This window comes from Ruditapes philippinarum, unplaced genomic scaffold (genome assembly GCF_026571515.1).
Source record: "Ruditapes philippinarum isolate M1 unplaced genomic scaffold, ASM2657151v2 ctg1293_1_1_1_1, whole genome shotgun sequence".
Lineage (NCBI taxonomy): Eukaryota > Metazoa > Mollusca > Bivalvia > Venerida > Veneridae > Ruditapes > Ruditapes philippinarum.
The window spans coordinates 67,116-211,294 of record NW_026866441.1 but is presented as its reverse complement, the minus strand read 5'-3'; the positions used below and the strand labels follow the sequence as shown (position 1 = coordinate 211,294).

Genomic DNA, 144,179 nt, shown 5'->3' with positions numbered 1-144,179 from the left:
CAAATAATACAATACCCTGCTCTTTTGCCCAGTTTATTAATTGGGGTGTTTTGTGAGAGGTGTGACTATCATATATAAGAAGTATTGGTTGTTGATGTTGACAATTTGTTGGTGTAGGTTCTACGTATGGGAGAAAGTGTGTTTTCAGATATTCTTGGAAGATCTCACCATTGGACCAACCTGTTTCGGACATAACATCTTTTGCACCAGTTGTTGCTCCTTTTATTAGGTCTGGATTCCAACGTTTGCCCTAAAAACAAAGTATGGAGGTATAGAATTACCTAGGGCATTCGTACATGCAATTACTGTTGTGGTTGTACTTCTTGGTGAAGTTATAGTCTGAGGCTTTGTTTTAGGATTAGCAATAACGTTGGGAGGTCGATGTTCGGGTTGAAGGCAAGTCTCATCAAGGTTAAAGATGAACTGAGGCTTATCCAACTAGTCATGCTTGAGTAACACCTCTTTAAGTTTTGTAAAATACTTATCTAAAACCCCTGGAGTTACACTCTTTGCACGGGTACTTTCAAGTTTACGTGGATTTAGAGAGGTCAACCGGTCATTCCAGCATTTAAGAAAGCCCGTCAACCATTTGTTACTCATGGCTTTGTTTTCTTTCTTTTTCCCCAAGTCATGAGCTAATTCACCAGCTAGCTGCTGCAATCTAACATTGCTATAACCATAACCAAGCTCTGCTAGGGTCTCCACGTGCTCAACTAGTGATTTTTTCTCTTCATGAGTAAACAAAGTATCACCCCATACAAAAACGTTTTAGCATGTATGTGCCCTAACACCCGATCTCTTAAGGTCTGTGGTGGAACACCAAACATTCTTGCCGCTTTTTGAACACGCACTCCTTTTTGTTTTACCAACTGATAGGCCTTAAGAGGAGCCTCAGGAGTATACCTGCGGTACCTTTTCTCAATTCTCATTGGATTCCTCTGTAAAATTATAAATAAAAAACAACATATGAGTGCCTTTTTATTTACAGGGCACCAATATTTGGTTAATATAAAAATTAAAAAAACAATCCTTTCATTATTCTTGCTATAAAATTATGTTTAACATATCAATTCTGAAAATAAATCAACATTATACTCTTCCAAATATAACCATCATGCATTGTATCTAAAAGATAAAAATACAACACAAAACAGCAATTTAATATCAACTTTTAAATTTGAGAAAAATGATATTTTCCGTAATTGATAATGTAAACTTCCATAACTTTTGGACAACAACTATACATTTGTAAAACACCCGGATGATCAAGATTAAGGGCAGACAACTTGGGAAGAATAATGCAACAGGAAATTGCAGACAACAAACGTATACATTGATAAAATTTGGGGTAAAACTACAATTTTAATGAATTGTTTGGAAATTTATCGTAAATATATCACAAAAACTAGATGTTTACCTGCTTATTACGCATTTTGAGTAAATATTACCGTTGATTAGAGTTCTGGCTAAAACTTGCGTAGTTTTCGGACATTTATTTACGTCACGAAACGATGGGAAAGCATAAATCGATGAGAATAAGGAATGTTATTATGTAATTAGTAATACAACTTTCCATTAGTTAACACTTGACACGTCCTGGATAGATCATTGAAATTAAGGAGATTGAATGGATCTAAGTTAGAAATCTACGTCGATGTTTGTTCCGATTTGCCATGATATAAATAGGGTATTTTTTTAAATATACTTCGCTTGAAAATTATATAATACATTTCTTCCTTTATCTTAAAGATGTAAAATTGTTAGAAAATTAAATGACTTTAAATGTTGCATATTAAGCAGAATGAAATAAAATGGATTTCAATTTATATTCTCTACAAGTTATTTTCCATAATTATCTTTATCTTTGAATAGCCACACCCCAACCATTCAGGAATCCTTTAAATTATTTATTCATGCAACCAATAACGCTATTATAATTATAAAACTATTCTTGCATGTCTTTACCCCATGGTTAATAATTAAAGAATACTTTTCTATATTTAGAGTGTGAGTAGAATCAACTTGAACAAGTTGGAGGAGTGTTCAAATATAAATGCATCTAAACTTTTTATTCCTCAAAGGCTTCACTGAATAGTTTATTTTGTTTTCCTCAAACAGATATACAAAGTTTCATTCTCTGGATCCAATCTTTGAAGGGAAGATGGTCAGGTGCATACGGAAGAAATGGAGAGCAGCGACATTAAAGACGCCTTGTGCGATGAGGCGTTTTCATGCAGCAATCTGACATTGGTTTTACCTAAGGTCTACGTTTTCAAAGTATTTGTTGACGACGCCTCTTATGGAATGCTTGGTAAGAGCTGTTATTATTAATAGTTTATGTCATGTTTTGTTGGTTAGTTATATATTGTTGTGATATTTGTATTTGATAACTGTATGAAATGGCGGTCTCAGTTTAACAGCCTATCCCTTATTTTCGCATTATTGGTAATACTAAAAGCCGGAATCCGAATATTGTTGAGGTCTACATTGATGTCTATTTTGGAATGCACTGGTATTTTCATATTTACTTATTTATTCTTCTATTTCTTTATTTATTTATTTATGTTTTATTTATTTATCTTTTTTTTTGTTGTGGGTTATTAATCTTAAATTTCGTTCGACGAAAAATGTAAGCGGAGATCTGAATTCTATGCATCTCATTGCCATAGTCAATGTCAAAAGTCGCAAATAGGCAGTCAATGTAAATAAATATGCACATTATTTTTCACCTTTTTGGCGAAAATAGAAAAGGGAGGCCGTGAAAAGAATTCAAATTAATTGTTTAATTGTAATTTTATGAGTTGAATTTTAGGTAATGAAGAGATGGGTTGATTTCGGTAATGGAAAGTTGATTTCGGTAAAATACCAAAATAAAGTCGATTTCGGTAGCGTAACGTACAATAGGCCGTGTCACCGACCAACCTAAGCAGAAACGTCACCGAATAGACATTGTGAAGAACACCAGTGTCGCTTTTAAGAAAGGTTTGTTGAGTTTTGGCGTTTAACTTTCGACAAAAATTTTGTATGCACATAAGTTTCCTCGTTATTTTTTTTTTAAAAGAATTTTTGTCTTGTAAATTTCCTGTTATGTATAAAGGCGTTATTTTAAATGTGTTTAGTATCTTTTTCCTGAATAGCTCATTAGTTAGAGCGCAGGACTGAAATTTCGATGTCGTGGGTTTGATACCTACTCTTGCCACTATCATTTTAAAAACTTTTGTTTATTTGATGTTTATATATATTTTTTCTTGTTCATTAATCTTCTTTCAAGAAAGTTCTTTTCATGTTAATTTTGAAATTTTCTTTCTCTAGGTAATTTAGTACGTATTCTAGATGTTAATTGATAGTATCTATATGATGAATGTTTGTACTTCGAGATGTGTACTAATTTGTGATATTGTGTGATGTTGATATACTGATCGTGTGCTATTGCACTGCTAACATAGAAATTTATAAGTTTGGATTCTGTAATTCTGTGTTGGAAGTGTTTTGGACATATTGTATTTATTCTGATGTGAACATTGATTAAATCTGAGTTGTGGACAATTGAATTTCGAACTGTGAGTTAAACTTTTTAGGGCATTTGTTCGAGGTCTTGGATAATAGTGAGTTAAACTGTATTTTCATATTTTTTATATTATTGCAAGTAACTGTTTTTCTTTAACTAAAATTGTAAAATTTGCTAATGCGTAATCTTCTCTGTTGCCTTTAGTTCGTAAAATTTCGCATTACCATATTTGCCCTTTAACCCTTTCTCTGTTTTTCGCTTGTGAAATGTTGTTTAAAGAAGTGAACTCTTTTTCGGCGCCGTCCCCCATTCAATTGTTACATCAGGGGGTTGCCAGACAGAAGGGGGATGTGCCCCCTTCTGTTTGGGTGGTTTGAAGGGGGCGGCAGTCACCCTCATCGCCAAGAAAATTTGTGACAGGCTAAAAATGGCCTCAGGTCGATCTTAGGGTTACTAGTAACCGACGCTGAAAAGCTTTTTACTCTATCTCAATTCATTGAAAGTTGCAGCATTTTGAAATCAGTTTTGATGGAAAAAAAACAATGCAAAATAGTGATTTTTAGCAATTTTGAGACGTCCCCCCGTTGCCATGGTAACAGAAAATTTACGATTGAGCATGCTGTTACAGAGGTCTAGTCAACATTATTGCCAAGCGTCATCAGTTTTGAAGCATTTTTCATAGTTTCATAGCAGTTTGAACTTGTTACAGGAGGCTTTTCAATTTCGCAATATGCTCATGGGTTAAAAGTTAATTTAAAAAAAAAAATGTCAAAAAAACAAAACAATTTTTCACCAAAATTAGGTGTTAAGGCACGTGTTAACATAAAAAAAATAGTTTTTGAGTAATTCAAAGGTTTTTCATTAACCTTTTCCCATATATAAGCGTGTTTCGACGGCTTTTTGCCCCCTCCTTTCTGAGGCCTCAAACAATGAAAAAATGCCCTATTTAGGCCCCAAACACTGTTTTTCGTTTTAGAAATGTTGTTTAAAAAGTGGCCACTTTTCGGTGCCGCCCCCATCCAAATATTACATCAGGGAGATGCCAGAAGGGGATGTGCTCCCTTCTGTTTGGGGGGTTTGAAGGGGGGCGGTAGTCCCCCTCATCGCCAAGAAAATTTTGGACATGTGACAGGCTAAAAATGGCCTCAGGTCGATTTTAGGGTAACTAGTAACCGACGCTGAAAAGCCTTTTACTCTATCTGAATTCATTGAAAATTTGCAGCACTTTGAAATCATTTTTGATGGAAAAACACAATGCAAAATAGTGATTTTTGGCAATCTTGAGACTTCCCCCCGTTGCCATGGTAACAGGAACTTTACGATTGAGCATGCTGTTACAGAGGTCATGGTCTAGTCAACATTTGTGCCAAGTTTCATCAGTATTGAAGCATTTTTCATAGTTTCATAGCAGTTTGAACTTGATACAGGAGGCTTTTCAATGAAAACGGCCATTTTTCGCAATATGCTCATGGGGTAAAAGGTTAAGAACAGCTACTAAACTGGTCTTTTTTTCATTTTTTTTGCTATGCATGCCTTTTGTCAGCCTTTAAAGTAAACAGATTTTAATTTTTTCCAGACAACTATCCTACTTGTTTATAAAAATAATAACAACTTTAAAACATAAAATACATACCAAATACAGTATTCTGACACTAAAATGAGTTTTGAAAATACAATGTACAATAGATTTAAAAACATCCCAAGAATTGGCAATGGGTGAAAGTTGTTTCATTTATATTTCTTCTCTAACCTTTGTTTGTTTACAATTCATTATATAAATGTTGAATTCAACTTAAAGAGCGTAAACAGTAACTTTCATTCTAACCACGTTCTCCTTAAACCTGCTCAGTAACATGAAGCCTTAACGGTTTCAATTTCACCGCATTCTGAGAACTCTTTTTGAAACTACATTATATATGGACACAGATATAAAGAGCATATATTTTTCTATATAAAACCTTGACTTAAATTACTGGTTCGTTTTTTTTAATATGACTGGTCTGTTTTACGTAAGAAAAAAATCACTGCCTATAAGAAGAACATATTTCCGATTAACTGTATAATGTACAAGAATCACAATCTGAAGTTGAATTTATTTGGCACGAAATCCAAAATATATATCAGCCGAAGCATTACATGTCTGTTTCTGGCAGAATTATTTTTATTTCACATTAAGTGTCAGGGAAGAGTGGTCATGAAATTGTCTCTTGTTTCTTTAACATGTTATTTTGTTTGTTCAAATCATTATTTTAACGAACTAGAATAATAATAACTTTCAAACGGATTTAAAAACATATGGCATATTTTAAAAATTGTGTCAACAAATATTTATGGACATCTTGATTATTAAGCATCTTTTAAAACGTCTCTAGAACTTCGGGTAATTTTAATAAAAGTATAACATTACGGACGATTTGTGGCTGTCACTGAAGTTTTGATGCATGTATCGGCATTCAAATCAAATCAAACTAACACGAGTTTGTAAAATTTATCTGAAAGATCCTATAAATAAATTTGAAATGTGCAATTATTTACATATCCGTAAACATTTAGGATGCAAATAAATTTAAATAAGACGGAAATATCTCTAAAACAGACATGGTTTAGCTTCGTTGGCAGTCTTAATTAAAAAATATGATTAACTATATTTTCGTATAATGTGAACTTTTTAGTAAGATATATGTATGTTCGTCACGTCTCCTTTTCCGGATGAGAAATTAACTAGACTAAGTTTGAAATTATAATTTGTAAAAGGAAATACAATGTTCAAATGTACCTTTCTGTAACAGCTATTACTTTTTCATGAAACGAATCCAGCATTTTCCTGGCTTTAAAGTATATACAAACATTATAAGACAAACAAATATGCACTTTTAACAATACTATTTATGATTTAATGGCAGGTGAAGACAAAATCGTTTCAACCTTATATAAGACATCAATCCAAATTGGTCACCTATATAACTCTATCCTTTTCTTCTTTGCGTTAGATATTTAATCCTGTAAAATCTGCAGAACCACTAGGAGTGTTGTAATACATATGTCGCCCCGCACTAAAACAATGATTAACCTTTATAACATTTTTTTATCTAACCCTAATTTCTTCAATCCAGAAGCTAATTTGTCAAAATAATCTTTTAAAAATCACATTGTAAGTTTGTAATACATTGCTTTTCTTGTTCAGTGTCAGACAAAACATTAATTGTGGATACATTGTACGCAAAATGGTTCTCAAGTCACGGAAACATTTGATTTATAATAGTAAAATATAAAGGTCACATGTCTCGACGGTTTTACCTAGTATTTAGCTGTCAAAGAGATTGAACTGATTAAGAACAAAAGAAAATTGTGAGAATAGGTTATTTAGTCGAGTGCACAAAAAACTTATAAATAATCGTCTTCAAGAATTTATAGATATACAATGCTCATCTATGGATGGCATAAATTTATTGATGTCTAGGACATTCTTACTGAATAAATTGTCCTATAACTGGTCTAGTATATTCTGACATATATACTTGAAAAGAAAGATTAGTAGACTTGTTTCGTTAAATACGGTTTGTGAAATAAAGTGACAGTATTGTTAATTATGTCGACTGATTTATACCTTTTAATTTGCAATGTAAGGTTTCAATTCACCGCAATAAATGTCGCAGTTAAGGACACAAATTGGCATAACACCTCTCTGTTTAGAGACTGTTATATCATTTGCTGTATATTGTTTCGACCCTGGGACGTCACACATACTGCTTATAATCTAATGATGTTTTGCAGTGTTATGTTTCACTTTAAAAACAGCTTACAATAACAGTAGGGTCTGATCTCTCAAGTGGACGAATATCTGGTATCTCAAGTGCTAGCGCCATTTTGAACTCATACAGTTAAGAAAACTGGGGACAATTCACCTTACTGTGATTATGACTGCCATGTATTCAAATTTAATTAATGTCGTAGTTATTTTTCAATGTAACGTAACAGGTTGGCAATTCAAAATTATTAATAGATAACATAAGATTCATAATCAATATCTCGGTTAGCAAACGCGAAGAAGACGAATTTCGAAGACGTTATATTATTCTCAGTCTACTTGATCAAATATAAATACTTAGCTAAATTCTCTTTATCAAAACAAGTATTGCGATTTAATATTTTTTATATTACACATCTAGACAATTTCAAATGCTCAAAATGTAATATTTGTCAAACAAAATAAGATACACATCTTTTCCAATCTAAAACAAAATATGGTAAGGTGTAAAGATTTTTAAAGTGTTGACACTCCCGAATGAAGGCGCTCAAGCTATTTATACTACCGTTTATCCACAAAAAGCCAGTGGACGTCTATGAGATAATGGGGCAGACCACGCCGAAAGAACGCGCAATCATAAAATTTGTGGAAACTTGTGGCGGAACACTCTACAAGTAAACTTGTCTTGTAAACAAGTCTACCTCATAACAGATGAGAGCACTAAGCTACTGTATGGTCAAATACGTTCATTAAAACAATACTTACAATACAAGTACGTAAAGCCATTGCTATGAGGTTTTAAAGAGTTGGCACATTTAAATGCTAACATATAGAGGTCCTGCGGTTTTATGAAGAAAGAAAAATCGAGCGGTCATTATGCGGTCATTATTAAGACGTTTTAGGGGATGAATACTCTTCATGTGTGGGGTATGTTCATTTTGTTCTCATAATGCTACACAACCGACTTCTAAACTCTACGTTCATTAACCAGTTCAGGAGTAATTAACAGAAATTTTAACGGATTTCCTTCGTTCTGTTACCGGATTTATCACCTATTTCAGCCTAATGACGACTTTAAAATTGTCCTTATACATAAATTAATTCGGATGTGAATACACGTATCTTATCATGGTATGGATGGAATTGATTGTTTTGTTGGATTTTAAGTTTCACCGACACTGTCAACGTGTGAGATTTTCCAAATTCACTGGTAGAGGAAGACCTCAGTCCCCAAAACGTCCCATTTGTGCAATGCAATATTTCAGGTACGAGCGGAAACATGAGTTCGCCTACTGACCTTCTATTAACTAACATTATAGTTTCAACTGACGGGATTCAAACCAAAAACGAAGAATGACAATTGATAAGAAGTTGACAACCATAACCACTCGACTGTATGAGAACGACATTTTGATTATTTGAGTTCGTTCAATATTAAAATATTCAGCATGGATATTTCTATAACTGTCAAATGCAGAAAAATGATCATTTTCGCATAATTACACAGTGAATTGATAAAACTAAAACTCCATCAAATCAGTTTGAACACGTGTTTTCTAAGTGTTCTAATGCTCAAATAAACGACAAGTAAGTGACACTATTTATCTTGTTAAAATTGTTGAAAGTTGTAATAATTGAATGACATAAGATTATAATTGGTTCCCGTTTTTTTTAACAAATCTATATAATGAGTACATTTTGCCATTCATTATCTTTACTTTTAACACTTCATGGAAAAGAATGGGGAAAAAATTAAATTGGATGTCAAATTTTAGCAATATTTTTACAAGGTAATTAATTTAATTGGAATTTTAAAGTCACGTCAATGTAACTGCTTTTGAAATGTCTGTAAAAATGTGGCAAAAATAAGCATAATGCTCTAGAAAACTAGATAGCTCATTTCCTTCATTATATCAAAGATGTAAAAGTGCTTCGCAATTGATTTTTTTCTTATGTTGTAAAAAATAAATAAAAGTATAATTTCATTTCATGATATTAACATGTTATTAGTAATAATCATATGAGCAAAGTAAAGAAATTTTGAACATATCAATTTCCAACAATTTTAATAAAGTTAATTTAATATTATAACCAATTTTGAAATAAGTTTCTTAATTTTACTGCCATGTGAATATTCGCGTCTTTACTTTCTTGAAGTAATAATTATGCCCAATTAACATTAAATTTAAACAGAATGTTGTATTTATTTCTTTTTATTTTTTGTCATGAAAATGACAAAAAATGTAAAGCCATAACTTAAGCACATCTGTTTCTGACAGTTAAATCTAAAACGGTTTTAGCTGACAATAAAGTGACAAGATCATTTAAAGTTAGAGAAGATTTGTCACATTTTTCCTTGAAATGTTGTTTTGTTTATTCAAAAATGACAACTTTCTCTTTTTCTAGCTAGTACTTTTTATAAAAAAAGGCAAGTTCAAGGTGAAATATTTCAAATGGCATGGCTTAAAAAGTCAAAATGAGTAAAGTTAAGCAATTCCGAAAAAAAAATTGTTTGGTTGCACCGATTGTCACAAAATCTGTCAGTCTAGAATGACTGAAGTCGATGTGTAATACTTTTAATTGTTAATAGACTCAAGCCGAAATGGGTTACATTGAACACAGATAGGTTAAAACAGAAACAACCTTTGGCATAGTGGTATGTTGTTATAGCAATGTTTTTTTGTGTGTGTAAAATCATGCTTGAACTTCAAATCACTTGTCCCTCACCGCTTAGTGTTTGAATACCGCCAGTAACATAAAATACTTTCATGTGAGGAAGTTTTCCAGCAACTGTATTAAACGTCGTTGATTCTTCTCAGGTATCCGTTCCTGTCTAATTAATGCACGGAGGCAGAAGAGCTGCAAAGTCGCCATATGACTATTACAGTATTTGAGTTACTTAAATCTTAACAGACAAACAACAAGAAATTAAGTGTTATGACCAAGAGATATCGAATAGCAACTCCTGTTTTCATGTGAATAGGAAAACGGTGTTCATTCCATTTTATATTCTTGTTATGTTTGACATTGTATATGATTCGAGAATGCTACACGCTTTTGCTTATTTACTCATATTATATTTTTAATATTAACATATTAAATATTGAATATTGAGAAAAACATTTATTAATATATTTATTCATTTAAGGTTATTTCAATCGAAAATTAATAATGTAACGCCTTGTATAGACATATGTAAATGTCCAATAACCAGACCTGGTTAAATTAGCTTCCTGTCACTCAACCCGTAAATCATTGGAACTTAAATTAATATACTAAATGTAGTCCTCACGCAAGACCAACATTTTATTTGATGTCTTACGTTAACATTGCACGATATGTATCACTCTTTATATTTGATTTTATATCTCAAGCTTTCCTGCTAAATTGTAGGAATTCTTCAAACTCAGGATAAATGATAAATGATAAGAATTCCGCCATACAGTGAAAATACTGTTATTGTAATTTAGCTAAAGATCAAATAATTTTACATTTTTTTCTAGTGATGAAAATGTACAAACACATTATGTTTCTTTTATCATAACCGCAAAATTATAAATCAACCGATAGGACAATGTCTTTTTATTAAAAATAAATATGAAACGACACTATGCGTAAAAAGCAAGAACATGTTCAATTTATTTGACTTAATCTAAACATACAGTGCTTCGTTGAAAGACATTATATATTAATATATATTTAAATTATCAATGTAAACTGATCGAAATTTGTTACAATATGATTTGTTATTACCTTCTGTGATTTTATCCAAAGGGTCAAGAGGAACACTTCGTGAAAATCTCCGTTAAGCTTTTGACTTTCTGATGTTTTGGAATGAGTTATATGTTATAATTACTTCCCGTTATTGACTCAACCGTATGCAATAGACACATGAAACAGATCAGTAATGTTATCCAGCTTTATGGATTATCTTTTATGAAATGTAAAACATGTTTACAACCACAGCATTATTATGATAATAATAAAGTCCTTTTTTTAATTTAGAAAAAAAATATCTGCTATAATTTTCCTTTTATGGGCTTACACAATGAACAGAATTAAAAATGACATGTATTGCTTTAAGAATTTTTGTAATTTCAAGATTTTGAAAACATGTTTATTCTTGGCAATCAAATACTTAGGAGCTATCTTATTATTTGACCACAGGAAATTGTCCTGTTATATTAGCTGTATATCTTAGTGATTTCTTTCTTTATTAGGAAATAAATTAGATTTATTTCCAAATATGTCAGTTGTTATTACACTTAATAGAATCTCGTTTCTATAAAAAAAAACATCGCATTGGCTTTGTGAAATGCGGGAACAAGAACTGGTATTAATTCGTTCTGTAGCTAATATCTCCCTGAAATAGATCTTTTATTTATAGCAAAAATGAACATAGTTTTTGGACTGATTTGGTTTCAACAATTTACAGTTTACAATTTTACATTTGGTAATGTTGTCTGTTACATTCTATTTTTTTAACCTTGTTTCATTTACACACATAAAGACTCCTCGGTGGTTTTATTAATGTCAGCTATGGAACAGAATTAATGCATTTGTTCCATCTTGCTTGATGTTATTTGGACTTACATTATGCTTGCTTCCATACTTCTTTATGACAATGGAAACCTACGTTTTGCTGAATACTATCATGCATTATGTATATGAATGCACTATCATGTAATTGCAACTTCATGTGTTCCTTTTTGAACCATGAAACTCACATATTTCAATATGCTATATGTTTATTTGCACCTGTTTTAAGGACAGCGTATTATGTTCACATTCTTTATAACTAGATGTAAAATGGTAAGTTCCTGTAATACCTTTAATTTGCTTTAAATCTGCCACTTACATTGTTGACACTATTTCACAATTTTGATCAATAATTGGCGAATTTGACGTGTCTTAGCATTCATATGCTTCAATATATTCACTGATTACAATTATAATGTAAGACAGGGCCAGTGCGCATCGACAACAAAGATAACAACGATAGCAATATTATAGTCGTATGTTACAGTACGCACTAAGCAGTTTGCGGTAAGCATAATGCGAGTTCCAATATTTTGTTTTCATATTATGACAGCAGGTGTCGTTTTGTCGTTACATCCCGTTATTTTCTGGATGGCCCTGCTATTTTGCACTTGGAGTAAAACAAAGTTACGTCCCCTTTATATATGGGCGTATACCGAACAGTGTTAGTTGGGGGTTGACATGTATGTGGAAAATTTTAAGGGAAAAAAAAGAAAACGATGCGACAGGCAAAAAGTGCGTGTTTGTTTTGAAGATTCGGCCAGCATGTGACAAGACAAAAATGTAATAAATGTCTCTTATAACTCATTCTAAAAGTGGCAAACATCTCTTATACATTGTTTATTCAACTCTTTGGGCGTGTGCCGTAGTCGTATGTGCAATACTGAAATTGAATTTAAAGATATATTATGCTCAAACTTGATATTTGAAAAATATTGATTGTTGCTTCACAGTCTTTTTGTAATATAAAATAAATATCATTTGGCTTCACACAAATATTTTGCTTTAAATCCTATACACTTTAAGTGGGCACTATGAATATATTGTGTTATTAAAAGAATATGGCAGTTTTTTTTAAAGACAGGCACAACTTTACTTAACCCGTAATAAGGAACGCAGATTCTCAAACATTGTATGTATGTGTTTTTATTTAAATAAGACATATTCAGTAAGAATTTAATAGATTTCAATAAATTTCTGTAATAAAAATATATCACTGAAAGATGCGCATAGTATATCTTTAAGCACAAATTTATATGAATGTGGTGGTTTGTGAGGGGTGTCTGTGACACAGTAAATTGTTGACTTATAGGCCCATTGGCCCGTGTACTATAATCATACACACATATGCTCATTATTTGTTATCGGTTATGTACATTTCAAAATAGTAAACAACTTCCTTCTTTCCTCATTGTATATTGTAACACACCTATTCGCCACTATAAGTGACTGAGACATTTGTGAAGTTAATAGGCCAATACAATTTGCCTTTTTGATGTTCAAGTCATTAGATAAAGATCTTTACAGCACCTAGGCTGGTGCTTAACAACCGGATGACAGCATTATATGTTTTGATAAGGGGGTATCTTATGACCACTTTTGCATGAAACTGACACGTAAATATTCCATCCCAGCTCATGAACTTATCTTTAGGCTGAGCTGGAGGGTTCAGCCCTTACGCCAGGGCCTGAATATGCCACTGTATAACTGCCCCATTTAATAACTGTTTACGAATATATTTTTAGACTGTATACATATATAAAATTGTATTGCATAACCTTTTTCTACTTATATTTATATTCTGTCCTGGGCAATTTATAAATTTAATTCTTGGTACGTATTTATATACTGAAACAAAAAAGAAACTTTCTCCAAGTTTGAATGTAGATATGTTAGTACAGTTTTTCAATCCTTTAGAAACTCGATTTTTTAATTCTTGGTACGTATTTATATACTGAAACAAAAAAAATGTATTTATGTACGGAAAATTTCCATGATAAGCGAAATGTGGAAAATTCCGTTAATCTCGATAACAGAGTTCTCGCCCCTTAACAGTTCACATTCACTGGACATTGTTTATATATATTGTAAGATGATTAAACAAAATCCGAAAAGCATCAGACATCAGACAGAATTAAAAATATGATTAACTATATGTTCGTATAATATGAACTTTTTTAGTCAGATATATGTATGTTCGTCACGTCTCCTTTTCCGGATGAGAAATTAACTTGTTTGAAAATATAACTTGTAAAAGGAAATACAATGTTCAATTGTACCATTTTGTAACAACTATGAATTTTTCATGAAACTAATCCAGCATATTCCTGGCTTTAAAGTATATACAATCATTATAAGACAAACAAATATCAACTTTTAACAATGCTTTTTATGTTTTAATGGCAGATGAAAACAAAAGCGTTTCAACCTTATATAAGACATCAATCCAAATTGGTCACCTATATAACTCTATCCTTTTCTTCTTTTCGTTAAATATTTAATCCTGTAAAATCTGCAGAACCACTTGGAGTGTTGTAATACATATGTCGCCCCGCACTAAAGCAATGATTAACCTTTATAACATTTTTTATCTAACCCTAATTTCATTCAATCCAGAAGCTATTTTGTCAAAAAAATCTTTTGAAATCACATTGTAAGTTTTTAATGCATTGTTTTTCTTGTTAGGCGAAACATTACTTGTGGATACATTGTATGCAAAATGGTTCTCAAGTCACGGAAACATTTGATTTATGATAGTAAAATATAAAGGTCACATGTCTCGACGGTTTTACCTAGTATTTAGCTGTCAAAGAGATTGAACTGATTAAGAACAAAAGAACATTGTGAGAATAGGTTATTTAGTCGAGTGCACAAAAAAACTTATAAATAATCGTCTTCAAGAATTTATAGATATACAATGCTCATCTATGGATGGCATAAATTCATTGATGTCTAGGACATTCTTACTGAATAAATTGTCCTATAACTTGTCTAGTATATTCTGCCATATATACTTGAAAAGGAAGTTTCGTAGACTTGTTTCGTTAAATACGGTTTGTGAAATAAAGTGACAGTATTGTTAATTATGTTGACTGATTTATACCTAATTTGCAATGTAAGGTTTCAATTCAACGCAATAAATGTCGCAGTTAAGGACACAAATTGGCATAACACCTATCTGTTTAGAGACAGTTATATAATTTGCTGTATATTGTTTCGACCCTGGGACGTCACACATACTGCTTATAATCTAATGATGTTTTGCAGTGTTATGTTTCACTTTAAAAACAGCTTACAATAACAGTAGGGTCTGATCTCTCAAGTGGCAGGACGAATATCTGGTATCTCAAGTGCTAGCGCCATTTTGAACTCATACAGTTAAGAAAACTACTGAGAGAAAGGGGACAATTCACCTTACTGTGATTATGACTACAATATTTTCAAATTTAATTAATGTCGTAGTTATTTTTCAATGTAACGTAACAGGTTGGCAATTCAAAATTATTAATAGATATTATAAGATTCACAAACAATATCTCGGTTAGCAAACGCGAAGAAGGCGAATTTCGAAGACGTTATATTACTCTCAGTCTACTTGATCAAATATAAATACTTAGCTAAATTCTCTTTATGAAAAATAAGCATTGTGATTAAATATTTTTTATATTGCACATCTTGATAATTTCAGATGCTCAAAATTTAATATTTGTCAAACAAAATAAAAAACACATCATTTCCAATCTAAAACAAAATATGGTAAGGTGTAAAGATTTTTAAAGTGTTGACACTCCCGAATGAAGGCGCTCAAGCTATTTATACTACCATTCATCCACAAAAAGCCAGTGGACGTCCATGAGATAATGGGGCAGAACACGCCGAAAGAACGCGCAACCATAAAATTTGTGGAAATTCGTGGCGGAACACTCTACAAGTAAACTTGTGGACAGAGTCTACATCATAACAGATGAGAGCGCTAAGCTACTGTATGGTCAAATACGTTCATTAAAACAATAATTACAATACAAGTACGTAAAGCCATTGCTATGAGGTTTTAAAGAGTTTGCACATTTAAATGCTAACATATAGAGGTCCTGCGGTTTTAGAAGAAAGAAAAATCGGGCGGTCATTATTAAGACGTTCTAGGATACGAATACTCTGTTGTCATAATGCTACACAACCGACTTCCATTAACCAGTTCAGGAGTATTTAACAGAAATTTTAACGGGTTTCCTTCGTTCTGTTACCGGATTTATCACCTATGTCAGCCTAATGACGACTGTAAAATTTTCCTTATACATAAATTAATTCGGATGTGAATACACGTATCTGATCATGGTATGGATGGAATTGATTGTTTTGTTGGATTTTAAGTTTCACCGACACTGTCAAAGTGTTGCGGAGATTTTCCAACTTCACTGTTAGAGGAAGACCTCAGTCCCCAAAACGTCCCATTTGTGCAATGCAATATTTTAGGTACGAGCGGGAACATGAGTTCGCCTACTGACCTTCCATAAACTAATATTATAGTTTCAACTGACGGGATTCAAACCAAAAACGATGAATGGCAAATGATAAGAAGTCGACAACCATAACCACTCGGCTGTATGAGAACGACATTTTGATTATCTGAGTTCGTTCAATATAAAATATTCAGCATGTATATTTCTATAACCATCAAATGAAGAAAAATTATCATTTTCGCATAATTACACAGTGAATTGATAAAACTATTAAATCTCCATCAAATCAGTTTTAACACGTGTTTTCTAAGTGTTCTAATGCTCAAATAAACGACAAGTAAGTGACACTATTTATCTTGTTAAAATTGTTGAAAGTTGTAATAATTGAATGGTATAAGATTAAAAATGGTTCCCGTTTTTTAACAAATCTATATAATGAGTACATTTTGCCATTCATTATCTTTACTTTTAACACTTCTTGGAAAAGAATGGCAAAAAAAAAATTAAATTGGATGTCCAATTTTTGCAATATTTTATCAAGGTAATTAATTTCATTGGAATTTTAAAGTCACGTCAATGTAATTGCTTTTGAATTGTCTGTAAAAATGTGGTAAAAATAAGCATAATGCTCTAGAAAACTAGATAGCTCATTTCCTTCATTATATCAAAGATGTTAAAGTGCTTCTTTGATTTTTTTCTATGTTGTAAAAAATAAATAAAAGTATAATTTCATTTTATGATATTTACATGTTATTAGTAATAATCATATGAGCAAAGTAAAGAAATTTTGAACATATTAATTCCCAACAATTTTAGTTTAGTTAATTTAATATTATAACCAATTTTGAAATAAGTTTCTTAACTTTACTGTCATGTGAATATACGCGTCTTTACTTTCTTCAAGTAATAATTATGCCCAATTTACATTAAATTTAAACAGAATGTTGTACTCTTTTATTTCTATTTTTTTGTCATGAAAATGAAAAAAAATGTAAAGCCATAACTTAAACACATCTGTTTCTGACAGTTAAATCTAAAACGGTTTTATCTGACAATGAAGTGACAAGATCATTTAAAGTTAGAGAAGATTTGTCATATATTTCCTTGAAATGTTGTTTTGTTTGTTCAAAAATAACAACTGTGTCATTTTCTATCCCCACATGATCGTGGAAGGCGACTCAATGGGTTAGAATAACTGAAGACGATGTGACATACTTCTAATTGTTTTCTACGATAGACTCAAAGTCGAAATGGGTTACATTGAACACAGATAGATTAGAACAGAAACAACCTTTGGCATGGTGGCATGTCGTTATAGCAATGTTTTCGTTTTGTGTAAAATCATACTTGAAATACTTCAAATCACTTGTCCCTCACCGCTTAGAGTTTGAATACCGCCAGTAACTTAAAAATATTATCATCTGAGGAAGCTTCCCAGCAACAGTATTAAAGTTGGTTGATTCTACTCGGGTATCCGTTCGTGTCTAACTAATACACGGAGGCAGAAGAAGAGCTGCAAAGTCGCCATATGACCATTTAAGTGTTTGAGTTACTTAAATCTGAACAGACAAACAACAAGAAAATGAATAAATTAAGTGTTATGACCAAGATATATCGAATAACAAACAACTCCTGTTTTCATGTGAATAGGAAAAAGGTGATCATTCCATTTTATATGATATTTTCAATATTAACATATTAAATATTGAATATTTAGAAAAACATTTATTAATATATTTATACATTTAAGGTTATTTCAATCGAAAATTAATAATGTAACGCCTTGTATAGACATATGTAAATATCCAATAACAAGACCTGCGTAAATTAGCTTCATGTCACTCAACCCGTAATTCATTGGAACTTAAATTAACATACTTAATGTAGTCCTCACGCAAGACCAAAATTTTTATCGAACGTCTTACGTTTACATTTGACGATATGTATTATACTCGTTGCATCTATTTCCGGGTTACATCCGGTTCCGCGTTATTTTCATTTTTCGTAATTTTCACTTGAAGCGCCACCTGTATGAAAACAAACGTGACCTACTTTTCGCTGGGACAGAGATATTTGTCAAATACTGCAGAATGAACCACTTTCTGGTATGTTATATGTTAAAATGTATAAGATTAATACAAAATAATGATGATTTTAACAAAAATACAAATGTTTTCTATGCATTTACCATGAAATATCTTATTAAATTTGCGTGCCGTCTGCTGTCAAAATTTGTTGACATTAGTTTTAAAAACCTCCGCCATACCATAGTCAGTAAAGGTTACAAAACACTAAAATATTTTCTTCCTCAGGGTACTGGTGTTCATGGTACAAGTGGTAGGAAACCTTATGATAGAGGAAATTTGAAATTGGCTTATGAAGCTACCTTGTCTGGCATGTCTGTCTATAGGGCTTGTCGCATGTATGGTGTGCCAGAATCTACATTAAGGGACCGCACCAGACACATTGTGTCAGTTAATTGTAAAGTAGGGCCAGAAACTTTGTTAACAGACATAGAAGATGATAAGCTGGTTCATCACATCAAACATATGGCCAATGTGGGTTATGGGTATACCATGACAAACATTAGGTTCCTTGCAGCTGACTATGCACGTTCTTTGGGTAAAGATGAAAAATCTAAGGATTCTTTGAGCACCGTATGGTTTTATGCCTTTCTTAAACGATACCCAGACCTGAAAATTGTGCAACCACAAAAACTTGAAATTTCAAGAGCAAAAGGGGCTTCACAAGAAAGAATAGAAAACTACTTTCGTGAGCTGCAAGACATCCTTACTGAAAATGACCTTCTTGATAAGCCTGAACGTATCTTTAATATTGATGAAACTGGTATAAGCGCACAACAAACTCCACCAAAAATTGTTTGTGATAAAGAATCTAAACCCCAGTCTGTAACATCTCCAAGATCATCAAATGTAACCATTATAGGTGGAGCCAATGCACTAGGCAACTTTGTTCCTCCATACTATATTTTTCCGGGTAAGAGATGGAATCCCGAGTTCATCAAAGATGCACCTCATGGATCTGGAGGTGAAATGTCAGACAGTGGATGGGTGAATTCTGGTCTATTTGAAAAGTATGTCACAGATCATCTGAGCAAGCATTTCTCTCATGCTTCAAATGCAGAAGACAAGCCCCCAACCTTGATTTTGTATGATGGGCATAAGTCTCATCTATCATTAACACTTACAGAGTAGGCAAATGTGCTTTTGTTTGTATTACCACCACATACTAGCCATCTCACTCAACCCTTAGATGCTGGTGTATTTGGACCTTTTAAAAAATTTTATTATTCTGAATGCCAGCAATACCTTCAGAAGAACCCAGGAGCTTACATTACCAAATACGAAATTGCTAAGTTGACTGGAAACCACTACCTGAAGGCATTTTCCCCATCAAATGTCAGTGCTGCATTCAAGAAATCAGGTATTTTTCTTTTGATGATACATGTATATCTGTAAAGGATACTGCACCATCATCTATATATCCAGTTGAGAAAGCTGTAGAGTCATCTAGTTCTGATGCATGTGAAAATGTTCCATGCCAACAGGAGGTTTCACATGAAGATCCCAAGTCTCATGAGCCACAATCTCATGAACATGTACCTACTACTTTCTTTGAGAGCAGAGCAATTACATCTGTGCAAGTGAAGCAGAGGCCAAAGAGAAAATTTGTTCCTCCCTATGTGTGTGGCAATTTGTTAAGTAGTAAAAATACAGCCATTCTTGAAAATAAAGTCAAATCAAATACATGTTCAAGCAAGTCAGCCACCAAAAGTGTTAACAACCAAGAAATCTGTGCCACACAAAGCAAAGTCAATACTTCCAAATCACATGTACATCATACAAAGCCAAGTACATCTGGTATATCTAAATCTGGAGGACCAATCTCTTTCACTACACCATCCATCTCTGAAAGCAGTGACAGTGACATTGGTGATTCAGATGAAGACAAGTGTTGTGTATGCAATTTATGGTCCCCAGCTGATTTAAAAGGATGCACAAGTATTGTTTTCGTAAAATGGGGAAAGTGTGATTATTGTCCTCACTGGGTGCACTTGAAATGTTGCACTGAAGTGAAAGTGCTCAGGAAGGCAACTGTCTTTAGATGCCCCCATTGTGCAAAAGAGGAGTAATAAAAACAAAAAAATAACAGTAGTGCATGAATGTTTGTGTAAATGAACATGTTATTGTTGATGTTTTACAGAAGTTTTGTTATAAATGTGTGGTGGCTGAACTTGTTTAACATTTTGAACAGTTAGTGTTTTGATACCGTTAAAGGTATTCATACAGTATGGTATAGACTTTTATACCGCGGAACCAGATTTACTTCCCTTCAGTAATGGTGGCTATCACGTGATCTAAATAATGCCGATAATAATAAAAACATTAAACATTTGATGTATATTCTTTATGCTGCTTCTTTAATGAAAGATTGGTGAATGTATTGAACAAAAAAGAAAACAAAGGTAAGTGACTTTTATATTATATTTATTCGTTTTTACGCTTAGTACCGCGGAAAAAGATGCAAACAGGGTACTCTTTATATTGGATTTTATATCTCAAGCTTTTCTGCTTAGTTGTAGGAATTCTTCAAACTTGGGATAAATGATAAGAATTCCGTCATACAGTGAAAAATACTGTTATTGTAATTTAAGTCAAATAATTTTACATTAATCTAGTGTATCAATGTACAAACACATTATGTTTCTTTAATCATAACCGCAAAATTATAAATCAACAACTTCTTTTATTAAACAATAAATATGAAACGGCACTTTGTGTAAAAAAGCAAGCACATGTTCAATTTATTTGACTTTATCTAATCATATAGTGCTTCGTTGAAAGACATTATATATTAATATGTATTTAAAATATCAGTGTTAACTGATCGAAATTCGATACAATATGATTTGTTACTTACCTTATGTGATTATATCCAATGGGTCAAGAGGAACACTTCATGAAAGTCTCCGTTAAGCTTTTGACTTTCTGATGTTTTGGTATGAGTTATATGTTATAATTACTTCCCGTTATTGACTCAACCGTATGCAATAGACATATTTATCAGATCAGAAATGTTATCCAGCTAATGGTTCATCTTTTATAAAAATGTAAAACATGTTTATGACAACAGCATTATTATGATAATAATAAAGTCCTTTTTAAAATTTAGAAAAAAAGATAACTGCTATTATTTTCCTTTCATGGGCTTACAAAATGAACAAAATTAAAAATGACATGTATTGCTTTAAGAATTGTTGTAATTTCAGATTTTGAAAACGTGTCGTTTATTCTTGTCAATCAAATACTTAGGAAGTATCTTATTATTTGACGACAGGAAATTGTCCTGTTATATTAACTGTCTATCTAAGTGATTTCTTTCTTTATTAGGAAATACACTTAATCGAAACTCGTTTCTAAAAAAAATCGCATTGGCTTTGTGTGATAAAATGCGGGAATAAGAACTGGTATTAATTCGTTCTGTTGCTAATATCTCCCTGAAATAGATCTTTCATTTAGGGCAAAAAAGAACATAGTTTTTGGACTGATTTGGTTTCAACACTTGTTTACAATTGGTTATGTTGTCTGTTACAATTTGTTTTAAAACTTGTTTCATTTACACATTTACACACATAAAGACTGACTCCTCGGTGGTTTTATTTATATCAGCGAATACTCTATGGCTTGTTTTACAGTTGTAAGAGATATCGTTACAAAAGATAGAACTTTAATTTCCCTCGCTTATTAAGTCATAATGGGGATAATTTTACTACAGTCTGAGTGAATTACGAAATATGACTAGAAATATTTAAATTCACTGATTAAAATATAAAGTCAATTTAAAATTATTATTGATAACTTGTTTTTACAATGTACATTATATGAATAAGCAATATGTTTGGTGTTATTTCTATTGCATAAGACAATAAGTTGCACATATTGAATTATCATGGAGACTTTGAAGAATTATTATCAGCTTTTATCTTTGAATAGCATAATTGTAAAATATGTAAATATCTGTCACATTTAGTTCTTAGTTCTTGATGGTTTCCTATTGCGAAAAAGACAAGAGATAAATTATATGGAAATTACGTTATTTTCTTGAAACTCAGGTATCGCTAATAATATTTTGTTTAATTATAACATCTGTTTTTAACTTCACGTCACGCATTGATTGATATAAATGATAGATGGCTATAACTTGTCTTGATAATTTATTCATAATCTTAATTTGGCCCGTGCTAAGTGTTTATGTGTTAATGTTATTTACTTTCAAAAATTATCGTTTATATCAAGACCAGTTTGGAAATTTCTACGAATTGTTCCAAATAACTCTCAAAGGAGTTTCATTGAGGTCCCAAAGCCAAAAAAACATTAGAACAAAATAAAAAAAACATCTTAGATAAACCAACTAGAACACTTAAATAGAAAACTATTTAAAGAGATGATTTTTAATATTCCCGAAGTTAGATAAAAAAAAACTATCTTCAGAGCGACTCTTAGTCCTATTCAAGTGTAACAGCGTATCAACGCTTATCTCTTTAGATCCATTGACACAAAAAATATGAGAACTCTTGAAAACCGGAGTTAGCGAAAGATATGAAATATTCGCAGTGAATTTATAGGTATGAAACTTTATCATTAGGAACAAGCAATTATCATAGTATTGCAAGCAATCCGTAAGTCCCCTACCGGTTAAAAGCGGCCCTTAGCCATTCAATAATGTTTCAATTGTTCTCTTTTTTAAGAAAATTTGTTGGAAAAGTTCTTTAGAAGTGATCATAGGAAACAGTTTTTATGAACAGACAGACTGAAGGACAATCTAAAGTTAATTTTTTACACATCCCTGTTACCAAATATGTAACATTTTTAAAAGCAAAATTCTTAAGGAGGAGATTACTCTTGAAATAAAGATCCAAGATATCATACATGATGTGAGTGTAACAAAGAACAATTAGTAATGAGGCTGTTCATAATGAATGTTTATTTTGAATTTGAAGTAAAAGAAAGTTAAAAGAATGAAAAAGAAAAATTCAAAGTTTAAGGATGAGATAATTCTAGAAATAAGGATACTCGATTTATAAACCTTGTCATGTTATTATGATGTGGGCGTTTGCAGTAAATCCTATAAGTTATGAAAAAGTTGGAGTAAAATATACCAATTTCTCGAAAACAAATCTAAGTTCAAGGGGGACATAATTCTGGAAATAGTCTTGCTAGAGTATTGAACCGTCTCACAAATGATTTAAGTGATAATAAGAAACATATATATGAAGTTTGAAAAAGTTACATTAAGAAATAAAGAAGTTATTTAAAAAAAAAAATTTTTTTTCATGTAAGTTCAAGGGAGACAATTGTGATAATTTTTGTGCTAGAGTTAAGACCTTGTCACGTTTGATGTGGTTGATGACCAGAAACGTATGTTTGAAGTTTGAATTAAATACCTTAAGAAATAAAGAACTTATAGTGAAAGAGCCTAAAAACTAGAATCAGAAATCTTGACGAGGTTGCCGACGTTTGTTAAGTATGACAGCTCTCAATATACTCCCTATAGTCAAGATTAAAATGATGTGTATATTTTTATATTTCCAATGTTTTAAGCCTATTTCTTGCTATGGCAACCAATTTTATTTTTCAAAAAAAAAGGAAAAAAAAAGAGAAAAAGACATGCATAATCTCCATACTGCCATGTACCCATCAAGTTTCATAAAAAAATATTTTCAGTACTTTTTGCATTTTCACTAGGTCAAGCTTATGTGTTAAATTTGCCATATTTTCAGTCTATTTGTTGTCTTAGCAACCAGAATTTTCAACATAGGAAGAAAATAAAAAGACGTGGATAATTTCCAGACTGCCATCTACCCATAATACAAGTTTCATAAAAATATTTCCTAAACTTTTTGTGTTATCACTGGATCCAGCTTATGTGTAAAATTTGCCATATTTTCAGTCCATTTGTTGCCATAGCAATCAGAACTTTCAACATTGGAAGAAAAGAAAAAGACGTGCATAATCTCTGTACTGCCATCTATCAATATATCAAGTTTCATAAAAAATATTTTCAGTACTTTTTGCGTTATCGCGGGATCCAGTTTTGTGGACGGACGGACTGACAGACGGACGGACGGATTGACTGACGGACAGACGGACGGAAGGTAAACCTAAAGTCCCATCCGGTAAACCGGTAGGGGACTAAAAATATTGCCAGTCCCGTAATGTGAAATTAAACCTCTGTCTTGTGAATTTAATGCCTGTCAATGGAGATATAGAAATCGTTGCATAAACCATAATACATACATTAATGATAATAATTGTAGAATTTAGACAAAACATTTCAATCTACTTATTTAGGTTGATAATAGGTCCAGGAAAAGTAATTCCAAGAAGGACTTGTCAATTACGAAGAGTATTTCATGGGGAGTAATTATTTCCTGTCATGAAACGTATTGTGAGACTGAACATTCATAAAGTGCTTTTTCAGGGGTAAAATGACAATTATAAATAAGGGTTGCATACTTTATTTTTGGAAAATATCAAATGTTTACCAAAATGAAACGTTGTACTCTTCCATCCGGTTTAAAGTTAAAAAAAATCGTTGGCGTTTGAAACAAATATATCTAACAATCTATCACAGTAGCACTCTTTATGAATGGTGTTTTTTTATTTCTATGTAAAGTCAAAAATAGGGTTTTCAATAAACTTATTATGATTAACATTACATTTATTTAAATGATTTTTCGTCTTGCTTTATTAAACTGACATCCAACAATAGTATTAAACGTATGCACGTATATAACTGTTCATGGCCATTTGCTAAAAAAACACTGAATAAGAAACGATTAACCAAATAATAAATCGGGGATTTTTTATGACAATTAAAAAATTGATTTTCATATGACGAGTGAATTTAACTCGTATTATACCACAAAATCGTGATATGATATACAATAAAACTGATCTGATTACAGAGGTCAATATATTAATAATAAAACGTTATACATCATGTTTAAGGCATATGTTGAAATAGTATTTCAAAACCGAATAAACAACAGAATTTGTGAATAGGCTGTTCAATCCAGGAAAAAAGAAATACTCGTTCAGCTTAGCCCAATTGTTATCTTATTGGAAAAAAACTTCTGAGGCGTCACATGGCTTGGCCAGATAGCTAAAACACTATTGGAGAGGTTTTGTTTTATAGCAAAATCTATCTACGTTGACAAAATACTACAGGTTGAATAATTGGGATGCAAAAAATGATAAGAAAACAGTAACAACGTTTTTGGTCGTTATTTATCCAATAAAATGGAACCGTATCAGGATTCTGAGAGTAATTCAGACACACATTTGGGAATACTGAATGGAACAAATACGACAACAGATATAATGGACTATAATGGCGGTGGAATGGTTATTCCAACATATATGTACATACTTGTGAGTTTAGTTAATTCAATCATATTTATAATTGGAACGTTTGGAAATATTTTAGTTATAATTGTTGTGTTAAAAGTTCAAGAGATGCGGACACCAACAAATGTGTTCTTGCTCAACCTTAGCGTTGCTGATGTTTTTGTGCTTCTTGTGTGTCAACCAGCTGGGCTTCTGGAGTTTTTTGGGAAGGATAGATGGTTTCTAGGAGAATTCATGTGTAAGCCACTATATTTGTCTATCCATAAAACATCAAAAGTTGTTTCTTTTATGTTTTCTTATTTTACCAACTAATAACTGATTAAAAATGACATAACAAAGTTATAAAGAAAACAGGTTTGTAAATGTACTGCAATGAAACAAATTCTACAGACAGTAATATTATCTTAAGAAAGCTGTTTTGCTGTTTTATGTATTTACATATTAAGAGATAGAAAATGATATATTAGAATAAGAAATGTCAGTTATTTTATATATATAACTGGAAATGAGATTGAAGCGATACTTTTTCCAATTTGCATTGCATTGCAAGTATTTATATTAACAAAATTAACTGAAGAAAAATATAGATATTATTGTAATTATTGGTTGAGATCTTACTTTTTGTATATATATTTGTATACAACCAATTGAGAAAGGAATTTAGAGCTTATGATACAGGACTTGGGTTGAGAAATGATGATTGAATAATGTAATTGTGTAGAAATGTGTTGAGATTAAAGTTTTTTTTTTCAAAGTGCTCTTATTATGTTCGACAATAATTTAGACCTGCATATTAAATGAATTTACAAAAGAAATATTAATTGAGTTAAACACATTACTATGGACACGATGTACATTTTATATCTCAGTTATATGTATTTTTATTTAGTAAGAAAATATTATCTTAAGTATCCGTGAAAAGTGATCCTTTGAAACATTAAAAACAGCAAAATGACATGAAAATTGCAGATTCGGTTTGATTGAGTCTGTGCATGAGGGATAATTGGGATAATTTGGTATTTGTTCAAGACTCTCTTCCTTACAATCAACCCTTAACCCCTAAAGAAATAATTATTTGAGAACATTTAATAACACGTTAATAAATGCTTGTTCAGAAAACATTTCGGAGATTTGTAATTGTAAATTTAGAATAAAATTGATCGTTCTAATTCCTAAATTAAACATGTCAATTATTTGAGTAGCGAGATAATGCTTTAGTGCTTTAGCTAAGACACGCCGAGAATATTAGAAACATTTTTCATTTAATCTTTTAAGTTTATGACATATTCTTTAAGGAGAACTTCGTTTAAGTAATTTTTGCCAGAGTAAATAATGCGGAAAAATAAGAGTTTTGTAAAATATGTTTTTCGTGAAAATATTTGTAAAAAATGTATACGTCGAAGAAGTATCTCATAAACAAATAAATAAAAATCAATTTTCTAAAGTTATATTTAAAAGGTAGCACCATTGTGAAATTTAATAATTTGTAGAAACCATGCTTCTTATACAAAAAAAGATGAATACATATGAAATTTCGAACTGTCACAGTAAGTTTTAAATGAAAACTTAATTAAATCAAAATGCGTCTATGTGAAAATTAAAATGCAGGTTAAAAGTGTCATTTTATGTCGGCGATATAAAAACTTATTTCCTACAATAATACATCCCTAATGTATTACTCCTTTCTCCGTCATTCTGCCCAGTCCGACTTTGTTTTGTTCGGTGCCTTCCGGATGGCCCGAAAAACAATTTGGATGGGGGATATCGGGAGCATCCTCTTGTGAACGTCGCCTTGCCATGTTAATCTGTGTTCTATTTGCTTTCATGTTTTAAATTTTTACGACTATTATGACCATCTAAGTCGAAGACAAAATATATCTTTTAGATAAATATTAAGTTCAAATACTGCCAACATTGGCCTTCTACATATTATGTTATATTTTCCAGGTAAGGTCGTGCCTTTGTTGGAGAACGGCGTTCTACATGTCTCTATTCTAACAATGATAGCGGTGACACTAGAGCGATACATTGCATTGTGCCATCCTTTCAGTAATAGAATGTCTTACACTTTATCTTCAACCGTCAAAATAACAGTATGCATCTGGATAGTTGGATTTACCATAGCGTTGCCTTTTCTGTACATGACTGTACACGAAGATGCTCTGTTCTACGACGGAAGTCCAATAAAAGTATGTCGCACATTAATTGATGAAACATGGCGTTATATTTACACAATCGTGATGGCACTCCTTTTCTTTGTAATGCCTTTCTTTATTCTAATCGGGATATACTCCAAGATAATCAAACAACTTACGTCTGACACATTAAAGTCATTGTCAAAGAACGACAAAGCAACGTTAAATAGACTGAATTCAAGGAAGCAAGTAGTAAAGATGCTGATAATTATAATTGTTTTATTCTTTATGTCATTGTTTCCTATACGCGTTATCACGCTTTGGCTTATATTTACACCAAGCATGGACGTCACCAAGGTTGGACTTGAGGCATTTCTTAACATTATATCATGGGCAAGGATATTAATGTATGTCAACAGTGCGTGTAACCCCATCATATACAGCTTAACCTCATCTAAGTTCAAGATGGCGTTCAAAAAAGTATTGCGCCGAAATGGTAACACTCGTTTTACAGACAGATATACATCAAGGTACAATGGAACTGCAAATGTCCTCAGACCTGGTAAGTATCTGAATATATCACTGCACAAGTCATTTAAGTTAAACCATTAAATAAAACATTGCATCTATCTGGAAAATGGAAAAACAAAGCGCGTGCATACGACCAGTTGGTCATAAATAAGATAACAATAGATGTGTCAAACAGTTACAGTCGATTCTATGTCGCTCCTTTTAATCTGTTTAAATCGTATCATTTCTGCTTATTAGCGAAATAACTCGTTTAATTAGTAAAATATCGATATCGTAGGGTTTGAAAATATATACTCAAAGGGAAAGTAATTTGATAACGTTTCAAAATTTAACAAAACACTTTTTTTCTTTTTAATTTTATCTAATATTTAAATTTCTAAGACAATTTGCTATGAATAATTATTTATTTGTTGTTTTGTACAAACATTTGTCATGTTGTGAGAGTAAATAAAATTGTAACATTCGTCATGCGCCAAATAGTTGTTTTTATTTTGTTTTTGAAGTTGTTACCTATAGACGCACATATGCTGATAGAAGTGATGGATCTGGTAACAGAATGGACGATACTGCATATGTCTTGATCAAACTAACGATAATACCTCAGGAGAAACACGTTCATCCTTCATCTGGACACGAAACACCTGAAGACCAGCATACAACATTACGTGAACAGAATGAAAATAATCCATTGATCAAGTATAACACGGTGTCGAAACTGAAGGAATGATTTAAGCCCTTCTGAACCTTCACGGACAGGATTTTGATGTAATAAAGGAAAACATAGCATGCCTATTCTTTGAATAAAGGAAACTATTAAAGATGAAAATATTGTGACAGGAATTTATATAGTAATCAAAGATAAATTTGATAAACACCAGGTTGAAAAAATGTTGTTTATGTGCAATGAATCCTTAATCATCTAACGTGCAATGCTCTTAACAATCAACCTGAATGTTCTTTTCAGTTTTGAGACTTAAACTTGCTGCAATTGATTGTTAAGAATATCGGATTATATAATTCTGTCTGTCAGGTCAGTTTAGTTATCTATGTTAACGCCCATGTGAACAGATGTTTGGTCATATTTCAGCATTTTTATATATATTAACCGGCTTTTCTTAATAATAAATCAGTTATCAGAAATTTCTCAGGAAAATATGACGTAAGCATCATACGACGTCACGGATAACTGCGTCAAATTGTTTTTGACGGTAAAAAAATAGAACACCATTTAATTGATGAGTGCCCCTTTCAGAATTAAGATATTCAGATACATCGATAATCTTGTCATGACAGTGTTAAATATATCAAAGCTGTGACTATTTATTCTTTACCAAAATTTTTCCAATGCTGCATAATACAGTTTTAGCAACGAATTGTTGTCGACACATTGTTGTTACGTTTACCCTATTGCAAGGTAATTCACATCTGAAGATAAACATGATACATAAGAAATAACATTTTTTGACCGAATACCATCTAAAATCAGTTTGACTTCCTGTTAAACTTACAGGAAAGAATTGAATAGAAGAATAATTGTCATTGGTCATTTAAAATTACAAAGTGAAATATTGGAATCTCATTCTAGCAGAAAATGTAAAGGATATTTTTTGCAATTTCTAAGATAAAATCTGAAGGATATTTATAAAATAGTTGTACAGGAATAACATAACGTATGGACTTACGTACATTGTTTATTTTTATATATAATAAATGTCATTTTAGATTTAATAAGAATTACTTACACAATTATTAAAAACGAAATTTTAAAAGGAAGTTTATAAAATAAATGAGAAAGTTTTGTTGGCATAATAAATCTACGATGGAAAATACTAAGAAACACTGGCAATCTGAAAATCGTAAGTAATCTTTCTTATGTAAACACACTTTTGTAACAAATGACAGAATAATGAATGGGGCTTTCAATCTTTCAAAATGTAACACTGTAAGAGGTATGTGTTCCCAATTGAACCTGTTGTGTTTCGGTAAATTTAAAGGAATTCAATTTGTAACACCAACATCTGCGCAGTCGATAGGAAATTGCATATATGGATACTTGAATAATATGCAAAAATATATGAAAATTATAAACATTATATCAATTGAAATATCAATGAATATATAACATATTAGAAACTGAAGGTACCTGAAACTGTCGGATTTTTTGGGTGTGATTTTCGATATATTTAATTTGTAAACTTACAGGATCATGAATTTATTGGTGGTCCCGGTATTTGGTCAAAATTGATATATGTGAAACAAACTCAGCAAGTTCTTATGTAAAAAAACAAACTGTTCACATGAATATGTAATGAGATTTAAACACATAAAAATGTTTGTTTTTTATACTCATTATGACGATTTTTTGCCGAAAAAGTATTAGACTCATCACCTTTAAAACTGCAACAGTGAAGAAAAGGACGGATTTTATAGTTTGGCACTTGAATTAAAAGAAACATGACTGTCTCTTGTATAATTTGCGTACACAATCCTCAAAAGGTTCCAATATTGGTTATTCATTTTGCCTATATTAGGTACAGATGGGTTTATGTGTACAAACCATGGAATCCTTATTTCCATTTTTTTTCTGTCTTTTGTTACCAATGTATTCCTAAATGCTAATCATGTAATTATTGCTCCTTGCACTTTATTAGTGTCTTTACCCAAATAATTATGTTATTTGATATGGCTTGTCTGTCCCATTTAGCTTGGCAAAAGAGAATAACAGACGGAGACATGACGAATATTCAATACACTGATTTGTAACAAATTTATACGCGACAGTCTCCAGTATTTTTGTATATTTTATATGTATTATCATCTAAATAGGTTACGCTTGTTTTTTATATAAGTAAGTTAAGTTTCATTAATTTGGCGCGTGTTCTTTACAGAAAGTAAAACGCTCAGAAATAGAGGCCCTATTGATGTTTTTATCACATGAATTAAAAGGAGAAAAACAAATTGTCCCATAAACGAAGAAGCAAAAGTAAATTCCATTTCGGTGCCCGAAGCTGTTTTTTAATCTTGAATATAGATCTAGAAGTCGTATAGTATTGATAATTCCATTGTTATAGTTAATATACAATCTGCAGAAATATTTGTAAAACTTTGTGGTTTTCTTATAAAATTTGTAACATTTTAGGATACAAAATCCTAATGAGGTGTGTCAAAATAGGATGATATATGTTCTGTGATTTGACGGAAACCCTCCCAGAGTTACCGAATGGAACTTTAGTTTTATATAGTAATTAAATATTAAGTAACATTAACACAATTGAACAAAAGTTTTTGCTAGTACTTGCGATTCCCAATGTTGAGAGTGTTATTATGCAGGAATAAATTAACTTACAATAATCTAGTTCATTAAAAGTACATAATCATCAAGGGCAAGTAGATTTCATATTTGGCTTTCTTTTAAAGATTAATGACTGATGTTAATATAATACTTTTACTATTTGAATGTTTTTATCCAATAATATTTGATTTGCATTATTTACTTTATTATGTACAATGTTTATAAAAAAAAAATTTAGTTAATGAACACATGTGAACTGTGCCGAGACAAAATTGTACTTTACGAAAACAGACGTAAACCTTTATTTAAATAATTGTTTAGCCCCTCCTTGAAAACAGGCTATTGTGTTGAATATTTTTACATACAATCAAAACATCGCGAAACAAGGTCTTCAAGGCAGAATGTCTACAAAATCTAATTAAACGGTAATGTTAACAGATGATGTAATTTTGATGCGCTCGATATGACGATAGTCTGTAAAAATTCCCAGGAGAATTGGTACAATAAATCTTCAAATAAAAATGATAAATATAAGCTTTTGATTGATGATAATATTCTTCCACAATAACTAATAAGTTTGTCGCTAATGATGATGTATAGTCAAGTCACCTGCCATAAACTGAGACTAAAAGTCACTGTGTAGCAATTAACCAAATTTAATGGTTGATAGACATGAACCGGTTAAACAAATGAGGCAACGTGTGCATCAGAGGGCTTATCTTCAAGCATGTCTATCGTCTGTCTGAGTACGAGCTTACTGTAACCTTGATTGAGTATTTTACTGATATTTAATGATCAGGAACAAGATTAGATTTTAATTTAAAAAGTCATATATTTTCCATTATTTATCCTCATAGATAAAAAACTTATTCATATTCATTTGATAAAAATGGACTTGAAATGGCATGTAAATGAAATGTTAGATTTAATTGATTATTTAAATAGATATGAGTATTATAAAATCAATTTTAGTTAAAATATAAAACTATTAAAATGAAATCAGGCGTATTTGATCCTTATCCTAATCCTTTCTTAGTGAAAATGAGGCCAGGGCTAAGCAATATATCGATTGTCATATCAGAAACACCAGTTCTTTTCACCATTTGTCTGGCCAATCCAGTCAAACTTTAAACCAAGTTATCGTTCTAAGTTTAACCATTTACCCCATGAGCATATTGCGAAAAATTGCCATTTTCACTGAAAAGCCTCCTGTAACAAGTTCAAACTGCTATGAAAGTATGAAAAATGCTTCAATACTAATGAAACTTGGCACAAATGTTGACTACACCATAGCCTCTGTAACAGCATGCTCAATGGTAAATTTCCTGTTACCATGGCAATGGGGGGACGTCTCAAAATTGCCAAAAATCACTATTTTGCATTGTTTTTTTCCATCAAAACTGAGTTCAAAGTGCTGCAACTTCTCAATGAATTGAGATAGAGTAAAAGGCTTTTCAGCGTCGGTTACTAGCTACCCTAAGATCGACCTGAGGCCATTTTTAGCCTGTCACATGTCCAAAATTTTCTTGGAAATGAGGGGGACTCCGCCCCCCTTCAAACCCCCCCAAACAGAAGGGGGCACATCACCCTTCTGCCAACCCCCTGATGTAATATTTGGATGGGGGACGGCGCCGAAAAAGTGGTCACTTTTTTTAACAGCATTTCTCAAAAGAAAAACAGTGTTTGGGGCTTAAATAGGGCATTTTTTCACTGTTTGAGGCCTCAAAAAGGGGGGGGGGGCAAAAAGCCGTCGAAACACGCTTATATAAGGGAAAAGGTTAAGTATCGCAGCAAAAAGGCAAAAAAATTGGTTTCCTGCTCATGTTAAACGTAATCAAAAGTTATAAATGTTTGCAAAACTATTGCGTTTGTTCCACAGGTCTACAAATGAGTATTTATGTTTAACTTTATGTAACAGGGTCGTGAAAATGCAATAATAACGCCATAAACTTTTCAGAAGTTCCACGCGCAAATGATTTATTCCGTCCATAAGTTTGAAAAGCTTAAAATAAATCATAACAGTTACTTTCAATTGACTAAGTAAAACACACAGTTAAATGAAAGTTCTCTAACAGGCCCTTAGCATAAAGATAACATTGGATTCCTAAGAAACTTGGTTTGTTGTGATATTAAAAACAAAATTTGTGATACAAATGTATTCTAAATAAGTATCTGCATTTGCATACCGGGTAAATCCTCATTATAATTCAGAGTCAATCAGATATCCGGTAAACTAAATAGTTTTGTAATACAAAACTGGATAAATATTAAAATCAACGCTATGTCACTAATGTTAAAGAAAGAGAATTAACGTGACTGAAAACTAATTTCAATCAGCGTTTCTTTGAAATTCTAACAGGTTGTCAGAAAATGTTTTGCAGAAAATTACTATATCTCTATTTTAATTTTTTTTGCACTTTAATGGGTCAATGTAATAAATCAATTCAAACGGCTTCGGTTGCCTTAATCAATCAAAGAGGTAATGTCCTTTAAAATGCCTAAGATAGAGTAGTAAGAAGTATTTCATTAGAAATTTCCAAAGATTGTGTCGTGTAATTATAAAGCAAACGCGTTTTTTTATGACACTTAACCTGCATGTGTGTCATTTTCAACTTCACAAATCTGTTTAATGTTGGTTCATTCGCAATCATTTATGTATAAGTAGCCTAAAGAACTAATTTAAAACTACAAGTCTATAAAAGATGTTAACGAAGAAATATATCCTAAGGCTTTTCGGAATTCACCATTAAGTGAAATTTCCAAATAGCTGATTTGATTTGAGAATTATAGTAAAATGTAACATTTGAGTGTTAACTGAAAAAAAGGTATTTTCAAACACATATGATGTGATTAGATGGAGATTCCATAGGGGCGGGGGGCAAATTTTACTAACATTATGGTCAAACATCAATCTGCTGAATATATCTATAAGTGTTGATTGGCGGGAAGATCCTTGATCTTTTTTGAGTTTATTTTCTTATCAGTTGACGAACTTTTATCGGGTATAGATGACAGATAAGTTCTAAAGAGTTTTCCGTTTCCTGGACCGGCTTAAGCGGTTTTCACATTAGTTTTTCTGTACTAACAGTTCGATAGAGTTTTTATGGCAAGTTAAATAAGAAAGCACATGATGCATTGGAAACATATAATTGTTTTACTTCTTTAGAAAGGACAAATATGAATTATATAAAATTTAGAAATAGACAATTCAGTTGCTAGAAATGGGCACTGTGAAGTGAAGCTATTTGCTATTAAAGTAGGATATTGTAAACATTTAGACTTCCATTGAAAAATACTAAATCACTATAATTATAACTGTATCATTTCCAAAAAAGCAACGTTAAGGTTATTGGCAAGTGATATTTTTTTGGAAACCACTAAAGTACACCAAAAAAAGAACAACCCTTGAGAAATAAAAATAAACTTTTTATAGGGAATAAAGAGCCTTTAGAAACTCACGAAACATGTAACCAAATACTTAAAGAATGAACAACGCATTTCTCAATATTTTATTAAATGACACAAAGTTTATAATTGAACTTCTTGATAAAACCGTGTCAGGAGTAAAACAAATATAGGGCATATGCCTTCAATACTTGTTGTCAAAATTAAGGGAATCTCAAAGATCCACCCACCTCTTATTCACACAAGAGTGAAATATTTTTGTGACAGAGAGACTAATTTGTTGGAGGTTATCAGTTGCAGTTTGTAAATAATTGTTTCAGTTCTGAAGCGTACGTACTAATATTATGCATGTGCGTTAAGTGAAGATTTGGTAAAAGTTCAGTTAAAATGTTAAAAATGTTATGATTTGTTGATTAAGACTTAGCCAGTTTTATTTGTCGACTGACAACATTTATATTTATGAAAAAATGATGGAACGGCAGACACCAACTGACAATTAGTTTTATCTGAACGTACTCCACTGCACTTTGACAATGTTAGAGAAATAAAAAGATAAAATAGAAAGAACAAATGTAGGAGGAAAATATTAAAAACGTATTAATCCTAATTAGATTGGTTACCTTACGCAATAAGATACTGAACATTTGATTTTCCGTCTACACTTTTTCCGATTTCAAATGAATGCCTTATATGTATAAAAACAGATTCAAATTTTTTTTACTTCTTTCTTTGTTGTCAATTAAAGCTTACAGACAATTACATAGTTTGTTAAATTATTTCTCTCTAAGAACTTGAATAAAAATAATTTGAACTAAACATTAATTGATCATACACGATACACGTTCTGATAATCATAAACTTTCTAAAGTAAGGAAAGAAAGTGTTAAAATTTTTTCACTAATTTAAATATTTAATTTACTGAATTCACGATGTTTTAAGTGCTATGACATTAGATAATGATTTTATAGTATGGCAAGGAAATCGTATTTACAAATGCTCGATACTATACATCACCAAGTTCTTTGTTTAGCATTAAAAGCATTTCGGACTTCTTTATCACACTTTTGTCAGATTTTTATGCTGGAGGAAGAGAACCCTCCCGTTATCAAGGTCGAGTTAATCTTTCTCTTCAATATATGCAGCTAGATTATCGTCAAATTGTAAAATTCCCGGTTAAAAAAAAACAAATAATTTTTTAAACCAAATTTAAACAAACCAAAGGAAATAAAACCATTAGGCCTTCGAGTAAAATAGTTTAGAAAACATTAAAACATACCCCAAATATACTCTACGAAATCTCGAATTAGTAGATTTACAAATACTTAGAAGTTAAACTGAATTTTTCAATTTTAATTCTCCCGAAATGTTCAAAGAAATTAAACTCCAAAGAAAAATATAAAGTTTTTTTCGAAATTAACATGGACGAATCCAAGGATGGTTGCAAAGTAGGTGCAGCAGTCTTTGAAAATCATTTTACGACAGGACTAAAACTACCTGACTATGCACCAAATATATTAAATGCAGAAGCGAATGTCATTGTTCTAGCATTGTCATACATTTCACAGCATAATGAATAATAAATTTGTATTTTCTTTTTCAGATTCACTCCCCGTGTTGTCATCAATTAAAACAATCGAAAGTCCGATAATATTATGCTTGCGATTTCATGATATTTTAAAAAATCTAAGTCAGTCAAATTATGCCACAGAGGAATACAATGAAATGAAAAAGTACATGCGTAGGCTAAAAAGGGTCCTTAAATTCTCAACCTGTAGATTTATCGTTACCAAATAGTGATTTTAAACCCTCAGTAAGTACATGTAAACTTATTTAATCCGAATGGAGATCAAATTGGGAGAAATTGGGACAAAAGTGTATCAAACAAACTTCATTATATCAACCCTTGCCTTGATAAAATACCATCTTTATCTCTCCTTAACCGTACTTCTTAGATATAGAATTGGACATACTACAGTTACACATTCTTTCCTTTTTGTATAGCTGTCAATGAATATTTTACTGTCAAACATTTCCTTCTTGAATACTATGATCTTGCACATGTTCGTGATAAATTTTATCAAGTCAATTCACTAACAGAACGTTTAACTGCAGTTCTATCCAAAACCCGGATTGATTACATAAGGAGTCTTAAGATTAAAGGCATGACCATCCAAACGGGCACTATAAGGAACTGAAAAATTGACAACATAGGTCACGTATATACCTTAAAGGACACCTGTATGTAAAATTTGAACACACTTTACCGAACGGAAATCGAGTTATAGCCACTCTCTAGATTTAATCTTGGATGTTAAAAGGGCCCTTTTTCAGATATGAAGAACCTTTAAGAAACCTTTATATAATCAATCTACAATATAATCCTCATGAAAAATGTGTTTGGCAAGAAACAAAATGTAACATCCAGCTAACAATCGACATAAGCAAAATCATTGCTTCTACTCAAAATTTATTAAATATGTATAAAAATGTAATCCTACCCCACTAATTTTAAACACCTGTTTGACCAATTTCCTACATAGAGAGCTAATTAAGAAAAATTCCCTAAAAACTAAAATGAGTGCCTGTTTTCAAATTTTACCTAAAATTTTCTTAAAAAAGTATATCGGTTGATCTTGTAGAATATTAAATACAGTTTACTTTTACAGTCTAGTTCTGATTTTATTGCACTTTGAAAATAGTAGGTACTATATTTGTTATAAGATTTGAGCATTATTTAGCCAATAAATACCTATGTTTATTAAATATTAAAAATTAAAAAAAATTTCTTCCCACAGGGATTATGAGAGATACATAAATAATGTTAAAAGAAAAAAAAAGAAAAGAAAAAAGTTTAAACCATGGCCCAAAGTTTCAATGCATTTAACAGTACTTCTACCTGTTTGAATACTTTTCAAAGCGGAGGAAATGCATTAGGATGGTCATACCTTTGCTCATTTTAGGCCTACTTATTGCTAGTGATAGGCAGGGTATGACCAGAAATGTGTCAATGTCGCCGTTTAACCAAACCAAATGGACAGAAAGAATAATACGTCAACCAGATGAAATGGGAAGATGAATACGTCAACCAGATAAAGGTGGAAGAAAAATATGTCATCCAGATAAATGAAGAAAATAATACGTCAGCCAGATAAAGGAGAAAGAATCAACCAGATAAAGTTGATCTCGCGTCTATTATTTTGTTATGTACAATGGTAATATATTAAATCTATCTCTTATGAAATCTCCGATTAAAATTAATTTAATATCTTTTCTGCAAGGAATAATGAATATAATTTTATACTGGTTTATCAATGTGAAAGTTGGATATAATCAATTTCACGGGAAATTTCTTGGGAAACGAAATCGCATGTCAAAAAGTTATACGTGATTTTTTAATGACCCAACAATTATAGGATTTACAGAAGACAAAGTCTATAATTGAAAATAAATGTTAGTACGTTATGTCGAAATGCCAATATTATCAGCATTGCTTTAGTGAAGTTTATTTTGAATAACACATTTTGTTACGTTATTTCGTTGTTACACTGTCTTAAATGAGGACTTCTTTTTAAGGATATTTCATGTTAGATCTTGAATTCTGTTTAAACAATGCTAGGTGTTGTGGACGGTAGCTTGCATATTCCAGTACCGTTTCTGTCGTTTTTGGCGCGTTCTTTAGGGTTTTCTTTTTTTACAACTTTACCGTCAATCAGCCTTGTAGAGGCCGTAAAAACTCGCCCCGTATATTCATCAAAAATGTTATATTTCCGATTCTTGAAGATCTTTCAGCGTGACAGTTTTCTTGCATTTGTGGTACTCTAATTTTAATCTTTTCTGCCTTTTCTAGTTTGCTGGTTCCTATATTTATAGTTGTCAATGAGTACTGTTTAATCACCCTTATGATGTGTTGCCTCTTTTTTACATTTGTCTTTGAGGGTTTGTTTGTTATATGCTGCCTTCATAATCTCTGATTCAATTTCATCTAGTTTTGCTCATATATTTCTCGTTGTGCTTTTACTTTGGGATTATACGTCGCTTTTCGTGCGTTGGCGCCGACGTGTCACATTACATGTTGCATAGGCACTGCTGTATGAACACATCTGCGGATGTTTCTTAATTCAAAATATTACCATTTCATGTAAAATGTTGACTTCTGCTTAAGTCGGCGCCAGGGTGCGTGGACGGTAGCCTTCACAAAGAGGCTTTTACTTACGTGGTTTAAAAGTACGATGTTGTCACGATGAAATGTTTTATCAGTTACATGTAGATACAATGGCATCACTTTTAGCTAGGCTGTGTAAAAATGTTTCTTTTATACCTTGCTTTTATAATCTAAATATGTTTGCATTTTTATCGATATTCATATTTTCCATAAAGAGTAATTATCATGTATATAGAAATAATTGTTAAAACTTAAATTTCATGAAATGATGCTAACCACTTTAAATATCTTTTGCCCGACTAAAAAAACCGTGCTATTTTAGAAAGTCAATAACCTAATTTCTCTCTCAGAACGTGAATAAAAAATAATTTAAATTACAGATTAATTGATAACATGTTATGATAATTATAAACTTTCTAAAATAAGGAAATTTATTGTAAAATCGCATGTCACGAGGCCATATAGATGGGTTTTTTTATTCGTCAACAATTACAGAATTTACAGACGACACATTCTATAATTGAAAAGAAATGTCAGAAGTTTATGTCAAAATGCCAATGGTTTTAGTGTTGTAAGACCCTTAATTGGTATGTTTGGGTAAATTGTTGGTGTAACTAAGTACATTAGGTGCATTGCTTCATTGAATTCTCCCTAAATACCGGAAGCTGGCAATACACGTCAAAACAACATCAAAAATAACTTATTTGTTTTACTGAACTACAGTTTTTTACTTCGTGAATTAACTTTACTTTACTTATTATACTTTACACTTTACTTTGCTTTACTTTACAGTTTAGTTTTCTTTACTTACAGTGAATTAGCACTTCCCAAAAGAAGCTTAGTAATAACCTGTAAATAGTAATTATAAAACAATATTCAATTGTATCGTTAAATACTATGAGAGTTTGATGCTTTGTTTATTTCTCATTTTTTGTGAAAATTAACTGTTCATAATTCAACAATAATAATTTTAAAATTTAGTCTGTATACCATTTAAATTGAACAGCTGGTTGACGAGCTAGTCCTATGAATATTGCCTTTGCATAAGACAGGTACTCTCTCAAAATTGATTGACAGTAATTGTAACAAAGCATTGGCAATAGAAATTCGTAATCTAGCAAACACTAGATGAAATATTTAATCATTGCTAACATATTGCCATGTAAACTGAAACCTTTTAGAGTGAGTTGGTTCTTAAAGGTAAAAAGGTTCAAAATAGTTTCAGTCGGTATTGAATTTAAATTATTTTTTTTAATATGTATAATCAGTATAATAAAAGAAACGCTTTCCTTAGCTTTCGATATTTGGTCTTCCTCTGAAACAAACATTATAATTCATATTTTGTATGATCTTTCAACTATTTTCTTATTCCAGAATATCAAATCTGTAATCACTTATAAATAAATACATTTCATGTTTAACATATCTCACGTATGACTTCAAATAGCGCAATAATATTATATGTCCAATTTTTAGATATCCTTTTAACAGGTTTGATTTTTTTTGTTGCAAATAGCAATGATAAAAAACAAAAATACAAAAATCTAAAAAAAGCGATAACTATATAAATGATAATAACAACATAATAATATAAGGCTGTATTGCTCCTTTTTAATCTAAAAAGGACGAACCAATCTGAATATTATTACATAAAAAAGACTAAACTTGAACTTCATATTTTCCTCATTTTATAACTTCATCTGCATATCATTTAAATTGAATAACTGATTAACTAGTTAGCCTTATGAGCATTTCCCCTGCGTATGACAAATACTCTCTCCAACTTGGTTGACAGCAATTTTACTTGGTTATTTGAACAAAACACTAACAATTGAAAATAGTTATTTAGCAAATCTACACATGTGTTTAGAAGCTGAAATATCCTCTTTGATTCCAAAATTGTGTCTTCTTTTTGCAAGTTTGACACTTGCCAGTTCGCAACAATTTCAATGGGAATGTTTAATGCCTCCTACGAAAGTGCATGTATTAACATTGGAACAAAAGAAGCAAAAATTCAAATAACAATGTGTAGTTGTCTAGGCAAACACTGTATTCTGTATAATTAAAAGTGAAAAAAACAAAAACAAAAAAAACCTTTCCTAAAAATGAATCCGTCTGTCGTTAAGAGCGCAATCAATAAAATAATTAAAACGATAAGAAATTATCAAAATAAAATCGAAATTCAATCAGCATTAATCTTCATTTTTACTGATGATAAACTTTATTATTAAGCAAGATAGACATAAAGCTATAAAACTTTTTTCAATTGTCGTGGTATATCTCCGAGGAATAATTACATCACTGCATTGTGTATTTGATTATTGTATATTTTCTATTGATAATTTGTTTCTATTTTTAATTTAGAAATAACAAACGTTATGGTGACATGATATGCTTTCTATTTAGGTGATCGTAAATATAACATATCGTACTTTTTGACAATATAATAAATTATGATCATTTATCTAGAATATTTTCTGTAAACTGGAGATGTATTTGTAATTAAGGGACGCTATACAAATAATTTATACTGCATATTGCAACATTGACGCTGAAACTAAAAGCGACGTGTATTTCTAAAATGTCCCCTTCCGCCTTTTTTATATGTAGAAAATTAAAATATTCGAACATCTTTTAAATATTTGCATTTATTGATATAGGTTCTGAAGTACATCCAGCTAAATGGTATATTGAAACCATTTGCTTAAACGCAAGTGCTAGTAATCTTATACATTATACAAAATTATTTTACGAAAACCCCGCGTATTTGTTTTATTATACGAGTCGATCTAAACTGATTAAGGGGTATCACTCCCATTGTGAAACTCAGACTGGTTTGGTGCAGTTACTTCCCTTGCAATTTTTGTAAAAACAAAATTTCCAGCGGAGACACGTATTTATTGGTACACTGAAAACAGTAAAGCTTTGTTAAGAAAACATTATACTTTTCTTATGACAGTATTTGTAAAACTTTCCACCAGCTTATGCTCTATAATAATATCAATATTCAAACATGTGAACCCTTTCTATAACTAACATGCTACAATAGAATATACCGTTTACAACATAGATATTAGTGATACCATTAAAAATACTCTTTGATATGAAAATTTAAAGATTAAGTATAACTTTAAATAAAATTGTATATTTCAATACACGGGCCGACTACAGCCCCAATTTTTGTTTTTACTTTTCTTCATCTAAACGATTCGTGTTACCGAATCCTCGTCAATATGAAAACATTAAACCCGACTATTCTAATATATAATTTAGTTTTAACTCGTTTTAATCTTCTGATAAAGCCGAATGCCCATAAGGTTTGAGCCATTCCAACCTCACCGCCTTGAACATTTTGATACGAAAGTAAGACATGAACTCTAGCAAGATGGCCACCAAAGCTGAAAATAGAAATAAATTTTAAATCGGTATGTTCTCTTCAACCAGTTTTTAGATTTGATGTAACTTTGTGATCTTTTACAATTTGTTTATACTCGTTCCAGTTTGCTGAATGAAATTTTTCCAGATATGATTGTTTCATGGTCCTTAACAAATTATTGCTTAACGTTCAAGTTTGCTGACAATGACTGCCTGATCTAAATATAGCTCAATAGAAATTCAGGGATTCTTATGGGACGAAAAAGTAGGGAAAAGACTTATGTGGATTAATATTTGATACCATTTCCAAAACAAAACAAAAAACGGAGAATATTTTTTTGGTGTATTGTATACTATACTGATTGACATAAGATTATAAGCATAATAGTTATTACGTTTGCTGAATATTATGAAGGTTCTTCTAAAATTGTTCGAAATGGTACCTCAGGCCTTCCTCTCCCTTCCTGTACCACCCAGTACTGCTGAAAATAAAGACATTACCGTTGAGACTATCAACTAAATCTGCTCTGAGAGCTCTGTGTTTGTTGAATAGTAACTATGTGAAAGAAAAATGAATGCAATATGAAAACAAAGATCAACAAGGAACGGCGGCATTTAAAGAACGTATCATTCATTACTCATCATAACTCCCATACAAATTGATAGGTTACATAAATAAAAAGAAATAAGCATTTTGCTGTGAGTCACTTACTAGTAATCCATTAGATAAATAAGCAAATGCTAGAAGAGAAGATAACATTTGAAATGCCCGACAAATTACAACAGGAAGAAATAATGAAATGTACCAGCACATTCAAATATTTACGGAGTTCCATAGTTCTGCTTTACACAAAAAATGATGTAGGTATCGGTATGACACGATTGGCAAACTACTTACCAACTTTGCTCAATAATAACAAGAATCATGGACTCGTATTGGGACTTCTTCTGCCTTATTGTGCAATCCAGTTTTGCTTTGCAATATGTAACATTTTATAATTCATACATATTGAAACTAATTTATAACAAATTAATACACAGATAATTCTTTAATTACAAGATTGAGTGAACAAATTTCGTGTTATTACCAAAATTTTTCCGAACATATGAAAAATATTATATGTGTGCTTTTCATTAATAAATTTAGCCATTGAAAATATGATTGACAAGGGTCTACTAAAACTTTTCGAAGAATGTAATATTAAGACGTTACAACTTTTATGTATTATGTAATATTTTTTTGTAAAAATGGAATCATATTTACTGTTGCACTATACTAATATTCGATGCATATATTGCATATATGCGATTATTATGCACTGTTAACATGCTATGCGGCTTAATCCAACTGTGGATTTGGCACGTGAACAAACACATTGCACACATTGTTAGACATACTTGGTAAATGCTGATGCTGCGTCGATCTAGTCAATCAAAAATGTTTGTCAGTTACGTTTATTGTTTAACAACATGTCGCTATGCTAAATAATACCTATTTCTGCAACTTATTATTTCTGTCTAGGAATGAACGGTATTTTATGAACATTTGTTCAAGGAAATGCTAAAGTAGTTCTTTCAACACAGCTCTTGGTTTAATCTTTACAAGAGCATAATCGTTGATTACTGATAGGATATCTAACGAAATTCAGTTTCAAAAATTTAAAATGTACGGAAATAATGAAAGATACGAAGCATGCTGCTTTTTTCTAACAAACTGTAACGAAAGTAATATCATTTCAAACACATATATAACAATAATGACAAACAATACTGTAACATTGGTTTATAACAATTGAAGCAACGTTCAATTGATACCATTACTATAATAGTATTTTTTTCGAATTCATACAGCAATTGATAGGAAACGTGGATGGAAGCTTCGGATAATCATTATTACTAATAAACCAGAAATAGCCTGGGATTATCCTCGGTTAAAGTTAGTGTTTAAAACGGTTATACAATGATGTAAACACAAAATGTGATTGTCCATAACTTGTATCCTATTGTTTGCAGTGTGCTTATGTAGTGCCTGTGTTCTTACTGGTACTCAATGGTACATTTACCTGGCGGTAACTTTTATCGCATAGCCTGTTTTAAATTGATTGCCAATTTGTTCTTTTTTTAAGCATTTTACTCACTAGTTATGTTTTCCCCCTCAATTTTAGTTACCTGTTATAGTTTCCAAAAAGGTACTAATTGGTCATTTACCTGAACCAGCCTTCGGCAAAATTGAAAATGTTGCAGGCTCGGTTTGATTTAGCCTGTTCATAGACGGTACTGGAAAGTGCAAACTACCGTCGACGCCCTCCTAGCACCGGCTTAAGCAGAATTTATCATTAAGTCATTATCTAAACTTTACGTTTGCACTTTCTTAAGAAGAAAAAAGTTATTCAATGTGGCCTTAAGGGTAACGGACACTATACATCCGAATCGCCATATTGGTATTTCCTGATATAATATTCAGTTTAAGCGCTTTATTTTTACGCTATATGTCACAGTATTTTTGCAATGACCTGAATATTCGGCTCCTCCTCCTAACAAGTCATTCAATCTCGTTCGCGCATGCTTAGAAGACTGGGTATATAAAGCGAGCACGCTTCTGCAAATTCCTTTTCGATCCAGTATCCGAGCTCCTGAAGCTGCCCTGAACCAACACGGAAAAATACCCACCCGCCCTTCCCATTTGCCTTGCTGTTGTCTCTGTTTTCTGTTTTCAGGTAATAATGACCGCCGCGGTACTTAGCCCCTCTTCGTCATGGCTGGAATTATCATTTCAACAGTCAATATTGGTTTATTCGACATCCGGAAGTTTACCAACGTCGACTGCCAGACCCTTATCATTTGAATCCGACGTCGGTTCAAAACATACATTTAACTGGCCTGTGCATAAGCATAAACTCTTTAATTTCGAACACCTGTGGGATGCAACTGACTTTCGGATATTTGTAGAATAGTCATTAGATAACCTGTAACCGATGACGGTACAAAACAAAACACTTTTTTCAGATGCCATAATTAACTTAACCCATGTGTAAATATAACACATATTGTTTTTAAAAAAGTATTGATATAATGTTTTTTTTCATTACATTTGTTATACATGGTTTCAAGCAAACTTATATTAAATATCTGACTACCTTCTACTATTTAATTAAAATAATATTTTTCTGATAAAGAACGTTTCTCTTTATAGAGCTGTATGTTTTTTGTTTTTTTTATATATTTATTGGCATATCTGAGCAGGTCCGTTGTTTTATATTCCGAGGAATAGTCTGAGGAGGTTTCCTCCGTGCATGCCAACGGATGCTACGGTTCCTCTTAAAAAAGGGGCTTTACGTAGGCGGCCAGTATTCCTAAGACGAATATACGATCAAACCTGTTGAGTAATTGTTCTGGTTTGAAATGTCCTAGACATTCTATGGCAGTTTTGATCGTGATATGCTTGATAAATGTATATATATATAAACACATGGCTGTATCACTCTTTTCAAAATTTAACTAATTTTATTGATAATATTTATAAAACATAATTTATAAGCTTCTGATATCAAGTGTTTATCATATCTGGCATTTGTCAGCACGTTGTCTCTTTTTCGAAACATAATTTTAATTGATTATATCTGAATAAACATATTAAGCTTCCGATATCCGGAGCAATTTATAAAATGTCACTTCCGACTGTTCGGATATGAGCTTTAGTCATATAATACTATAATTGATATACATGTAATTGTTAATATTATTCTATTACAAATTGTCTGGAATATTTAATGCTCTTATTCAGCCATGGATAAGGCGAAAATCTAACATAAAATTACAGGTTTTTGCAATCGATGACGAAGCAAAACCTATTTTATAATATTCTATTTTATATAAAAGTTTCAAACTCTATTAACTTTGTTACTTAATGACCAGTCATGACGGAAATTTTATGCCAACCATAAATAAAATAAGTTAAACATATATATTGCATTTATTATCATTTGTTCCTTTAAAGTGACTATGTTGGAAAAATAATGACGTCATAAAGGAAAATCTCACGTGACACTATATAAATATATTAGAATAAGGTATTATGTAACATGTCGAAAGATGACGAGAGGACCTTTAAATTTTGGGTTATGATTTTATACGATATTAGCCGTTATTAACAGATTTATCATGATTTATAGTAGTTGTTAGTCAAAATTTACATATTTGACTGATTGTTTCCGCGTGGTGTGTGCCAGTACCCAAACATTTTACATTACAATGCAGTATGTTTCCACGTTTTGCACATTATGGACTGCTGTTTGTTAGTTGTTTTGTAGTTTATTTTCATTTCCATTTTTTTTTCTTATTATTTTAGTCCTGCTTTATTCCTGCTTTAAACCCATATGGTGCGATGGCAATGTAATTTCATGTTTCACCGACTTCCTTTGTTCACAGGATCCCCGAACATTGCACATTATAAGATAACTTTATCTCATAAGATAATGTGAGAATCTCTCGGCTGCCACCAGTAAAATGCAACACGTGTTTAAATGTTGTAATTTATTTTACATGGAGAACACCTGATCCATCATTTTCGTTGCTTCCGTTTACCCTGTTCGACTGATACAAGTATATATTACGGAATACGATATGCACCATTGAAAATGTCGTTTCTCTCATATTTACTATATTGTGTCGTATGTAATGTCACATATCTCATATCTTTTGTCGCTTTAAAACTTCGGAGACATTCAAAAGTGAGATATTACATTTGAGATGGCACTAAATGGACTCTGTAGTCTTTCCTTACACATTCCCTGTTCTTCTTAGCTCCCTACATGTTCTATAAAAGTTTGTCACCTTAGACAAGGCAGCATTAAATTATGTAACTACAGATACATTTTTGACTCTTTTTTTCCAAATATAAAATAAACAAAGATGATAAAATTGCAGGCATATAAGTAAATCCGATTTTATAACTTGTATATAACTATATCTGGAAAAATTCCACTTATAATATGGTTAGTATTGCAGTTTGTCAAACCAGTAAGGGAGCACATATAACTTATCATAATTTAATTAAAGGCACGTTATGCCTTAGAAACAAACACATTTTCTTCCTCCTTTAGAAAGAGCAAAGATACATTCTATAACTTTTAATTAATGTTTATTAGGCATGTTAGATTCTGATCGCCTGTATAAGATTTGTTTTATTGATAAAAGTAGTAAAATGTACACGCACAGTAGTATTTTGATTTCCACTCAAAATACTAAATAACTATAAATGTACTTATTGCCAAAAAGCTACAGAAACAAAAGATGGCAGCATTCTACATATCTGGATACAATAAAAGTTTATCATTTTCTGGATAAATATGAAAACGATAAAATTCCAAATTTTATATCTTGTGGGTTTTTTTTTCTCTATAAAAACGTGAAGTACCACTGTATCATTTACTGCGAATCTTAAAAATTCAATGTGGACAGTATGAGTTATTGTGTTAAAAAGCATTTTGTTACTTTTAATCACTGTATCAAATATTGCAAGCTCATATAATTCAATTTGTTTCATTTTCGGCGATAACATGAGGTAGATATCTTTCTAAACAATGAAACAGTTTTTTTTGTTTGTTGTTTTTAGCTCATCAGTCACAAAGTGACATGGTGAGCTTTTGTGATCGCTTTTCGTCCGGCGTCCGTCCGTAAACTTTTACTTTAAACGACATCTCCTCATATACCGGTAAGCCAATTTCATCCAAACTTCACAGGAATGTTTCTTTGGTTTTGGTAGTCAACTTTAAAAATTGTTCAAAGAATTTTATTCCAAGCAGAACTCTACTTGCCATGGCAACCGAAAGAAAAAACTTAAAATATCTTCTTTTAGAAAACCGAAAGAGCAAGAGCTTAAATATTCGGCATGAAACATCATCTAGTCAGTGTCTACCAAATAAATGCACTGGGGTCAAAATTGGCCCTGTCCGGGGGGTTCATTTATTTTCCTTATTTGCATATAGTAAAAACTTAAAAAATCTTCTTTTAAAAACATATAGCTGGAGCTTAGATATTAAGCATGAAACATCTTCTAGTGGGTGTCTACCAAGTTGGTTCAAATAAAAGCCCTGTGGTTAAAATTGACCCCGCCCAGCAGTCATTGACTTTCCTTATATGTATGTAGTAAAAACTTTAAAAAAATCTTCTTTTAAAAGCTAAAATTGCTAGAGCTTAGATATAAAGCATGAAACATCTTCTAGTGGGTGTCTACCAAGTTTGTTAAAATAAAAGCCATGGGGTAAAAATTGGCCCCGCCACAGGGGGGTCATTGTTTTCCCCTTTATGTATATAGTATAAACTTGAAAAATCTTCTTTTAAAAAACCCCAAGAGCTAGAGCGAAGATATTTAGCATGAAACATCCCCTAATGGGTGTCTACCAAGTTTGTTCAAATAAGGGCCATTAGGTTAAAGTTGGCCCCGCCCCAGGGGCCTATATACAGGTGAGCGATTTCAGGGCCATCATGGCCCTCTTGTTTGTTGCTGTTGTTGTTTTTGTTGTAGTTTTTTTTGTGGGACGGTTAGGTTTTTGTTGTTTCGTTTGTTGTTATTATGTTTTTATGTATTTTTTTATATTTTTGTTGGTGGCTTGTTGTTAGTTGTTATTTGTTTTTGTTGTTTTGTTTTATTTTGTTGTTCTTTTTTGTAAATTTTTATCTTGATCTTTAAGCAACATAAATTTATTTATTATGCCGTCTTCACTTCTGAAGTTGATAAAGTATAAATATATCAGTATATCCTTTTTATAAAACAATTTTACTTGACTAAAAGCAGGATGAACGGAATATGTCAATAGATATTTATTTTTGACTTTGCATACATTTATCTTGTGGAACAAATCCTGCAATAATTATCGTTTGATTTATTCGATATTGTCTAAAAAATTCCGATTAGATTTCAGATATTTCATATTTGAGCCGTGTCATGACAAAACCAACATAATGGGTTTGCGGCCAGCATGGATCCAGACCAGCCTGCGCATCCGCGCAGTCTGATCAGGATCCATGCTGTTCGCTATCAGTTTCTCTACTTGTTATAGAGTTTGTAAGCGAACAGGATGCACAGGCTGGTCAGGATCCATGCTGGTCGCAAACCCATTATGTTTGGTTTTGTCGTGACGCGGCTCATTTGTTTTAATATACTTCATTCCGATTACAATCCGTAGATCTTTATTGTTAAAACTCATTTATCTTTGTCTTGTTATAATTTTTTTCCCTGTTATTTCCTGGTATTGCTGTTCTGCTGTTCAGCACCTTGTTTTTCTAGATTGTTATAGAATACATATAAATTAATGAACGAAAACTTTGTTTATGTTTGTCTTACAAATAACATTTACGCATAAAAGCTTAACACTGTCTCAATAGAAAAAAAACTAACAAAGAAATATCTCTTATAAAACAAAACAATTTGTTTATTTTGTATGTTACTAAGAGATAATGGGGACGGGGAGTTTACGTCGTACCACTACACTAGAGGTTATAAGGCGACTTTCAGCTTTACTGGCGAGGGTAGACCTCACGTGCAGTATTTCAGGCACGAACAGGCACCTGAGTAGATCCATCTTAGTAGAACCAACGACCACAGGCTAGCTGGACGGCTTCCTCACATAAAATAATCCAAAGTTCCTGGCAGGATTCGGGCCCACAGAGGTGAGGGGCAAATGGTTTGAAGTTAATGCCCTTAACTACAGTACTCTGCACTGACGATAAGAATGAGTAATAGAAAATACATTGCCTAGTAGCAAAACTATATAAAAATAATCTTGTTCTATAGAAAATTGAATTTCTTTTATATCTAGATAATATTCCGTTACTTCATGCATATACCATAGTCTTTAAAGGATGTAAAGAAAAAACATTTCCACCAAAATCATACTATGTATGGGTTACTCACCCTTAAATAATGAAATGCTTTTTAAAAAAAGTGATTAAGAAATTGCTACCTTGCCCTTTATTTGTATTGGGTTTCTGCCTTACATAGATAGTATTTAGTTTTGTTTATACTCGGCTCCGGAATAACCATATGTTCGAGATTATAGCATCCTTGAGGGTCCTTGGTAGTAGTCGCATCGGGGAGGTCTTTTTCATGCCGAATCTTCTGGTAGCCCGTTCTTCGTTCAGTTGTGATTAGGGAGTCAAAAATACTGCCAATACATCAGCTTTCCGACCAACGATAACAAAAACGAGTCTTGCTAACGTCACCCTCCAGATTTCGTCACGACAGGTCAACCAATCATCTCTGGTACTTGAGATGACTTGACCTTGACCTGCCGTGTGCCTTCTCCGCTGGAGGGATTTGGAGTAGCTTACAAAAGTCACTATTTCTTGCAACTTAATCATTAGAAATTTCTTATATAATATTATGTGATTAGCTCGATTACAACGGGTAGTGTGTTGGTGAAATGTTGCCTCGTTTCGAAATTTTCACCAGTTGCGTTCAGGCTTCGTTTGTTAAAAAAAAATTTCAAATACTCCCGACATTCAGTTCAGTTGTGTGTTGCTGATTTTTGGTCAGCTGTCTAAGGTAGCTTTATATATATAGCTATTTTTTGTCTTGACATCAAGTACTATCAATGAACTAGCGGTGATGTCTGAAAAAATCTGTCGCAGGTTAAACTTTCATTGTCTACATATATAAATATATATGTCTTCTCTTACTAATTATACACCATTTGTATAGTACACTACCTGGTCGATGTCTGCCCCACATTTCACCTCTGTCCCTAAGTAAAGTACAACGAAACAACTGCTATATTTAGGACATTTATTTCAAAATGACGTATTGTGAACAAGCGAGTAACGAAGCATGAAAATAAATAATGAAAATTGGCAAAATGACGAAAAAGGAGAAAAAGTGATAGAACATTTAAATATATGATGGGTAAGTGTTACTTTCGAAACAAAAAAACATTAAAGCATTATTTCCTATGGGTACTTCATTATAATTTTAAAATTCCATTCAAATAAAGTAGGGGAACAAAAGAAATGTCTATGTCTTTTGTAAATAAATTGTGCATTCACATAACTTTGAACTTAACTATATTCACAAAGATTGAGTGAGAAAATTTAATTCGTTAGTTTGTTAACCACTAATTTGCTGGGACGAATGTGACTGACCTAAAACCGGGCCAGTCTGCACATCTGTGCTGTATGACCAAGGTCAGTTTTCGTGTATTTTGATATGGAAGTCCCTAAATCTTTGAATGGACTGCTCCAAAGTAAAAAAAGGGCAAATCCATTACACAAAGTTGGGGGTAAATTTACCTACATAATTTACAAGCCTAATTCATTCACGGTATTGCACATTCAACAGCCAAGGCAACAACTTTATTATCATTTTCAAGGAATGAATTATACGAAATGATTCCAGAGATTGTAAATGTTTTAAGATTTAGTTAATTTTCCATGCAAATTTTATCATAATAATTTCTTTTAAATAACTATACGTTGTGTCGGCATAAAATATTGTATTTATAGAAAATTTGTAACATCATTTACAAAACTGTTGTTTTTTTTGTTCAGAATACACTAGTATGTAAATCTTTATCCATCACATGGTGAATTAATTAATAACCTGTCGATTTTAATGACGATTATAATATTTCTTAAAATGCCATCATTTATTACTATCTGACGCGCAGTCAGAAAAAGGGAGCCATCTACGAAAAGGGTACCATCTATATTTCTGTCACGTGACTTGTTACTATAGGTGGGGTATTAGATATTTATTACATACTTAAATTAACTTTAGTTTAATCTGAACGGACGTACTGACATATCTTCCAAATAATTGATTTTCAAATGCAAAATCCTAGACATACCTACCAGTTATAAGTCCAGTATAAATGTGGAATTGATAAATGAAATTGTAAAGGTTAAAAGGTCATGAACAGCGACCGCTCTAGTTGACAATATAAAATTAATGCACAACAATATAAATGGAATATTTTTTATACATGACACACATAAACACGACATTAAAATAACTTAAAAATGGCGAAATGCATATGAACATTAACATTAATTTACAATAAATACTGCTTTGTCTCCAACAATCGTATACTTTATATAAAATGTAACGCAAATCACAAAAAAAATGAAATTAACAAGAAAATATAGTATTAAAACGGTATATCCTAATTTAAATTTAAATCACACGATTATTATATGTGCTTTTATAAACAATATAATATATAAATATCATATAACAAAGAAAATCACATATGATTTTGCATTATTTCACCAGTTGCGCGTTGATTTGTATGTATATACTGATAAGACTTGATAAAGATAAATATAATTTTGCCATATATTCTATCATTAAAATATTCTTACCGTGCCGCCTAATATACATTACATGTAAATTTAGTATCTTTAAATGGTTCACCATAACTATAGTGACAAGTAGTTGTAAATCTTCTTGGATTAATCCACATACATAATAAATGAGCCGCGTCATGACAAAACCAACGTAATGGGTTTTCGCCAGACCAGCCTGCGCATCCGCGCAGTTTACATCAGGATCCATACTGTTCGCTACCAGATTCTCTACTTGTTACAGGGTTTGCAAGCGAACAGCATGTATCCTGATCAGACTGCGCGGATGCGCAGGCTGGTCTGGATCCATGCTGGTCGTAAACGAACTATGTTGGTTTTGTCATGACGCGGCTCATATATACATACAATAAATATGCTTAGGGCATTGATTTTATCAGTCTAACCCGAAAATGTTTATAATGGGTTATTCTTCAAAATCTAAGCATATGCAAGAAGTTATGGAAATGCTTAAGTAAGCATGTAAAACGAAGTTTCATGACATGCGGGAAGCTACGGACTTTTTATGAACGTTGTTGTTGTGGTGGTGGTGGTTGTTGTTCGTTTTTAGATCGTAACAGTTAAAAATAAATTGCCATTTTTAGTAGTAGCTGCCAATGATTTAAGTTTCCTTCCTTCCGTTGTGTTTTGTAATGTTTGAAACTTTTTATAAGACTTGATTACGTTTTATTTTCATTGATTCATATTTGATAAAAGTTAGTCGGTATTTATCGAAAATAAGTATTTCTATTCTAAAAATAGAATTAGATAAACAAACTTATTTTAACTTATTTGTATTGACAAAAATCGGTCTTGTGTATATATGATTAAAAATCTTACATTTCAGGTTAATAGCTGACGCACCTTCCTTTTAAAGGCTACCTCTGCTCAACCTACAGGACATAATAAGTAATAATTACAGTAAATAGAGCTCTCGTGTTAATGCAGAATTTATCATTTTGGTTACAATATTTAGCAGAATAGATAAAATATTACACATACCCCACAAGTCTATAAACATCATGCTAACCATACACTTTAATTTCTTAAAAATTATTCTGAAAAAAATATACTTAAGTTTGATAATATGCATACAACATGGAAATATCAAATTAAGTTTTATCATGCATGAAATTTATAGTGTTTTAAGACTTCCGGTTTTCTGACTTTCGGTTTTCCGACTTCCGGTTTTCAGGACTGCGTTTGAACAACGACATATATCTGACTAGTTAAAATTTTGATAAAATTGAAAGGTGAGTTTTTTTATCCTAATCATTATAGATCTATTTATGTTCAAAAACTAGGAATGTGTATAACGACAAAACTTCTATTCTTCTATAACTGTCGTTCTCTAAAACAAAATGAATATCTTTGTTTCAATTTTTCTCAGTAACAAAAATGTCTACTATAAAGACATCTGATAAATCGTGGTCATTTTTTCTATTGACTTTTAAAATCTCGTCTTAACTTTATTTTCTAGGAATGTTTAAATCACTTTGCAACGCACAAAAACGATGACGTCATAGATAATACATTATTATTACATCATAAGTGTGCACGCATGTCTCAAAAAATGCTACCATTATATGTGCCTATATTCTCTTTTTAATTTTTACACTTTAATCGTTAGTGCATTGAATTTTCTCACTTATAAATCAATGGCAATCCATTAATAACTCAAACCTGCCTCCCCATTGGCTATCATATCAAAAAAGCCATACAAATTTAACATGTATGTTGTAAATTATTACTTCAAAAAAATGAACTATCAAAAACAATGAACAAATAAAATAATGAATATATTATGTCACAATTAATCATATAAGAAGCACTGTGGCATTTACAAATGATGAAGTATCTTGGCATTAGCAGAGGATACGAGTAAAAGAACTATTTACATTGAATAATATGATATAGATACTGGCATTTACTTATCAACTCTCCTTCCCAGTTACTTCACACTGACTTTCATCAAAGTCCGATCAACAAATCTACTAAAAGTCTATTACATTTCGTTCGTCATTTAAAAAGTTCGCTTCCGCTATTTGTGCAAGTCAATTTTTTTGTTTCTTTTAGTTCTTTACAGAAGAACTTCACACACAAAATATTGATCAACGCTTTCCCTCGTTTAACTAAATACTGTAACTTATTCTTTGGTTAGTTGTATCTGATATATGATAAGTTCAAGATTTACACCACTTCGAATCACTTTTCGTGTTTTACTATATATCCTTTCACATCATCTCATCGCAATGAATAAGTATATGTTTCTGTCACTTGTGGAATCATAATGTTTTGACAGAACACAGCTCCTTCCATTTGGAACAAAGGTGTCCATCTTACCTATGCTCGACACTTCTGACGTTCAGAGTCGTTTTCCCGCCAAGGACATTTATCACATGACCCGCACGCGCATGCCCACAATATGGGAAAGCAGTTTGAGAAACGACATTAACCGCTAGATATACATAACAACCGCACAACAACAATGGATATGCTTTTCAATATCTTTAAAATCAAAATATGAATATCTGTTTTTTTTATTTTTAAACTACAGCTTCGCTTTGTACACTGATATTTACAGAATATACCGATTTAAACGTTTTTGTCACGTGGTCTTCAAAAAGGCGATACACGGGTTTCTCATTTTAATCATCTTGACTTTAATTATCACGTTAATGGTTATTACTTATTTTCTTTTTTATTCATGTCAAGTACCCTTTTGAAATTCAAATAAATGCGTTGAATGTGTCGTGACATCGCAAATATCAAACCATTTTTCAAACCATTTACCAATATATTTCACACTGTTAGTGGTATGTTTTTGTCGCGGGTGGAAAACAATATTTTCCCATACGTCTTCATCTTTAATGAAAAATTGTGACTCATCGACGTGCGAATAATAAACCGCATCAATGTTATCTGGTAAAGGGAGGCTTCCCTCGGAGGCGGGAAATTCGTCTTGTATTTTATTTGTCCGTAAACAGCAGCCGCTAGACTCTTCCGGTACTTTTGGGTCAAATACGTAAACCTGTAAAAAAAATATTTTAATTTTTATTTAATAATGGCACGACGTAACTACTGACATCTACACTTATCTTTTTTCAAAGTACATGTAGTCGTTTCGGTTTCCTTTGCAAAATAAGTATTATATTATTAAAATGTAATCTTTTGAATACTATAAAACGGTTTATACCAAAAGGCTACGCTCTATTGCCGTTGTTACTTATCTTGAGGAAACACTCATGAACTGAATACAAATAGTACGAAAATTGTTTAAGTCATTCATAAGCGTATTTACCATATCATTTTTAAAGAAGTATAGATTTTTATCTCTCAAATCGAAGAAAACGGAGTCGATATTATCTGGGACGGCAGCATCGCCATTCTTGCCTTTAAACACGTCACGTATCTTTTTCGGCCAGCCTTCATATAGCTTATCGTTCTCGTTATCATACTTGTAAACATCATCATCTGCAAACAAACAAACAAAATTATAAAACACAATGCTCGTTTTCCTTGGAATTTGTCGTAAGTGTATGTTTCCAAGTGGGAAAAATGTGCATAAATCTTTTCTTTACATGCCGATGATTGTTAAATGCATTACAATTTGTACATACACGGCATCATCTCTGCCAAGCATATTTCACCGTTTTTGTCTCAGATTTAAATCTCAACAGTGGATTAACATAATCACTTGTACCACGTCTTGCCAACCTATGCAATACAATGTGAACCTTGTCTTGTGATTACAAGTTCCAATCACTGTAACTTACTTGGGAGTCTATATATTTAACTCCCTTGCGATAACTGTGCTTGTTTGAACATTGGGATTTTTTTGACTTGCAAAATTTTAATAATTATTTAAATTTGTAGGCTTTAAAGGAGTTCAACTTATTATGTGTGTGTTTTATTTTTAATTTGGTGTTTGTTTGAATGTTTGTTTGCTTGTTGTATTTCTTATACGGGACTGAAAATATCTTTTCGACACTTATTAAACACTTGATGTAGTTCTGGACTTATACCTTCACTCGAACAATTTTTTCGAGAATAATCATTCAATTTAAACGAAATGACCCCAAATATGAAAGCCTTTGACTTTAAACGCTTTTGCCTCCAACCGGGCTTGGGGCCATGCGAGAAAAAGTCAGAGTCCAATTTAATTCAAAACATATTTCTTCTTTATCCTTTTTTATTTTTGTTTCAACCATAGCTTTTCTATTTTAAATTTTTATGTATTGGGACCTCGTTGAAGCGAGTTTTTTTTTTAACTTTAAATTTGTAAGTTAAAAGGGTCTTTTATCTTATAAAACTGTAACTCCACGCATTTTCAGACATGACTAACTCTGTTTGTTATTATTAGTCAACTGCAAATGTAAAATATAATGTAAAGTACTAGACAGACATACAAAAAAATACTAAAAATAAACTATAAAAAATAATAAATTTAGCTCTTTGCGGTCTTAATGGGCCTTTAAACACGTTTTGGCTTCAGAATATGACAGTAAAGTGAGTCCTCCCACGCAGCATGCAAATGAATTATATCTTTGTAGCTTGTTACTTATATTTAATGTTTTAATAGCGTTACTGTCATCTGCTAATGTTATTTACTTAGCAGATGTATTTTTTACATGACGGATATATTCGTCATTGTATCTAAAACGACTGGGAATACAGTGGGCGTATTATTTATGAAATAATAGAAATAAATGATGTTAAATGGGGTCAGGTTATTATGGAATGATATATTGGAAATAAATTATTTCACACCCATCCTATGTTCAATACCGACTCATTGCTGCATGCAAACTGTTCAAAAATCATGAATATATCTAATTATCAACGTAACGCTACGCCCTATAACAACCATTAATAACCAACTTATTTAAAAAAAAAACACTTTGAAAATGATTTAAATTCAAAACTTTAAGTGAATCAGATTCTTTTTTTTTCAAATTTAATTTATCATATTTTGCACAATGGTAATATTTGTTATACGTGTGCACTTTAATCACAAAGGGAGAGTAACAAGTTTATCCTCAAATATAATGAACCTGATTTACCTCCCTTGCTAAGAGAAACATAATTGGCTTTTATGTAGTACTTGCAAAATTCATTTAACATGTGCAAATTAACTGGAAATTTTCGTTCTGAAACTTATTAAAATGAAGTTAATTTCTGTTTTAATAATAATTCAACTGATGTTAACATTAAGGGTTTAAATGATGTCATAACAATATAATATCGGTGGTGATAACAACTACCTCATAATGTATTTACACAAAAAAAACCGTAATTGTTTTTTATGTAATAAATGTAAACGAACCAGTAATGAACTTGTAATGTAGTTGTAATTACTTACATTTGTCAAACACATTATATACATTTATCTTGAACAAAACAATTACTAAATTAGGTCACAAGGAACAATATATTCATCAACTATGTCTGAGTAAAAGGCAAACTATTATGCAATATACTGTACTATAAATTGTGAAATAATGGTGCATACTACAAGATTTTCGTTGATTTTAAATGCTACTTTACTGTTACTTTACTGTAAGGGAAATTATTGTTACATTCTCAATATTAAACTAATGAAATAACGCTCATTTTCTTACATTAATTTAATAATTGCTTCTTAAACTTTCTTAAAAGCCATACAATAGGGAATATTTTTTGAATATCGTGTTACGTTTACTATATTGACCATTATATGTTTGTTAATTGTATATGACAGTAAAAATTACCTTTAAAGAAAAAGGCATCATCAATAACTTCAGTTCCGGAGATGTAAAAAACTTGGGCGTATCCATCAGGGTCGTCGGGTATGCCAGCCCATTCTGTCGTTATGTAGAGGGGGTCCCCATAACGTGTCCTGTTGGCATGGTTCTCATACATCCAGTAGTGGTTGCCACGAAAGAAGTACGTGTTAAAGATGAACGAAGTGCCCTTGTCATTTTTACGGATCCAGTCAAAGACAGTATTGAACCGCCCCTTACAAACACCTGAAAATATAAATGATTAATAAATAACATCTGTTATATTTGCAATAAACTTAAATGTCTTGCAAAAGTAAATCTTGCTAAGACCTTATCAAATTTACCAGTGACTTAATATGATATATTAAATAGAACATATCAAATAGAACATATTAAATACAAAATAGTGTAACTATAGAATGAAATAATTACTTCAGGTCAAGAAAAAGTAACAAATAAGATTATGGATTGCTTAGCATTTATTTGTCCACAACAATCCTGTAAACTAGCATCATATTATGACCGTGTAACTAAACATGGTCACGAAAGAAAGGACAGTTACCATAAACTCTTTGAACCGCCTTCCTATCCTCCCAGCCCAGTTCAAACTCAGGACCGGAGTTTTCCTTCTCGTAAATGGCGTACATAATGGAATACTTCTTGTTTGTATGCATTAACCCGAGCACGTGTCCTATCTCGTGCACAGCTACTCTCAAAAGGTATATTCCATCAGAAGAGAACGATTGCATGGTTTTAAAGAATTCATCGTCATCAAAATGCATGTTGCCGGTGGAGAAGGAATGAGCAATCTCCCCGCCGTGACCGTCGAAGTCCCTCTTACAATTCTGATGTGCACCTTAAAGAAACAAAATTGCTGTTGAAATAAAATGATACATTTCTCCTTTCTTTTAATAAGACAAAAACTTAAACAAACAAAAATGCTGTTGTCCCTTATATACAAAAGTCAAAATAATATCAACTGTTAAAAAATGTATGTCTTAAATTCTGTACGAAGTAAAACATATCGTGCGATACATCAAAACGTAATTTTAATATCGTTTTGTTTTTTAGATTCGGTCGAAAACCATGTTGACTTTACATTAACAATGATGTAGCCATACAATCTTAAAACCAACAATTTCCTTGTAAATTAAAAAAGCCTGTACATGAAAGCATTCGTCAGTAAACTTATTATTTTGAAACCAACCATTTCCTTGTTAATTAAGCAAACTTATAGATGTAACCAGTTTGCGTTAAACTTTTATACACTTTAATATTTAGTAAACAAGACTATATAAATTCAAAATACAGTTTGTTTTATGTGAAATCTGCATTTAATTTTACATAAATTTTGAGTTTAATTCTTACGAAATAAAATTTGCAATGCGGATAGACCATATTTTGTCAAAATCTTAATAATATTCAATAAATAATATACGAGCCTATAATTGTTTTATATGAAATATACATGCATTTCTATCACGTTGACATTTACAAAAATGGGTCTTTTGAAATAAATGACATTGAATAATAAAAAAGGTAAATGTCGATAAGCTTATCTAGAACTTAGTTTTTGGAGAGAAAAAAAAACTCTATCAAGCAAGCTTATCAATGCCTATTTACTACATAGACTTTTGACCAGCCTTCTTTCTTCGGAAAGTAATCAAAAACAAGTCGGCAACAGGTGGTAAGATAAAAGGAAAACGATGATTAATCAGATCATGAAATTGTCCGTAAAATAAAAAATAGATAATGGACTGATATTTCAGACTTCCAAGTAGTTTTTCCATCCCTTTGAGTTACTTAATTTCTCAAAAACAGAAAATCAAAGGAACCCAGGTGTAAATTATGATAACGTTAAACTGTGTCAATTTTTGATTTATGTTTTTCTTTTAACAATTGAACTTGTTTTTCCGTCTATTACAGAAATTCACGTAGGCACTTGTCGGTAAACATAACTAATAATTAGGTCCATCTACCACTTTCATTACGTTTTGGCAAAGCATATTCTATTGCTTGGAACCCTGCCTCTTTTCTATGCTTCATTTATAACGGAATAATAGTTGATTGATAGGAATATCCTTAGTGCAATAAGCATCTTCTATGTACAGATGACTTGACGTTATGTCCGAAAAGTGTCGGTGTTAATCAAATGATTTGTAATTGGATTATTAATGGCTTCTCCAAGATTTAGTTCAATTGTACATTAAATTTTGGTAAAACTTCTCTAACCGATTCGTCATCTCATACGATACGATTGTATACATATATAGTATACATTTGCAGCTGACGTCGTTTTTAAAGTCATCATCACATTCCCAATGAAAAACCAAACATTAAGGTGACAATGGATTCTACTTTTCAATATGAAATCGTTCATTCATAATTGACGCAATACAAAAGAATGTGAGATGGCCTAAAAAAGCAGTTGAATTTCGATCATAGACAAAAAATTGTATTTCTAAACTAACATCTCGGCAGGTCACAGAAAACATTACATTTGCATACGATGAGCTATAAAATGTAAAAGAAGCATCATTCGACAGAAATTTGATGATACAACGTTAGTGATTATCGCAATAAAGTACATGTATGAAAGTGAGCGGATGTCATGAATATTTATTACCAGTACTGCTGTCTGTTTTAAGTAACATCATCACGTTTATGATATCATTTATTAATTCTATAATTAGAAGATGCTGAGACAAACACCCACTCCTTGTCATTACAATGATTATTGATTTATCTGTCACTTACGAGCGACATCTATAAAGGTCTATTTATAGATTACATCTGCCTGAGCGTCTGTATATTTCAGTCACTTCCATAGTCACATTTACTGATAATCATGTTTTGGCCTTCCTTTCCAAACTTGTGACATGTGACTTTGTTTTTTCTGACATCCTTTCAATCCATTGGTTAAAATTAGTGTTGGACGTTTAACTTATTACGACGTAAGTCTAGACTTTGATAGTAACCCATTTTTTTCAGAGGATTTAAAGCGAGTTATTTTCATCGTATATATTTGAATTAGCCAATGATTCTTTTTCATTTTTTTTCTCATTGAAATAACGTTATGCCTGACATTTCGATTTTTATTTTACTATGAATGTCATCAGTTTACGTGTACAATAAATGATTCAGCTTTAATGCAATAACTGGTTTGCAAAAAGTGGTTATTAAGATAAACATACAATAAATGCATAGTAATACTTTATACATGCATAAAATTATACAAAAGAGAAAAACAGAACCCCTGAAAACACCAAAAAAACAAAGAAGAAAGAATTGAAAATGATTATGCCACGCCCCCTAGCACCGACTTTAGCAGAATTCAACATTTTAGCAAGAAAATGGTGAAACTTTGAAACATCCACAGATTTAAAGCCAAAATGCACTTGCAAACAAATTTTAACAATGGTGGAAAAGGAATGGTGCAAATATTCACTTCGCTGGTTTAAAAACCATTCATTCCTGTTCAAACCGGTGATGTATCAACATTTGATAAATACATTTATACCACCAAATGAAAAAAATCTAAACCATGTATCCTTTTAAATAGTATATAGATATTTTTATACCGTATACATTTAATATATAGTCGTTGCAACATACGTTTGTATAGCATATTAGTAAACAATGTAATGGTACATGAAGAAAGGTTGATGAACAAAATGTTTCAGTTTACATCAAGTTGCAAAATGAGCGTTTGCACCAATAAGTAGCTTAGTAAATTTAACAATTAAATTTAAATTATTAGCAAGATTTGAGGCCTAAACACGATTCAGTTGTAATTGGGAAATTCAAAGACTAAGATATAGGATTACTATGATAAAATACACATTTACAAAGTTGCCGATTTCTTCTATTATTCTGCGTCGCATGCATTTTATGTTTAAAAAGTACTCATGAAATTCTGCTGGCGACATATAACTTGTTTTAACTTTCCTATATTTTTAAGAATGCTTCCAAAACGAAAATCACTTTATTCCTGTGACTTGGGTGACATAAATCCCTTTCTCTTTTCCCTCATCAATGATTTATTCTTAAATTTGGAACTATGTACTGATTCCGTGTTTTGTTTGCGTTTCATTATGATAAAATAGGGAGCCTGTGGGAACTCTTGCCGCTCATAATCATATCATTCTTAATAACCTTTGCTTAAAACTTGCAAATTCGAATAATACTTGAAATATGGATCAGCAATCTTTTGATTAAGCGCGGAGAAAGACTCAATCATTTGATCAATATCATAATTACTGATATTACCAGAGTTGTCTTAAACAAAATTTCACAAAATCTTATAAATTATATCCTTTAATATGTGTGTTGTATAGAGTTTGAAAGATTTCATAGAGAATTATATTCTTAATGTTTACCGAAGCAAACGACAACAAAGTATTCTTGCGCCTATCACATTTTGTTGTTGCTATGTTAATGTGTCAAAACTCGCAGATTGTTATCTATCATATGTATATATTAGTGTCATACATATTCTGCAATCTTGTTTGTTGTAAACATATCATGTATAAATATGTAACGGTGATGCAATATCTCCAAGCATCTGCTATCTCTCTAGGCCTTTTAACATTTTAATAGTGCGTCACGTTAAAGAGACCGTTTTGAACATCTAAGTTTAAACTTTACTTTCCCGTAAAACAATCGATATCTAATCACAAAAAGGAGACACTTGAAAACCCGCTGTGAATGATTTATGGTACATTACATATGATTTATCTGGGCTAAATAAAAACTTAAATTTACTACCGACATGAAACGGGTGCTAGTAAATCGCATGTTCTTTGATACATGAAAACCTATAGAAATAAACAGCAAAATCACGTTCATATCTTTGCTTATTGTAGCGGTAGTCTACTGTTTAAATCACACAGTATTTCCAAATTTTCTTTTTGTGCACGTACACAATATATGGTAGATGCGCTTTAAATGCTATTATATTACGTTTACATTCAGATAATTGTAAAAAGAAGACTCTTCAAATGTCAAAGGGTATTTTCATATCTGTTAATATGTAGATGGAGTGTTCTATAGACCAGTGATCCATTGAACGACATAACATGAGTGCGTCTGATAATCAAATAAATAGGTTGTCTGCTCGCAACTCGTCCGCAAACAGTGTTTCAATATATATATGTATACACTCTGTATATTTTGATTCGTATTTATATCTTGTTGATAAATTTATGGTAGTACTTCAAAACCTGTCGTTTATATCTTTGAATAAAGTCTACAGCACCTTTTAATCATGATAAACATTTACTAGGCTAAAGAAATCGCATCCTCGATGCTAAAGTAAGGATAATCATTATAAAGTCTAATCTTATTTCAAACAATTCGTAACTATAAGTCGTAGCTTAATCTAATTGTGTTCACTTTTGTTAATGCGTTTACATTAATGTACAGCGATTATATGGCTCATTGCTTTCAGGTACTTTTTTTCTTATTTTCCCGAAATGATGGTGATTTCAACTACAAAATGACGATATATAAAATATTGGGTGTAGGGGGAATGACTTGTACGTTACTGCCACGCCCTTGGGATAGAATCAGGAACATTTTAACTGGAAAAATCTGCTCGGTGATTCATTAGACAGTAAGCAACATACTGTGGAAGTCGAGGCAATTGTTGGAGCTACCTGTTCAGAGGCAATCAAAGAGGAAATTTCCACAACAGAAACGAAAAATAAGAGAGAGCAATGCCTATATCTACAGTGACATTATCTTGGGGAGCTGACATCAACTGATTCACTAGGATGATCAGATCTGACATGTAACAGTATTATCTTAGTATATTTCTCTGTGTGTATTAAATGAGCCGCGTCACGACAAAACCAACGTAATGCGTTTGCGACCAGCATGGATCCAGACCAGCCTGCGCATCCGCGCAGTCTGATCAGGATCCATGCTATTCGCTATCAGTTTCTTTACTTGTTATAAGGTCTGTAAGCGAACAGCATTGATCCTGATCAGACTGCGCGGATGCGCAGGCTAGTCTGGATCCATGCTGGTCGCAAACGCATTACGTTTGTTTTGTCGTGACGCGGCTCAAATGATTCACAGAAACCTATTATCAAACATAAGATCAAGACATATAATATAATTGACCTTCCAGAGTTTATTTATATATATATATATATCATACCATTCGGTGGTTAGACTAGTAAAAGTGTGGTGTAACAAAATATCAATGCATGGATGTGCATTAATATGTTTAAAAATCACAGGCCCAGCTTTATTTGAAGTGCAGATTGATGATTCAAACACATGGTTCTAGTAATGTTGTCTACAGGTGTTCAGTTTGCCGTCACTATATGTGGAGATAACAGTATCAAACTCAAACTAATATTGTCAGAACAAAATCAGTAAATAACTTCTTCCTTTATAGTGTATATTTATACTCATATTTTAACCCATTCATAATTTAATATATACATTTTAAAATATCATTAGATGATGTAAATGTACCATACCTTGGTAATTTTGTATGAATCAAAACGGTAACCCCGGTCAAAGACCGGTATATTTTTCTTTCAATGAAAATAATTGACGATAAAAATAGAAAGAGGGTTATCAAAAGCAATTAATTGGCTGCTTAAAATATAGTCTTAATTGAATTTATATTGCCCATTAGGATAGCGTAGGGACTTTGTTATTAAAAGATGATGTTGTATCACGTATATACTATATTAAATGCGGAATTCAACGCTCCATTTATATTAAGTATAAAATCATTGCACTATTACGCCTGTGGTCCTCGTACTGTACACGTTTAGAACCCAAACTACTTTGAAGTATCAGACATAACTAGAAGAATTTATTACAAGGAATATTGCATTTATATCATGCGTAACAATAGCTATAAATAGAAAAAAGCAATCGAAAAGTAATTAAGAAAAATATTCAATTCATAATTGCGAGCAATAGCTCTTTGAGTTAGACATACCAGAATAGATCAGTCATCATGGCTGGCGGTGTTTAAGTATGGGATCGAATTATTTGGGTGATAAAACATAACTTGAGTGGAAATAAGAGTACAATTTTTCGTGTAAGAACGGCACGTTTGTGGGAGTTTCTTTGAAGAACACCGCTTTTAAAGACTTCAAAGAGGCAGTAATAACTAATATTGGTGCTTCAAGTACTTGACCATTATAAAGTTGCGTATAAAAGTCGTAGTTACCAGTACTTTTATCATAATATTTACTTCGACAGTTTTATCAACTTGTAAACAATGCATAACAGTACATGTATATATTTACTAATATGGTATCAACAAGGGTAGCAAGCAAATTAACAGTTAATGGACGTATCTACAAAGGCTTGAACTGACAGCCTACTTAAATGAAAATATAAAAGTAAAGAAACAAACAAACGAACAAATAAACAAACAAAACAAACAATGATACTAAAAAATTAAATAAAAAAATAAAACAATCAAATAAAACTGATTTGGTGTATACATACTATACTCTTTTTTATCTATCTATAAATGAACGTCCTACTCACCGGTTCCAAATGCGACTTCGATGTCCACACTTGCGATATCTCCAGATGTTTCTTCAACAAATTCTAAAGGAATAACTTCACTCCACATTCTAAAAGCAAGATCGATGGTTGCACGTTGGTCCTCCACAGGTATCCGTGTACTATAACCAGTCTGTAGCAGTCGCCACTTTATCACTTGTTTTTCAAATTTTTGACCGTCTAAAGGACTTGCTTTATTAGCCATTGTATTATTAACTATATTTTCCATTATATTAACAGATCTTTTTTTAATGTTTACTAGTTTATTTTCATTTTGATTTTTAACCAAAGAATTGTCATTTTTTAATTTATCTATATAATCATGTAAATATCTTTTACGACGTTCAAGACTAGAAGAAGATCTCCGAGAACCTCCCGATATGACGTTTAAAAGTTTTGTATTTGTAGCTGACCTTTTCCAAGGCCGACTTTTAAAAGTATCGCCTAATGCATTTTTAAGACTATTTGTTTCACTACTCTGTCTAAGGAATTGACCAAGTTTATCACCATTGTTAGTTCTTTCTACATCGTCGGACACAACACTCACTACGGGTTCATCTTCATCAGAATTACCGCATCTAGATGTGGACATAAGTTTCTTTGTTCTTCGGTCTAAAACACCCGTTTCGGGTAAATCATATTTTTTCTGGTAAAGTCTTATAGCTTTTCTAATTTTTCTAGATGTACATGGAGGGAGATTTCCTCCCTCGGAGGGATTTGCTCCGTTCCTTGTGCCCGCACCACCTTCTGAGAAGAAGTCCGGAAACAATGATCTTCTTTGTCTTTCTCGTATTTGACAATGTAGGTAGCCATATTTTTCTAACTGTTGCTGAAATAGAGAGATAAAAATCTTCGTCATGCCAACAACACTGAGGTTCACTTCCTTTATGCTTATGCCATTACCTACTTATCATACAAATGAGCCGCGCCATGACAAAACCAACATAATGGGTTTGCGACCAGCATGGATCCAGACCAGCCTGCGCATCCGCGCCGTCTGATCAGGATCCATGTTGTTCGCTTACAAACCCTATAACAAGGAGAGACACTGATAGCGAACAGCATTGATCCTGATCAGACTGCGCGGATGCGCAGGCTGGTCTGGATCCACGCTGGTCGCAAACCTATTATGTTGGTTTTGTCGTGACGCCGTGACGCGGCTAAAATGAAAATACGACAAAACCTCTTAGCGCTTTCGTCATGAACACACTTCTCAAAGCACATCACGTGGACACATTTTTATTGTCAAATGCCAGTTTGTCTTGAGATAATTGCCATGTTGATGACTATAAGTATAATTTCATCATATAAAATAATAGACCCCCCCCCCCACCACCACCACCAGAAAAAAATCATTGAGAACATTTTTTGACACAAGATCCGCTCCATGCTTTCCTGAAAGAGGCAACAGGTTGCGGGGGCCGACATGGCAGGCGATGTGTCATAGACTATGCCGGGATAATTATAGATACGAAACTGTGGTACAAATGGTCTGTTTCCGTTACAGGTCAAGTGGTAGGAGGGAATAGTATCTTATTATTTCCGGTATAAAGACTTTCTAATGAAACGTATTTCCTTATTTAGAAACTTCTGTGCCAGTCAATGAAATTTAGATTTGTTACATCAACATCCTGTTGTGAGTTTCGCCGCATTATTCTTTTTGTCCGGATATAGCGGTTAACGTTGCGGCAATATTTGTTTACTATAAAATTATAATGATATAACAACCCACTATTAATCTTCATAATCAACATAGCGGTCAATTGTTTCAATACAAAGCTATAAAACTTTTTTATTTTAGATACAATTTATAGTACGATTCATAAATTTAACATCTGGGCTTGCAGCATTATTCTATAAAATGTTATCGTACCATTCAAAGATTTTCTGAACATTTTTACCTTACACATATCATATGTTCATTTATATTTTTTTTGTAAATGAATGTATGGTGGCATATTTCTGCCACTAGTTAACCTGATACCTTACTAGTTAGTTATCAGGTTAACTAGTTACGTAACTAGTTAACCTCTTAATTAACTAGTTAGATATCAGGTTATCTGGTGGCAGAAATATGCCACCATATTATGAATGCATAAATTTTAATGTTTTATCATATACTTAAACAGAAGTAATGCAGAAAGAGTAAACAATAGGAAAAAAATTAACAAATAGTCAAAAGAAAACGATGTATGAATATATTAACTGAAACAGTATCTGACCGAGTTATTGAATAAGCTACGTTTATACGCTATAATGCATCATTAAACGTTCAAGAAGATATCTTAGAACATGCTGATCTGCCTAGACAGAAAAAAGTAAAAACAGATAAAACAAAATTAAACTAGAATACTGATACAGAATGTAGATTATAGTTTCTCTCGAAAAAAAAAAACAACAACAAAAAAACGAGCGCGTCCGAACCATTTGAACAATATAGACCCGAAAAAATCTATCAAATTTCCGCGATAAGGTGTTTGAAAACATGATAAATTCGATAAGTTCGCGAAACTCATGCTGCTGGTGATTTTATGGCAGATTATTTAAGACAGAATCATTCCTTCCTCCCCCAATAACACAAACTCTGCCAGATAAGTTTGCCAAAAACATGGTTCTTTTCAAAATCAGCGGAAACTGTGTCATAAATTTTAATCGTTTGTTCATATTTTTTGTAAAGGGTTCCAAAGTTTATTCGTCATTTATTTGCACCTATGAGTTAGCTCAAAGGTTAAGACGTTCATAACGTTGAACTATTAATGTATACATTTTAATGAAATTATCAATGCGTCTTGTCCGTTCTATAACCTTCTACAATAGAAAATTTAAACTCATTTTTTTATAACTATATAATAAACCTTCAAGATAAAATAAAGTTCAAAAGCAAGCCGATGCAGGGTGTATATCCCTTATACAACTAAGAAAGATACCTGTTATTTTTTCATCTGAATTCAAGAATTTATAAGTACAGCAAAAAAAACAAAAAACCTAGCACAATTAAATTTCTATAAAATGTATGGAGAGATTTAGTTTTATAGGGTACAGATTCACCCATAACGTACATTTTCATCTTGATTAACCGATTTCAACATCCGCATAATATGAAAGAATTACGGGAATCAATTTAATGAGTACTTAATAAATAAATGTGGTAGATGAAACAATAGCAAATACTTGGTACTATATGCTAGAGCTATCTCTAAAATTTGCTTCAAGGCCGCTACACTAGTTCAAACAGTACATTAACAAATTATAAGAATAATAATAATAAGTATAGTACGCCGGTTGTATGTAAATGATGGCAGCAGACAAGCTGATGGAATTTACACCAATTAATCACACATTTATGTGCATTTGTAATGAATTACATCCCCGGCACAAAGCTCTTGGTAATTTCCTTGAATACGACCGCGTGTAACAGAATCGCGCGAAATATTTTGTTGGTTTTTTCTTCGGGGTAAATAACGGTACATCGAGTGCGTTTTAATCACTTTCAAACAAGGGTCACATGACAAGATTTTTAAGACTTTTTTATGTGTAATTATTTTATGTATTCATCAAGTATTATTTTTATGTTTGAAGTATGCATGTGTAAGGACATAAATCATGTAACACGTTTATAATTCTCTTTGAAGTATTATACAGTGACGTCATGACGTACGTCAAAAATATATCGTTAACATAAATATCATTTAACGTACAAAAGTACAGATGATCAGGAAAAAAAGACGATGCCATCACATTTTTAATCCTTCAAACATTTACTTATTTCATTCTTCAAGGAAAAGCGTTTTCGTACTTAAAAAAAAAAGAGAAAAATACTAATATGTTAATAATTTCAAAAATGTGTTCATCAATGTCCTTAAATGGGTACATATATACTGTGTTTTTGGTCAACTTTTGTCCTGACATTTGGATTTTGCCTTTATGTTCTACTCCCATTTTAGTTAACATTTGTGTACAAAAGTGCGCCACGGGTGACAATTTAAAATGTTATTGCTAGTTTCATCACACATTTTGAGTAAGCACTGTATTGAATGACTTGGCTCTATACTGGCAGTGTACTTTTGCAACTTATAATTGCCCTTTGGACGCAATATCAAACTTAAGTGCTTTTACTAGTGATCATTTTAAATGACAACAAAACCACTGTGTTGAAATAAGCGATGTTAAAGGTTACTGTTGATTTTAATGACTTAATTAATTACTTTAAAATATATTTACTATGTGTCTAAATGTCAATAAATGAATACATGTTTATATTAACTTTGTTGTTGTTATTGATTGAAGTAAATGTATGTATCATGTTTACACGAAGCAATTATCGTGTTATAGCGAAGCAACTACTTGTTACACAATTTGCGACTGTATATACATTATATTTTACATACATACTGTATTTCGTGTTAAAATGAATCATATAATTCATATGCAATTGTGAGAAAATGCTGAAAAATATTCTAAACTCGGTTCAGTAAGTGGACAGTACAAGGTATGTTACTGTTGACGTCTTCACATATTCTTAATAACAGAAAACTGTGGCAATTGTTCATTTCTGCTTCTTTTGAAATAGACCACCATGAAATGGATAAATGTTAGATGTGTAAATGACGACAAAACAAGCTGTTTGGTCAAGATATCATCGCCGCCATCCTTCCGCATGATATTTATACCTGCTCCGGGATGTGTGCTCCCGTAAAGTGATTTATGCCAAGACAATTTAAACATGAACTAGTCTCGGTACGTTGTAAACTAGTTCCTTCTTCTGTCTAGAACAAGTTTCAAGTACACGAGGCGATTAGCTTTCAGTGTAGACTGTTTCATGTTGGTTTTTGTTCTATATCTCGATTTTTTGTTAAGACATTAAATCAGGAAATTTTGGAGAAACCTTGAAACGGTTTCGGTGCTATAGTACATTTTCTGCGAATTTGGTATTGCATATTGAAAAAAAAAATTATTGATATAACTGGCTGTAATGATTTAATTAATAAACAAACAACAACAGCAAATGTATATACATTCGATAGAGCTGTTGATATGTTTCGAATGGTGTTAATATCACAATCATGAGAACAGTGAAAAAGAACGATCTCAAATTAATCAATAGCCAGTGAAGACGACTTGAAAATGAAAATCTCAGTATGATAAATTTTATTTCTCTTTAGTTCTTTGCTTTTTGTTGTCGGGAAACGCCCCCTTTATATAACATATGGATTTCCCATTTAATCTAGTCTACGAAATTTTAAACTCATGCGTTTTGGAACAATAACAATACTCTCTCATAGACAGTCATTAGTGCATACATTACAACAAGTTGGGGCGAAAGTGTTGCCAAATAACAACAGGGTGTTAATATCTGAGTTTACAACCTGCCTGTGATGCTGAAGAATAAAAAAAATCCAAGAGCAAGGCAACACCTGACAGTTGAAAAACAGCCTGTCTGATACGTAACGGCACACTTGGGGAGGTCTTAGATTAACATCCAGAAAAAACAGATACAGTAACGAAAGTTGTCTTAACACTGATTCATACAATATAACATCTGCTTAACTGGTGCTCATACCGGATATATATACAGAAATTACACAGAATTTATCAACATCCAAAGATTATCACACTTGTTTTAGCAACAAGTGGTTATGCAATACAAATGGTACTTGCTTCGCAAAAAAGAGAAGCAGGTAAAAAGATATGCTGATGTACTTTAAAAGTCTGTAATGATATGGGAAATTGCATTTATTTGATAATGAAATCATGCTTAAATGTGCAAAAATATATTTAGTGATAGTTTATAGTAAAAAGGTAAAGACAATATTATAGTTAAGACATAGTCACGCTTTCTCGGTAATGAAAAAGTAGCCAAAGGTTTGACTATTTATTGTTTATTTTTGGTTTATTTCCTTTTACAAAAACACAGTGGCATATTGGAGGAACGTAATCGAAGTTTGTTTCTGGTGTTCTTTTTTTACAAAAAGGGTAATGTATACAATAAAATGCAGTCTGTAGAATGGAATGATATGAGAAAATGTATATCAAGGGTGTATGTATTTTGTACTACGCGTGTACCATGTTTTATACATATTTTGTACTACACGTCTATCATGGGTGTATGTATTTTATACTACACGTATATCATAGGTGTATGTATTTTATACTACACGTGTATCATTGGTGTATGTATTTTGTACTACACGTGTATCATAGGTATATGTATTTTGTACTACACGAATATCATGGGTGTATGTATTTTGTACTACACGTGTATCATGGGTGTATGTATTTTGTGCTACATGTGTATCATGGGTGTATGTATCTTGTACTGCACGTGTATCATGGGTGTATGTATTTTGTACTACAGGTGTATCATGGCTATATGTATTATGTACTATACGTGAATCATGGGTATATATTTTTGTACTACACCTGTATCATGGGTGTATGTATTTTGTACTACACGTGTATCACGGGTAAATGCATTTTGTACTACATGTGTATCATGGCTAAATGCATTTTGTACTACACCTGTATAATGGGTGTATGTATCTTGTACTACACGTGTATCATTGGTATATGCATTTTGTACTACATGTGTATCATGGGTGTATGTATTTATACTACACGTGTATTATAGGTATGTGTATTTTGTACTACACGTGTATCATGGGTATATGCATTTTGTACTACATGTGTATCATGGGTGTATGTATTTATACTACACGTGTATCATGGGTATGTGTATTTTGTACTACACATGTATCATGGGTATATGTATTTTGTAATACACGTATATCATGGGTATATGTATTTTGTACTTTACGTGTATCATGGGTCTATTTATGTATTTTGTACTACACGTGTATCATGGGTGTATGTATTTTGTACTACACGTGTATCTTGGGTATATGCATTTTGTACTACACGTGTATCATGGGTATATGTATTTTGTACTACACGTATATCATTGGTATATGTATTTATACTACACGTGTATCATGGGTATGTGTATTTTGTACTACACGTGTATCATTGGTATATGTATTTTGTACTACACGTGTATTATGGGTATATGCATTTTGTACTAGACGTATATCATGGGTATATGTATTTTATACTACACGTGTATCATTGGTATATGTATTTTGTACTACACGTGTATCATGGGTGTGTGTATTTTGTACTACACGTGTATCATGGGTGTATGTATTTTGTATTACACGTGTATCATGGGTATATGAATGTATTTTGCACTACACGTGCATGTATTTTGTACTACACGTCTATCATGGGTATGTGTATTTTGTACTACGCGTGTATCTTTATATATATGTATTTTGTAATCATTAGTCCGGTACACGTGTATCGTTGGTGTATATATATTCATATATTAAACAGTTTAAACGCATATACATAGATAAAACATATGTAGAAATAAATGTTACATTCTTCATTGCTTATTAATGCGGTGATGTCATACAAAAAACATATCATTACATATACAAATACAGGCTTATCATGAATGAGTTAACAGAATTAATAACCCATCACAATCACGTGTATTTACATTACGCAATCCTAATTTTCATGTGATTTTGGCATCTGTGACCATTTAAAGTTAATATTTTCTTTAATTTACATCCTATTATGCATATAAGTCTGCAAAGGTTTTTGCGGAGGTATTACCACCCGTATTTCGTCTAGCCATCCCTTAAATATGACTAATTTAATTAAATGCTAAATTATTCTTTGATACCGTCAAATGACGGTCGTATCCAAGGTAAATCGAATAGAAAATTTATATAAATACATCGTTTGCCATCTAATATAACCTGTTACAAAATGGGCTCTCTGAAATAGAATATGTATTTTGTATTTATTCAAAATACAAGTTGATTATCGCGCAGAAACTGTTCAATGGACTTGTCTTTAATTCAGTGAGGTGACTCACCCCATTTTTCGTTATCTAATATACGTATAGTTCAGGCTTCTCATAAACTATCAAATTAGGGAGAATGCCGCTTAGGACCTTTCATTAATGCATACGGAACCAGTATAATATATTCCCTGGATGATTCATGAAATGATTTGTGATTGTAAGACGTTTTTCATTAATAACACTTTAAGGAACGTAATTTAAATGTCTGATTCGATGTTAGCACGCGAATTTTCTCTTTAGTCTTAAATACGGTCTACTTGATAAAATTAGGGTCAACTTATATCACTGTAAAGTAATTACACGAACCATATTTGTATACATGCATTACACATGTTTAATATTATCACGCGGGTACAAGAAAGAAGTAAACAATAAACAAAACTAAATATATGACTAATGCAATCAGCTAAATATGTACCACTCTATCTTTTTTTGGCGTCTGTTTTCTCGCGTATGTACAGTTATATACGAGTACATAATTATATACATATAGTTTTTTAAGAATTGTTCTAGATTGTGGAAAATAATTTATAGAAATAAAAGGCATGCATTAGTCATACGCTGTCATTGACACGTGCATATTAACCAATATAAACAATAATTTATATCCTATATATTTTCCTATATCAGTTTTCTTTATATAGTATATTTGATTTTAATTCGATAAAGATTGTATAAAAAGCATTATGAAATAGCATAAAAATGTACATAACATGCATTTACCCGTGCAATGAATCATTCCGCGGTATTAACCAAGGCTTTATAAGTAGTCAAATTAACTATGTTATAAATTCATTTTTTTTTTATTTCGTGTTTTAACGCATTTAAGGTTGCATGGGTCAGTGAGAAGTATCTTACCAACGAAAGGGCAACTATTATGCTTTTATAACGTAAAATCTGATATGTATTGTCAAATAAGTGTACTGATTACAAACTTTGATAGTATTTTGTTGATACTTTTCATACTTGAATGAATGAAATAGCATTTCTGAATGGGTATTTACGCCGCCTGATTTGCAATTTTTATGTAATGGAAATTTCAAAACCACAAAAATGGCATTAATAGGCAATATTGTAATGTATCTTATAGTAAAATGCGCGAATTTTAACAATGGCATGTGTGACGTCATCCTTGGCTAGAGAAACACTAGATGATTTATAACACGATTACGAAGTTTGCACTTTCGAAGCTTCTGCACTTGTGCACTCGTAAAACGAAGATAATTTTCAAATAAAAAATAGAATCATAAAAAACAAAAACTGTGGAGTTTGTAGTGCAGCCATAGGTCCAAGAGAACAATTGTGAAATGTGTAATCTGAATTTAAGATGCTTGTTCAAAAGAGATATTAAAAAGATGGTACAGACGTGCACGATAAAATGATATAAAACCGTGCATGGTCGGGAACCTTACATGTAATAAGATAGTTGACGCATTAGGTGCAGATATCTTCTGTTACAGGAAAGTTTGATAACTTACCGAAGAAAACTAGCTTCAAGTATTTGTTAACACTAGGGGGAGACTGGCCGTTTAATGAAGCAATGGCTAGTAAAGTAATTAAATCAGCCAAGTGTATGTTGATAACCACTAACAGTTACTTTAGCAAAATCAATTACACATAAAATACACGTTGTTAAATGAAATGGGATATATTATTTATTGTTAGAATTTATACAATCGTGAAAAATTTGGATTAAGCAATATTTCTTCTAGTGTATTGGTATTTACTCCGGCCCGTTAACTTTTTTGTTTAGTCACGGAATGAGTGTGCACTATTTATGTATCCGTTTGTAAAATGGCCAAACGATATTTATATTATATAGATCTATATATACAGTACAAGCAACAATTTGCTAATTGATAAATCGGGTAATTTATTGTTAAAAAGACTTCGCTGATAAGTGTCAATCCGACAAAACGAAATACATTCACAGTGAAGAAAGTTACCATAATATAATTTTTATTGTAATGGTATCAAAGAAGTACCAATAAAAATGTTATTAAAAATTAAGTGGCATGATAACGCAAAACTTTGAAATACCATTACTTTGAAATACTAGTGCGTTTGACCTTTTCTTTATAACTATACCGTTGGCAAACTGTTTGTTTAACAAATGTTAACGGTCACACGACATCTTATAATTGTTTATGTAAATCGTTTAAAATTATGAACATAACTGTAAAAAGTGCTCTACACTCCTTTAATAGATATCAAAGTAAAGTCAAGAACCCTGTGCACAAACAACAAAACCTTAGATTCTTGCAGAGGCCAAACATCAAAAATATTCATACCCCATTTTATAAAATGCACTAATGCAAAAACCATGTATTCTCTTTTAAATTTTCCTTTCTTCGTGCATGTCATTTTATTTTCTTCCAAAACATGTGTTTTAAATTTGTATACAGCATGAGCTTTGTATCGAAAATTAGGGTAACTCCCTCTGACCACAGAGTTCCCCTTTTCATTAAATCTATGCTAATTTTGTAGATACGAGTATATATTTCACCGATTTTACGTTGCACTGCGTTAACTACATCAATTGTACTGGTAATAGTTTAGATATATAAAAACCCAAATGTAATTTTTACGATTTAAGTAACAGATTTTGGTTCGTTTAAATAGATTGAGACTTTGGCAATGGCGTTGTAAAATCCCCGTTGCATGATCAGTTGTTGTTTTTTGTATTTTTATGTATCGAGTTTCATAAAGAAAGAGTGTGTTGAACACTTATATTGACCTGATTTGCATTTTGCTCGGCTTTTGTTTCCACTTCTTTTAATATACTATATAATATAATAAATATAATATACTATTTCATGTACTTCTCTTGAAACCGATCTTATAATTTTGCACATTTTTGTCATTTTTACAATAGTTGGCACGCATGGGGTTTCCCTCACTGTTCATCGCGTATTCGATATTACAGAGTATAGGCCAATAAATTACATTGTACTTAATATGACATTAATGTAACTTCAATTGCAATGGCACCAAATTTTGACATTTTAGATGCAAATTATTTCGATAAAATGATTAGTACATTCAGATTATATTAATTAATTTCCTTTAACGACGTAACTTTTACTGAAAATTTATATTTCATAAGGCGGTGGAGGGGGGGGGGGTGCGGTTGTTACCGCATTAAATCCTGATCTAAACATAAGGACACTCAAACCATTTTATATCTACAAAAGTACTTATACACATTAATACTGATAGTCTGACATTATCTCACGGTTATGACGTCTTAGTTTTTTTTTTTACTCTATTTAAGTGGGAAAAAAATTTGTGCCTAAAATTCAAATTATCATTTCAAATATATCAATTTCGAATTATCATAGGATTACTTAAAACACACTTAAAAACAACAATAGCAACAACAAATATAATGAAAAATTATTATACCTCTGCCTCAATTTTATTATGGACTGATAATGAACTTTTCCGTTTCTCGTACATGGCTTGGTCCCGATGGTCCCGGTATTGGTAGAACTTCTCTCCTAAACTCGACCCCAGCAGCACGGTAACTAAACAGAAGGCGGTTAGTGGGCTATACCATTCCGAGGCCATAGTCTTTATAGTGTTGGATTAAATCCAGCAGGTCAATATCCAGTAATTGCAGTATTTGTTTCTACGATAATAAATAATCTATGTGTTATATGGTTCATAACGATCGTCTGTCGACCCGAACAGATATTGGATAACATAATATCCCATGTAAAATTGTTCCCTATATTCTTGTACTGTATAGTAACTCATATATTGTATATGTACTACAGTGAAAACATCATCTTTGAATAGTACTTCACGTTATAATTATATTATATCCATAAATAATTATAATAATAAAACACTTTTGATGAATATAGATATCCAAAAACAGAGTATCACAACTTTCTTTTGAATTAAACACTCCCGTCTTTGCCGGAAGGTCTCGAGCTAATCCATGCAGACAGCTTCATCTTCTGATATAGCATCAATTTAAACACCCCTGTAAACACACAAATAAATACAAATCAATTCCCGATGGAACGAAAAAAACACTCTTAATCAAAGAAGCGTGATTATAAAGCATGAAAATATTGCCTCCACCTCATATGGTCCGACCAACTTTGGTTTCCTGATTTTAAATAACTCCACTAGACTATTGAGTGACTAAAGCCCCCTAAATTTGAAGTACCTCGACAAGTGTCCAATAAACATTCCTTTCACTTAATGACTATGAAACCGTGTATTGGTAAGTTTATTTTCTACGTTATTAATCCGAGTGATATTCCACGATTATCTAAACTTGTACGAACCACCTCACATCTTGATCTTATTGTGCAAAGAACATGTTCACTCCGTCAACGACTGTTTTATTATATACGATTTACAACAGCTCTTCTCCACCATGTTAAATAAGCCTTCTTTAATGTTTAAACGTTTCAAAATGTATCAAAATAAAAATTTATTCTGTCCTATATTTTATTTTTTTGAACTTATTTTTTTAAAAAAAGATTGCAGTTCACAAAAAAGCAAAAAATAGTTTGTCCCCTTCTACACTATATTTATTGAATATTTTAGTATATAAAATTAAAATCCTGTATGCTACAAATTCAATAGTTTACAAATCTTTATTACCGCCATGCGACTTATATCTAAACGCGTTTAACGTTTTCCCATGCACTACAGTACATGACAAGCAGACCGGCTATTATGTGGTAAACGTAGAAAACCTAGGCTGTTATTGTAGTTTACTTGCGAAGAGTGAGACACAATATGATATTATATATCTTCAGACTAAATAACAGCAATCATACAAGTGGTATATTTATCTAATTATAATCAGCTCGCGTACAGTGCGCATGCGCAGAAATAATGCCAAACTGTACCAGTCTATATCTCAGACTCGTCTGTAAGTCAGTCACATCTCGGCCATCGGAATGAACGCTTCATTCAACTCTTAGCCAGTTTACGTGTTAATTAAATGTATTGTTATTTATACTTCTTTAGATCTACATTCTAATTAATTGAAGCATTTAGTACAAGTTATATTTAATATTATATTGCCGATAATAAAAATTATATAATATAAATGAACGATTTAACTACAAGTAGAAATTTATGTAAAGTTGTAAACCGACATTTTCACTTTTATAGTTTAATATATATATACATTATATCAGTACGTATAAAAGCTTGCTGTAAATATAGGGTCTCTTTCCTTAAATATTAAAAGAACCTAAATTATGCTTTTACGTAAATACTGACAAAAGTAATTCCGTCGAGAAAACCTGGCCAATCTGCAGACGACATATTTTAAACAGAAACAACACTGAGTCATCGAGAATGATCTATAAAAGCCCATCTGAGAACGTCTAAGAAACCTTCTCGTCTGCAAAATACAGGGTTAAATGTCAATGCGAAGACGATCTCTCAAAATAAATCTCAATATTACTTCGTTATAGTGAAATAATATTTACACTGTTACAGTGCATGTAAATATCGCAGACAGCTAAGAACCTTCTCCGCAGAAGACAGTGTATTGAACGTAGATTCTATTCGTTATTTTTTTCCCGCCAATACAGACATTATTTCAGAGAAGTAAACCGTTACTGAAGCAACGCGTGTGAAAAGTATAACGTTAAATAATTCATCATATTGAATGTTCAAGCAAGTCTTTTAGCTTTACTTGTTTTAGTTAAAAGTCGCTTAATTCTTGCAGCTTGCCTTTAAACGCTGAAGAATTTTATTCTTACAGAGGACAGCTAATGAAAAGAAGAATCATTATTTAATGACAATTAATGTACATTTATAATGGCATCCTACAAAGCTCCGGCTAGCGACTTTGCATTCCGTATAGGGTTATTATTCTGTAGACATTAAGCAACTGGGCTTAAATTACAAGTGAAATGATTTAAGTAAAAGGACTAAGCCTAACACTGTCATATCAAATATTTGTTGAAATAGATTTTCATAAGATCAAATAAAGTCTTCTTATTGTAGACACAAAATATTTGGACCAAATTTCTAAGATATGGGAACTGTTTGTCAGTTTAATTAGGTAATTTAAGTTAAACTTATAAAATATCTATGTATTTACCTGCATTTTGGCTTTAAAAATACATTTTTACCGCGCATTGAAATCAAATAAGCATATAAATACGATATAATTGGGTTGCAACATTTAAATGTCCGTAAAAGGTACAACCGACAATACAGTCAATCTCTTTCAAAAAGCTTTTGTTTTTGTTACTACCATTAAGAAGTTCTTCAGAGACTTAGCCCGTCCTAAACACGCCTCTTAAATAAACTTAGACTATGAATGAATCCCCATCGAATGATTAAGGGTATTAGCTGTTTTACATTTATGGATATCGTACAAACTTTGGCCGTTTACTTCACTTTATATCTTGTTTTAACATCAAACATTGCAATGCGATGAGTGTTTACTCTAGTATAGCCAAGGTGTAAAACCATTGGACTGATAAATGAGAATATCACCGTTGCTTGGCTAGCCTTAAAACAGCCTTAGCATATGCATTTTATGGTTGGCATCAAAGCTAAGCAATTTTTGATATTTTCATTCATACTAATTGCATGCATGAACTTTGGTAGTAATTTGAGCTATCACCCTCTTTTTTGTGCCGTAAAACGATCGAAAATCATACACTTATATCATTAGTTTTACATTTCATAAGTAAATATTAGTTTTGAAGTGGTTTGTGAATGAAATCAAAAGGTATGACCGATTTGTCAGATATTGGAGAAACTGTATTCAAATCTTTCGATGCAACTGAAAAACATTAATGAAGAGATATTCAAATTTGTAATTGTAAATGTCACGCCGTTGCAGTTTACACCATTAAAGGCTTGTAATAAAAGGTTTGTGCACACATCAAGCAGAAATTGTATTAATCTTAATGCAACAGCGGCGTATCTTAGTGATAAACAAAATTTTCCACCATTAAACTCATCAAAGGACAGGTTCAATCATCGTTTCATATGGTAAGATTTTTTTTATTCAAGCAGTGGTAGTCTGGTGTCAGTCTGAAACGACCTGTCAATTCGTATGGATAAACACTGATAATTAACGGTGTTTCATTAGTAAAACCGAACATGTCTTTCGTTGTAAAGTATGTTTAACTGCGTTTATCTATATATATTCATTAGTTAATCTGGAATATACATCCAAAAAGTCTTATTGGCTTGTTATCACACGTATCCATTAGTCTTACAAAGTGTTTCCGGTCATGGCAAACAGATAGCTATAAAACTATAGACGGAAAAGTATACTGTGTCAATGGAACGATATTGAAGATGAATTTCATTTTATTATAGACTTTTGCAGCATAATTATGTCTTTCTCACATCGGAGCGTCTACTAATTATAACATAAACGCACTTGAAAGCGACCCTTTGCCCACCCAAAAGTAAATGGTAAAAAGTTAATGGTCAGTGAATAGGTAAAAATAAAAATAACTTGACAATTTCCATAGTTGTGTACAATTTTATATTTAACTATGAAAAGTCAAGTATTGGTCAATCACCAATTATAATTGCCGATCATCTGAAACAACTCAACTTGATAGCAACAAAGTAAGCACAATGTCACATATTAAAGGTCCGCAAAATAATAAATTTATTGAAATATGGTGAAAGAGTTGCAACTCGCTGTAATAAATACATCAAATGAGTTTTGAATTTCACATTGCTCTACGTATGATACAAAATCAATTTTCAGTAAACAATGTCCAAACATTTTCTCATTTTCACTAAAGCACAAACTGTGTGATAAAGAAACATTATACGTCTTTAGTTCAGACATTACTTTAATAAGTTACCCGAGACAAGACTTCAACCTACAACCTTCTTTCAAATTATGATACAAATGCTTACTTTATATCAATTCATAAACCGTTCATAAAAAAGTGAACACCTATTTCATTCATTAAACGCACGTTTAATATTTCAAGGCGACATTTTCTTTAATGACACTTTCTTGAGTGACTCATGCGTCACAATAAATGCCCGATTTTGAAACAAGATAAACATGGTGTTTAAACAGATCTAAACATTCGGCTTTAATATCCTATCGATCGCGAAAATAGGGCGCGTTGATAAATAGACCTAAGCATGTTTTACTGTTAAAATCATTCAATGAACATTTAATGGAAACGGACTGAAAGGTCTTCTTAATACTAGTATACGTTTTAGCCTTGATATTCTTAATTGTTGCTTGTTTAATTCTTAATTACCAAATTTCTATTTTAAATATCTTAGCAAGACACGAAGACTGCGAGTTTATGAAAGAAAATAACTGCCCAAAACTTTATGACAAAAATTCGTTTGTTAAGGAATAAAACATGTTTAACGATTTTACACGTTTTAGATTTATTAATACATTTTTGCTATGCAATAGAACTAAGATAATTTCGTTAGTAGACCTGTAACATTAAATGCTATAAAAATGAAGTGATATAAAAATATGCTTATTTAGGATATAGTTCAATGTGCTTTTTTCACTTGAAAGCAACTTATGATTTAAGAAAAAAGAATAATCAAATTTAAAAGCACTTCTAATCAATCCTATGTTTTAAATGTCGCGACAATTGCTTTTGTAGATTTGTCTGCACATTGTACAAATATTAGCAATTCTCGTACGATATTGGTGGGGTGAGGCGTTGCGTCAAAACAAGTATAAAACTTTCACTAGATTGTATCGTACCGTCTGAATAGTTGAGCTTTACCGATGATATATTAAAGGCTTTGATACAACGATAGATTAAAGGTAGATGGTTTGATGATTTGATAGAGACATTTGGCAAGTCGAACTAAATGCTTTTAAATGTTTTTTGCTGATACTGCAAAAATGCACTCTTAACACTTGTACAGTATCAAATGATATATTTTATTTCATTTGAAAATTTGTATTTTTAAAAAAAATAAAAACAGTTTTTTACAACATATTTTATCTTATACATCGTATAAATGATTGTTTAAACAATCTTTGATATTTGCAAATATGTTTGAACTTCCATTGTAAAAGAATGTTTTCAGTAGGGGAAAAAAAAGAACATTAAAATATCTGTGGGATACAAATAACACATTTAAAAGTAACGGATTGTGAACGTGTAATTTGATAATACACATATGATGAATTGTTATGTAAAATACAAATAAATAAATAAATAAATAAATAAATAGATAAATAAATAAATAAATAAATAAATAAATAAATAAATAAATAAATAAATAAATAAATAAATAAATAAATAAATAAATAAATAAATAAACAAACAAACAAAGAGAAAAGCAAATAGAAAACGTTATGTTTTTTTTAGCTTATTTGATAGAAATATATGAACAACAGTTAAAGAATAATGATAAAAATTCCAAGTGCGAATTTAGTTCTGGAGTGCTCAAGAACAACTTTATAATTACGCTTTAAAGATAGTTCTTTTATGCGAAGATAAAATTTTGCGATATAAAGATGTCTATTTCAATGTTCTTTTTTATTCGCTTCTACAAAACATTATTCTTAGTTTTATCTACAGTTCGTTTTTTTGTCTTTTATCATGCATCGATTTTTATTCCTAACATCAGACTAAAATATTAGAAAAAAAAAACAAAAACAAAAAACAACAAAACAAAAAACACATCATTTTAGAATTAAAATGTAAAGTAAGATTGAAGCAAAGTTATAACTAGGGGAGCTTTTTTGTTTCTATTGTTTTTGTAAACGATTCAATGAAATGAACCAATAAAAACCTTTCATGTTATAATATTATCGGTTCCTTTTTATGTCATAACACCCTGGAAATGTTTTACTAGATCACCAAGCGTCATTTGGTTCTTTAAACACTTGTTTTTCTTTCTAAAGATGAACTGTAACACTGTGGAATGCCTTGCTCTTATATCAGTAAAAAAAAATTGTAGTTAAGATAAAATTGGAGGGTAACGATGTTTCAATTAATTATGAAACGTGTTAAATGAAACAAAAAAATAAGAAATCTGCAAATATAAAGCGAATGTAAAATGTAAAACATTCCAAAGATAAAATTAAAATATTAAACTAAGATTAAAAAAAAATCTTAAGCTTAGATGACCGTTTTGTAGAATCTAAACTAAGAAGCGCATTTGAAGCGCCGAATATTACCGAGAATAGAAATTAATCGGACAGAAATTGTCGGTTTTATGCAACAATTGTATTCGGTTATCTGGTTTTGGCGATCATTTAAAAGTCCTCCAATTTTTTGTCTGTTTTTGTCATTGCATTAGAGTCTGATGTAATCCTGTTTTAACACGAGTTATCTGTCAGCACCGGGAGATTTCGCTTTAGCTATCATCACAAGTTACGACGAAAGCGAGAAGATGTGAATGTTGTACAGCCTAGTATAGGGAGGGGATGTATGTTCACTTCGTGTTAAACCTAATTGATTGGACATTTATTATGTAATTTAACAGGGTGGAGTTCAAAACAATGAGTAATAAACTGATGAGTGTAGAAACATGTAAAGTTTAATCGCTAAATTACATAATACATTGTTATACTAAGGTTTGTGTTATTAAAGGGACTTCACTGAAGTTTTATTGACATGACGGAACTGAAAGTAATTTTCCGAGATTAATGTTTCATTTGATATAGGTCTTCGTTTGTAACTTGTGTGCAAACATCACGTGTGCAAACTTTCTGATCATGAACTCACTTCGTTATTTCCAGAATAATTATTATAATTGTAAACAGTGACCCAAAATTGAAAAGCGTTGCAATGCTATTCACTCAAATCAGGTTAAGAAAAGCACCAAACTTTGATTTTTCAATTTATTATTGAGAATATTTCTTAATTATCTGTTACATATATTTCTGTTTTAAGTGTCTCAGCTAATCACCATAAGAAATTCAAAGTCTATATTTTAGGCTTATGGACCTCAGTCGCGTTCCTTTAAAGTAGAAAAACGATGACCAGTATGAGCTCTGTTTGTTGCTTGTCTGAATTTGGAATATTATTTGTTATAAGATAATACATTTGTACATAATTTAACCATGCAACTAAATAATTGAAAACTGCAGTATTACACATTAACATTCCTGTTAAAAACAATAATGTAAGGGATGGCTTTATGACGATATTATGTTTATTTTACGGGGATTTTACGCGCATTGTTGATAGCTCTGCATTATCACACAAGAAGTAATGTAATTTGCAGCCATTGTCGAACAATAAAATGATGCATTGTTAAAGATTCTTCAATCAAAAACAGTTTAGCGGTCTATTAGTTACCATCTTCATAGGAAACGCATTTCACGTGCCCTTGTATAATAACTGATTTTACAATCGTGAACACCTCAATACCTCATTCTCCAGACGAAAGCCTAAGCTTTTGCACAATAAAATAATTTTGCGCATAGGTATCAATACGACGGCTTTAAAGTATAAAAAGAGGTTCCTGATGCCAATAGCGGCTGTCTAAATAGGCAATCTACCACCCACAGTCACAACAAGGGGCATTCCTAACAGTATTTAGGAGAATTGTCTTAACAATGCATACTCGTAAAGACATCAAGCTTAGCAGACTTGTTCACTGGAACGCTACAAGTTTAAGTATTATAAGCGGGAATTAGGTGGAGATTTTAAGGGCTTCGAACATTAAGAAAATATTTGAGGATCTCAGACAGCGATTATGTACGAGCAGAAAATCATAATATAAGTAGATAAATTCTTAGGTTATTTAGAATGCTAAGTTGAAAGAGTACAGAATCTTCCATAAAATTTATTGCCACAAGAACGAAGATAACACAGTTTAAATATTCGTAATATTGTCATTCTTTTCTGCATATTCATGGAGTTTTTTTTTACAAGTAATCTTCTGCAACAGGTTGGATGCAATTGAAATACTTGCCAGCATTACCACGCTAGTGAAGTACAAACTGACGTATCTGATAAGTTAAAGTACGCTAGTATTAATTATATAAATTAAACTAGATATTATTAAAAAAATTGAAAATTTTTATTTTAAATTGAAAACTAATAGTAATACTATAGTTTAAACATGAAAAAGGTCGTTTTCTTACATAATATTTAAAGACAAACCTGTATTGAGGAAGATGTTATTATATATCTTTAATTAAAGTCCTTTTCTCCAAACAAGTATGAACTTGTCAGTAAGAATTAAAACACTCGATTGGTGACCATACCTCACAACGTGAACTTTTGTTTCCAATTTTGACGGTAACTAATTGCTTCTTAGCTAGATACTATGTCAATGTCCCCCTACACCGTTTCTTTACAATATTTACGATATTACACCTAGTGCTCGCCGGTTTGATTTACATTACATTAATTATGCATGTTTAAAGTTCATCACGAGAAAAAAAAAAAAACAAGAAAGACAAAGAATCTGCATATTTATATAATGTTTGTTTTCATTGTGCTTTGATTAAACATTTAATTATAAATCAAAGTCATAAAAGTCCAAAGTGAATCATCGATTAAAGTTTCGATGAATAACTATAATATGGAGAACCACACTTAGATACAATTCTCGATGAAAATCCAAGTGCATCATCGATAAAACTCTGGAGGAATAACTACATGAAACATCGATAAAGTTCTCGAAGAATAACAACATGAATATCCGAGTAAACCTTCGATACAATTCTCGAAGAATAACTACATTAAGATCCAAGTAAATCATCGATAAAATTATCGATGAAAATCCAACTGCATCATCGATAAAATTCTGGAGGAATAACTACATGAAAATCCAAGTGAATCATCGATGAAATTCTCGAAGAATAACCACAAGAGGATCCAAGTAAAATATATAAAACATCTCGATGAATAACTACATGAACATCGAAATAAAGCATTGAGAATTTGAATAGTTCAGTTTCGATGAACATTGCAGTTGGTCAAAAAGCACGGAAATAGGTTTGCGACAATGTAAAAACAATATCTATTAATTAAAATATTAGACAGTCGCAAAATATTTTTAGTCGCAAACGACGTTTTGTTACGAACAGAACAGAACGTCTTACATGTAAACTCTCAATTCCAAATTTATACATTTACTGTTTACCGGCTTGTCAATTTATTATAAACTTATAAGTGAAATATTTAGATACATTGATCATAATTATAAAATGTATATTTTCATTTTTCTGTATTTTTAATAACAGTGTATTATTTACTGTATTGTTTACAGTTTCTATAAATAGAAGTTAACTCCCATCTCGTGGCATAAGAATGCTCATATTTCATATTACAGTGCATTTGATGAAAATAAATTCCGTATTTATAAAAAATATTGAAATCCTTTATATATTCTTCCTTACTTACGTATTTGTTTTATTGGTTATAAAAGACTAAGACTATTTTTCCCAAGAAAAAACTTTTGCAGTGTCCTTTTATAGCTAAAAATATATAAAAAAAAATAAAAATGAATGAATGAATGAATAAATAAATAAATAAATAAATAAATAAATAAATAAATAAATGAATCCTCTCTGGTAAATTGCACTGGTACTTGAACCATCTTTGCTTTTGGTCTTATTTTTTTCAATTACTAAATCTATAAGGGTTTCATATTTCACATGGCAATAAAATTATTATTTTGCTTACATTTTGCAAATTTTATGACAATTTTTTATTTGTACAACCAGCGCTACTTTCTCTAGGTAATGAGCATCTTGCATGCATTTAAACGTTATGAAACTCATATTTGGCTTTTGAAAAGAAAGAAAGAAGAAGAAAAAAAGAGCCGCGTCACGTCAAAACCAACGTAATGCGATTGCGACCAGCATGGATCCAGACCAGCCTGCGCATCCGCGCAATCTGATCAGGATCCATGCTGTTCTCTACTTGTTTTAGGGTCGTTTAGGGTCTGTAAGCGAACAACCTGGATCCTGATCAGACAGCGCGGATGCGCAGGCTGGTCTGGATCCATGTCGCAAACCCATTATGTTGGTTTTGTCGTGACGCGGCTCAAATGTTTCTCAGGCTTAATGTGTCTTTAATTAATACTAGTCACGTGGATAAGAAAGAAGGTTCATCACATCAAGGGTATCAGTTACCATGACGAAGACTTCAGATGTAATAAATGACATCAACATGAGCTCACTTAAACATATAACGCTCGTTTCACATCATAACACCATCATTTTGAGACAATACAAACTTTATTTATATCCATAAATGTCTACCGTGAGGAACTCTTGTTTATTTCGGTGTAGATGGCCATAAAAGAGCAGTCTGGGTAATATTTCAATGTCCCCCTACACTTTCAACAATTGCATCGATGTCATACAAAGGTTAAAAAAACTTACGTAAAATCTGCGTATATGTTTTATAGATGATGTTGATGTACGCAGACAAAAACAACCAACCAGGATTAAAGACAGTGAGGGAAAGAAAGAAATACGTCGACAAAACAAAAATCGAAACGTAACAGCGGCTGTGGAATTGTTTAACGCACTCATAGTTTATCTCCATGTATTATGCATATTTGTATAAAAAAAAACACAAAAAATCAAGCAAACAAAAAATCAAGATAGTAATATCTTAAACACTGCGCTTGATTCATTTCAAATAGATTTGATGAAATCAAATTTTAGTTAAGATAATTTGGATTGGAAAAAAGGCATGGGGAAACGAAGCGGTATGTTTTCGAGTCGTTTTTATGTTCGCAAAAACTAAGCAATCGAAAAAACTTAAAATGGCTTCTATAAATAAAGATATGATACATTATTAATTATCTATTATCAGTAACACTTTTATTGTTTTTATAATTTGACTTTAACCGACTTTTTTATTCGATCAGAGATGTAATATATCCGTTCGTAAAGTTTTAATTATTGTGTTTGTGGTATTTGCTTTTTTTATCTATTCGGCATTTTTGTAGTCGGGTTGTTTTCAGTTTTCTACTTGAATACTGTATAATCACCCCTGCTTTTAAGCTTAAGTTTCGCCTTTAGTTTTCCCGTTAAGGTACACGCATTTTGCTTTACTTGGGAACCATACGCCACTTTTCATGGAATGGCATAAATGTTTCACACAATTTCAATTTTGCCGTTTTGGGCATCGTTCTTTTTAAGATTCTTTTTTTCTCTCTATTCTACATTTTCCTATTTTCAGTAATTTTACAGTAAGGTTAAATGTAAGAAGAACGACGAAATAAAAAACAAATAAAAGAATAAAAAAATCACATTTTAAAAATGTCGATTCAGCTTTTTTTTTAATTAAAAAATATTTGAAACCCTGCATAGAAATATAGCTATTTCCCTCACACTTAGCAGCGAGAATGGCACACATATAGTCAAAATGTCACCGGAAATTATACATTATTACGTCACAAGAGAGTGTTAACATCTGCTCTTAATAAGCCCTTCCCTTAACATCGCTTCCACAATCATAGTTTCCGCCGTATTAAAAGTGATTTTATGAATGAAACGCGACTTGATTTCCTCGATGAGAATAAAGTCAAGTTTAACACTTGTTCAAACGAAATTATCTGTAAAATAGGGACCAATTACCGCAATTTACACTTAACGCCCACTCAATCATATACGATATTGATACCCACTTGAAACCAAGGCTAAAGTGTCGGATACCAGCGGCATATCCTTAAAAACAAGACCGAACTGTTTACAGAAGACTAAAGGAGATTTATTACGCTTTAATATTTCAACTATCTTTCGAAAAGGTTGTTCGTTATGGCTTTATGGATCTTTCACTTTGAGCGAATCAAATTATATTTGTAAGAATCTTCAACAAAATAAAGCTTAATTTAGGATTAAACTTAAGGACTGTCTCAATGTGTAGACGTATCAAAGCAAAATCTTAGTTCATTAATATTTTCTTAATGATAAAAAATATCTTCATTCATTCAGCTTTATGTCATTCAAATACTATTATCGTTGCTTCTTAACCAAATATGGTAATTATAAGATGTTAATGTCACGTGATAAACTCACGTCCCTTGATCGCGCGATTACATTCTATATTTAGAAACAAAGGTCATGACCTCGTCGTCTGCAGTTCAATTACTGTGACGTTTCTTAGCCTTGACAGACCACCGACGCATCATTTTGGCTTTGAGTACAATACCTATTTTTTTGTCGGACAACCATTAATTTTCCTAGAGAATATAATGGGGGAGATAAAACAATTAATTTCACACCCACGCTGCGACCTTTGACAAACGCTGTTCAGACTTTATGACAGTTACTTGGCTATTATCATTTACTTTAAGAAATTATGATAGGTAAACTGTTTTGTAGTATAAACACATAAACAGGCCACTTTTTGCGACCATATTTGTACTTAAAAATAGGTTACATACAACCGTGGGATGTACTTTTCGATATTAAAATAATACTCACTTTGCGACCAAATATAAAAATACACGTGTCGGAAATGTCCTTGAACATGTCAGTCTAAGTTTTGTCTGCAATGTCATAAACATCAGTTTTTACTATGTGTTAAATTTTTTTGTAAGAAAAAAAATGTTGACAGTGTCATTTTGTTTTTATTTTAAATCACAATTATACGTCAACATTATGAAATATCATTTCGTTGATTTAGACATGCTAACTCGCTCAACATTACAACTTTACAACTCAATGAAAATTTACAGTGGGTTTAGTACACTCAAAACGAGTTCACAGAATAGATTAATCAGTGTTAGTTATCATCATTACACGTGCTCTGTCCACAACCAATACACTTCCAGCGTTTGTACCACGTGACACCAAATATCAATCATTATTGGATAGAAACTGTTCAATTAAGTTTTTTTTTCCAGAAAAAATATCCATATTAAATTACTATCTAGCCTCATTTTCATTCCCCCGAGTACGAAATATCATATCAAACCACTATTGTACTCCGTTTAGCCTAGTCTTCTTTTTCATAATCTAATTCCCATTGTTTGAAAGGTAAGTTACGTCAAAATGTAAATTATGGTGGTGTGAAATAAAGGGTCAAACTTGTTTTAATCCAATACTAATTTTATTGGTCTCGTACACATCCGCAAAATCTATATTAGACTCGTCTTACCCTTCGTCCAATAAAGGTTTGACAGCTGTGCACTCGTCCAGTTGATTCAGTTTTGTAGTCAATAATAATCGTGTATAACCCAGTCCATTTAAAACCTTATATATAATATATTTACTTTAAAAGAAACAAATGAAACAAAGTAGTACATGTAGAAACAGAAATCTTTCCAAGCGAAGTGAAAGGTATGTTAAGGAACAAGTTAAGGAAACAAGCACCCACGATTGGAGAAAAGGCCCGAAACATTACCCTTACAATAGCTGTTTTACTAGCAAAAAGAGAAAAATCCCTAAAGAACGTCTGAAACGGCAGAATTGAATATGTTACAGACTCGGTTTGATTGATCTTGTCTATGGACGGTACTAGAAAGTGCGACCCCCTCCCTACTATCAATTGTGTCCCTACCGCGGTTATCATGGAACCTTCAATGTGACATGTTTTTGCCATTCTATGAAAAGCAGCGTCTGGTTTCCAAGTAAAACTAAAGCTCGTGCCCTAAACAAGAAAACAATGGGCGAAACTAAATGGAATGGATTTTCGAAGTGGATCAGAGTCATATTTAAAAAGCAGAAAGCATATCTTAAGGGTGATGATATTGTATACATACAAGTAAGGAATACTGGACACCCAACAATAACCCTGGTACATTTTAGCGTCATTGCATAAAGTAAAAATCATAAAATTGACAGTAGCAACTGAAGTTACTTTATGGACAACAAATAAATAAACACATTGTTAATTTTCATTTATCTATATCGGGGCAAACAGCAACCAATTATCCCTTACACAAAGCTGAAGAATATCAAGGCATTTGTCTGCGAAACAGAAATGCCAGACAATTACAACAGTAGATATGTCGTTTGAACAGGACCTCAAAATGATTTAATATCTGGGTATTTACTGTTCTAGCGATAAATATTATACCACCGATTGAGAAAGCGAATCTGTCACTATAACCGTATGTAAGTGGAATTTATTACTGGTACTCCACATTGTTTGGGTATAATATTTTCTTGATAAACAAAACACTTGCGTTTTATCATTAGTCTGCGATCTAGGGTCTAACAAACAGGAAAAACTATAAAATACTGCTCAATGTTACGCTAGCGAGCCGCAATATTTCATGATAATTACTTTATGTTCGTGTTAAGAACAGCTTCTGTTAAGAGCCAGACGTTGTCAAGCTAAAGTCGGTTAACCATAAATAGTTCATTAATCATGACGACTTATATAGGCCAATAATAAATTATTTTATGCTTAATTTGTTAGTTTTATGACCACTGAAGAAATCACGTTAAATTTGTATACAAAACAAGAACTAACGAAGAAAAATAACCAAAAATAAAATAGCCAAAATAGCCAAAAAAAAAAAAAAAAAAAAAAAAAAAAGAGAACAAACTAGCCCAAAAGAGCAAAATAGCCAAAAAGAACAATATCGTTGTCAGACTATAAAGTTAACATAGATCGTTTGTACATTTTTATGAATAAACATTAGAAAAAAAATGTAAAAGCAAGCCGACACCGTCAGTGTCATAAATCAACTTTCAAACTTTTGATTTTAGAGCTAACCACATACTGAATTCCTCTGTACATTATTTCAGTCATGGTTGGTTCTCCTTTATAACATGGGCTTAAGAAAGAGACATTTTGTTTGTTATAAAACAATTGGAATTGGCATAAAGGAATAAACAGCTACACAAGTTAAAAATGGCGTGGCAGCAAATTTTAAGTAATTTTATAAACATTATCATAGCAATTTTACCGTTCTTCATTTCAAATAAAAGCACACGGAGAATAAGAATGTCATAAAATAGACATATTTTCGCGAATTTATATTATTATGCATTTGTTGAGACTAGATATTGAGAAAATGTGAAATGCTTTGAGTTTTTTTTACGCAAGCTTATAAACATAGACATAAATTGATACAGCCTAGCCGTTCCATAATGTTTACATCATTTGTCGTGTTTTTGCCTTCTCTAAAGATAATTCTAACAGGAAAGGTGTAAACTTGTAGACATTTTTTAAGAGACACTTGCAGCAGACGATGATGCGATGAGTTTCCCGCCGTCAAAACGTCTTACTATTAATGTCAGTTATCTTGGAAAAAACTTTTCAAATTTTTGTAGAACACCATGCACGAGAACATCGTGCACTTTATGTTGTATACGTAATGACAGGAGTATATCATGAACAATGGAAATAATAAGAACAAAGACAAGTTAAGAGTAAGTCAGGAAAGAGTTTTTTTACCATTACTTTCTCATTCGTTCCGTGAATAAAATAAGTATTATAAGAATGGTTTCGTGATAAACTCTTTACAAAAAATATTTGTTAACCATTTAATCTATTCCCAGTCTCGAAAAAATATTGTTTAACAATTAAGTGAAATGATTTACCCATAAAAAAGAGAAACGAAACAACTCGCTATTAGCCAATTAAAAGAGTTCCAAAAAATAAAGGAAACCAACTAATTAATGTGTGGGTTTGTACTGTCCTCCCCAGACATGTTCACAATGTCCCCGAAAAGAGTGTCATCCTCACTTTTTTGTGAGTTCTCAAACAATGAAAATATAAATTGCAAGTCTGAGCAATAAAAATGGTAACACAATTTAATTTTACACTTGCCTTCGCACATATAACATTACAACATGCAAACAAATACAAATGTAAGATATAATTGCAAAAAACAAGCGATTACATAATCAGCACGCGCCAATTTCAGCATTTCGCTTGTTAAATACTTTGAACAGCAACAACCTGTATATTGATTACATGCACAATTTGAAACTCGGGCCTGACTTCAAGTGAATCCTGTATTTTGGTTCAAATACGGTTTTTTAACAATAATTTGTTACGCAATTGAGTTTTTTTCTTCAATTAAGTGAAGATTATTTAGACGAATGTTATGTGGAAAAAAAACCCGCAAACACCCCCAAAAAACAACAACAACAACGACAACAACAACAAAAGAACAACAACAAATAAAAAACGGAGTTTGCTTTTAATATTATATTTTGATGTCAAATAATTATAGTGTAAAAACATGAAAACAAAAATCAATCAGGGAAAGAATACTTTAAGACTCTGAAATCAAATCCAACAAGTCAGTATAAAATACGACGATACACTTGCCAGGTTTACAGACAGTGAAGTAATACGGATGTTTCATAATTTAAATGAAACTCAAAGATGTCAACACTTGCACAGTTTTTAAAGATATAAAGGTACTTTAGTTACATGTTCACAAACTTTTAGTCCTTTAGTCTCGTGTAAAATATATTGATAAAAGTTCGTTAAATGACACTAATATGTGATAAAACTTATGCTAAGTTTATATAAAAACATGTAATATTAACGAAAGTATTCAAGAATATGATGATGGCATTTAGATGGAATACTACATTTATATAAATTTAATGTCAATGAAAAACAGAGAGACAACCGAAAACGCAACTGATAATAACAAACATACATGTATTAGATTTATAGTACAATACACTATTAGCTAAGGAACTTAACATTTTACATAAATTTATAGCAACTAAAATTTTATTTACTCCACTGTAGCTTTTCTATAAGTCGGTCAAAAGAAAGAGGTCAACCGCACAAACATAATATGGAAATAGGCAATTGTATACAAGTAATGTTTATAACTATCCAATACGCTTACATATAATTCATGTACATGAAGTAAACAACAACCTTTGAGAAGCAAATTTATTTCAAACATTGATTAAAAGTGGATAAAGATTTACACTGTAGGAGTTATTTATCATTGCCTGTCGTACATTGACCTTTTGTTATAGTATTAAATGTGTAATATTTGCAGGATAACAATCGTTGAAGACGAATATCACCATGAAAACAGATAAGGTGCTTCACCAAAGTCCAACGTTACATAAATCAACTCTCTCACCCATATTCAAAGCTCTCGGGAAATGGTACCTGGGAAAACATAGCATTATTTCCTTTGTCTTTATCATTATGGTAAATTCATCCAAGGTTATGGCTGCTTTAGTTTTTTCATTATGATTGATACAAATCTCTGTATAATTCATGAACAATCGCTAGACAGTGTTGGCACGCGCCTCGTTGTTATGCAGACAAAATTCGCAACGCGGGAAAACGTCTGGGTGTGATTCTCTACCGTAGTGAAAACATAGACAAACTTATGCGATTAGCAGAATCTTTTCAATTCTTTAATCTCTTTGATGTGTGCCGCAGTTACCTACAGGGAGGAATCAACTGACATTGTGTTACAGCAGTGAAAAATGTAAACACCATATGTCTTATTCTCTCACCAATTTTACAGGTGGTAATGTAAAACAAGGACCTCTCAGGGATAAGCCATGGAGAAATTGTAGTACGCGCATTATTGCTTCTGTCTGCATCGAATATATTGCGGATACATGAATATCGTAATTACATACACTGTAATTAATTTCTACTAAAAAGAATGCTGCGCTGTAACATTGTAATATTAATATACATATTTCAGAGCTGTGGTATACATTGTTATTTTACCGTATCTGCTTTTTCTCAAATTAAATAAAAACACACATAGAGGTAAAGAAGATGAAGTATGCAAGTATATGTTTCGTTCAAGCATAATAAGCGAAAGAGAATTTGTATACAGTGTTCGCACTAAACAGGTTTTTATTACACATAAATACATTATTGTATATAATTAAAGTAATTATAGTTACTTACTTCACAAGCGGTAACACAAACCCATCTTTATTCAACATCACCGAAAGATCATTAACTGCACTTTAAAAGCCATAAATCATATTTGATATGCATTTTATTAAAATTAATATTTAAAGAGTATTTCAAAAACAATTTTCTGAAACAGTACACCTTTCGGGTCATGTTTAGTCTACAAATAAATCTAGCACTTGTCAAATCAAATTATAATTTAAGTCAATCAATCGAGGCAAGGGGCTAAACGACAATTAGACTAATGTGAGAAAATACTCGCACACACGCGGGTCTACCATTTGTCAATTGTCGAAAATAACTTATTGCAGTTCATTACATTCTACCGCATACGGCTAACAGGCTTGAACAAAACATGTAGATTGAAATAGCGATACGCCACACATTCGTACAGTAACATTAGTCAAAATATGTCCTTAATTTGACATATTCTTTACAAGCCAGTCTAGCATTTTAAACAGTTAGATTTTAATAATCGATCAAGTACCTTAATTGAGTGTGTACTATACCATACGACTGTCTCTTTAAATGATTTCATTCATAAAATGAAACGATATAAATCAGGATATCGAGGCAGGGGTTTACTATAGTTTATTTATCTCTACGTCAGTCGATACACACGGTTTCACCATCTGTTTAGTCTATCGGATCCCCAGTATTGCTAACGTTCCTCTCACACTGTGGGATTAGCAAAAAAATATCGTATACAACATAAGCTTCATCAAACCACATGCGGTGCTGGCGGACAGATGACAAATAACGTCTTTGTAAACTGGTAATGTATCTTCATAACATAAAAAAACGCAAAGAACATTAATAAAATGTAGATCTTATTCGCGTACATATTTAAGGGCGGTGAATACCTGTATATGAACACAGTATACTACAGAAAATGTTACCAAAATAATGATAGTTTTACTAAATACATGGATAATCAAACAAAATAATGAATACCTGCATTACTTTGGCGTGTGTTATGCAATAACGTTAGTTTAATTTAATTTAAGACATGCATTCCTGATGCAATGGTAGTTTGTATTTGTTTATTCTGAATTTAAGACCATGAAAAATACTGCAAATGTTATTTATTTCGAATTTACTGCCAAGTGTTTATCATGCCTTTGTCTCCACAGAAATGTTAACAGAAAACAGACAGCTTTAAGGCAGCTGATAATCACTTTTATAGCAAACTTCATCAAGAATCATTTATTCATCATATCCCCCATCTTTTAAGGTCAAAAACGTTTAAGTTGAAAACAATAACTTTTTCTTGCATAGCAGACTGGCGTTTCCGTGAGTTTTACCCATGCCGGAAATTTCATCTGGCATGGGGGGTGCCAGATGAGTCGCGTGCCAAACAACAACGTCATTTTAGCGCCATTTCTGAATGAACCGCGTTAAAATGACGTCGTTTTAGAAGGGAAATATGTCTCAGGATGACGTCATTTCGCCGTTGTTATTTAAGTTGTAAGTTCATTCGCACATGTAAGAAAATAGTTATGGATGAAATGACTTTAATTTCCATGAACATATATCATATTGAGGTAAACCATTTTAAATATGAAATAATATGTCAGAATATGCAAGAAAAAATATCTTTCATATGTTTGCGGTTCGGATCGGAATATCCGTCCCTCGGTCACCCGCCCATGGGCAGTAACTCGGCAAGCCTCGTTACCGCCCAATGGGCGGGTCCCCTCGGGACGGATATTCCGGTCCGAACCGCAACATATGACAGATATTATTATTCTGATATTCGAATTCATCATAACAAGCATCACAGTACATGGTTTATTGCAAATGAAATTCATTTTCAAATAAAACTCGCCTATCACACTGTAGTAAGCGTTTGGAAAAGAAAATTTACATGGTATTTCAAATGAATTTAAAGGAAATATTGGAAATAATTATAAATCTTTAATACAAAAAAATAAATAAAAAATGTCATACCATTTTGCTCTAAGGTGCCTACCTTCCTTAAAGCAAGAAATTGAATCAAATTTTAAATCAAGCAATTTTGTCAGTTAATCTGTTATATTTTATTGCATCTTAGGGGTTTTCATTCAAGTTTTATGTATATCTACTCAGTGGTGCACTTCGTTTGATGTTTAAAGCATCATTTTAGTAAAGCATGAGTGTTAAATTACCGCCAAGTGATTTAAATTTTACGCACATGTCCCTGCATACATTTAATTGCTTATACGAAAATACATTAGTGCACCATTATAAAACCTGACTGAGTCATATATTCATTATATGTTATTGAAAAGCTTCATTCAAGTACACTTTTTTACAAAACAGGCAGGCAGGGAAAAAAATAATGGTCAAGACGGACTTTTTGAACCAACGACAAACATATAAATACATGTAGTCAATATTTTGACAGTAGTCAATCAAATCAATGCAATATTACACAAATTTGTTCCATGTTTTTCGTTTGTTTCATATCCCGATGTTCAAAATATTTAACTGTGCGGGCATATTTTAAATTAAAAAGACTCATTCAACTTTTTGTCGTAAGCCAGCTAACCATTATTCCTTTCATAATTTTTGTATGACCAAATGAATTTTATAATATTATTCTGTTTATTGTAATACTCTTTATTATTTCCATTATTTGTTGTAACAATTAAATGTATTACAGAAGTAATAAAACAAATGAAAATCACTAAAGAACATCCAAAATGGTAAAACTGAAAATGTTCCGAGCTCGCTTTGTTCTTGGACGGTGCTGGAAAGTGCAAGTTATCGACTCCGCCCCCCGCCCCCCCCCAGCTAGCACCGGCTTAAGCAGAGTTCAAAATTTAACATGAAAGATGAAGTTTTGAATTTTGAAACACCCGCAGACAATTTAGAGAAATAAAGAGCTCCATTCATGTTAATGATGTAGGTAAACTTTAACGTTTCAGGGTTGATGTATTGCAATAATATTTAGATTCACAAAACCTAAAGCTTAAAAACTCATTTCAATAAAATGTTTTATTACTTAAACAATTCATTTAATAAATAAACACCATCAATTATTCCCATAATGCAAAACCAGGGTAAAATTAAGAGGGCACTGCATTTTGATATGTTTTTCCCTTACATATATAACGTTTATGTGCCGCCGATAATTGTTAGAAGGTTTTTACGTTTTCATTAATTTTCTGTAATGTATTCATAAAGTTTAACTTTCAAAGACGAAATTGCAATATTTCATTAATAAAACTTAAACGAGAAACTCTACGGCCTTTTGATGTTTGTTTTTTAATGATAAAGTGCATTGTACAAGATTTTTTTATGATAATTACATTAACGGTAAGCGAGTGCAATTTATGTGCGAGACTACCGAGAACATGAAAATTGAAACAGATTAGTGGCATTCTTAATGTTAGTCTACAAAATCGTACCAGATTCAAAAAAACACAAAAATGAAATCACTCGAGCGGAAATAAGAACTGCACTAAGTGAAAGTTTCAATGTCTCTATGATTTGAAAAACTTTTAATGATTTTTTTTAATGAAATCAATTCAACAGCAGTGAGCTCTGTGTTAAAGCACAAAATTAAACCAATACAAATGGGTAAAGGTCGAAAAGATTTTTACACACACACATATAGATGTTATTTGTTCCGTGTTTAAGTTTAATTTCTAAATATAAAATTGAATACATTAGTTTTAGTGTTATTGTCATATACGTAATGTAAACTGGCACCATTTATTTTTTGTTTGTTCTTATGATGTACTTTTACAAGTTATGATTTCTCTAAAATGTTATCCGTTGGCTCAGCAAATTTAGAAATTATTTCTCCTCCAAAAACAAAGTTACAAAACATACAACTTTGATAACTCAAAAGTCACGCAAAAGTTATCAGTTACACAAATTATTAGCACCTTTTAAGAACAGCATGCTTAAAGCTTAGAGAAACGTTTATTTTCATAAACTTCTCACAAGAAAACAGTACAACCTGAAAAGAAGATGCGGGTTGTCAAGGTCACAAATGCAGTCCTTCAAAAGTTGCATTGAAAAAATATGGTGATTAAAACAAATCCTTAAATATTTTATCAAATGTTGGGAAATTATGCTTAAACTCAGATTTATGTCCATTATGTTGCATTATATTAAAAGTACATGTCTCAAATACGTATATTATGTTTCAGAGAGTTTTGACAAAACATTTTAACTACCGAAAATCTAAGCAAAACAAGTAGATCCTATATATTGGTCTTATAGAAACCACTTGATTAAAGTTTTGTAGGACAATGTAACGAAAATTTTATGGTATCTTACCGAATGGTAGAAAGTCCATAAAAGTGCACAGTGTGAAGCAAGAAACTTCGTTATAGTAAATGACATCCTTTTGAGGACTGAGCTACAAAATATAACATTACATTCGCTTTGATATATTACACTCTTTCTTATGTCTTATGAAGTTAATTCTGCAATTTTCTTGAAACACCGATTAAGCTTTTAACTGGAAATAAACATAATTAGTACGACAGGTGATCTTTCACACATAGTTTTAATGAAACCTTTCATGTCAAAAATGGCGCACAAATTAGAAATTAGGCACTAAGAGCAGACACCACGTTTTGCAGTAATAATAAATCGGTTAAAATCGCTGCTGTGTGAAATCATAAGAGAAGTAATGGATGTATTTAGTAACTACATGCTACGATTCTCATTATTTTATGTATATACTGCATCCATTAATTAAGAAATACTATACTACAGTATGTTTGTTGGATCGAGTCGAAAACAATCATAATCCAACGCGCAAAATGCAAAACCAGTTAGTAACAATTGTACCAATGAAACCCTATATTCACACCTCACACGCAATGCAAGGAACTGATCCAATAGTTGTATTTTCAGAAGATGAACACAAGTTTATATCAACAAAATGCATACATCTTGTTCAAGAGACTATAATTACAGTTTTGTCTGCCAATTTTACCGAAGTTTGTAGAAGATGGTAAGGTGGTTTTCTTGCTACGATCTCACTCAAGATAGGTATTAAAGAGAATTTTATTCCGATGCCGGATGTTAGGTACTTGTGGTCGCTGTACTCGTCGAGGACACGATTTAACTTTATACTTTCATAGGTTTTTAAGACCCTTTGACGAATTTCAAGGATTCCTAGAGGAACAAAATGGCGAATTTCCCGGTTTCCTTACGGAAAATCCCTTAAAAAGCCTTTGTAGCTGAGGGTTTGTGGCAACAGAATTGCAGGCATCGTTCATCCCTGTGTGATCTTAAGAGGCCACTAAATGGGTTCGAATTACTGAAGTCTATGCGTTTCTTAACTCCAGCAGGTGAGGGGGTTTTGACCCCTGGTGTTGTTTAAAGTTTGTTACAACCGAGGTTAGCCTAAAAAGAGCTTGCTTTTCTGTTTCGGCGCCATATGACCTAAATTGTGTTGGTGCTCTTTGAAACCAAACAAAACGAGCAAGTTACCGCCCACGCATTCTAGCACCAGCTTAGACAGAATTAATAAACATGAAGAAACATTGGTAAGGCACATAGCACGGAAAAGGGGCGAAACAAAGACGAACTAATTTATAATTGATCAGACCTCACAACAGTGTCAAGAATGATTTTTGCGCATCAAATTAAAGTAATTGATTCTCATTTAAAGCCTAAAATCATTAGAACCAGCCAACAAAAAGTGTTATGCGCATGCCCCGCTCCAAATATGACTCTTCTTTAACGAAAAATAAACATCGAGGTGATCAAATAGTGAGAAACTGAATCCCTAAAGAAAGCCCAACACGGCAAAATTGTAAAATATTGCAGGCTCGGTTTGATTGAGCCTGTTCATGGACAGTGCTGGAAAGTGCAAGTTACCGTCCACGCCCCCTAGCATCGGCTTAATCAGAATTCAACATTTAAACACAAAAATGGTGAAATTTCGAATTTAGAAACATCCGCAGATATGTTCATACGGCGGTTATCATGGAACTTTCAATGTGACACAGTAGTGTCATTCCATGAAAAGCGGTGTATGGTCCCCAAGTAAAAGAACGCGTGTGCCCAATAGGTGGAACTAAATAAAAAGGAATTTAGAAAGGGGATCTGAGGTTATGAAGCCTGCATATAACAGACAAGACGTCAAAAGACAAATTTAAAAAGCAGGCAACATATCCTAAGAGGGATTATACAGTACTCAAGTGGGAATAATGGAACCACCCAAATTGAAAATGGCCAAATACAAGAAACTAAAAATACCATCTAAAATGTATACACAACAATAAGGTCGTGCTGAACGATCTTCAAGGATCGAAAATAAAACATCATTGATTAAATGTCCGGGGAGACTTTTTACAAACCGGTAAAAGGAAAAATCAGAAAATATCATTTACGTCACATTAAACTGTATAAATTGATTATTATTTCTGAATAGCGTTTTACTAATGTTTCGAAAAAATGTAGTAGTATGCACTATAGCTACAATATCACCAAGCACAATTACATGACCAAGTGAAACGTGTACCGAAATTATCTGCTCTTCCAGACACCTTACGGCGCCGATTATTTTAAATTATAGCTTATCCGAAGACTGACGGAAATAGCCTATATGTTGATATTGTTAGCAGAATTAGAAATTCTTAATCCCCCCATTTGAACAATTAAACAAATATTCCACAGCTGCAAAAAGACCTCTCGTAAGCTTCTTCTTAAAGAAGCAAACTTCTTCCATTATTTCTATAAAGGTTATGAACATGAAACACAACTACCACAGTTAAATTTAAAACAGGAATGGACATCCCTTACAGAACATCGCAACATCTGGTCTCACACGACCATATCAAAGAAACCGAAATATTATTAATATTATGCACTGTTTGATTTCCGATGGTTACAGGAAAAGTCGACAAACTCAGCAAAAATTACTCAAGCTGCTATAAAACAAGCATGATTTACTATCAAATGTCACCATTGCGTGTCAGTTTGGAAGAGTCTGGTGTCGGGAAAAGTGTCATTTTGTTTATGAAGCAGACGATATGTCCCGTCATCTACTGACAGCACTCCCGCAGAGAAATTGAGCGCCGGAATATCCTTTTGCCAGTTGTCTTAATGCCAAATTATTTATCTGCATTTTCTGAATGATCAAATTTGCCGCCAAATAATAATACAAACGTATCAAAAGACCTTAAAACATTCTGACATTGTGTCAAAATATTTTTGAACATATAGTTCAACGATGTTTCATATTTTAAAAAAAAATCTGAAATATCGATTCCAGCTTGTGTTTGGAAATTTCTTATATTCTAAAGCAAGATTTAAACTTCCCATTATTAGCAATAATTAGTAATCGGTTAATTAATAGTCAATTCTCAGCAATTCAATATCGATATAATAGTATGGAACAAAAAGGTTATATAGTTTTTATATGAATATTTGTGCAATGAATCGTAATATTTTGTTCTAGAGCAAAGTCTCTACACATGGAAGATACTCTCTATATTTATCACAAATTCTTAGATCACTTAAATAAATGATGCATGTTCTGTAATTGTGTTTAAAAGGAAATCGGACCATAGTTACTCATTAATAAAATTTCCAAATATAGTCAGAAGAGGATAAAATTAGCTCGAAATGATTTCCGTGGCGCCGTTAAAATGTTCGCGCTAAGGAAGTAGAAACGACCGTTGTTATAACATCTATAAAGAAACAAATATTTTTCATTGACCGAATATTTTATAAGAAATCAATGATACATTCATTAATAGCATCTGGTTTATTAACATTGTTAAATTCGAGGCATGAATGGAATTCTCGTGTTTTAATTACAACCGTTACAATATTTCCTGTAAGTTCAGCTTGTTTTGTAAAAAAGCGCTCTCAAATAACAATGTTTATATTACTTGGACATTAATCAAGTTACGGGCTTATATGTATAGCACATATTTATCTCATTGTTTAATGCCAACCGAGTAACATATTTCTGATAGAATTATGTATTTCCATCTTACACTTAAAACACACATTATTTTCCTTGACGTAAGTACTGAATGTAAAAGTTATGTACACGTGCAAGAGTTCTTTTCCCGACACGAATGCGTGTTTCTAGGGTAAAATTTAATTATAATTATTGAATAGCATTGTGAAGAACAAATGGCATTCTTACAATCTTGTGCTTTGTTGTCCCGTACTTTACTTTATTGAACTTATAAATTTCTGGGTTTTCATGAGACCATTAATGAGAGATGTTGTATTTCCATTATTTCTCATAACAGACTCAATGGTCCGCCTGGGCTCCTTGCCACTGGTTCTTGTTGCTGGGTCGTATGGGGGTTGCGTTCATTGAACGCCGCCTTTCCTTGATGATCTTGTTTATCATATTTCAATCTAAATCGAACCGTGTATGCAATTTTCCTTAAAAAAAAACAAGAATAAAGATCAACAAGGCAAAGGCAACGTTCACAGGACGCGGCCCCCGACACACTAAAAAAAAACCTAGTGCGGACATAAGGGTGAAAGGAGTGGGACATGTAATGTGAAATTTTTTTTCAGAACTCTAGAGGGATCTTTCCTTTCGGGCTCTTTTGTAACAATTAAGGACGCATCTGAACTAAAATCAACAAGGAAAGGCGCATGCATTAAACTCAGACCCCAGGAAAACCCGCCAAGACTGACTACTTGATTGCTTCAATCTGTTACACCCTTTAATGATGAACTGCTACATCGTTTCGATTTTTACATAGGAATTAGTGTTACATTTTCTACCATCTCTCACGAACAGTCTGAATAAAATAGAAAAAAAAACAACAACAGAAACAAGGAAAGCCAAACACTGCAAAATGTTGCAGGATCGATTCATGGACGGTAGTGGTAATTGCAAATCTGCATTTTTCACCTTTTGTTTTGTTTTCAATGTTCTCCAGAGATAATTATATCCTTTAAAGGATTGTAAAAATGTTATTCTGTGAATATATAGACGGCTCTTTTGTTTTCCTTATTTAAACTTGTAAGACGTGATTTTAATATAAAGTAATAAATTATAAATAAAACATTATACAATAAAGAAATGTCGACGCGATGCAAATCATGAATTATTTATAGACATAAATATGTCGCCATTCTCCGTACGTTTCACACAGAGGACAAGTGCGACTGGCTTAGAGTTGCGACAGGCTTGAGAATCGGCAAGCTAGTTAAAGAAGAAGACAAAAAGAACTCATAAAAACACCCAATACGGTAAAATAGATTTTTTTGCAGTATTGCACAAATTTTTATCAGTTTGAATTAGACTGTTCATGCACAGTACTTGAAAGTGCCAGCGACTGTTCACACCCCTTAGCACCGACTTAAGCAGAATTCGACATTTGATATAAATGGTGTAAAAATGAGAAAAGGGATCAACAAGGCAAGGCATTGTTCACAGAACGCAAACCCGAGACAACCCAGCCACACAAGCAAAGTTGAAGAGTTAAAAAGAGACAAAAAATATGGATAATTTCGGCCTGATGATCTATTGCAATAGTATACGATTTCAATTGTATAGCTTACTTGAATCACAGGTCGTATCACGCTAAGTTCAAAGATATCAGCTCACTTGAACATCTTAAAAGATAATAAAACCCATCAATAACGTAACAATAAAACATCATTTTACGTTGTAAACTGGTGTTAAATAGGTCTGAAAAGAATTCAAAAGTGGTTTTCAGCCAAGATTACATGGGCCACCAACACTGAATAGCAGATTCGTACTAGAATTTTAATGAATTGATTGGCCTTGAACTTGCATTGCTAATGATACATCTAAAATGCGTTCAGGTAAAGGTTTCCTCTAAGACGGGATGTTATAATTAAACAGCAGGTCGCAGACACAATAAAACGTGCAGACAATTATGTTTATACCGTCAGATCGTTATACTTAAAATGAAACGTGCATTTAATAACGTTAAAGCCGTCAGGAAACACATACACAAGAAGCAACAGGTCATTACACACCTAGATATACCCGGAGACACAGCTTAACACAGTCATATAAGAATAGCACAGCGTGTGAACCTGTAGATCAATGGACATAACAAATTATATATAAATTACAAAACGTGCGAACCCGACCCGAAATTCCCCTGACAACGACAGGTTGAATAGGACACAGACATCTTGAAACACGCTGAAGAGCAAGCTGTTGTTCTGTACACAATGGCTACATGCATGGTATCAAACCCGACATTTAAGTATAGAATATCTCTCATTTTCTTGCCAAAGATTAAGTCAATAAGCTCGAGCACGATAAAACGCTTTAATTGAGTCATTAATGAGAAAAAATACAAATAATACAAGATAGAAAAAAAAACAGCGGCAAAGATAGTGTGAAAACTTCCCCTTAAGACTTACAAAGCATGTTCAGTTTTGTGCAAAATTTAAAGCCTGTAATCAGAACTTAATGCAACCGTAAGAATATATTGTGTTTATAATGGTGATGAAATCTATAGCTTGTTATCTCGTATGCTCGTAAGCAAGTATTTAATGTTATTTGCTGTTGGTACAACATCATACATACAGTACTGAAAAGGGAAAAACATTCAGTGCCAAATGTCTTTTAAAACACAACTTTTACTCCGTCTTCATGAGTGTTTTTATTATTATTTCAGTGCAATGTGCTTTTCTACATGGAAGCATTCGGCCAATTGTAAACGATTTATGATAGAACTAACGTCTAATTAGAAGATAAAAAGACTTTAATATTAGAAAAAATGAAAATATTATGGCTTAAAACACCTGTTTAGGAGTAATTAAATCCTAATTATGCTTAACTAATTTCAATTAAGACTTTTGCATTTCTTGTTGGTAGTAAAGTCCTACTCCTTTTTTACGCGTTTGTAAATTCATATAGGATTTTTGTATACAGTTAAAAGCAACAAGGTCTTAATAAGACTTTTTAATTCATAGAGCAACTATGTTTAGCACCAGGGCGCTTTCGTACTTCTCCTTATAATGAAACGTTCAAATCTTGTAAATGAACGTTTTAGTTTTTACATTTGACGTAAGTAAAACAGTTGAGTGCACTGATGATGTTCTGTAAATGGCATGAATAATGCCGAAATCGATTATTAATGAATACGTAACAATAGTACGTCTATGACAAGGGGATAAAATCAAAACACACGTGACCCTCTTTATACGTTTGTAAATACGACTTATTTTCATCTCAATAAAAATTGCGAGTAAAACAAATGTGGCCATATAAATTACTTTGTCTTTGTTTCATTTTTTAACATTTTCTCCATAGAAATATTGGCCAAAGACGTTGTACAAAGTAATGGCTAATTCCTTTTTCATGCTTATTGCTTTATAATGATTTTTTTTCACTACAAAGATCGTTGCAAAGGCATTATTTTACATTGTGTATATACGCATGACTAATAGATAAACGCTAAGTAAATAAATGGTTTGACCGACTTTTTGCAAAGTTCTATGCTATATTAGTGCACAATGTATCTGTTGATAAGACTGTCTAACATATACGTTTACGTTTGATTTGATGTGCTTCAATACTGTTAGTGCTGACATGTACAACACTGGCGCTGTCACATGACTTGAACACTTTTGTTATTTATGTGGATTGATTAATTATCTATCAAGTTAGCTAAAGGAGTTGTATGCATCTACAGACAGTGCGATGCATCAAAAGCTCATTTTATATCCTGGCACCTAAGGTTATAGGACGGATGGATTGTGTTCAAGATCCGTCTATAACAATGAGTACTTTCTCGTTGTTAACAACTCAAATAGACATTAGATCAAATGACCCTCAAAAAAGTTACGGTCGGAATTTCACCGTTTCGATTTTGATATGATTTGCCCGAATGAATTAGTTAAAATTGTCTTTTAAAGTTATATTTTACACCTTGTCAAAATCATTTGAGATGTCTTTAGGCAAGGTGCTTGTCTATTGTCACATACGCATATGATTAAACTTTTGTGATATGTTCTAGATATGTGACATGTTCATCATTGGTGTTTATGTATTAAGACAATATACTTATAATAAAATGAACGTTCTGTTCTATAACTTTAATTTGGACATTATGCATACATTAACCCACAATCTCATGAACCTGTTACACCTTCCCGAACTTTGGATTTTCTAAATTTAAACATTTAAAGTGTATTTTTAGACGTCCTATCTAAATACGAATGTTTTCTTATCTTTTGTTCTTCTAGTGCAAAGTGTATTTTAAAGAACCGTTTGAGTTTGTTTAACAAAACAGAAAAAAACGTATTTCCTTTTACGTAATAAAGAGATATCGAAAACAAATGGTGTAAACGTAGTTTAAAGAACCACCTTAACAAGCATATTTGAATAAAATGATAATATTCTCAAGTAGTTTTTTGTCATTCATTTTAAACTCCATTCATAAAGGTTACGAAAAGGCATGAGAAACTTTGCTCGTTCATTGATACACACACTATTGTAACCCTTGCCCTGTTTTTCTGTGTAAAACATTACCTTTTAGTAAATTCTAATTCTCAATTATTCGTACCTAAGTCTTTCATTGTTAAGAGGATATGTCGATATATTTGTCAATAATAGAAATATGTTGCCAAATGGAATCCTATTGACACATGTAAACCCCAATTATTCACTCCCTTAATAAAAAGTACTTTGGGCCAAAACTGGGTACTGATTTAATATCATTTGAAAACACCCAAACTGAACGAAACCCGATTCCGGTATAAATACTTTCACGCCTTTAACACCTGTCTTGGTGTAAATAATACAGCGATTTATCAGATTGAAAGTTACAATTTTATCAAAGAAAGTATCAATATATTCTTACGCAACAGTGGAGATAGGGAAAACGATTTGTCGTTAACAAAAGATAGAAAGACCTTACAAAAAGAGCTCGTTAACACCTTTAACAGCGGTAATATATTGTTACATTTGACACATTGACGGCATAGATCATTAGCTATGAACAGTTACAATCTAAATGACCTCTATGACCCAATCAAGTTAATCTAGTGACAGATCTGTTGATTGTCAATACAGTCATAGTTTGTCAAACGACAAACCGCTCTAATAATAAGTATATTTATCATTATACAGAACAAAACATAAAACGAAGTGTCACAATAGCTGATCGTGTCTTATCCTTAATCTCTGTTTCTTTTTTTATATTTTATAAGAAAAACGAACCCATTTTAGAGCAAAAAGAAATACAGCTGTGTATCTCAATTGATAAAGTAACCCCCAAAACATTGATATAAATCTGCTTAATAATCATACATTACGTGCTACCTTCCAAGTTTTTATTATTAAAGAAAGAAAGGAGGAAATAATAAATCAAAGCACAGAAGGCGCTGAATTTGTTTGGGTCTCAGAATGTCAGAAAGGTGAAGGTTGTGAGATTATAAAACAATTTGTTTTTGTATAGTGCCACCAATGCTTTCCAGCGTTTTAATTGTAGTAGATTGGCTATATAAGACTAATTGCAACACTGATATTCGATCAAATGTTTATTTGACTTAAACAATTTGAAAACAAAAGAGTTGCCGTAATTGGGATTTGAACTCCAGACCTCTCGCTTCCTAAGCAAGCGCGCAAACTCCTCCGCCACGGTGAATTTATATGTTAATGTTAACGGCCTGAAGAAAATCATATTATTCTATTTAGTGTTTGTAACGACGCTAACTGTTGTTTAACACTTGTGTAAATAATCATGGCGCTCACTATAAGCATGTATATTTATAAAGAATAAAACAATATTAGAAATATTCGACCATTCGGGAATTATTTTGCTTGAAAATTAATCCGTCTGTCATGTGACCGTATTTACGCAGTGATCTCTCCTAAATTTTTCGGCCTAAGTGTTACACATAAAGGGAAGTAACCGCTTCAAAAAAGCGGACTACTTTCGGCACTTGCAATTAACAGCATTAGAGTCTGAAATTTCGCTACCATTATTTGTTTGGTCTGACGACCCAAACAAATAAAAATTAGCCCTCTTTTTTAAAGCAGCACGTTTCCAGATTAGTCATATATTCTAAGAAACTAAAAAAAGTGTTCTAATTAATACAACTCCAATTAAAAGACTTATCCTAGCATATGCTACTAACTTTTCACAGAGATTACCAATAATTTGTTAAGAAATACTGAATGTTCTCTCACTCCGTTAGTAATGAAGTAAAATAGTAATGGCATAGAACTTTGCTGATTAAAAAATGTAGTATTTTCTGTAAACAATAATTGATACATTCAAAGGTGTACACGAATAGTAAATATTTACACATTACTTAACTATAACGTATTTTGCTTAAAACTGATATTTTTGAAGATCAATTTTACTCATTTACTCATCTTGAGGCATGCCCCTTTAAAGGGATACTCCAAAAATATTGAAATGATCTTAATATGTACTCAAATATCGCTAAAATGACATTCTTATAAAGTCCCAGCTTGAATTTCTGTATAAATTCTATATATTTTGGGTTTAAATATATATGTTGAACGTAATTTAGACACCAACAGAATCACGAGAAGTTTTAAAACAAGTCATGTGATTTGAACAAACCCTGGAAGTAAAAATAACAGATATGTTGGATATTTTATGATTGAAACAAGTCTAAGACGTTCATTTGACATATTCTTTAACGTTTTCAGAGTTCACTTTGAGAACTGAAATCTTAACGCTCTAACCTTACCCACGTGGGTCAAGTTAAGAAACCACCATTAAATTCTTTATAAGGAGAAAAGTTTAGTTCCTGTGATTGCTCGATCTTGAAAGTTAAAATAATTTTGATTTTCCCATATAACAGCGTAAAACATGGTTCTGATAGAACTGGATTACCTAGCAGAATGGCATTCGTGATGTTAAACTAGAAAACTTGGGTGAAAGGATTTAGCAGTTGTGCTCAGAAATTGGCATTACAATTGTTTATAGTTAAAATAAGCAATTATTTCAAGTATATGAACATTATTGAAAATAGGTAGACACTACATGGAACATTGAATATGAAATACAAACAATAATGCTTATGTTAAACAAACTTAATAACAAAAAAATGTTTTTCGTCATATATTTAATTATCACTTAATCTGTAATTTTTTTTGCACTGCAATGAAGTACAATAGCAGTTCGTTCAAATTTAATTTCAATCAAAAGACACAAAAATTTAGCTTGTGGTTGAATTTTACGTCTCACAAACACAGAATAGGTCATATGGCGACTTTCTAGCTTAACTGTTGAAGAAAGACCTTGGGTGTCCCTCCGAGCTTTATATCAGGCGTGAACGTGCACCTGAGTAGAACCACTAATGTTCCGTATGCTAGTGGGATAGCGTTCTCACATTTAGCTACCAATAGTATAGAGCCCCGCCAGGCTGAACTGGAGGAAGGCCTTGCTCTCTTGGTCTACCTCTTAAGGTCTTGCCCAATTGGCCTGGTTCTACTGGCCTTGCTTTATTGACCTGGCTATTGATCTTACTCTATTGGTCTGGCTCCATTGGTGTGGTTTTATTGGCTTGTTCTTTTTGTCTTGCTCTATTGGCCTTGCTCTATTGACCTTGCTCTTTTGATCTGGCTTTATTGGTCTGGTTTTATTGGTCTGGTTTTATTGGCCTTGTTATGTTGCCCTGGCTTTATTGGTCTTGCTCTATTGACCTTGCTCTATTGGTCTGGTTTTATTGGCCTTGTTCTGTTGCCCTGACTCTATTGACCTTGCTTTATTGATATGGTCTTATTGGTCTGGTTCTATTGGTCTGGTTTTATTGGCCTTGTTCTGTTGCCCTGGCTGTTTTGGCCTTGCTCTAATGACCTTGCTCTATTCGTCTGGTTTTATTGGCCTTGTTCTGTTGCCCTGGCTGTATTGGTCTTGCTCTATTGACCATGCTCTTTTGGTCTGGCCCTATTGGCCTGGCTCTATTGGTCTGTTTTTTTGGCCTTGATCTGTTGCCCTGGTTGTATTGGCCTCGCTCTTCACTGGTAACAAAGGCAAATGTTTTTCGTTTCGAGCAGGTTAAGGGTTAAATAACTGCACACCGTAATTTCTTATTTGTTCCATATGTGTTGATTATAAATTATGTATTTGTTTGATTCGATTTAGGAATAGAATAGAATTAAGTTCCAGGTACATCGTGACAATTATTCTGCTTTTTTCATCTTGCAATGCAAAACTATGATCAAGTCATAAATCATCATTATCTTCCAAAGGCTTTATTCTTTACTTAATCAGAATTCCTTTCTTATAATCTACCTATTACAAAGAGGTTGCGTAAGCAACATGCAATAGTACCAGCAAAATAATGTGTCTATGCAATTAGGTATTTATTGAAAATTCTGTGAGCTGAAATTATTCTCAGATATTCTTTAATTACTGTTTTATTAGCCAGGTAATTTGAAAAGCCTGGCTATGATTGAGAGCAAAAAGTTTGAATTGTTTCAGCTTAATTATCTCGCTATTAAGTCAATGTTCACATGCTTCGTAATTTACAGTATCGTCAGTGTAACAGAATTATTTTTATTAGACTGAATATATATGACATGCGCCTGTGTTCCCCTTCTTCACTGATCAAAATAGGTAAAATAGGAACAAAAAAGGACGCCCATTACGCCAGGAGCTGTTTCCTGTTTCTATATCCTACTCTATTCTATTTAAATGCCGCCCTTCTTTGTTGATTTTGTTTCAGGCTATTCATATTTGATTCTAGCCACTGTCAATGCTCCTCCCTGACACCAAGTTTAGCAGGCTTCAATATTTGGACATTAAAAGTGACGGGTGGTGGCATTAAATTATGTTACATCTGCATATATTTTCATACTGCGGCGATTAAGTAATGATTGTTGAAAATATCCGATTAACTGCATTAAAGCAACGTATGGTCACTAACTAATAGAACGTGATTGCGAATCATCTCTCTCAAAACAAATATAAAGTATTGCTCAGGTGTGTGGACGGTAACTTGCATTTTCCAGTGCCGTCCATGAAAAGGCACAATCAAACCGAACCTGTTACATTTTCTGTTTTGTCGTTTTGGGCCTTCATCTGTTTTTCTCTATATTTATTTTTAGCACTCTCATGAGTAAAGATGGAAGACGTTAAAAGCGAACTTAGAGCTATTGGTGAAAATGTCACGCAAGCAAAATACCTTATCAGGTAGTTTTCTGAACAGACTCTAAGTAAACGTTGCATGCACTTTAAATTTACATGTATTTTTAACATGAAAGATCCGAAATATACCAAAATAAAAATTCGTATTTATATGTCAAAATAAATTACCTATTTAAGATTATTCTATAATTAAATACGGTGATATATATAAGAGACATGTAAACTTTAAGAGGTTATGAAAAGTTCAATACCCGCCTTTTCACCTAGTTTTGATGCGAAATGGGTCGTTTAGCAAATACATCGGTGATAAATGAACATAAAGTTTCCTTTTAAAAGGAAAGGCTTGCACAGTTGTGCCTTCATCCCAACCCTTTAAAATTGTTTTTTTTGTTTGTTTCAATTTATTATCACATTTTTTTTTGAATTACGGTATTTGTATATATAAAGGGTTTACTTAGTTGTTTTTTTTTTGTTTTTTTTTGGAAAACCGAATATTTTTTGTCAAAACGATTTGAAATCTATTCTCTATTGTATAAAACTTATAAAGAAAATGATCAATCGTAAAAATACTAACGTGATACTGAAGGAAAACAAGTGTGCACATTTCATTTCCCCTTTTTCGCAGCGAAATCATTCCTTTGCTTTATAGACAAGTAAATGCACTAAAATACTTCGTTACGTGGTACCAATTAATAAGCATGTATCAACTATGTTACACGATCACAAATAGACGATGCGCTATCTGTAGATCAGCACGTGGCAAGGTTAATGATATGCATGGGCTATTTTTAAATTACCTCACCAAGAAGTTGAATTGCGTTCAGTAGATCTAAATATAACTCGATCATGCGTGATTTGGTAAGCAGGACCACCATTTGAAGACGGAATACTACTACAGTCACCATTCTCTATTGTATAAAACTAATACAGACAAAAAACAATTATAAAAGAAACTAACTTTTGCGTCTTGAAAAACAATTGAAACGGAACAATTTCGTTTATAATTTATTACGGTTTAAACCGATAAATCAAGTAAAAATAGAAATCCTATTTATATAAACAAACTGGGATTACCGAAGTAACTAAAATAGCTTAGATTTCCGTAATATTACTTCGTCTGATTCCGCAGTATGACGGAATCGCCCGAATTGTCACGATTGCAATTGGAACTACATCGGCTATTATTATTAATCCGAAGAGTGACGGAAAAGGCCGAAAAGTTGCGATTGGCACGATTGCAGCTGGTTTCCCGTTCAATCATGCACCAACAGATGTAAGCAGGAAACCACCTAACCGTAACAAGTTTTCCAAATGAAATGGCTTGGAGTGCATATAATCGATTATCAAGTTTGTCATATTTATATCAGAAAGAAATAATGGGTACTAACTTAGAGGTCGATTTATAAGTGATGATTACACTTGCAAATTCGTAACTGAAGATTTCTTTTTGAGTTTTCAATATTGTCGTTTTTGATGCTTTTTACGGATTCCGTTTTTCTCTATTTCTCTATTCTAGAGATAATATTTGCAGATAAGCCTAACCCCTTATTAGTCATAAGATAAATTCATAATTTTACATTGTTTATAAGGAGGATTAAATACATTAGAACAAAACCGAATTTCCATATCTAACGCCCGAAATAGCAAAATAGAACATGTTGCAGGCTCAAAGCCTAGCCATTTTTATGAGCGGTACTGGAAAGTGCAAGATACCTTCAACGCCCCCTAGTACCGGCAACATTTAAACATGTAAATGGTGAAATATTCACTTTAGAAACATTCGCATACGGCGGTTATCAGCCATTCCATGAAAAGCGGCGTGTTTTCCCTGATTAAATAATTGCCTGTGCCCCAAACGAGAAATCAACGGGCGGAACAAAATAAAATGGAATATTGAAAATACAATACGATATAGAAATCGTACATAGAATAACATCATTATACAATACAATATATGTTTAATGTTTATTTATTTCGTCATTACTACCATGTTCTGAAAGAACAGTGCAAAATTAAGGATAATTATGATCAAAGATCAATGCAATATACGTTTCAAGAATTATATAGATTTATATATGTATAGGCATCATGCAAGAATCTTACACATATTAATGTTGCGTATACTCGTATTTGAACAAAAGAAATATTTAAAAAAAAACCTTCGCGTAACGTTTCATGAAAATGTCAAAATTTGTATGCTATAATCCGTTTCTAAGAATCGTATTCATAAAAATATGACTAAATAAACGTACCTATTTCACTTGCTTAAACCCACAAGAAATAACAATAAACACAAAATATTCACATTTTTGAAAGTTTAAACGGTACAATAACTGCAATGACTCAACTTTTAACGCTTAATGTATAAAGAAATATTAAATCATTTTGGCATTAAACATTAAAACATGCCATAGGTATTGTAAATCCGTAACATTACATTTTTAAATTTGACTGTTTTGATCACATGATAAGATGACAAAATAAGATAAAAGTTCAATAAAAATACATAAAGGAAAGACATGATCCCCGAAGAGCCAGGAAAAGAAAACCAAATAAGAAAACCAACATCTCTCATTCGAGGGACGTCTGAGTTGTTATTTGTTTGTTTGTTTGTTTCATTTTACGCCTTTTCCAAACAGTATTTCAGTCATATAGGCGGTTAGTTTCCTAACCATCGTTCCTGGAGAGTTACACCAGTACTAGACTACCTCCCTCCGTGCTAAACTACCAAAGCATCTCCCGGTGATCGAACCCACGCCAGATAGGTAACTGGATTAGAAGTCATCGGCTCTAACCCCTTAACCACCAAGGAGGTTATTAAGGTCTATGACTTCAAACAACTTATCTCTTACCGCTGTGAGTTCGAATCACAACTCTTTTATTTGAGGAAGCAATCCAGCAACCTTACGGAACGCCGGTGGTTCTTATCGGGTGCCCGTCGTGCATGAAATAATGCATGCAAAGGCATCCGTGGTCTCCCTCCTACAGTGAAGCTTGAAAGTCGCCATATGACCTATACTGTGTTAGTGCGACGTAAAACCCAACCAAATAATTAAATAAATAAATACATAAACCTATATGCCCCCCCCCCCCCCGGCGCAAGTGAGGTCTCCAAATTAAGCTTGCTAAATAAAGAATTTTATCAAAATATTCACATTCTTTATTTCTAGTTAGTGTTGCGTATACTCGTATTTGAACAAAAGAAATATTTACAAAAAACCCTTCGCATGACGTCTCATGAAAATGTTGGAGTGGGTACTCTGTTCAAAATTTGTATGCTATAGTGCAACGTTTCTAAGAATCGTATTCATGAAAATATGACTAAATAAACGTACCTGTTTCACTTGCTTACACCCCAAGAAATAACAATAAACACAAAATATTCAAATTTTGAAAGTTTAAACGGTACAATCACTGCAATGACTCAACTTTTAACGCTTAATGTATAAAGAAATATTAAATCATTTTGGCATTAAACATTAAAACATGTCATAGGTATTGTAAATCCGTAACATTACATTTTTAAATTTGACTGTTTTGATCACATGATAAGATGACAAAATAAGATAAAAGTTTAATAAAAATACATGAAGGAAAGACATGATCCCCGGAGAGTACAAGAAAACCAACATCTCTCATTCGTGGGGCGCCCGAGTTGTTAAGGTTTATGACTTCAAACAACTTATCTCTTACCGCTGTGAGTTCGAATCACAACAGAGACTTTGGATATCTAGCTTCCTGACGAAACGTCGGTGGTTCTTTTCGGGTGCCCGTCGTGCATGAAATAATGCACGCAAAGGCATCCGTGGTCTCCCTCCTACAGTGAAGATTGAAAGTCGCCATATGACCTATACTGTGTTAGTGTGCATAAAACCTTGTGTCAAACAGAGAATGTGTACACAAGCACATGGAAGATATTTTCTTTTATTTAAACATCATGTTACTCATAACACCATAAAACGTTTAAAAAACAAAACAACAAAAACAAGAGGTGTCATTGAAATGTGACGTATGCCCCACGAAAGGAAGTTTTGACAAAAGATCCGAAATATATGCCAAAATATCGATAATATAACCCCAAACTCCTTTGATAAATATCATTCTCAAAATTTAACTGAAAGTCTATTAGAAATGTAGGAGAAATAGCCTTAAATATTTTGTTAAAAAAGATTCATCATCATGGGAAAAAAATCATGCACAAAATCATGGCACAATGCAAACAATTTTTTAAATGTTCACAGAAATTTCCCGAGTGGTTTTGGAATGAAAGATGGACATAGTTAATGTACTGAAAAATTAAGATACTATGCTCAACTCGGCTTGGTGACAAACAATCCCGTGAAGTTTCACTGAAATCCACAAACGGTTTTGACAAGTTTATTAAGCATTAAGGGGCTATAACTGTGCCAAAAAGCAGAATATAAAGATACTATGCACAACTAGTCATAGTGACGAACAGTCCTGTGAAGTTTCATTGGATACCCCACAGCGGTTTTGGAGATGAAGCGCGGATAAGATTTTCGGACGGACGGACGGACAGTGCGATTACTATATGCCGCCCTTCGGGTGCATAAACAAACAGAATCTCTAAAAAACGCCAAACACGGCATAATTGAAAATGTTGCAGGCTCGGTTTAATGGATGGTCGTGGTAAATGCAGGCTACCGTCCAATTTAAACATGTAAAGTCGCCACTAACATGTCAATGGGCAACAGAAAATGGATCACCGCAACATCCCATATAGGATTACGTAGATTTAATGTATTTCTTGCATGGCATTCGGATAAATTCTCTTTTGTTGTTGATAAATTGACAAGTATAAGTTGTTCTTATTTATGTTAATATGCATATGATAAACTTGTCTAGACAAGTAAAAGGATTTTAACAAAGTGAGATTTACTCATGTTGACATTTTTACTATCATAGTAGAGAATATAAATCAAAATGACTCCCTCCATTGTCATATTTTATCAGAACTTTTAAAAGAAGAGTGCTTATTTGAATAATGATATGACAAATGGTTTGTTTTGAAAATATTGAGTAGCATCAATAAACAATTTATACATATATACACAGAGAGGAATTTAACTAATAGTGCTAGAACCATGTTGAGAGATTATAGAAATGATATGTTTCTACATTAAAAATTTAACGTGTGGTACCATGTTTTAATGTATCAAGTATATTTCTAAGGTTGATGATTAAAAAGATATTATAGCAAACTATCCGATCATTCAAACTAAAAGTACAAAAACATATATATGATACATGGGGTGAGAATTTTTATTACGTACTCACCTTTTTGTACTTGATGCGTAAAACCAATTTGAATATATATATATAGTATTACCTACTTTTTAGCACTAAGATTTAAGATAAACAACTAAGTATTCAATTATATATCTATACAGTTGATCATTACTGTAAAAGAAACGCGGCATTTTTATTGTGACAGAAATGCGGTTGAAAAATTAAAAATGGAAAATATCATCGGGCTATTGAGTTGAGTTGTTCCGTATTTTTCTTATGGATATTTAACTGTCATATCAAATTTAAATACTTCACACTTTTTCAACTAACATCTTACACGTTGCACATGAAAATAGTAAAGTTGTCCTGTTTTATAGGTGTCGTATGTGTCAACGTTTAAAATTCTAAAATTTGAAGGCCAAAGCATTCCGGACAAGCAGTGTTCATCGGACAAGGTGCTTCCCACGGATGGACGGATAGAAGAACAGATGATTTGTAAAGCAAACAAACTCCCACTTCTTCGAAAGGATTAAGAGCAAAATTATGTTGATCTTTGAAATATTCTTTGATTATTAAGTATGAATATGCTGTAACTCCCCTTGTGGCTGAGGGGTTGCCTTAACGGTTGAGGCATCAGCATTGCACCCATCGTATAACCCTGTGTAATCGTAAAATGCCACTGAATGTGTTCGAATTATTGGAGTCTTTGTATCTGTTAGCTCAAGCAGGTGAGTTGGCTTTGATCCCTGTTGTTACTTAAAGTATGTAACAACCAAGGTTAGCCATAATCATATTTCCTGTTTTCGTGCCATATGACCTAAACTGTGTTAGTGCGCCGTTACACCAAACCAACCAAACAGACAATATATGATGTAACACAAACATGTCAGTTATTCACCTGTACTGAGTTTTATTTTTCAACTATTAATTATAATGAGAACAACATCTCAAAACCTCAGATACAACTGTTTTTCTTCTGCTACTTATACCTGAAGCAATTTATTAAATAAAGGTAAATGGCCGTAGTAAAACAATATTTTCTACTTGGGCAAGTAATTACTAATGTTCTGACAGTTCACTAAATGGTCTACAACAGTAGGGTATTTCCTCTTTTGTATACGACAACGCAAACATCAGTTATACTTAATTAGCGGACAAATTCACCACTGCTGGCTTTCAAAATATCATGTTCCCCGAAAATAGCAAAGCATGACGCGACCTTATGAAACGTGATATACATTTATCATTATCTGTCAATACTTATTTTTATAATAATAATATTTATTTCCTTTTTCCAATATTTACTACGGCTTGCATTCATTATTTAATTCATTCATATAGATCGATAGTTATATAATCATTGAATTTATGACCGATAATGACATATTCAATAACAGTATGCTGTAGTCCTGTAGTATGTCTTAAGTAGGTTGGTATCTTTAAAAAGATGAATAAAAAGAATCAGATACATTAATCGTCCCCTTAGTGCAGTAACCGGTTTAATTCCCTCCAAATTTGATAGGAGTTAAACCGTTATTGCACCAAGATAACGAGATCGTTAGTGGTGTCTCTGAACAATATAAAATAGAGAAAATAAGAATCCTTAAAGAAAGCACAACACGGCAAAATTGAAAATGTTGCAGACTCGGTTTGTTTGAGCCTGTTCATGGACGATACTGTCAAGTGCAAACTACCGTCCACGGCCCTTAGCACCGGCTTAATCAGAATTCAACATTTAACATGAATTGGTACAATTTTGAATTTTGAAACACCCGCAGATGTGTTCATATGGCGGTTATCATGGAACCTTCAATGTGACACATAAGTTCCATTCCATGAAAAGCGGCATATTGTCCTCAAGTAAAAATATGCTTCTGCCCTAAACGAGAATACAATGGGCGGAACTAAATAAAATAGAGTTTTGAAAGGAGATCAGAGGCATGAAGCCTGCCTATCACAGATAAGATGTCAAAAGACAAATTTAAAAAGCAGGCCACATATCATTAGGGTGATTAAACAGTAATCAAGTGAGGAAACACAAATGTATGATGCGTCAAAAATAACCTACGATGCTACATAATTCAAGTTGATCGTCTTGTGCATGGTACAGTGCGGTTGCAATTGAAATAGATTTTAAAATGACACTGTGCAGCGTGAACTACTTTCAACTGCCCTATTATAAACATCTTATCAGATATCAAATTACATTAAGTAATGACGAGTGTACTCGTTTACAGTTAAACATTTTAATTAGCTGTCCATGAAGTGTGACGTTTTTTTCTGGCCTAGGATAATGTACAATTAAAAGGTGGTATTGAGACAATCACGGAACGCAGCACCGACAACTTATAGCGACACAGGAGCACGGGAGTAAAGTTGGAAGAGGCCACAAAGAAATTGGCACGTAGTGGGAAGCACAAACAAATGATAGCAATAAATAGCTTAATAAGGAAAAGCCTAACATATTTAATGTTATTCTTAATAGAATTTTTTTTTAAAAGAAGTAGAAGATATACATACTGAAGATTGTATTAAAGTAATCACGCAAATTTCTCTACGTCGTATGTGCTAGCTCAATCAATACGGTGTCTATGATTTTAACTTAAATATGACATATTTATTGCTCTGCATCGAAATATAAGCTTCACTTTTCGTGAAAATTAACATTTCATCAACGAGAACGACAAGTAAGATATTATTCAATACACTGTATAGTTTTACTATATTTCGCGACAATTACGTGACAACCGTAATATGGATTGTCTACAATGTTTATACATTTTCCAGATGTTTTTCAAATAGCAATAGCAGCAATATAAATGCAGCATTAGGACATTCTCATAAAATATTGCTTAAAAAATATGAACGTTTATTTGATAAAAATAATATTTTGTTTAAGAATTTAATATCTGCTATGTAAACATATGTAATATCTAATTATGAATCTAACATTTTCCAACGACATCCCTTTACAATTCTTTGTGGTTTGTTGTTTTTGAATCTAACATTTTCAAACGACATCCCTTTACAATTCTTTGTGGTTTGTTATTATGTCTGATATAAAATACTATGAAAGTAATTATTTATTGTATTACAAAACTGCCATTGTAGACCAATTTACTTTAAACCGCACATTTAAAAAAATATGTATTCAATCTATAAAGCTTTATCAAAATCGGTACTTTTTACTAGTGTCTGTTTTCAGGGAAGCAAAATTAGAACGCTCCAAAATGCTATATCCTTAATCTATGCGGCAAATAAAACATAGATCGTTAGATGTAACGTAAGTCAATAAATAAATATTTCTCTTTTTCTTTCCTTTTAAATACGTTTCATTTTTCCTTCCAATACACCCATATATATATAACTCACTCTATTACATTTTTGTGTCATAAATTGTAATCATAAATAAACTATTTCAAACAGTATATTATTGACATCAATAAATATTGTCCTACTGCCAACTCATTCCCACAGGGATATAGGGAACGTACAGACCGCTATTGTACTGTGCAGTGAGAGCCTTGTTATGTTTATATAGAGTAGAAATATACTATGACAATCATGCTATTGTGTCATTTATATTTACAATCATGTAAACGTAAATATAAATGATCTGTTTCATGCTGGCATCAGGTTTAAATTTGATACTTGCAAATATTTTAATTTCTCGTTCCAAACACCCACATCATCACTTAAAACTCATAAATTGATCGTAAACATACGTACATTACGTAATTCACGTCTGACCAAAAGTTGACTCATGTACAAGTTATGTTTGCTTATGAAACAAGCCGTCTTAAACATTTTCACATGCTTGAAAAATTGTCGTCTGCAAAAAATGTCGTCTGCATAATTATTTTTCTATTTTCTCGAAATAATAAAAATTGAGTGACTTTCAACTTGGCGTTTGTTCAGGGTGTCAAAGGCTATTTTGATCGCTACCAGCAGGCCAAACTTTTAATTAACATTAACCATCTGTATAATATATTTAAACTAAAATGCATTTATTTTGTACCTACCTTGAAATATGTTCCTGGAAATTATTTCTTTAATTCCGATTATTTATCATGGCGTGATTACAATATCGTCTGCATTTTAAGTTTCAAGTTTCATAATTCACATAAGGACTTTAAAAATTAAAAATATATAATTGATTATCAAAGTATTTTTAATATCAAAAGTAATGTCTTCAAGGAAAGTATCGCAGGATCTGTAGATTTTCTGCACTACACACGTCTTAAATACCCATTGTGTGTCAAATAATTCGTGTCTTCAAGGTCGACATCCACGTGAATATCAGTGCGATTCTATTGGATATTTCTGCCTCAGACCGTCCGCAAATATCCCGTCCTATGATGAGCATAAACTTTGTCCCGACAAATCGTGCAAACTTGGTACACAATGCAAATAAAATTGTTTTGTGCACAAACATTTCCCAGATAAATGAAATTTCACGTTGATTTCTAAACGTCCGAACATTCGTCTTAATGCTTTATGATAAATACAAAAACAAAAACCCACTTCTTGTATTGGTACATCTAAATCACTCAATATATAACATCAATACTTTAGGCATCACGAGCTATTCTGTAGCTGATTTTACAAATATTCACGTAACGTTACAAAGGGTAAACAATGCATAAAGTCCTCTAAAATACTACGAACGCATAAATGAGATTTTCAATACGCTCGCTATATACTGTATACTTTTTCTCTCTTTAATACGATAAAAGATAATTTTACAATGAATAACGAATATTATAAAAAAGATTTACGCTCGCTCTCTTTCACTCATAGTGTGAAATTGTTTTTCTTTGCTAGTTAAAGATTGGTAAATTTACAGCTATACAGACAGGTCTATTTCACTTCGAGCTAGGCATTAAATTGTACAAGTGTATTAGATTTACAACTCGCCGTTTTATATTTCTTGCATATTGATAACAGAAAAGGTTATCGGCAGACTTTTATTGTATTATTATCCATGAACTATCTTAAATGTCCTCAATTGTCTGTATCAAATGAGTAATATAATTCGTCATTCTTTCAACCATACTGACATTAATAGTACTAAATGAATATAGAAAACGTATTAAGGGTGAAAAAGAAATTAAAATGTTTTTCTTAACGAAAGTGTGGTGTGTAAATCCTTATGGAAGATAATGACAATACTACTATGCAACCTTTATGCACACCAGCAAACGGACGGAAACAATATTTAAAAAAATCAACTTCAGAAAAAGAAGAAGAAGAAAAATAGTTTTTAAAACATAATTATAATCATTAGCCATCAAACGCCAAACGTTTTATATTTGTATCACAACATTCATGCTGTTTTGATACCCTCTTAGGTTCTTTTTGTGGATTTAACTGCCTTTTGCTTACGCTAACTGAATTGGTTTTATTAGTTCGCTTGACAATTTTGTAAACATACTTAGTTTGAATCTAGAAACGTGTTGTTCTAATTGCAAATACCATGTTATGATTGTTTCAATATTTAAGTTGCTAAGAAATGTAGAATAGTTGCTAACTCACCCATCCACCATAGAGATTCTTTATTTGCAATTATCTTACTTACCATCATTTAGGAAGATTGAACGTGTTACGTTTACATTGTCAATGAATCAGAGTGTTAACATCGAGATATTTTAAGGATCAAATTCTTAACAGTGTTTAGACATTCTATTACAATAATACAGAAAAAAAACAAACTTCCCGGACTGCACATCTATGCGCACTGTGTCGACTGTTTACCAGTTTGATCTCTTTCAATTCTTTGATATTTAAGTTCCGACAAATGAAAATTTCAATAAGGGTACACAGTAAATAGTCTATTTATTGGCATAACATCAAAAATATATAATAGATACAATAAAAATGAAAAAACAATAAATGACCATCGCAGTTAGCACATATATTCCATCAAAATGTTTTGAAAATAGATACATTTGATATCGGGAAGACGACACACATATTTGTATTGTCTTTGAGTATATACTTGATGCATATGACACCAGCATACATATGATATCATACAATATAATATATTATGCTTATGAACATATTTTATGTGCCAGTTTGATAAACATTTAAATACAGAAATCTTGAGCCAATCATGAATGAAAATATACATGATTTGAATAATTTTTCTACAACTGTTCTCTGATATAAATAATATACGTTGACAAAATGATCGAGCTTTTTAAAAGGCCATATTTGACACCATTTTTTGAATTATTCGAAATACAAGTACGAGGGCTGTCCGGAAGTTCGTAGACAAGTCAATAATTCAAAAACACTTGGTGTATCAATGTTATATTTTGATATTTTGCTTAAATATGCATTTGCTTAAAATATCTTTATTAATAAAGATGAAAACACTGATATTTGCAACATACCCATCACCATGGTAACATGAGTGAATGTTTAAGGAGCACTTTCAATAGCCATTCCAATAAAACGTTTACAAAATTTGTAGCTTTAACACAAACGCATTATGATTAACGTGATGTCATAAAACACCATTGCCTGACATTTGGTGAACATTTTGACGTCAAATGATAATAGACAACGTGTTTATTACGGTAAGACGCGGTTAGCTGCTGAACAAATTGTTGAAAAAATTACGTCAATTTCACGTACGGAGCAACGGAGTGTAATCAAATTTTGTGTCAACGCTAAAATGACACTGACAGAGACATGAAAGTTTATTTCCAAAGCTGATTCGGCTGCAAACTAATCGAGACAACTTGTATTTAAATGGCACAGCAGATTTAGAAGCGGGGACAATTAGTGTAGTGTGTTAAACAAAAAACAGCACCGGACGACCGAAAGTGGCACAGTCGAATCACATTGAACGTGTAACAGCGTATCTTCAAGAAGACAGACATTGCACTGTAAGGGAAATAAGTGCTATTCTAGGTTTAAAACGGACTATGGTACATGAAATAATGACAAAGGAACTAAACATGTCCAAAGTGTGCACAAGGTGGGTACCACAATTAAAGTGGCAGAGCGGGTGAATGCCTCGTCGGGAGGTTTTACGATTAAACGGCACATGATCTTATTCCCGCCATTAGAAAGTGGCCTGATATGGACATAGAGAAAATGTATTTTCACCAAGACAACACACCTGCACACCGATGTGAGGAGACGCTGCTCACTATTGACTTCTTTGGCTTCCGAAGACTACGACATGCACTTTACTCTCCCTATTTAGCACCAATGGATTTTGCCGTTTTTCCGAGATTGAAGTCTGAATTACGCGGGAAAAGATTTTCTGACCTAGCGGAACTACGCATGGGTGTCCGATCTGTGGTATCTGGTTTCGATCGGAATTGGTACAGAAACGTTTACAGGCAATGGGTCAGCAGACATCAGATATGTGTGGCATCAAATGGACGTTATTTCGAGAAAGAGTGAGTACAGACGTTCATTTGACGCTTATGACGTCAGTGTTCCGTGATTGTTTATATATGTTATATGTAAATACTGTTATACTGTTAATCATCACAGTTAAATAGTTTTTTGCAAATTTGTTTATGAGATATGTTTATTTTTGCTGGCAAAAAATCCTATATGTATGAATTGTTAAAGAGTAAAAAATAAAATAGTATATGGACTTTCCGGACAGCCCTCGTATAAAAAATATGTACAAAGTCTGATCCCTCGGAAGCATTAAGTTACATGAAAAATGCAGACTCGTTTCGATTGAGTCGGAAGCATTAAGTTACATGAAAAATGCAGACTCGTTTCGATTGAGTCTGTATGTGAGAGATAATGAAAAAGTACAACATCCTTACAAAATTAACTTGAATGACATTTCACAAAAAAATATGTAAGATAAAATAAAATGCTGTTTTTACATATGAGCCGCGCCATGACAAAACCAACATAATGGGTTTGCGACCAGCATGGATCCAGACCAGCCTGCGCATCCGCGCAGTCTGATCAGGGTCCATGATGTTCGCTTGCAAACCCTATAACAACTGATAGCGAACAGCATGGATCCTGATCAGACTGCGCGGATGCGCAGGCTGGTCTGGATCCATGCTTGTCGCAAACCCACTATGTTGGTTTTGTTATGGCACGGCTCAATTATAAACTTTTACTTGCTGCGCCCACCACCAACTGTTTAAAGTCTTCTCATCAGTGTAATCTGACCAGGGTCTAAACAGTTGGCTGACCAATTTTTGTATTTTGATACTGAACTTTGAATGTACTTTCCAAATTTAAAGCTTGGCAAATTCATTATACATGTTCAGCAGGTAAAACTAAAAGTTTTCATGTTTTCTAATTGCGTTAATATAGGATTGATGTTTATACGTTTAAGTAAAGATGAAAGTAAATAAACATGTATTTAGATATTACGAAAATGAACGCTCCCACTATCTTATCAATATGGTATGATGTACTTTTGACACCTACTTCTTCATTCGTATATCTTCAGTAACAAAGGATAGGCTCTGGTGTGTTTAATAAAACGTGCACATTTTGAAACGAAAATGAATTCGTAATAAAACATGTTAGTTTGCGTCAAAACAAACGTGCCTCTCCATTCATCAAACGGGATTTTGTACAGATTCATTAGTATGCATCGTTTAACCCAATCTTACCAAATCTGTTCCAAGGTCAACATCACCACTGAATCAGACATGGGTTATAAAATAACGTATGATTGCATTAAACAGACATTAATTTCAATGGGAGCGAAATTTAGAATTCTTCTAAACCGTAAAAAGGTGCAAATGCTGACAATCTTGCAAGTAAAATAATGGCAATTTGTGGCAATTAACGTCAGTTTCTTATTTGGCTGCATAGAATTTGATTGCTTTCATGAGTTCAAACGACAACAAATTACCCATCCTGACTTCAATGCACATGTCAGTATGCTGTTAAAACTGTTGACAAATCTGATATTTGGAATTCAAATATATAATATTAGCTTATGTACATGTAATTTTAACTTTTGTGGATACATGTATATTATACTGTTTAACCTGAATTAATTTTCGAAACATTCAAAAGTGCATATTTAAAAAAATAATAATATACACCGCATCAAGGGGATATTCATTCATATATGACATTTATCGCCGTGCTTGATGGAAGTAAAGAGATAATAAAATTCATACCTGAACGCGTACAACTGAGGCGTAAAATTTGTATTTATCTAATTGTATCAATATTTGAATCATGCTAAATTTCTTAACAATAGTGTGACACTGTGTGTGCAACAAATCTTAATGCTGAAAACTTTTTTTTCTTTTGAACAAAATGTCAAAACAAACTAACATGACTCAAAACTAAAAATTCCTGTCAAAACCATGTTGCGTTTCCTTCAAGAGATTAATGTTTTGGTTAAATCAACGGGAAAAAAGTACTTCACACATGTTATAACACCAACACAAGGGCAGACATTTATATACAAACACATTAATTATACAGTCTTTTCAGGAAATAGAAAGCTAGTTTCTGCGTTTGTGTGGGCTTTGTTGGCAATAAATAGATTAAGAATAACTGCATCAAGAATTTAAAATGACTTGTTATGTTAACGGGGTCGTATTTCATACACAAAGCATTATTAAAAAAGCACTACCTTTTCAAAATTATTCTTTGATGATCATAATAACGTGAAACATTTACCTTTATTACTTGACAATGCATTATTTCAAGTTTTGTCCGCCATTTTGATCTCTTGCTATTGTTAAGAAAGAAATGCATTTTTGAAATACACATTGCATGCAACTATTTCAAACAAACCAATCGAGATAATTATCAAGAGTTGTAACATCGGCAATATTAAAAAAAAGATTTTTCTTCAATTCTTTCATGATTTCATGATCTTCATCAAATTTGCATATTATGTAATCAGCGTAGAAAATCATTTGGTTACATTAATGATTCATATGGTTATTTGCCTATACATTCAAACAATAATTTGCTTTATGTCTAATATGTTATGTCAAGAAAAGCTCGAAGATCACAAAACAAACCACAAAAACTGTTTTATATGTCAATTCAACTGTGTCTAAAGTAAATTCTAGTCAATTCACCCTTATTATTATATTTGAAGATTTTCTCTAATCGTCAATGCTAGGTTAACATTTAGCTTTAACATGTGTGATTTGTTAAACTTTAATTTTTTTTTACTTTTGTGAAGATAAAAAATAGAACGAAAGAGAATTCCAGGAATTATAGAAGATTGTAAATACTGCTCTAACACCACACTGAAACGCTTGCCACCCACAATTTGCGCACAACCGCGAATAGATATATCAACACCGTTTGTTTTTGTCATAATGTGAACAACATAAGAGAGGAAAACCAAACCACCTTATATTATACCCTACAACATGTTGCTCATAAAAGCAAACAAAACAGAAATCGGCATTTTTTTGTGTATAATCCTTGAAAAACGATTCAACTCTTTGCAGAAGAATATTGAATATAGTTATTATAATTCTGGTTGTTTTTATCTGTTGTGCTAAATCATGATACCTCCTTTTATTGCATGTATTCTGGGAAGGGTTTAATGAACAGTTGTTAAAACTTGTAGCCCAACCCATTTGCTGTTGTTTTATTTTCTTTTATATGTATATTTCCATGTATATAAACAATAAAATATTGTTAAATAAATTTAACTCACATGTTACTAGATCTCAGGCGTGTCATAACCAATATACACATTTGCAAGTTCAATCATTTCATAAACCCTTTACTTCACAAAGACGTGTTTTGACGGCTTTTTGACCACCTCCCCCCTTTTAGAGGCCTCAAACAGTGAGAAATTACCCTATTTAGACCCCAGACACTGTTTTTCGTTTGGGAAATGTGATAACTTTTTGGCGCCGACCCTTATCCAAAAGGTACATCATTGGGTTGCCAGAAGGGGGATGTGCCTCCTGATTGGGGGTTTGAAGGGGGCGGTAGTCCCCCTCATCGCCAAGAAAATTTTGGACTTGTGAGAGGCTAAAAATGACCCCAGGCCGATCATAAGGTAGTTTGAAACCAACGCCGAAAAGCCTTTGACTCTATCTCAATCCTTTGTGAAGTCGCAGCACTTTGAAATCAATTTTTGGGAAAAATCAACGCAAAACAGTGATTTTTGGCAATTTTGAGATGTCCCTTCGTTGCCATGGTAACAGGAAATTAAAGAATGGGCATGTCGTTACAAAGGCAATGGTCCAGTCAACATTTGTGCCAAGTTTGATTAGTATTGAAGCTTTTTTCATAGTTTCATAGCAGTTTGAACTTGTAAAAGGAGACTTTTCAATGAAACCGGCCATTTTTCACAATATGCTCATGAGGGAAAGGGTTAAGGTGATCGGAAACTATTGCTCCTCTTATGTGAAAAAAAAGAAATCTGTGTCACATAAGGGTCAACGCCTGTACACGACCTGCTATCAATGTCATGAAATGTATAATTCTTATTTATAATGGTTATAAATAACAGTGTCGTCAGAATTAGTTTAGTTTTAGGACCAATCTTCTTACTCATGATGAACGCTAAGAACGGATGAAAAAGGCGCCCGCACTACTGATTCTCATCAACTAGATGTTATTGATATTGCACATGCTAGTTTTAATCTACTATTTGTTCGTGGACTTTTTGTACTATTTGACGTCTAGATACTAAGCAAAGTTTCAAGGCATTCCATGAATCACATGTGCTCCTTTTATTCAGTGTTAGTTCGTAGACTTATAAGTCATTTTTAAATGAAATTATCATAGCTTTAAGTAGAGATGAACTACTCGTTTCCAGAAAATATTGTTTGTTTGTTTGTTTGTTTGGATTTTTACGGCACGTCAACACATAACTAGCCATATCGCGCCGAATGCTATAATAGTCTTAAAATGTTATGTAAAACTTTGTAAATGACAATAAAAATGAGCCAATTAGATCCTAGAATACAAGTTTATCTCTTTTAAATAATAATCAATGATGTTTTTTGATAGAATTGTATTAAAGAGTAATTTGAGTGAATTTACACAATTAAATGTATTACGGGCCTGTGAAAATTCATGACATTCAGGAAGAAAATGCTTGACAGTAAAATTTTAATTACAAGCTCCGCAGAAAGGTGCATTGTTATTCGTGATGAGATAAGAGATGGTAATTTTAGTGTGTCCAATTCGGCATCGAAGGAGAATTGTTTGATCATGGCTGATTGAAGGGATAGAGATGGTGACACATCAATAGATGGGTTTATATCGTGAAGTTTATTAAAAACGGCATTGTCCCAATTTGCTTTCCATTCAAATGATACAAGTTTATTTATAGCCAGTCACAACCGCTTCTACTTGCAACACTCTTTTGAACCGTCCGTATAAATATGTATAAAATCTTCATGTTCTTCCTTTATTGTTAGAAACTCTTTGAAATGTTCAGGTGAGTTTGATGACTTTTTTATATTTAAAAATAGGTTAATATTTATTTTCGGGGAATTTTAAGTCCAAGTTTGCTCTTTCATCGTAGACTTATAAGTCATTTAAAAATGAAATTATCATAGCTTTAAATAGAGATGAACTAACTTCTCGTTACTAGAAAGTATAAGCTAGACACAAAAAGAAAAAAAAAATAGGACTTGCTTGCCTTGATTATGCATTATCTGATCATGAAATAAGCTACGTTTTAAAATTCATTAGCAGATAACTCGAAAATGAGAACTTTGGACCCAAATTTTCATTCTGTGACCCCCTTTTTTATTTTGCTTAAAATGTTTCTATTATCATTCTTGAACATCATGCAAAGTTTAAATATATTAAATTCTTTAATGCAGTTTTTATTATGCTAAATGTATATGCCTTGAAAAGCAGTTATTGCGTAGTTATTATTTAAAATCTTGAAAAGGGGTGATCAAATTTAAAAAAAAGCAAAGCAATATTTAGGAAAATTGCAGACTCGGTTTGATTGAGTGTGTCTACGAGAGATAAAAATCTCTCAGACCTATAGTACCTGCTTAACCCCTTTAGTAAAAATGTATATTAGCTGTTGGTGTATAAGAAGAAGAATCTTTATCTCAAAAGAGTCATTTACAAGCTTTTATAATAATTGTATACAATTACATGTATGCATAAGTACACTACTAATAACATACGAAGATGACGTGACTGCAAGTTTTTTTTTCTTTCATTATTGATGGTTATCATTGATAAACTATTTGATTTACAAGTTATTTACTTTGTTTAGAGATGCTAAATTCAAATATATAATAGTAAGAAATAGTTCATGTATGCGTTATACTTACAATCTCGGTATTTAACATATATAGTAACTATATAGATATGATATAATCTACGTAATTTCAGAACTCTGTAATGTATTTTAAGACACACTTCCTTGAAGCTTGAAGATAGAAATATATTTTGATGACTTATTGATGTTTCCTTGCCTGAACTTATCGACCACAGGAGTGTGGAGTAATTTACCTCCAACATTGTTAATTACAGTATTACAAGATCAAACTTACCCAAGCAGGATTTCAATTTCTGCAAATTAAACAAATTACTTAATGTCAAAGGCTGGATTGAAATGAATTAAATCTTAATATGAAAAGAAATATAGAAAAATCCGCTTAATAATGAAACTCGTTAACGGAGATTGTCAGTTAGGGGTATTATCTTTATATATAGAAATAAAAAAAGTACCACTTGGTAATCATTCTTCTGCCTTTTTTAACAAAACGATGAAAACTTTAACTGTTTATAATTAATCATGAAAATTTGATTTATAGAAAAATAAGAAAATGACTGAGTAATTACAAACATCAAATTGCCCTTCTCTCGATATTTGATATGATTTGCCAATTTAAATATCTACCTCCAAGTGTGAGATTTTTTAATACAATTGTAGAAATATCCCACGACTGACTGTTTGTAAACTACAGTACAGAATAAATATTAGGATACAATAACGTCTTATATAGCAAATGCTGATTTTTAAATAAAGTTTTTTAACAATGATAATCGTGCGCAATTTTATTATATGTTAGGCCATTTACTTGTTATGATATATGGCGCAGACATACGTCTGGTCTTTTCATTGCCTGTATTGCCCTGTAACAAGTTAAGAAATGAAAACTTTCGACTTGTTACTCAGTTTTTTTTATCTGACACAATATTAACACCTAAGATATATACTCGAGACACTAAAATTTAAATTTGTTCCGCCAGTCATTTTCAACAGTGTTAATAATTTAATCACTGAGTTAATATAATGCTATTTATAAAGCAGTGACAGCCGACTGTTACATGCATTGATAACATAATTGAACCATTCATTATTATAATAACCTTTATATCAACATGAAAATTTAAAATATCGTAAGTATTACGAATAGTTTTGTTGTAATACTCAAAGTTATTCAGGGGTAAAGTGTTCGAAATTTTCGAAATTTTTCCTGAATTTTCTAATTTTTCGTAAATTTTTTTTTGGTTTAAATTCATTTTTTGGGCGGGGAGGAGGGGGAAAAAATTTTTTTTATACTTTTCCCCGGCTTTCAGTTTTGCCGGCCAAAACTTTAGGCATTGTACTATCGTTTGCTTTTTTCCGACAAATTGTTATCTGCCGAGCTTTCAAACACATTGAGCCCGTAACCTTGAATAATATATAGAGAAGAAACACACCGATTATGGAATTGTGTTTGTTTATTTACTTATTTGGTTGGTCGGTTTTACGCCGCACCAACACAGTTACTACCGTACGGCGTCGAAACAGGGGAACAAACTAGCTTATAATGCATAGGTCGGTTGTAATATTCTAAATAAACAACGTGAAAGTTTGGTATGATATATGCAGTATTTATTAAATGTAAGAAGGTTTGTTTGGATAAAATGAACATTTTATTTATTTATTTTTACATTAAGATAAAAGAGAAAAAATATCATTAACATTATACTTTTGAATGTTAATACTCGAACGAACTAGAGTTATTATGCTTTTATATGAATTCACGCTTCTTTCCTTTACATTTGCACAACAGTTATGAGACAGGGAAGTCCTGGTGTTTATAAATTAAGAAATAAAAACGTATGATGAAGAAGGAATTGTAATGAATGAAATCGCTTTTCGATCGAGTGCATACATTAAGTAAGATGACTCATCTCTTTAAAAGCGTCTTAATGTCATTGATTGATCTATAGGTTTAAACTCTAAATAAGTTTATATAAGTATAAAATATACGCATTGAAAAAAGTATCGCAGCACTAGATAATTCTGTAGAAGTAAAGTGCTGAAATCTTACGCATTGTCATGGACATTTCAAGGAATATTAGAATAATTCAAATGCTAAAAGGACCACAGACATGTTAATATGACACGACGGGACTGGAAATAATTTTTCAGGACTAATTTTGCATTGGATGTAGGTCTAGAGAGAAATAAACTTGTTTGCAAAATTTCAGATCATTCGATCATTTCGATTTTCCAGCAGACATTTTCACAAAAAATCTTACGATTTATCTTAAGTTTTTCACTTACGATAATCGTAAGTTAAATCTTAAGTCATTTTCACAAAGCCACTCGTAAGTTAAAATTTTATCTTAAGATAAAAAATTCACTTACGATAAATCTTACGACAAAAATATCCCTAGCAACGTTCATTTGATAGTGATGTGCATGCTCTATATTTGATTCCGGTTTTAAAATCAAGTAATCAAGAGCTTGAAATATGTATTGAACACAATCAAATTTAAATAAGAACAAAAAAATGATTCAAACTAATATAATTTATATCTTGATTGAAGATAATTATATATATCTCAAAGATTCAGAAAGAAGGTCTACTATGTTATTACTAAATAAAAAGGTACCACTAGTACATGCTTGCAATGAAATCGAACTCACCAATTGTACAAATTATAAGTTTTCAATAATACTTGTCTACAGTATGGAGTTCACATTATTTTAAACTATTCATAACCCTCTCCATCGTGACGTCATCAAGTCATGAACGTCACAAAATGTATATGTTGAAAAATAATTATACCTCAATGTGTGTTATTTATAGCATACTGTTTGCTTTATATTTAGTGTGTCCTCCAACTTTTTGTTTATTTTTATTCAGTTTAGGTAAGAGATACATGATATTTTACCCTTAAGAGAGAAAAAATTACACTTACGAACGGGGAAGACCTATCGTAAAGTTACGACAGATTTTGCACTTAAGATTTTCTTAAGATTTTTTGTGAAAAGGAGATTTATCGTAAGATTTCTCTTACGACAAAAAAATGTCGTAAGATTTTTTGTGAAAATGTCTGCAGAACAGTTATTCTTATTGTGACAGTGATCCCAATTTGAAAAGCGATTCACTCAAAACAGGCTAAGTATAACACAAACATACGATTTCAATTGATTTCTATGTATATTTCTAATTGATTTCTATGTATATTTCTTAATTATCATTTGCACATCTTTCTGTTTAAAGTGCCCAAGCTGATCTATGAACGAAATTCAAATTTTAAGCTTTAATTTTCAGTGCAGTTCCTGGTTAATATAACGACGAACATTAACTAAGAAAGATCTGATATATGTTGTACTATCTTACTTACTTTAGTTAGATCTTTCACTTATAAAGGCTAAATAAGACAAACGGTATCAAATCTATATGATGATACCATTTGCTGCATGACAGCAAGAGTTGTAATTACAGACATGTTTTACCATCCAATCCTTAACAAATGTCACTTGTACCAAGAACGCGACAAACTGTTTTTAAGAAGGATCTTGTGCACTCTTTGCCGACATTAAAGTCGTCCTAAATCTCATGTAAAAATTAAATTATGTGCTGTAGAAATTACTTTGCATGCCTATGATCTTATCTCCATTGAATATGTTCGGCTTCTTTTGGCGGCGAGGTACATCGCTTATCTCACCCTGAACAAAATATTAATGCATTCGAAAAATACTCAACCGGAAATGGACAATATTTCCGAATTTTCAAAGTCTTAAACTCCTGTAAGGTTAAATACCGGGTGTGGCAGTGGATGGTTCGTATACTGACACTGTGACGCATTGTACTAGAGGAATATGTTCATAGTTACATGGTTAATCTGAAACTGTAACTGTCAGCATTGTTAGAAATGCAAAGCACGATGTCAGCATGCTTCTGTCCGTTTTGCCATTTTAAGTCATAGTTCTTGTAAAAAAGATTACTAAATCCGTTTTTGTCACTGTTCATGGTGAACTTAGTGCAAGAAACAATAATGACTTCAGTTAAGGATGTAAAATAGAATGTATTTCAAGCAAGTAATATGTACTGTCGTAAGGTATCTGATGTATTGAAAGCCTTTATAAGCTTAACTATCTATCAAACCCAATCTTTTTCTTAACAATTCATTTCAGTATCGTACACATTACTTATTGTTATTATTTGTATATGCTATACCGTTGTTTGAAAGAAACTAAGTTTAAACTTGATAAGTCTCTGTTTCAAGTTAAGTTTACGGGATTATATTCATTAGTTACAAATAACTTAAGATATTATAGGCAGAATAAAAAGTAATGGGATTTATACTTACGTTGCATGATCACAGAAATAATTATTATAATAACGAAGAAATGGAGCTCACCTAGCTCAGTTTCGTGTTATAATTATTTCATTTCTATTTAAATAACAGGACAGAAATTCTTTGAAACTATGCAATTGACAAAACTTGAACAACAAGAAACAGAAAAGCCTAGCGAATTGTAAATAATCTGCCCTTATAATAAGCAGAATTTTCAAATGCAAGGGTAGATAACTCAAACACGAACTCAGTGACCTCAATTATTTTTAGCATTTTTATTTCTTATCATATTCTAAGATCATACGAAAAATTCTAATGTACAGTTTTCAATCTGCCTACATGGCTAAATGTTAACAACAGCATACGCCTTTAACTTGCATCCACCATGGAATTGGACTTTCAATATTTTTTATTGCCTTTGGTGATATTCCTCTTATTTCTTCTACCGAATGTGTAAAAAATAGCGCCCCATCTTTGTCCACCTCCCGCTGAGTTCTGTGCCGGTGTTAATGTGTTGCTTGATTTTGATTTGGAGCTGCGTTCATTGAATGCCGCCTCTTCTTGTTGATTTTTGTTCTTATATTTGTTGCGTTTCTTTTTACCATGTAAATATATGTATATCTAGAAACTTGTAACCTGTGAATGTGAAGCACTTGCTTGTGCGCTCGATCTGTGAACATAAATTTTATTGATTATGACCGCCGTAATCTATCTCAGTTTTGTAATTATGTGTTTGAAATTAAGTTTCTTAATCCCCATGCATTTATTCCTTAAGATAAGTGAGGTATAATATTAAGTCGTTCAAAACTTTAAAGCAATCGGCTTTCATGTGAGATTGAATTGTGTCACACTTGTGCCCACCTCAGCTTGTTTGTCTTAATGAATAGTTTCACACACGTGGCCACCTCGAAGTTTATTGTTCATCTCATAAATTACTCATTGCTTAAAATAGTAGATGTATAAATTATACACTCTAGCCAACTATCACATCAACGGTTTGATTTTTCTGCAAATCTTTGAACACTTCAGTGCATCTTTATAAATATTATACACATCATCAGATTTCTACTTTTTAAATATGGTCTATTAAAAGTAATTTATCTTCTTAAGGGCAACATTAACCACTTTAACTTTATATTGTTTTATTTATATTTTTTCTCATCTTTTTCATAACAAAATAAAGACAGGCTCGTTTTCAATTGAAGTGGATTGATGATCTTCATTATTTCAATGAATATTTCAGGAAATTGTTGTGAAAGTAATTGATCGATCGTACATTCATTACAATGATTTATATCGTCTTAAACGGAATAAAAATTGTTTTGCAAACTACTTTATATCTAAAAAAGGCAGGACTGGTAACATAAAGAGAGCTGAAATTTATCGTTAATGCAATAAAACATACGAACGGCTCTTTCATATCATTCATTAACTACAAATATAAATGAACGAATATAAATACTGAATATATGGAAGTTGCAATGTTGCATAGCTATGAAAGTGTGACATTTTCTTGACAGAGCATTAACCTTGTTTAAAATGTCGTCCAGTTTTTATGCAATTATTTAGCGTTTAAATGGCATATCAAGTAGTTCAGATCGCGGAATTCTAACCACATTCTGATTGCCTTGTATTTTCCCCTAGATATTTAACCTTCAGTCACACGCTGTTTATCGTTTATCTATAGGGTTGCTTCAAAAATGAGGTTCATGTAAACAGTCACGAAATTGTACTTTTTGATGATCACTTTTCCTGAATCATGCTTCTTATCTCTGTATTTATTTAAATCAGTTAATATTTCTAGATTCTATACGACACTGAATTTAATTAATTATTACTTTCAGATGAGACTTAAAACCTAGATCCCCTGCACGTGAAAAATGTGTTTACTTTCTAAACGAAATATATATATTTATTATTGTTCTATATTATAACTGAAGTCATGTTTTACATGAGAAATTACCAAATATAATAATTATAACGGGCAGCGGTTTATATATAAACCGGGTTGTAACGTGCTAAAGTCACTTTGAGGTTAGATACAGTTTAGTTTGGTTAGTTTAGTTTCCCCACCTACCCGCCCATTTTTAAAAATTACCGTTTTGATTCTTTGGAATTTGGTTACAGTTAAGTTTTGACTTTTTATTTAACAACAACGACAACAACAGTTTATTTGCATACATGTTTTAACAACATTAGAGCTATATACATGAAAAAATGTACAGTGTTTCAATATATAGATATTTCAAATTTGTTTCATGATTTATCATGTTAATTTGTTTATTTCAGATCGAATGAATTGTCAAATTTTCAGTAAGATTGAAACAGAGTGAAAGAATATCCATCCATATGTCAAGGATTTAAATAAGTGTTTTTGTGTAGATGGTTTCTTGGACCTTCAAAGTGATTTTTTTCTCCTTCTCATCTTATGTGTTAAGAGATGGACTCAAAAGACCATATTTCTGGTCATTTTTTGCGTAGAACCATCGCAGTGTGCTTGTTTTTTGTAATTATCAATGAATAAATCCCTGTATTGACCACACCTATATACACGGTGCATATCCATATCGGTAACCTCTTTGCGAAATCTACTCAAACCAAAGGTGCTAGTGGCATTGATTTCACCTAAAATGTGTTTAACCTTGTTATTTATGCACTAAAACATCAATATATTAAAATAAGAAAAAATATTTTTTTTCACTCTTATATTATTATAGACAAGGTATGCAACATCCGAGTACGAAAATTATGGGTATGTCCGTTCTCGGTGTCAAAATTTTCCACTGGGTGGTAATACCGTCGGATTTTTGCATGGAATCAATGCAATATGTATTTTTCTATCAAAACTGTCTATGTACAGATCCTTTATTTACACACAAACTCCCGCACTAAAGCCCGAAATCAGAAATCACCCAGGTCCGAAAGATGAGACCGTCATGACATGTACATTGTAGCCTGGTATTTATGCTTGAAATGCATCAACGAAAATATCAAATGAGTCGAACACACAATGCAAACAAATGGATTTTACATACTTTTAAATTTTTTTTAATATATTAACAAGGTTAAACACATTTTAGGTCAAATCAATGCCACTAGCACCTTCGACTCAAACGGTACTCTCTTTGCACATGCACAGGTCATTCTCTGCTAAAAACAAACCAGCGATGGATAACAAGCAAGTAAAAATTCATTGTAATAAGGAAAGGAGGTATTACACGTGGAAAAGATGTATACCACGGAACACTAGAATGTTTATTTATGTGCTGATTTGTCATGTGTCCTTTTTTCAAGTACCGCAACTTTACAATAAGCTACATAAAATCGACTCGTAAAATGTCTTGTCTCGCCCATCACATCGACATATGTTTCGGACTAAAATGAACTAGTGGCTTGATTATAAATGCATCATACATATTCCATATGTTCATTTATATATCATCTTCGGACAAATGGCAGTATATTATCAAAAATAAATGTAAAATTCATAAAAACACCCTACTTTCGGTTTTGCTGCGTCACGGGCTACCTCTTGCTTTTGAATTCTGTATATCACAGGAACCCTCTCATTTTTTTAAACAAAGCAGCACATACGCTTTTATTTATGTTTAACGTTAAGCATGTAATATTTCCTATTTTTATGTACGTATATATACTATAGTGTCATGATACCGACTTCTATTTTTCACAAATGTGAATATATAAAATAGAAGAACACATTTGTAGCCGACGATGCTTACTCTAAGAACTGGTAAGTGGCAGGAATCGCCTCTCTTAAATAAGAACTGTACATTCAAGTCGAACTCCGACTACCTATATCATAAAGTCTAATTCGATCTTTCGCGTTTCTTGCTTCTATACGTACTGTGTTAGTACGGGTTCCCTTGTATCAAAAACATTGAATAAGAGGGTACCTGTGATATAAAAATCAATAACAAAGAGGTGGCCTGTTTTGCTGCAAAACCAAAAGAAGGGTGTTTTTATTAATTTTGATGCATATGATTATAGTCAATCCACTGGTTCATTTCAGCCCGAAACAATATGTCGAGGTGATGGGCGAGACAAGACATGTCAATTTTATGCAGCTTATTTTGGGGTTGGAATAATTGAAAATGGACACAGTGCAATAAAGACTCGAAGATAAAACATTCTAGTGTTCCGTGGTATACATATTTTCCATATGACATGCCTCCTTTCGTCATTTGAAGGAGCATTAGGTGGATTGTTATCCATCGCTGGTTTGTTTTTAGCAAAGAATAGCTTGTTCATGTGCAAAGAGGGTACCGTTTGAATAGATTTCGCAGAGGGTACCGGTATGGATATGTACCGTGATATAAGTGTTTGTTGTTTTTTAAAACAAGGTTATAATATTGTTAAATTATAAATAATTTATGTTTGTCTGAAGGAAATGAAAGAAAACATAACTAATATTATGTACTCTCATTAGTAAAAAAGTAAAATAACTATTTCTCTTCTGGAGCAAGTCGACACTAATAGTTGTATTGAGGGTGGCAATAAATTAACGTATGGAATGCATACACACGCACCCAGACATCACGTGTACGGATCTTTTTACATTTCATGTCTATTTTCCATACTGATTGCTAACATTGATACATGAATGTTTAAGCCATGTTATTGAAACTTCAAACGCATGGTCGTAACTGTAAAATTTCACCAATTATCAAATCTCATAAAAAATATTGTGATTCATCTACATAAAAATTTAATAATAGGGTCTAATAAACTAGAATATTGCATTAGAATCTCCAATGTCCGCTTGTTTGTTTCCTTGTCAGCAACGTTCTTGTATGATCTTATACATAATTTTCTATTCACATTTTAAACCAGAATCTGTTTATCTCGTAATTCTCTTTTAATTGCACAATTTAACAAATTAGTCCGTATATATAAACACAATTAATCATTGCGCTCGGTGAAGGAAATAACAAAAAATTGTAAATCTACGAGAAACATTTAAACAAAACGAAAAAAAAGAGTAAAAATTAAAAAACTTTAGTCAATTAATTCAAATAATAAAGAGCATCAAATGCAAAACTATGTGATTCGTAGAGTGGAGACTAAATCATTTATAGATATAATAGTTTAAATAATCAGTATATACTTATCATTACAAACTTTGAATAAAGGTCATTTTAAGAATGTTGTCGACTATTATGTAGATAACTGTCATATTGCAAAAGTGCGTAAGCTACAATACAAATCAAAGAAAAGCAAGTTTGGCCATTTATACATCATTTTCTTAAATTTCACATGCATACATAAAAGTTTTTGAAGATAATACCACAAAATTACATAAGGATTGCATTTCTACCGCTGGTAGTCATAGAAAAATGTTTACTTGATTTCGGTGCTTGCAAGAGTTCTACCCTTTTCCAGATTTATTTTATGAACAACAGGTTTCCAGCGCTTTTTGGCAGCTGTAAAATCTGCCCAGTTTTTCACTTCAGCGTTGTTGTTGTGGTCCTTTGAGATCACTGATTCAAGCACGTTAATGTTTGAGATTGAATTTCGATGCGAGCTGTTGCACATTGAATTATCTCTCATGAACAGACTATTGTTTTGTTGATTTCAGTTCTACCAAGTGATCTACCTATTTCCAGATATCTATTTTAAAGTTTTGTTACAATTTTTCTAAAAGAAATATGAAAACAAAGCTTAGCAAAAAAAGTCTGTATTCAGTGAAAGGATTCCCCAAAAGAAACCAGCAACACGGGACCACAGCCAATGAGCCAAGCAGGGCAAAATACCCATTGTTAATAATAAGTTCTGCATAGAACGTTAATTCAAGCAGATGCTGCAGCTTGATGCTACTTTCAGTGTGAACAAAATGGTGAGTACAGTGAGTCTTCAGTAATGTTAGGGCCTGCACAATTTTCTAATAATAGGTTTTTAGGTGTTCTTTTGGGGATTTCTTTCTTTTTCAAATTTCTAAGAGATGTGGTTTTTGCGGTTTCACGTTTTACTCTTCTTGTTTCTGTATCATAATGTTTCAACCTCTATTATAGTTCTATCCAGTAATCGCTGACAATCTCTTTGGTTACGGCGTAGAAATCGACGGCTTTGCTGTGTATGATTTGACACTTCTAATTCTTGACAAAAAAAACGTTTGTGAACAATCTTGCAGTAACATGTTTTAATTCAAAATCCTGAATAAAGATGTTTTTCGTTTCTTTTTACATTTGACAACAACTTAACAACAACCATATTAAGGATTTTTTTCTTGTTCAGAAACTCATTAAAATGGTTTCGTAATAAGGCAATTGTTTCCTTGACAAATTCAATATTTGCATTCCACCAGAATACCGTTGTTATAATGATTTCTCGTCGTCAAAAAATATTTGTCCCTACCTTCACTTATCGTTTGTGAAAGCACTTGGCTGCCAATTTCCTCAGGTGATTTTTACAACTAGTTCTTTGTTTCTATTAGCGTGCTTCAAGTTGCACGAACTATACTACTTCTTTTTTTTAAAGTCGACGTCGCTGTAACGTTGTGTTTCTAACAGTTCCCTTAAGTGTCAACAGAACTTCCGCGCTTTGACATTGATGTTGTTCTTTTAACGCTTATAGAATAGAATTAACGTATTAGCTCTATAAAATGATGTCATAACATGTTATTAGTGCATAAAGGTATATGTTTACTGTTGGTCGGTAAAATAATTGTTTATATTGTCACTGAAATGATAACAGTATACCTAGAATTTTATTAAAGGGACTGGGGCATGTGTCAAATCTTCGCAGGTCCTACTAAACAGCAAAGGGATATTTTGTTCGGGCTTATTTTTTTATCTGTTAACATATAATATTAAATACACATATATTCTTTGTACGATTACATGGTTAATGAAAATCAAATATCTGACTGATTTTAAATGTAAATGTGCTTAAAATCATTCAAAGCTTTATACACTTTAACGTTTTCCGTCGTTTTTTTTGTGGATAAAATTCGGGAAATGAACTATTAAATCGCCAGTTAAGGAGATAAACTTGTATACCACAAGACTGATAGAATAAATAGATAAATAAAAAACGATCTAGTACAGAAGCTCATTACCCGAATTATGTTTGTTCGTTTCCTTTTCAATACTGTATATTGCACTGGACTGTACAAACACTATAAATCTTATGCAAATTTGTCAATAAAACTGTCTCGTCAGCAGTCAACAAACAAATTCATTCATGTTTTATGTTGAATGAAGTTTTGTATTGTTTCCTATCTCGCTTTTAATGAATAAATTTATTTTGCAAATAAAGGTGAATGAAGCTTGTGTTTGCATTTAAATCTTTTAAGAATCATAATGACCCTGTACTCTTCATTTGCAATGCGGAAAGACAAATATAGCTTTGTGCGGTTAATGCATTTGCAGATATACATTTTACGCTTAGATGATAAATGGAAGTCCTTAAACCACAAACTTTAACAAATATTTATTATTAACTTACATCGAATGAATATTTGATTCAACGTAAGCGGCTTAACTAGTCAAAAGAGGCAATATTTATTGCTTCTCGATAAAAGGCGTAGCTGGCCGGGATTATCAGATGAAGAATAAATTATATGCACATTTGAAAACTGAACTGACAAAAACAAAATTGTATCAAGCATAAATTGACACAAATTGAAACAAGATGTAAATAGGAATTTAAGTCAAGTACATGAAAACAAGAAACAATAAAGCCTAGCTAACATTATCTGTGAATAAAATAAGCAGAATTTGCAAATGCAAGGGAAAATAACTCAAACACGAACTCATGACCCCAATTATTATTCGCAAATTTATTTTTCTTATCATATTCTAAGATCATACAAAAAATTCTAATTTACAGTTTTCAATCTGCCTACATGGCTAAATTTTAACTACAGCATATGCCTTTAACTTGCATCCACCATGGAATTGGACTTTCAATATCTTTTTTTGCCTTTATTGATATTACTCTTATTTCTTCAACCGGATGTGTAAAAATAGCACCCTTTCTTGTTCACCTCCCGCTGAGATCTGTGCCGATGTTACTGTGTTGCTTGATTTTGTTTGGGACTGCGTTATTGAATGTCGCCTCTCCTTGTTGATGTTTGTTCTCATATTTGTTGCGTGTGTTACCATGTGAATATGTACATTGACTGATTTAAATAAATTCAGAGATAAGAAGCATGATTCAGGAAAAGTTAACATCAAAAAGTACAATTTCGTGGCTGTTGACATGAACCTCATTTTTGTAACAAACCTATAGAGAAACGATAAACAGCGTGTGAAGGTTAGATATCTAGGGGAAAATACAAGGCAATCAGAATGTGGTTAGAATTACGCGATCTTAACTACTTAATATGCCATTTAAAGCCTAACAATTGTATAAAGACTGGACGACATTTTAGACAAGGTTAATGCTCTGCCAAGAAAATGTTATGCTAAAACATTGCCACGTCTATATTATTCA

At 32.2% G+C, this 144,179-nt stretch overlaps 2 protein-coding genes across 3 annotated transcripts; one reads left to right on the top strand and one right to left on the bottom strand.

Moving 5' to 3' along the window:
• Positions 1–25,578: 25,578 nt before the first annotated feature.
• On the top strand, positions 25,579–29,079 carry LOC132732464 (galanin receptor 2a-like). Its single transcript, XM_060718882.1, has 3 exons — positions 25,579–25,924; positions 27,634–28,383; positions 28,856–29,079. The coding sequence occupies exons 1-3, from the start codon at positions 25,579–25,581 to the stop codon at positions 29,077–29,079; spliced, it is 1,320 nt and encodes a 439-aa protein (XP_060574865.1).
• A 22,278-nt stretch (positions 29,080–51,357) lies between these two features.
• Positions 51,358–122,847, bottom strand: LOC132732465 (matrix metallopeptidase-21-like). 2 transcript variants are annotated; one of them, XM_060718885.1, is made up of 7 exons: positions 122,240–122,847; positions 77,561–78,146; positions 66,208–67,054; positions 59,246–59,539; positions 58,672–58,929; positions 56,223–56,395; positions 51,358–55,952 (listed from the first exon to the last, which is right to left on the bottom strand). In XM_060718885.1, exons 2-7 carry the CDS (start codon positions 77,723–77,725, stop codon positions 55,632–55,634), a joined length of 2,058 nt encoding a protein of 685 aa, XP_060574868.1. In that variant the 5' UTR covers positions 77,726–78,146; positions 122,240–122,847; the 3' UTR covers positions 51,358–55,631. The 2 variants fall into 2 exon arrangements, with proteins under 2 accessions (XP_060574868.1, XP_060574866.1); XM_060718883.1 differs by lacking the exon at positions 122,240–122,847 and adding an exon at positions 78,779–78,927.
• Positions 122,848–144,179: the final 21,332 nt, after the last annotated feature.

What these genes read in the sequence shown, in the direction of transcription:
- LOC132732464 (XM_060718882.1), top strand. Translation starts at nt 25,579, where the DNA reads ATGGAACCGTATCAGGATTCTGAGAGTAATTCAGACACACATTTGGGA. An exon ending in GTTTCTAGGAGAATTCATGT is followed by an intron (nt 25,925 to 27,633) that starts GTAAGCCACTAT and finishes TATATTTTCCAG; the next exon opens with GTAAGGTCGTGCCTTTGTTG. An exon ending in TGCAAATGTCCTCAGACCTG is followed by an intron (nt 28,384 to 28,855) that starts GTAAGTATCTGA and finishes TTGTTTTTGAAG; the next exon opens with TTGTTACCTATAGACGCACA.
- LOC132732465 (XM_060718885.1), bottom strand. Translation starts at nt 77,725, where the DNA reads ATGGCCTCGGAATGGTATAGCCCACTAACCGCCTTCTGTTTAGTTACC. An exon ending in GGCGGTTCAAAGAGTTTATG is followed by an intron (nt 58,930 to 59,245) that starts GTAACTGTCCTT and finishes TTATATTTTCAG; the next exon opens with GTGTTTGTAAGGGGCGGTTC. An exon ending in TGATGCCTTTTTCTTTAAAG is followed by an intron (nt 56,396 to 58,671) that starts GTAATTTTTACT and finishes GTTTGTTTGCAG; the next exon opens with ATGATGATGTTTACAAGTAT.